Source organism: Pseudophryne corroboree, chromosome 4, assembly GCF_028390025.1.
Source record: "Pseudophryne corroboree isolate aPseCor3 chromosome 4, aPseCor3.hap2, whole genome shotgun sequence".
Lineage (NCBI taxonomy): Eukaryota > Metazoa > Chordata > Amphibia > Anura > Myobatrachidae > Pseudophryne > Pseudophryne corroboree.
Window position 1 is genome coordinate 182,642,350 of NC_086447.1, and position 144,179 is coordinate 182,786,528.

Here is a 144,179-nt window from a genome sequence, read left to right on the forward strand (position 1 = left end):
TGAGAGCTGTGCAGCCACCACAGGAGTGAGATTCTGGTTTTTGAAGACAGGACTATCTTCCAGTGCATGTGCAGGTGGGATCCGGACCACTTGTCCAACAGGTCCTACTGAAAAACTCTGGCATGGAATCTGCCAACTGAATGGCCTCGTAGGCTGCTACCATCTTCCCCAGTAATCGAGTGCATTGATGGATTGACACTTTTGCTGGTTTCAGAATTTGTTTGACCAGATTCTGAATTTCCAGAGCCTTTTCCACTGGAAGAAAAACTCTCTGTAATTCTGTGTCCAGAACCATTCCCAAAAACGACAGCCGCTTCGTCGGAGTCAACTGCGATTTTGGCAAGTTTAGGAGCCAACCATGATGTTGCAGAACTGTCAGGGAAAGTGAAATGTTCTGGACCAGTTGGTCCCTAGATCTCGCCTTTATCAGGAGATCGTCCAGGTACGGGATAATTGTGACTCCCTGCTTGCGCAGGAGAACCATAATTTCCGCCATTACCTTGGTGAAAACTCTTGGAGCCGTGGACATACCAAACGGCAACGTCTGAAATTGGTAATGACAATCCTGAATTGCAAACCTCAGGTAGGCTTGATGCGGAGGATATATGGGGACATGTAAGTAGGCGTCATTTATGTCCACCGACACCATAAAATCCCCTTCCTCCAGACTGGAGATCACTGCTCGGAGAGACTCCATCTTGAATGTGAATCTTCTTAGGTAGAAATTGAGGGATTTTAGGTTCAGAATCGGTCTGACCGATCCGTCCGGCTTCGGGACCACAAACAGGCTCAAATAAAAGCCTTCTCCCTGTTGTGACGGGGGAACCTCGATAATGACCTGATTTTTGACACTTTTGTATTGCGTCGCATACTACCTCCCTGTCCGGCAGAGAAACTGGTAAGGCCGATTTGAAAAATCGTCGAGGGGGAACGTCTTGAAACTCCAATTTGTACCCCTGGGATACTATTTCTAATACCCATGGGTCCAGGTCCGAGCGAACCCAGAACTGACTGAAGTGTTTTAGACGTGCCCCCACCGGTGCGGACTCCCGCAAAGGAGCCCCAGCGTCATGCGCTGGATTTTGTAGAAACCGGGGAGGACTTCTGCTCCTGGGAACCTGCCACTGCCGGTGATTTCTTACCTCTTCCCCTTCCTCAAGTAGCAAGGAAGGAAGAACCTCGGCCGTTTCTGTATTTATTGGGCCGAAAGGACTGCATCTGATAGTGGTGTGTTTCTTTTAAGATAAAAATTATGACTTACCCGCGGTAGCCGTAGATACCAAGTCAGCGAGACCGTCACCAAACAAGACACCACCTTTATATGGTAGAGATTCCATGTTTTTCTTGGAGTCAGCATCAGCATTCCATTGATGAATCCACAAAGCTCGCCTTGCCGAGACTGCCATGGCATTGGCCTTTGATCCCAAAAGGCCTATATCTCTTGCCGCTTCCTTTAGGTAGACCGCAGCGTCCCTGATATAACCCAGCGTTAAGAGGATGCTATCCCTATCTAGGGTATCTATATCAAATGACAAGTTATCTGCCCACTTCTCGATAGCACTACTCACGCAGATGCAATTGTTGGTCTGAGCAGTGTACCTGTGGTGACATAAATGGATTTTAACGTAGTTTCCTGTCTACGATCCGCAGGATCCTTAAGGGCTGCCGTGTCAGGAGACGGGAGAGCCACCTTTTTTGACAACCGGGATAGAGCCTTGTCCACCATGGGTGGTGACTCCCACTTTTCTCTATCCCCAGAGGGAAACGGATACGCCGCCGGAATCCTTTTGGGAATTTGAAACTTTTTGTAAGGATTTTCCCAAAGCTTTTCAAAAAGAGTGTTCAGTTCATGAGAGGGAGGAAACGTTACCTCAGGTTTCTTTCCCTTGTACATACAGACCCTTTTATCTGGGACAGCAGGGTCTTCAGAGAAATGTAATACATCTTTTATCGCCACAATCATGTACTGAATGATCTTTGCCAATTTTGGATCTAATCTAACATCACTATAATTGACACTGGAGTCGGTGTCCGTGTCGGTATCCGTGTCTGCCGACTGGGCAAACAAACGTTTTTGTGACCCCGAGGGGGTCTGAACTTGTAATAAACACATCCTACACAGATTTCCTCCATGCCTGGTTCTGAGATTCAGATATATCTAATCTCTTGGTAATAAGAGCCACATTAGCATTTAAAGCATTCAACACATTTACCCAATCAGGAGTCGGTGGTGCCGACAGGGTCACCCCCACAGCCGTTTGTGTGCCTAATACAGTCTCCTCCTGGGAAGAGCACTCAGCCTCAGACATGCCAACACACGTGCAGAAAACAACCACAAACACACTGGGCACATAGGGGACAGACCCACAATAAAGCCTGTCAGAGAGACACAGAGGAAGTTTGCCAGCTCACAACCCAGCACTTAAAACTGGTTCTGAAACAGTTACAGAATGTCCCAGACCTGCAGCGCTTTTATAATAACTTATATTGCACCAAAAATCACTGTGCCCCCCCCCCCGTTTTGCACCGTTACTTGTACAGCAGTGTGAGGAAGGACCAGCGTCTCTGCAGCTTCTGTGAAGAGAAAATGGCGCTGATATGAGCTGTGAGGACTAAGCCCCGCCCCCATAATGGCACGCTTCTGCCCCGCTATTTTTCAAAATCTTTATACTGGCGGGGGCTAGGACAGTGGCTTGGCACCTTGTCCCCTCTTGTCAGTCACTTTTTTAGAGGTGTATATGCTGCCCAGGGCAGCCCCCCCCCCCCCCCCCGCGCACTGCACCCTGTAGTGCCGCTGAGTGTGGGAGCATGGCGCGCCGCACGGCCGCTGTGCGGTACCTCTGAAGCCGTCACTGAAGACTTCTGTCTTCTTCTACTCACCTGACTTCTGGCTCTGCAAGGGGGGTGACGGCTGGCTCTGGTAATGAGCCCCTAGGCGTACCTGGTGATCAAACCCTCAGGAGCTAATGGTGTCCTGTAGCCAAGAAGCAGAGCCTTTAACTCACTGGAAGTAGGTCTAACTTCTCTCCCCTAAGTTCCACGAAGCAGGGGGATTGTTGCCAGCAGATCTCCCTGAAAATAAAAAACCTAACATAAAGTCTTTTCAGAGAAACTCAGTAGAGCTCCTCAGAGTGCATCCAGTCTGCCTGGGCACAAGTCTAAAACTGGAGTCTGGAGGAGGGGCATAGAGGGAGGAGCCAGTTCACACCCTTTTAAAGTCTTAAAGTGCCCATGTCTCCTGCGGATCCCGTCTATACCCCATGGTTCTTATGGTATCCCCAGCATCCTCTAGGACGTATAAGAAATACTGGTTTTCACCTATCAGCTCCTGTCTAAACCTAGCTTTCATCTGACTATCTGCTTCTGTCTATAGCCTGGCTTTCACCTGACTATCCGCTCCTCTCTAGAACCTGGCTTTCACCTGACTATCCATTCCTGTCTAGAACCTGGCTATCCGCTCTAGTCTAAAACCTGTTTTTCATCTGAATATCCACTCTTGTCTATTACCTGGCTTTCACCTGACTATCCGCTCCTGTCTAGAACCTGGCTTTCACCTGACTATCTGCTCTTGTCTAGAACCTGGTTTTCATCTGAATATCCACTCCTGTCTATTACCTGGCTTTCACCTGACTATCCGCACCTGTCTAGAACCTGGCTTTCACCTGACTATCCATTCCTGTCTAGAACATGGCTTTCATCTGACTATCCACTCATGTCTATTACATGGATTTCCACCTGCTCCTGGTTTTCTTTTTGCGTGTAACCTCATTGTTCTGAGACTGCTATTTATTCAGCTACAGTAAACAGATACATTTTATTATTATACCTACGATTTGAATGTTCCCTACATCATAGAACCTAGACTCAGACTTAATACTTGGATTCAATGCTTCAGTGCTTCTTTTCCAAGGCACCCACAAACACAACAATAAACGGAGAATGGAATAGGCCTATTACAAACATTGAGATATAGAGATATATCTATGGGGTGTATTCAATAGATGTCGGATCCTTTCTGACATAAAGGATCCGACATCTAGTCGGATTGACAATGACATTGTCGGAAACGGAGCTAAAACCTGTCGGATTTGGGCGCATTTCTGACAAAACACGTGGGTCTGCACTTTAAGCCATCATTGAGGCATCATTCAATAGGTCGGAACCTCTTCCGACCTAAAAAAGTCGAAAACTGGCGTCTTACCTACAAGACGGCAGTTTCCGACAAGAATTGAATACACCCCATTATCTCCATCTTGTGGGTGGTCAAATGTAATCAATCACCATTCTTCAATTTAACTCTGATTTATTTTCAGAAACATTTCTCATATATATATATATATATATATATATATATATATATACTCACAAACTTCTTTTATTTAAAAGATCTAACATAATCTTTCCACAAACCTTTTGTCAGACTTTACAACTCATAGTAGACATTAAATATCAATGTTTTAAGATATCCTACAAACATTTCTCACAATTGTCTTTGTTTGTGACAAGTGGAACAAGACATCAAAACAAATGCAGGAACATTTTAACAAATTAATAACAGACCAATCAAAAACATTTAATATTATAAATATATACGTCTATACTTTTTACTGCCACCACTAACCTCCTTTGTAGTGATCAGTAAAGCACTTTTTATCATATTATCTTCATAGTGGTTCATATTTGGGAATATACTGGTTCCTTGGTCATAAACCATTTCCAATTACCTCATCTCACTGTATGCTTAAACTAAAAACTTAAAAAAAAAAAAAAAAGTTGGCTTGTGAATACAAAAATAAAATAAAGTAAAAATCTTCAAAGTTTGGTTAAATTAACATAACTTGATGTTTCCTTATAAACTGTTATGTAAAGTAATAGGTCCCCTGAATGTTGTATGGTGCTAATTTATCATATAAATACATTTTATTAAGATGATAGCACTGGAAAGATATTTTGGCTAATATTTAATGCAGTTTTTTTTCACCGTAATGCTTAACAAATAGGCCTACATACCCACATGAACTATAAATCCCCAATGTTCAGGCAAGTGAGGGGTCTATTCATGAAGCAGTGAAAAGTGTGGTGAAGTGAGCCAGTGGAGAAGTTGCCCATGGTGACCAATCAGCATTGAAGGAACATTTATAATTTGCATACTATACAATTGTACGGAGCAGCTGGTTATTTGCCATGGGCAACTTCTCCACTGGCTCACTTCTCCACTCTTTTCACTGCTACATGAATAGGCCCCATACACATCTTTGTATTCACATATGCTATTTGCCTTCACATAGGGGGCAGTCTAAGCGCTGATCCTGGCGCACAAGCGCAGGTAAGCCACATGACTGCTGCCAGCAGCATCTACAGAGCCTATCAGTTTACACTGCCAGCTGTGTGCAGGCACAGTAAGGTGTATACATGCTGAATGTGACATGAATATACAATGTGTCACTAGCCCTAAAGTGTAACGGTCTACTAAGAGATTTGAAAGTTGCTGGGATTTAAGGAATAAAATTACAGGTGTAAATAAATTTTTGAGTTAGATATTAAAAACACACAAAAAATATCCTTTGGTTGCATAGATAAAATTATCTTCCACACTTTCTGATTCTTTTCGGTACAGTCCGGTTCATAAAGGATTCTTAAACATTAATAACAACCATTACAACACTGTAGAATGTTATCCTCTTAATGCAGAATCTCAGGTTAACGAAACAATGACAAATAGCTATCTTGTGTTATAATTCACTTTAACATGTTATGTGCGAAACATAGTTTTACTTTTGTCCTTGTTGCAATGAGTTGTTTCCTAAATAACACACTAAATACAATATAAAATATGCTGTACAGTTGATACTAAATGTGGTATAATATAGTGTATTTAAAGAAGCAGTCTAAACAGTTGTGCCCCATGTGGTATTGTGCTACAATATCACAAATAATGAGGACGGTCACTTGGAACTGTCATTTTGGAAAAGTGTAACAATATAATTTAGGGTTAAAATTATTTTTGTTAAGACTATATGGGGTGTATTAATTTGTCGTCAATGTGCGGTTGTGCACATCAGAATCAGTATGCATTGCCAGTGGTCAGGATCCTGGTGGTCAGGAGACCGACGCCAAAATCCCAACAGCCGGAATCCCGACAGGGGGTGCAGCGAGTCCCCTCACGGCCTCGCTGCGCTGGTCATGCATTTGTGAAGATCGAATTCCCCCTCCGGAGGTGGCATGGACCACCACCCAAGTGGGAATTTAGGGCTGCGTTCGGGATTCCGTTAGCTGGCATTTCCCCTGCTGTTGGGATTCCGGCGTCGGCTTCCTGAATGTCGGGATCCTGACAGCCAGCAACTTGACTGCATCCCTGCACATCACTGATAATTACAGCAGCCCAACACTGTAGATTAACCTGCGCACCTTTATGAAGTGCAAGGGAAAATGTGCAATGGTGGCTGCGAGGTGTCAGAGAAGCGGTCAGAACAATGGCACTTTGTGACCTTCACCAGTCTCCTATGCTGTGAGATCTTCCAACATAGGGGAATATGTACTGTATCAAACCTCTAAAGAGGACAAGCGGAGGTTTCCCATAGCAACCAATCAGATTCTAGCTATCATTTCCTAGTACAGGCCTGGCCAACCCATGGCTCTACAGCTCTTGTAAAACTACAAGTCCCAACATGCTCTGTCACACTGTTTTGTTAGGGAATGCTAAAATTATAGCAGAGCATACTGGGATGTGTAGTTTTACACCAACTAGAAAGCCACAGGTTGGCCAGGCCTGGCCTAGTACATTCTATAAAATGATAGCTAGAATCTGTCGACTTTAGAAGGATTGATACATGTCACCATAAAGAGAACACAGAAACCCACTTTGATTTAATGTGGGGGGAAAGAATCTCAGATGGATTCTATGGGACACCTAAATGTGTATGCAGTAAGAAATAACAATGACTGCTACTTTAACAGACCTATATTGTACTATAAACTGTACAGAAGGTGTTACTTGTCTAATTGCTCTCAAGAAAACATTATAAGCTGATTTTTTTTTTCTACACAGGACTGGTCCTAGGATGTACAGTTCAAGGAAAGTAACACTTATGAATACTTCTATTACCTTGACTATTTGTAACCATTGTTGCTGCTACGGACCTGCAACTGTCTACTAGCAGCAAAGGGGTTAACAAAAATAGTTTGTGACACTTTTTTCTTAACTGTTCCACAATAGTCTTCTATGGAACAAAGGGGGTCTCAAAATTTGTCATTGTTTTTAATTCGGTGAAAGTCTTAGTGCTCTCCTTCAAAGAAGAATGATCAGTGTTCAAGCTTTCCTCCAAGTTATACTGCCTTGTTTTCCAGTATTTCCAGCCTTTTGGGGCCTCCGTTAGGACTCTGCTGTGCAATCCAGCTGGTGGTGGTGGCAGTGGAGTCATGAAATGATTTTCATTTTCACCAATTTCATTTATATTCTCCACAAGACTTGCAGCAATAACACCCTGGGGCATTACCTCTGTAACACTGCTATTAAAAGACAACAACGGAGCCTCACAGTCATCGAAGGAAGGAGGAAGACTTTCAGGCACATTCACGGAACTTCTTTCTTCAGCTATACTGGACTCTTTGCAATCACTACTTGCCACATCACCCCAGCTTCCCATTTCCACTGAAGGCGGTGGGAAGTCTTTATTTTCCCTATGCTTTAGACCCCTGAGATAGTGTTTTTTTTGGTGCATCCCGAAGGCAGCAGCTGTCTTGCAGATTTTGGAGCAGTGGACACAAACAAACCCTTTTGCATTTCGTTCGGCTAAATGTCTTTGCTCGTGGTTATTTTTTGTACAAAGGTACAGGAATTGCTGGGAGCAGAACTGACAGTCATACATTTTCTCTCCAGTGTGTATCCTCTCGTGCTTTTTCAGCGTCTCATTTAGCATAAACGACTTGCTGCAGTACTGACACATGTAGTTCTTCGCACCCTGGTGGATGCGTTCATGTTTGTTTAAGTTCCCAGGGAAGGAGAAACACTTCCCACATGTCTTGCATGTGTAAGGCTTCTCACCGGTGTGACAACGCATGTGGACCTTCAATGTTGAAGGATTCCGAAAAGATTTTTGACACAGCTCGCAAAAACAAGGACCACTGTCTATTTGCCAATCTGTATTATCCATTTCCTCCTCAACGTCTTTTTCAGGACATTCAAGGTCTGCTGTCTCCAGAATTTCATCTCTGCCGTTTTCTTCAACAGCCTCCCCGGAAGAGCATTTTGTCTCTTCTTCGTTTACATTCACCTCAGTAGGTCTTGGTCTACTGTGTTTTTTCCTTTTCTTCAGTTTCCTAAATTTCTTAAAGTGCTTAGACTTCTTTTTGGGCTTGTAGTTGTAATAAGGTCTCCATGGTTTGTCAGACACATCTTGGTCACTGGTATCATCACACATCTCTTCCATTTTGACATTCTCTGATCTACGACGACGGTTGGAACTCCTCTCCTTCTTTTCATCAGAATCTGACCATGCTCTCTCTGATTTGGACTCAGAGTGTTTTGGCCTTCCGCTTTTCCTGAAAAACAATGATGAACCAGAGATTTGCCTTTTTACCAAAGCCTCGCTTCCAATTTTTACTGTTATCTGGCAAAGGGGAGCAATTCCACTGTTTACCAGAGTCCCAGGTAGGGCTGGTTTAGCAATGTAAGTTTCTGTTTTATTCCCTTCCCGTATAACGCTTTTGTTCTTTTTTGAAGAAGTGGCAGGAAGAAACAGTTCCCTCCCTTCCTGGCGAGAGTCTCCTACTTTGCTGCCTTCAGTCCTTTCCTCCTCTTTCGTGGTCCTCGTATCTGCTGCTTCAGAGTTATTTCTCTGACAGACATCCTCTTTTTCTGGTGTTACAATGGTCCTACTGTGATTCCAACCTATTTCATTTGCTGCTGCTGTCCCAGTCACAGCATTTCCGTGCACTATCACAGAAGATACCCTGCTGCTATGCATAATCACTGATGGAGCCGAAGTGGTAGAGTTAATGACGGTAGGAATATTCTGATTTTCACCAAATAAAGGACTGACTGTATCATCACAATCTTTTGGTGTGGAGTCTACAGTCTGCGAAGGAGAATTACAATTCCTAGCAGGCAAATCGCTGGCCTGTCTCTCTGACTGTAACACGTGAAATGGCCAAGTGTCCTGGTTTGTAGTTGTACTTGCCTCACTCTGTGATGGTGGATCCAATGGACAAGAAAAGTTCTCCTGGTTTTCTAATCCAAAAGGCTGGGAGTTGAGAGTACTCTGAACAATGGCAGCTGTGCTGAAAGAGCTGTTACCTTGGAAATGTATTCCTGGGAGCTCCGTGGACTCACTTACAGAACTCTTCAAGGGCGCCCTTTTGCACTTCATTGGCAATAGTCTGTAGAGTTTGTAGGGATAAATACTAGACTTGAGGCCTCTATTGTTTGCTTTATTGCCCACCCCCAGTCTTGGATCAATCCCATGGGAAGATTTCTGATGATTTTTGAGGATGTAATACGTCATGAATGTTTCCAGGCAGAATATACACTGATATCGCCTGTCTCCTGTGTGCCAAATTTCATGTTTGGTTCTATATTCTGCCAAGGCGAACACTTTGCTACAGTAATGGCAAGGATATGATTTTCTCCAAGAATGAACGTTTGAATGACGCCGAAGACTTGACAGAGTCACATAATTCCTCTTGCACACAATGCAGACGTAGAATATCTTGCCATCCACTATCTTCACAAAATGATCTGTTCCAGGCGAGGAGCCATGCAAAAGGGAGTTCTGGTCAGATGATGGATCTGCCGAGGTGTCCTGTGAAAGACTGTTGGGCAACCTCACATCTTTCTCTGTGTGCACCACTTTGAAACAGATCTGTTCGTGCCTCTGCAGGCGTTTAAAATGTGCAAAACCTTTACTGCAATTCTTGCAGTTAAATGTCTCTTGGAGCCTATTAGGAAGTGGATACAGGCCAGGATCGTAGTACGATGGTGGGACAGACGGGTTGCTTGGAGGAAGTTGCACTAAGAGGCTTTCATCTTCCCTTTCGCTGTAGAAATTAGGAGTGTTGGTGGCTGTCTGCTCCGCTGGGCAACTCATGCTGACTGTTGGAGTACAGCTCCCGATATTAGTCTGTGGAATAAAACTCTGAGTTTCAAGTACAGGCATGTCGTTAGCTGGTTTTGCCTCTTGGATGGAAGAAGCTGTGCAAGGCTTTGTGCTTTCCTTTTCACTTACATGGTTAAGATTACTGTCATGGTCAAACACAGAGTCTCTTTTGTACTGTGTCTCCCCAGACGACACTGCATACGAGTGCTCGGCCAGGGTATTCACCGGCTCCCCATCACTGCAGACACCATTCTCACAGTTACTCCCATGATGCACTTCTTCAGTCGGGCCTGTGCTCTTCTTAAAATTTGCTCTCAAATCCAGAGGGGAGTAACCATTTACTTCAGTTTCCAGAATAGAAAACGCATTGGTTATCCTTGGTCCACTTGCCACCGCAGGGTCATCTCCCTTTTTGTCAACAGCCTCTGATTTCAAACCATTTTGTTCTCGATAAAATGTAGTTGGCAGGTTTTCCGCGGGTTCTGCGTGGCATGGAACAGCGGCGGCAGACGTTTTCTTCAGAGTCCTGATGTTTTCTAAAAAGGTTATTCCTAATTTTTTACCAGCATCCGCCAGATCCGTAAGCGTCTCCTTTTTCTTCACAGCAATCTTAGCGCTGTATATAAAATTTAGTATCTCTGTAAATGTGTCTGCTTTGAAATCTGTGAGCTCCAAGACATGTCCTTGGATTAAGATGTTCTGGCTCCGGAACTGGTTCCTAAAATACAGGCTGGAGGCTGCCAGTACATTTCTGTGTGCCTTAAATTTGGTGTCTTCAACCACGATGGTGACATCACATAAGAACCCTTGCATACGTTGCTCATTTAAGCTACAAAGAAGGCTCTCTCCATGAAGACAGTCTGCTATGTCTTCGGAAGTGCACATTCTGATCTAGGCATGGGAATCTGCAAAAGAAGCACAAAAAAAAAAAAAAAATTAGTTGACATAAACATGACCATATACCCCCTGCATATCATGTCAATGTGGGCCTGATTCAGAGGCGATGTTCCCGCTGCTGAGCGATCATTTGCTATTGCGCACTTGTGAACCAAAATGTCCGAAGGTGTTAGCTAACATTTGAGAAGAGGTTTATGATCTATGAACGCTTCAGGAGGTTAGAGAGTGGGAGGTGACCTAAAGTGAGTGCAAAAAGGGTCTGTTTCAATGGCGTGTTATGGGAGTGTCACGGGCAGAGTCAGACTGGCCCACAGGGGAACCCATATAGGAAGTGGGAAGACAGAACAGACAATACGTCTTTTCTGGGGCACACTTTTGATTATGTTAATATGAATTAAAACTTAGCTTTTAATACATCACACTTAGAAATTAGAGGAACAGACATGGACATACTTAAGTTTTGGTATAAATACCAAGTTTGGAGAGAAATTGGCGTGTAAGCGAAAATGTGGTTTTCCTTATGCTGTATTGTATTTCTTCCCTATATAATGGGGAATGTTAGTAGCAAAAACGCCCACTGGGCTCAGAATATACTCCAGTATTGTATGTGACGCTCAACTGAATGTATAGCCTCTGATTTTGTGAGGTGGCAGAATCTCAGGCTCACAGGGGAACTCCCCTCCTCACCTCTTCCTCTAGGGATCAGGTTCCAGTTTGTGCACTTGAATTGTACATTATACATGTGTTAAATTATACTGCATAGGACTATGGTGGTTTTTTTACAGTGCATTGCCGTTACTAATCTAGTACATTATCATGCATGCACTAGCAGGATTTACTATTATATCTTTATCAAGGGGTACAGTCTATGCACTCTTTGCACAGACCATGGAGCCTGAAATTGGGTTCCTCAGCGCTCGTACACTCCATCGCAAGGTGGAGCATAAAGGGAAGGCTGAGATTAGTATTTGTATATTTCAGCAATCACTATTGGGAAAGCGGTTGTGATCACGGCTGCATCGCCAACCAGCTCTGAATCAGGGCCTGTGTTATAAAACACTACAGCAATTGTTCTGTCTGTGTCTAACCCGTGTGAAACAAGGAATGCTGTTAGGGAATACACTCATTAGCCAGGAAACAAAAACTGAAGACAGGTAAAAGGAAAATTATTTTGTTGTATCTATATAAGCAATTGCAAAAGCTAGATCATTGAAAACTACACTCCATAGATGATATTCTAAGGGTACACTATTATTCCCTGCGAAGGGTGCAAGTTGCTGTTGCAGCTCGTGTTAACGTTGCAACGGCACCCGAACTCGCACCCCCTTCTAGTGCCGGATCTGCACATTTTTGCTTGCAGTCCTATCCTATGGGGCTGCGAACAAAAATTTGCGAGTCAGTACCGTAAGTGCACTTACTCGCATACACAAATTCACCCCTATGGATACCAAGACTTGAGTTAAACTCAAATCGCCCGTATTTACACCAACATTGCGTGCACAGATAAAAGTTTATATATCTATTCCATATGCAATGTAGCACGCAGCTATGTGACTGTGTTCTCCCTACCCATACTCTGCTTTATAGACATCATCATTATAAGTACAACTCTTGCACAAACCTCTTCAAGAAACATGTATAAAAGCAGGCATATTCCGCACTTCCACAACACTGTATAGCCCATAATTCCATCGACATCCTCACTGAAGGTGTGTACACACGGTGAGATTTCAGCCATGCCTGATTCTCACTATGCGATGTGGACTGTGGTCGGTATCGCAAGCCTAGATGACTGTGCTTGTGATATTGGCTATGTGCGATTTTATGAATTATTTATTATCAGTTATTTATATAGCACACATATTCCGCAGCGCTTTACAGAGAATATTTGCCCATTCACATCAGTCCCTGCCCCAGTGGAGCTTACAATCTATATTCCCTATCACATGTACACACAGACACATTCATGCTAGTGTTTATTTTTTTGTTGGGAGCCAATTAACCTACCAGTATATTTTTGGATTGTGGGAGGAAACCGGAGTACCCGGAGGAAACCCACGCAAGTACGGCAAGAATATACAAACTCCACACAGTTAGGGCCATGGTGGCAATCGAACCCATGACCTCAGTGCTGTGAGGCAGTAATGCTAACCATTACCCCATCCGTACTGCCCTTTTGGCTAAGTGTCAATTTTGACTATACTTTTATACTAGTCAAAATTGACTTGCCTGCACAGCCTATCTAGGCTTGCGATACCGACCTTGCGGGACCGCGCATCAGTATCGCCCGGTGACTTTCACCTTGCGATGTGCATTAACTTTCCTTGTGATTTTGACTATATAGTCAAAATCGCATGCAAGAATCTCACCGTGTGAGCTTGACCTACATACGAGTAAGCCTCAACAACCAGTTACACACCTTCAGCTACAGGTGAAGATGCAGTTGCACACTGATAAGCATTACCTGCGGTTCAGCTGCAGAGCATTATTTATTTATTATTATAAGTTTCTTATATAGCGCAGCAAGTGCTGCGCTTTATAATTGTACACAATGATAAAACAAAACTGGGTAATAACAAACAGTCATAGAGGAAGGAAGGTCCTGCTCGCAAGCTTACAATCTATAGGGAAATAGGCATTGATACACAAGGATAGGTGCTATCTATTGCATAGTTGTCCACCGGAATGCAAAGGTTCTAAGTGTGCTGCCTGATATCACATCACAGCAATGATGAAGCATTAACAGATCGAAGACATGTAAAGGTGGGTACACACTATTAGATATATCTGCAGATCAATTGATCTGCAGATATATCTATGTACGGATCGGGCAGTGTGCTGTGCATACACACAGCCCGATCCGTCGGGGGACTGACGTCATGAACTGGGCGGGCGCTCGCGCCCGCCCAGTTCACCTGTCAATCACCGCCGGCCGCCGCAGCATGTGTACGGGCGGTCGGACGACCGCCCCGTACACACACAGCGACGGGCCAATATATCGTTAGATATATTGGCTGTCGGCTGTGCTGCGCGGCCGAAGCGATACGTCTGTGAACGACGCAGTTCACAGACGTATCGCCCGTACACACTGGCCGACGGTCCCGCGATGTATCGGCCGTTCAAGAGAACGGCCGATACATCGACCAGTGTGTACGGGCCTTAAGATTTGTCGACAAATCAGACTTGCATTGTAAGCTCCACTTGCGAATGTAAGCTTCAAGTGGGCAGAGACTGTTGTGATTGATCGAATATTCTCTGTGCAATGGACGTGATTCATGTTTGTGAAAAAAATAAAAAAAGCCAGTAAATGGGTAAAACTATGCTGCAATGCAGGTGGGGCAGGTGTAACGTGCACAGAGATTTAGATTTGGGTGGGTTATAATTTTCTCTGAAGGGCAAATATTGTCAGCTTTTGCATGTAGCCCACAAATGTTAAGACAGCTTTATTTTTACACTGCCATTTAGATTTCATTTTGAACACACCCCACCCAAATCTAACTCTCTCTGCACATGTTACATCTGCCCCACCTGCAGTGCAACATGCTTTTGCCCAGTTGTTTGCTTTTTTGCTTTACTTACAAACATGAATCAGGCCTGATGCTGCATAATATGACTGGTGCTATCTAAAGGAAACAAAATCCCATGTTTGCATGTCAGCACAATAGGAGGTGGACAATTGCTCCCAGTACACATTCGCAGAGAATGATCGCAGAACCTCCCGTCAGAAGGTGCCAATCATAGTATGACCTTCCCCTCACCAATATCTTCATGCTGAAAACAAAATCTCATGTTTGCATGTTAACACATTAGGAGGCGCAAGTGTATCCAGTCTATGTTTTGCGAATTATTGCCTTTCCAGGCGCCTACCGTCAGAAGGTTCCAACATTCATATCACCTTCCACTCACCAGTCACAGATGTCGACGCAAGTCGCAAACACAAGACTGTCAACAAACACATACATGGATGCTGCAGCATCTGATTCAGAATCTGGCCCTTAATGTTACAGTGTAGACATGTTTGCACTTAAAAATAGGATCTTAAATACCTACCGGTAAATCCTTTTCTCGTAGTCCATAAGGGATATTGGGGACACATTAGTACGGTGGGGTATAGACGGGGTCCAAAGGAGCCAGTGCACTTAAATTTCTTCAACTGGGTGTGCTGGCTCCTCCCCTCTATGCCCCACCATCACAGGCAGTTATAGGTAAAACAGTGCCCAAAGGAGAAAGGACATACATGAGAGAAGAAACATAACAACAATAAGTGTGGTGAGATTTACACACCAGCACACCGTAACATAAACGGGCCAGCAATAGCTGGCAACATAACAGCAACAGCAGAACAGAGAACCTGCAGAAAGTCACCGCACAGAGGCGGGCGCCCAATATCCCTTATGGACTACGAGAAAAGGATTTACCGGTAGGTATTTAAAATCCTATTTTCTCTAGCATCCATAAGGGATATTGGGGAGACTTCGTACGATGGGGATGTCCCAAAGCTTCCAGAACGGGCGGGAACGTGCAGAGACATCTGCAGCACCGCCTGCCCAAACTGGGTATCCTCTTTGGCCAGGGTATTAAAATTGTAGAACTTCACAAAGGTGTTCTTCCCCGACCAGGTAGCCGCTCGGCACAGTTGCAGGGCCGAGACACCACGGGCAGCCGCCCAGGAAGACCCCACCGATCTTGTAGAGTGGGCCTTCAGAGACTGTGGAACAGGTAAGGCCGCCGACACATAGGCCTGATGGATCGTAACCTGAAGCCAACGAGCAATGGACTGCTTCGAAATAGGGCAACCCTTTTTCTGTGCATCATACAGCACGAACAAGGAATCCGTCTTTCTGATCCGAGCCGTCCTCTTGACATAGATCTTCAAGGCTCGCACCGCATCCAATGCCTCTGGAGGGGCAGAAGTGTCAGAACTGGATGGGATCACACTAGGTTGATTCAAATGAAACGCGTAGACTACCTTCGGCAGGACCTGCTGTCTAGTTCTGAGCTCCGCTCTGTTTTCGTAAAAGACCAAGTAAGGACTTTTACACGATAAGGCCCCCAATTCCGAGACACACCTAACCGAAGCCATGACCAGTAACATCACTGTCTTCCACGTGAGGTACTTGTCATCCACCGTCATCAGAGGTTCAAAAAAGGAAGACTGCAGAAATCGTAACACCACATCCAAATCCCAAGGTGCCGTAGATGGCACAAACGGAGGTTGTATGTGAAGCACCCCTTGCAAGAAGGTCTGAACTTCAGGCAGCATAGCCAACTTCTTTTGGAAGAAGATCGAAAGAGCTGAAATCTGGACCTTAATGGATCCCAGCTGTAAGCCTTTATCCACTCCAGCCTGCAGGAAACAAAGGAATCTACCCAAGTGGAATTCGGCAGTTGGAAATGTGTGTTCCTCGCACAAGGAGACATATCTCCGCCAGATATTATGATAGTGTTTTGACATCACAGGTTTCCTAGCTTGCACCATAGTGGCAATGACCTTTTTGGAAAGTCCCTTCTGAGCTAGAATGTTCCGCTCAACCTCCATGCCGTCAATCGAAGCAGCCATAAGTCCGGGTAGACGAACAGACCTTGCTGAAGAAGATCCCTTCTTACTGACAGAGGCCAAGGGTCTTCTATGGACATGCTCAGAAGATCCGCGTACCACACTCTCTGGGGCAAGCAGAATTGCTTGTACTCCTTGATGAAGGCTCCTCTTGAGCACCTTTGGGATCAACGGAATTGGAGGAAATACATAGACCAGCTGGTAAGGCAAAGACGACGTCAGTGCATCCACTGCGCACGCCTGAGGGTCTCTGGTTCGCAAACAATAGCAGCAAAGTTTTTTGCTGAGGCGAGACGCCATTATGTCGATCTGGGGGCAATCCTACCTGTCGATGATCTGTTGAAACACCTGAGGATGTAGGACCCACTCCCCTGGGTGGAGATCATGGCGACTCAGGAAGTCTGCTTCCCAATTGTCCACTCCCAGAATGAAGATTGTGGACAGTGGTCTTGCATTTCTTTCCGCCCAGAGGAGTATTCTTGATACTTCTCGCATACAGGCTCGGCTTTTTGTCCCTCCTTGTCGATTGATGTACACCACAGCCGTGGCGTTGTCCGACTGTACCTGAATTGCCTGATCCCGGAGCAGAAGGGAGGCCTGAATTAGAGCATTGTAGATAGCCCGAAGTTCCAGGATGTTGATCGGAAGTAGGGCCTCTTGGGCAGACCGCTTGCCCTGGAACTGCACCCCTTGGGTGACAGCTCCCCATCCTCTTAGACTAGCATCCGTTATGAGGAGGATCCCATCCTGATTCCCGAAGCGTCGACTTTCCCGGAGATTGTAAGACTGCAGCCACCACAGGAGTGAAATCCTGGCCTGGGGTGACAGTTGAATCATCCGGTGCATCTAAAGATGGGAACCGGACCACTTGTTCAGGATGTCCAATTGAAAGGGTCTGGCATGGAACCTTCCATACTGAATGGCCTCGGACGAGGCTACCATCTTTCCCAACAATCTTATGCAAATATGAATGGATACTCGAGTCGGTCGGAGAACCATGCAAACCATTTCCTGGAGACTTCTCACTTTGTCCTCTGGGAGGAACACTTTCTGCGCTACAGTATCCAGTAGCATTCCCAGAAACAGGAGCCGCTGAGATGGCTCCAGGTGGGACTTCTGTAGATTGAGGATCCACCATTGGTGTGACAGAAGGTGGATAGTGCGATCTATATGGAGCAGAAAAAGCTCTCTGGAACTCGCTTTTATCAGGAGATCGTCCAGGTAAGGGACCACGTTGACCCCCTGGACTCTGAGCTGGACGATCATTTCCGCCATCACCTTTGTGAACACCCTCAGAGCTGTAGACAGGCCGAAGGGTACCAACTGGAACTGGTAGTGATCGTTCAGCAGGGCAAACCTCAGATAGGCCTGATGAGGGGGCCAAATTGGGATATGGAGGTAGGCGTCCTTGGGACACTAGGAATTCCTGTTGTTCCAGGCCTGCGATCACTGCTCTCAAAGATTCCATCTTGAATTCAAAAACCTTTAGGTAATGATTCAAGGACTTCAGATTCAAAATTGGCCTTACAGACCCATCTGGTTTTGGCACTACGAACAGACTGGAGTAGTAACCTTGTCCTTGCTGTTGCAGGGGTACTGGAACAATGACTTGGGACTGGACAAACTTTGTGATGGCCAGTAGTAGCGTATCACGCATATTTTCCAAAGCTGGTAAGCTTGATTTAAAAAATCGTTGGGGAGGAGCACCGTCGTACTCCAGCTTGTAACCCTGAGAAATAAGGTGCCTTACCCAGGTGTCCTGGCAGGAACTTTCCCAGATGTGGCTGAAGTGATGTAACCAAACTCCCACCTCGAGATCCTCCCGGGGTGGGTGGGCACCGTCATGATGAGGTTTTTGCGGAAGTTGAACTGGTGCTCTGTTCCTGAGAGCCGGCAACTGCTGGTTTCTTAGGTTTACCTATAGTGCCTCTAGCTGCATTGGATGCACCTCTGGCCCTAGAACGAAATCTGGTAGACCGAAAGGACTGAGCAGACGGTCCCGCGTAGGTACGTCTAGCAGGCGGAGCCCCCAAGGGAAGAAACGTGGATTTCCCAGCAGTAACTATGGAGATCCATGCGACCAATTCGCCTCCGAAGAGCCATTCACCTGTAAAGGGGAAAGATTCCACACTGTGTTTGGAGTCAGCATCTGCAATCCACTGATGCAACCATATGGCTCTGCGTGCTAACACAGCCATAGCAGTGGTCCTAGCATTAATATTGCCAATCTCTTTTAGGGAGTCACAGAGGACTCTTGCTGTGTCCTGAATGTGTTTTAGGAAAGTTACCGTAGTAACCAGGATCATGTCACCCGAGAGACCCTCCTGAATTTGAGTAGCCCAGGAATGAATTGTATGTGTCATCCAGCAACCTGCAATGACCAGTCTTTGAGATATACCTGCAGCAATGTAGACAGATTTCATTGTGGTCTCAATTTTTCTATCCCCCGGGTCCTTTACTGTAAAAGAACCTGGAGCCGGGAGTACAACCTTCTTAGAGAGGCGAGAGACTGAGACGTCTACAGCCGAAGATTCTTCCCAGAACTTTCTGCCCTCAGGGGCAAAGGGGAATGTATGCAAAAACTGTTTTGACACCTGATATTTCTTATCTGGATTTTTCTAGGCTAGCTTAAATAAATCATCTAATTCTTTAGAATCAGGAAATGTGACTGTCAGTTTGTCTTGAGAGAGGAAAAATGACTGCTGATTTGCAGCGTCCTCTAGGGGGAGCTTTAGCACATCCCTTATAGCTAAAATGAGGGGTTCAATACCCTGTGTAGGAGTGGAATCCCTACCTATGGGATCCACATCGTCCCCATCATCCTGTATGTCATTATCAGTATCTGATAGAAGTGCAGGTAAAGCACGTTTATTTGGACCTGCAGTAGAGAGGGGGGATGGGGATCAGCAGCCCTGGCAGCTAGATCTGCTACTGCTTGTTGCAGTTCTTGTTTTTTGTGGGCATTTGCGGTGAGCTGAGATGACATATCAGACATCATAGTTTTGAATCCACCCAGCCAGGAAGGCTCGTGACCCTCCCCCACATTCTCCTTAACGTTTTGTGAGGACTGACTACACTGCTCACATGAAATGGAATCAGATGAGAGTGGGGAGAATCTGGTGTTACACATACTGCATAACTTGTGTTTTACCATGATGAAAAGTAAAGGGCCCCATACACTACTGCAACATGTCCATCTGACATGTCGCAGGCGATCGCTGGCGATCACCCCGGCAGCCTCCCGGGCGACAGGATCGCCCATGATACATTGTATGATGTCCTTTTGCATACGATGTATCTTGGGCGATCCTGGGCGATCCCAGCCACGCCTGCGGGCTCGGACCAGATTGAATGTGCAGCACATTCAATCTGGAGGATCCGATCCTCACAGGGCTGCGCATCGGATTGGATCGGATACACAGCCAAAATGCCCGATTTCATCCACTATATCGGTCCGAATGCCCGAATTGGGCTGAAATCGGGCACAATCGTTCTAGTGTATCAGGCCCTTGACACACAACAATACACACAACAATACACAGACCGTTTTTCAATGCAAGCCTGCCCTATTGCATGTGAGAGGATACACAGGAAGAGAAGGCACCAGCACACCCAACGCTAGAGAACCCCAGTGAGGCTGTCAGCGGTTTTATATCAGTGAAAACTGTTTGTTTACAACAATTTCCCCTTTAGGAATAAGTAATGTGCACAAATAGCGGCTCTCCCCCTAAACTACACCTGGTACCAGTGTTCCAGTGTGAGTCAGAGTCCGGAGGAGCTGTATGAGGCTGCTGCTGCTTATGCAGAGGAAGGCGCCAAAATGCCGCTGAGCCTACTCAGATGTAGCTCCGCCCCCCCCCGTAATGGCGCCGAAGCTACTGAATATATTTATACTAGCCATGTCTCCAAAACTGTAACCTCACATGAATGCTTAGTTCAGCCCACCGCTAGCCAGTTTTACACAGGGGCTATAGTGGGTCCCCCCCATGAGGGACCCGTATGCCTCACCCGTGTAACAGCCGCACCATGAACCGGGGGACCCTCCTAGCCGACGTTCATCTTGAGGTATCTGAGGGTGTGCGGCGTGCTGCGGTTGCGACAGCCAAGGCGCAGTGCCCCGCTGAACAAACAACCCCTCAGGACGGAAGTCCTACAGCGGGGAAGCGGCTCTGCGCCCCTGACTGAACAGCATCCGTAACAGTAACCTATATAGAAAACTACAGTAATTTAGCAAAATAGGACCTCATTAACAAACAACATGCAGTAAAGGTGCAGTACAAACTCCATTTTTGTTACATCACAAGTCTCAATTTGCTTTTACTAAAGTGTACTAGCTAATAGAAGGAGTGTAGTATGTGATGCCGGCGGTCGGACTCCCGACCGCCGGCATACTGACAGCTGGGCAAGCGCAAATGAGCCCCTTGTGGGCTCGCTGCGGGCACAGTGGCGCGCTACGTTATCTATTTTCCCTCCAGGGGGGTTGTGGACCCCCAAGAGGGAGAAAAGATGTCGGTATGCCAGCAGTCGGGATTCCATTGCCAGTATGGTGGTCGTCGGGAGCCCGGCCGCCGGCAACCTGAAGACCACCCAATAGAAGATGTGTGAAATCCATATTTCATTTTGCAGTGAAAGAGCAATCATGTGAGATAGAGGACGGAGAAGGCACATTGGGGGTAATTCTGAGTTGATCGCAGCAGGATTTTTGTTAGCAGTTGGGCAAAACCATGTGCACTGCAGGGGGGGCAGATATAATATGTGCAGAGAGAGTTAGATTTGGGTGTGGTGTGTTCAATCTGCAATCTAAATTGCAATGTAAAAATAAAGCAGCCAGTATTTACCCTGCACAGAAACAAAATAACCCACCCAAATCTAACTCTCTCTGCAAATGTTATATCGGCCACACCTGCAGTGCACATGGTTTTGCCCAACTGCTAAAAAATTTCCTGCTGCGATCAACTTGGAATTACCCCCATTGTTGCACATTTTTCTTTTTTGTAAACACATTTTATTGGGTGGATCACAATAAGATTGCATTGGTAACGGAACACCCGAACATTTTGGGTGTTAAATAAACAAATGTAGTTACAATAAATTGTTACAACAACAGAAATAATTGATCCTTTTTTGTTTTTGTTTTCCCCTAATTTTGAGAGAGTAAGGTTAAAATGTATACGGTGGGGGACTCTCGGCAACGGGGAGGCCGTCCGTCATGAAGAGTCAGTGGAGGCAATGAGAAGAAAAGAATACTCACAAATCGAGTAAAAGGGGACAGGAAAGCAGGCGAGGCTCAACGCCTCCAGTTAGAGAAAGAAGCAAGGGGGGTAGAGGGGGTGGGGGGGTGGAGGGATGGCCCTCTGGGGCAGGAGGTGGGTTGGACTGTGGCTTACCGCGTCAGATTATAAATGGGGAGGAGGCCTGTTGTAGGTTTAGCCACGGGGACCATACTTTATCAAATTGTTTCGAGGTGTTACGTATGATTGCGGTCATATATTCCATTTTGTGGACATACCAAATCCGGGAGATTATCACCGTTATTGGTGAGGGGGTCGGGTTCTTCCAGTCTGTGGCAATTTGGCACGTCATTGCCGAAACTACATGTCGGAACAGTTTGTTTTGGTGTCTATTAAGGGTAGGAAGAGACATAGGGAGCAAGAAGTATTGGGGGTCAGGGGGGATGGAGATGTCAAATAAGCGCAAAAGCAATGTAATGAGTTCACCCCATATTTTGTGAATTTTGGGGCAGGCCCACCATATGTGTAAGAACGAACCACTGTCTGAGCAACCCCTCCAGCAACAGTCTGGAGTGTCGGGGAACATAGTGTGTAGACGGGCAGGGACATAGTACCAACGGTAGAGTAATTTATAGATGTTTTCTTTAATCCTCACACAGATAGAACTAGAAGCCGCATTGTCCCATATATCTACCCAATCCTCGTTATCTATTGTTACTCCCAATTCCCCCTCCCACGCCGCTTCGTGGGGGGCCTTGGATGTATTGGGGTGGTCGTCAAGTAAGGTGTAAATATCTGATATGAGGCCCTTAGTGTTGGTGCGCTTCCAGCTAATGTATTCGAGGGGGGATAGATGTCTGTGGAGGAGGGTAGTGGTAATGGTTGAGTGGAAGTGTCTGATTTGCAGATAGCGGAAGAAGTCTGAAGAGGGGATTACTGTTCCTTCACGGAGATCTGCGAATTGTGGGAAAGTAGCGTCGGTGGTGATATCGTTAACATATAGTATACCACTCGAGCGCCAAGATATGTGCGAGGCTTTACTCATGCCTGGAGGGAAGGCAGGGTTATGAAATAACGGAGTTAGTGGGGACGGGTATGGGGCTAAACTGAACCGTCTATTTGTCTGGTCCCATGTCGCTAGTGAGCGACTTACTACGGGATGCGAGAGGGCCGCGCGCGGGCGCTGGTTCCGGTGAAGCCATAATAGGGAAGATAATGTAGCTAGGCCCGACTCCTTTGCCTCTATCCCCACCCAGACTTTTCGTGTCCCACCCTCGTTGCACCATTGTGCGCATTGAGCAAGTTGTGCAGCATAGAAATATTTCTTGAAGTCCGGAATACCCAGGCCTCCACCTCTGGAGGGGCGTTGAAGCAGTTTAAGTCTAACGCGGGGACGCTTATGGTTCCAGATAAAAAGGGAGGATTGGCGTTGCAGAGTCTTAAACACATAGGGAGGGACATAAATCGGGAGGGTCTGAAATAAGTACAGAAGCCGGGGGAGTACGCTCATCTTGACGGAGTTAATTCTGCCTATCCATGATATAAAGTAGCTGGACCATTCCACCAAATCCTCCTTGATTGTCTGCAATAAACGGGGATAATTTGCTTGGAAAAGTTGGTGGTGGTGATGGGTCAGGTACACACCGAGGTATTTGATTTTCTTTGTGTACCAGTTACAGGGGAGGGTATTTTGAAGGTCTTGTTTGAGAGCTGCTGGGATGTAAAAGTTGAGGACCTCTGTTTTGTTAACATTAATCTTATATCCAGAGAATTGGGAATATAAGCTGATCTCGGATAAGAGGGCGGGGAGAGATTGGGCTGGGTCTGAGAGGGAGATCAAGACATCATCGGCATATAGCGCTATCTTGTGTTCAGATAGACCTGTGGATATTCCACGGATAGTATTGTTTTTACGGATTCTTGCTGCTAGGGGCTCCATGACTAGTGCGAAGATTAAAGGGGAGAGGGGGCATCCCTGCCTGGTACCATTGGCAATCCCAAAACTGGAGGAGGAGACACCGTTAACCATAACCTGGGCCGATGGGGAGCGGTAAAGTGCTTTGATCCCTTCCAAGAATTCTCCAGAGAATCCCATTTTATCAAGGACTGCAAAGGCAAAGGACCACGATATACGGTCAAAGGCCTTTTCCGCATCGAGAGCTAGAATGAGAGAGGGAGATTTCCTTTTTTGAATTGAGTATATTAGATCTATGGCCCTTCTAGTGTTGTCAGGTGCTTGGCGTCCAGGGATGAAGCCGACCTGGTCCGGGTGGACCAGACCGGGCATCAAGGGACTCAGACGGTTAGCTAGTATTTTCGCGTATATCTTCAGGTCGACATTCAGTAGTGAGATCGGTCTGTAGTTTTGGCAACTTGTCGGGTCTTTGTCGGGCTTTGGGATTACCACTATGTCGGCCCGGGTGGTCTCTGGCAGGAAGGAGGCTCCCTCAAAAATACCGTTAAATAGGGAGGTTAGATGTGGGGTCAGCTCCTTCGCAAATAGTTTATAATATTGGGCTGTGAAACCATCCGGACCTGGAGCGGCCGACGAACGCATAGATCGTATGGCGGCTATTGTCTCCTCCTCCGAGATTCGACAATTAAGGGCTTCTAACTGAGCTTCCGAAAGGGTTGGGAGGGGGGTATCAGATAAGTATGAGCGCACCCCCCCAGCCTCGTCAGGAGACTGCTGGGGTGGGACAGGTAGGTTATAAAGGGAGCTATAAAACAGACGGAAGTCTTCGGCCATCACTTCAGGGTCATATGTATAGGTTCCCCTTCGTGACGAATACAATTTATCTATGGCCCCCAACGCTTGCTTGCGGCGTAGTTTGTTGGCCAGTAGGGAATCTATTTTATCCATTTTATCATAGAAACGTTGTTGCAATTTCCGAAGGATTAGTGCCGCGCGGTTGGAAAGAAGGGTGTTAAGTTGCCCCCGAAGGGAGTCTATCTGGGTGAGCAAGGAGGGATTGGGGTATGCTTTATGTTGGGATAGTAGGGTGGCTATTTCTGATTCGAGGGAGGATATCTCCTGTGTAGCTTTTTTCCTAAGAGCTGACGATTTTGCCAGTAGGGTTCCACGGATCGTAGCTTTGTGGGCCTCCCAGAGAACATTGAGTGAGATGTCGGGAGATGTATTTTCGGTAAAGTAGTGTGTGATTGCTAGTCTAGTTTCCTCTAGTGCTGAGGGGTGTTGTAGAAGTGAGTCGTCCAGACGCCATTTAAATCTCCTACGCGGCGCGCGGTATATATCTATAAGGAGATAAACCCCAGCGTGGTCCGTCCATGATAGAGGTGTAATGCCAGTGTCCGAAATCAGTGGTATAAGGGCAGAGGAGATGTGGATCATATCGATCCTGGAGTAGTGTTGGTGTGGAGCTGAAAAATGCGTGAAATCTTTGGTATGAGGGTGTTGGGAACGCCATGTGTCACAGAGGCCGTGATGTTTCATAATGGCAGTTAGTGTGCGGGAGGCCCGAGGAAGGGTTGTTATAGAGGCGTGAGGAGGTGGGCCGGATCTATCTAGCAACGGGTCGATTATAGTGTTAAAATCGCCACCTATGATAATGCTTCCCTGTGCTTCTCGTGATAAGCGTTTAGAGAGAGAGTCGAAAAACAGAGACTGGTCTTGGTTGGGGGCATAGGTGGAGACCAGAGTGAGGGTCATAGATCGGAGGGTACCCATTACCATTAGGAACCGTCCTTCTGGATCTTGCACTGTCCTAGAGTAAATAAACGGGATGTTGCGGCGGACTAATATGGCCACACCCCGTTTTTTACAGTTTGCCGAGGCGAAGTAGGATTGGGAGAACCATTTGCCCTTAAGCTGGGTGTGGGGACCGGTAAGGTGAGTTTCCTGGAGGAATGCTATGTCGACTTTCTCACGTCTGCAGGCGCTCAGGAACATGGTACGTTTCCTAGGGGAATTTAGGCCATTTACATTGGCCGAGAATATTTTAAGGGACATGGCTATTTACATGGGGGAATATGGCATGTTGCCCAAAAAGGTCCAGTAGTGCACCATCCGCGCCAGGAGAGGGCCACCCCTCTGGGCCGAGCAAGAAAAGGAGCGAAAGGTCAAACAGGGGCCACCAGGAGAGAAAGAAAAGGAAAAACATAGAGAAGAAGAAGAAATACCCCAATCGGGGAAACATCCCTAAGATTGTGGGTCCCATTCGGGGGCTGCCAGGGAGAAAGCACTGCATCAATAACATTATAAGCAACAGTAAGGGATTATGGGGGGGTAACCATGGCACCATGTGGGAGGGCGTGGGGCGCCCGGGCCACAAGGGACGAGAATGGTCTTGGCCGTTATTTCCTCTATATCGGACATAATACCATTTAGGACATTAAGAACTGTGTCCAGACAACAAGAACCTTAAACATAAATTCAAGAAAGGAAAAAAAAAAAAAAATAATAAAAAAAAAAAAAAAATTGAGGGGAGGGGGGGGGGGGGGGGGGGGGGAGAGAGGGGGAGAAACCACAGGAATGCAAACAAGCATGACTTAATTATAACAACAATAACAGAGGATAGTTACGACATTGGTGTATGAGTGGAGGTCGGAGCCTCCACGTCACTGGCTCAGTTCGAGGCGCGGAGATGTTGCGCCAACATTACGCATATAATCCACAGCGGGGGGCTCCCCAGGTCAGGGAGGGTCTTTGTCCACATTGCGCTGTCGAGTCACCCTCGTCCAGTCGGGAAGGGGTGGCTGAGGGTGCATTGGTTTAGATGAGGAAGTCGCCGTGTCGACTACGGATGATGTTGGGAGGAGATCTAACTTTGCAACAGTTCCTGTCCTTGGTTTAAGGTCTTGACTGAGTGGACAAAGTTATTGACCGAGACGTGAAGTTGAAAGGGAAATCCCCATCTGTATCTGATCTGATGCTGACGCAGGATCCGGGTGACCGGCTGTAGGTCCCGGCGCTTCTGAATCGTGGAGGGGGCCAGGTCCTGATAAATCTGCAGTTGCATACCCTTAAACAGAATCTCCGATGTGTCTCGAACGGAGGACAGAATTTTCTCTTTCGAACGGAAATAATGGAAACGGACAATAACATCCCTGGGCGGTTGGGCGGGAGACGGTTTAGTACGGAGTGCTCTATGTGCCCTGTCGCAGAGGCATTCTTCGTCCGTGAGGTCTGGTACTATGTGTGTGAAGAATTCTCTCAGGAATGCCGGCAGCGATGGACCGAGGACCGATTCTGGAACGCCGCGTATGCGTAGATTATTTCTACGCGATCGATTTTCTTGGTCCTCTTGTCGCTCTTTGAGGGACTCCATTTCCTCGTGTAATCTAGTGAGCTCACTGTCTAGGCGGTGTTGGGAGCGGCAGAGATCATCCGTCTTAGTTTCCAATGTGTCCGTTCGATTGCCGAGGGCTGTAAGGTCCGATTTAAAATCAGCTATGGCGTTCGAGAGTTCCTGCTTGAATGCTGATTGTACCCCCTCCAGCAGGCTCGACATGACCGCCTGTATCTGAGGGTCAATTCCTGCTTCCGAGGAACACGGAGAGGGGGGGGAGCCTGCGGACATGTTGGGGTTCTGCGGGCCTTTAGATTTAGAGCCAAAGAAGTTAGTCGGGACTTGTGTTGCTTTTTTGTTTTTGGACATAGTGGTATATATGTACCAAAAAAAGGAAAAAAAAAAAAAAAAAAGGGGAAAGAAAAAAAAAAAAGGGGGTGGGGAAGGATGACGGTGGAGGTGAAAAAGATAGGGGATTGAAAAATTATTGACGAATGGACACAGGTCGGGGTCCGTATAATGAGCGGATAGTCCGGGGAAGTCAGGCTGCCTCGCAGAGGCTGATCGGTATTCAAGATTATAACGTGTTTCTGACGCTTGTTATTGTAGGTCAAATAGCTCACCGTAGCGGCTTCCAGAGGGGGATAAATTTGTCGTCTTCAGGTGTGCTAGCCGCGGGGTTGAGGATAATGCGCCAGAGTGTTATAAATAGAGTCCAGTTACTTAGTTATGGCACTTGTAGCGTTTTATTATTTTGCGTTAAATCATCCTGAGGATGGGTCGGGGGCGTATGGATCTGAGCGTCATAACGCCGAAGCCTTGACCCTCCTAGGCACCGATCCCGTAGTCGGGGTAGAGTGCGGCTCGACTTTTCATCCCGTGGCCCTGGCACACACGGTAGATATTAAAGCACTTTCATGGTATCACTGCGGGCAGTGATGCGGGCAGAGTTTATGGGCCTGTACGGGTGAGGGGTGTGTGGTATAATGCGGATTATCTTCACCCTGGTTGCGTGCCAGAAAGCAAAATGGCGGCTCTGGGCTTGTGTCACAGAATTCTATGGAGCAGGAGTACAGATCAGGGTTGGAAGCTATGGCAGCAGCAGGTACTCACCACACTCCAGGTGGATTGGACCCTGAAGACAGTTCAGCTTGCTTGGTTATTTATAGAGCCTTTCAGGGCTGCCTGTAGGTTTGCACAACCCTCTCCAGCAGAGTCCCCGAGATCCAATATGGCCGCCGCAGCACACACAGGGCTGCTGACACTCTTCTTCTATCTCCTGTGGGGCCGGTTGAGACGTGAGGGTTCTCTGCTGGCGTCAGGGGGTGTCCAGCCACACTATGGGGGTAAGATCCGAGGCCCTGGAGGGTCTGTCGCGGCCGCGCTCCGGTCCCGGAGCTCCCGGCCGGGATATCTCCAAAATCCAGGTCCCGGCTGCAGGGCGCGAGGTAGGCCGCAATGGCCGGAGGTAGCTGAAGGCAGCAGGCCCAGCTCGCCAGCCACACAGCTCCGCTGGAGGGACCCACGGGGGGGACGAGGTCGCCGCAGCCAGGAACGGGCGGTCCGGAAGGGGGGGAGAGAGAGTCCCGGCTCCCGCAGGCAGCTCCGGAGCCCAGTCCCGCAGGGCGCCAAAATCGAGGCCCCGGATTCACGAGGGGGGGAAGGCCGCAGTCCGCAAAGGCAGCCGGGCTGCCTCCCGACTCCGCAGCGCGCTTCCCCAGGTCAGGCCACCGACGGGAGAGGCAGTGAGGCAGGTGCTGGGGGCACCAGGGCACTTTTTGAAGGGTAATTTCAGGTTTAAATCACTTGGGTAGCAGGAGCTAGTATGAAATGCAGCTTCTCCCACTGCTAGCCAGGCCACGCCCCCTGTTGCACATTTTTCACTCCATAAAAACACTGAATTTTACCTAAGCTGTCATCCTATACATTCAATTACACACCAGGCCTCATCCTATACATTCAATTACACACCAGGCCTCATCCTATACATTCAATTACACACCAGGTCTCATCCTATACATTTAATTACACACCAGGTCTCATCCTATACATTCAATTACAGGTTGAGTATCCCATATCCAAATATTCCGAAATACGGACTTTTTTGCATGAGAGTGAGATAGTGAAACCTTTGTTTTTTGATGGCTCAATGTACACAAACTTTGTTTAATACACAAAGTTATTAAAAATATTGTATTAAATTACCTTTAGGCTGTGTGTATAAGGTGTATATGAAACATAAATGAATTGTGTGGATGTAGACACACTTTGTTTAATGCACAAAGTTATAAAAAATATTGTCTAAAATGACCTTCAGGCTGTGTGTATAAGGTGTATATAAAACATAAATGTATTCTGTGCTTATATTTAGGTCCCATCACCATGATATCTCATTGTGGTATGCAATTATTCCAAAATACGGAAAAATAAGAATTTACTTACCGATAATTCTATTTCTCGGAGTCCGTAGTGGATGCTGGGGTTCCTGAAAGGACCATGGGGAATAGCGGCTCCGCAGGAGACAGGGCACAAAAAAGTAAAGCTTTACTAGGTCAGGTGGTGTGCACTGGCTCCTCCCCCTATGACCCTCCTCCAGACTCCAGTTAGGTACTGTGCCCGGACGAGCATACACAATAAGGGAGGCATTTTGAATCCCGGGTAAGACTCATACCAGCCACACCAATCACACCGTACAACTTGTGATCTAAACCCAGTTAACAGTATGACAACAGAAAGGGCCTCTTAAAGATGGCTCCTTAACAATAACCCGAATTAGTTAACAATAACTATGTACAAGTATTGCAGATAATCCGCACTTGGGATGGGCGCCCAGCATCCACTACGGACTCCGAGAAATAGAATTATCGGTAAGTAAATTCTTATTTTCTCTATCGTCCTAAGTGGATGCTGGGGTTCCTGAAAGGACCATGGGGATTATACCAAAGCTCCCAAACGGGCGGGAGAGTGCGGATGACTCTGCAGCACCGAATGAGAGAACTCCAGGTCCTCCTTTGCCAGGGTATCAAATTTGTAAAATTTTACAAACGTGTTCTCCCCCGACCACGTAGCTGCTCGGCAGAGTTGTAATGCCGAGACCCCTCGGGCAGCCGCCCAAGATGAGCCCACCTTCCTTGTGGAGTGGGCTTTTACAGTTTTAGGCTGTGGCAGGCCTGCCACAGAATGTGCAAGTTGAATTGTGTTACAAATCCAACGAGCAATCGACTGCTTAGAAGCAGGTGCGCCCAACTTGTTGGGTGCATACAATATAAACAGCGAGTCAGATTTTCTGACTCCAGCCGTCCTTGCAATGTATATTTTTAAGGCTCTGACAACGTCCAACAACTTGGAGTCCTCCAAGTCGCTAGTGGCCGCAGGCACCACAATAGGTTGGTTCAGATGAAATGCTGATACCACTTTAGGGAGAAAATGCGGACGAGTCCGCAGTTCTGCCCTATCCGAATGGAAGATTAGATAAGGACTTTTATAAGATAAAGCCGCCAATTCAGATACTCTCCTGGCAGAGGCCAGGGCTAGTAACATAGTCACTTTCAATGTGAGATATTTCAAATCCACCTTTTTCAATGGTTCAAACCAATGGGATTTGAGGAAATCTAAAACTACATTTAGATCCCACGGTGCCACCGGAGGCACCACAGGAGGCTGTATATGCAGTACTCCCTTGACAAAAGTCTGGACCTCAGGGACAGAGGCCAATTCTTTTTGGAAGAATATTGACAGGGCCGAAATTTGAACCTTAATGGATCCCAATTTGAGACCCATAGATAATCCTGATTGCAGGAAATGTAGGAAACGACCCAGTTGGAATTCCTCCGTCGGAACCCTCCGATCCTCGCACCACGCTACATATTTTCGCCAAATGCGGTGATAATGTTTCACGGTGACTTCCTTCCGTGCCTTAATCAAGGTAGGAATGACTTCTTCTGGAATGCCTTTCCCTTTTAGGATCTGGCGTTCAACCGCCATGCCGTCAAACGCAGCCGCGGTAAGTCTTGAAAAAGACAGGGACCCTGCTGTAGCAGGTCCCTTCTCAGAGGTAGAGGCCACGGTTCGTCCGTGAGCATCTCTTGAAGTTCCGGATACCAAGTCCTTCTCGGCCAATCCGGAACCACTAGTATTGTTCTTACTCTTCTTTGCCGTATGATCTTCAATACCTTTGGTATGAGCGGCAGAGGAGGAAACACATACACTGACTGGTACACCCAAGGAGTTACCAGTGCGTCCACAGCTATTGCCTGTGGATCTCTTGACCTGGCGCAATATTTGTCCAGTTTCTTGTTGAGGCGAGACGCCATCATGTCTACAATTGGTCTTTCCCAACGGTCTATTAACATGTTGAAGACTTCTGGATGTAGACCCCACTCTCCCGGATGAAGATCGTGTCTGCTGAGGAAGTCTGCTTCCCAGTTGTCCACGCCCGGGATGAACACTGCTGACAGTGCTATCACGTGATTCTCCGCCCAGCGAAGAATCTTGGCAGCTTCTGCCATTGCACTCCTGCTTCTTGTGCCGCCCTGCCTGTTTACATGGGCGACCGCCGTGATGTTGTCCGACTGAATCAACACCGGCTTTCCTTGCAGGAGAAGTTCCGCCTGGCTTAGAGCATTGTAGATTGCTCTTAGTTCCAGAATGTTTATGTGAAGAGACTTTTCCAGACTCGTCCATACTCCCTGGAAGTTTCTTCCTTGTGTGACTGCTCCCCAGCCTCTCAGGCTGGCGTCCGTGGTCACCAGGATCCAATCCTGAATGCCGAATCTGCGGCCTTCTAATAGGTGAGCCTTCTGCAACCACCACAGAAGTGACACCCTTGTCTTTGGTGACAGGGTTATTCGCAGGTGCATCTGCAGATGCGACCCTGACCATTTGTCCAACAGATCCCTTTGGAATATTCTTGCATGGAATCTGCCGAATGGAATTGCTTCGTAAGAAGCCACCATTTTTCCCAGGACTCTTGTGCATTGATGTACTGACACTTTTCCTGGTTTTAGGAGGTTCCTGACCAGATCGGATAACTCCTTGGCTTTTTCCTCTGGAAGGAAAACCTTTTTCTGAACCGTGTCCAGAATCATTCCTAGGAACAGCAGACGAGTTGTCGGGATTAAATGGGATTTTGGAATATTCAGAATCCACCCGTGTTGTCTTAGCACCTCTTGAGATAGTGCTAAAGCTGTCTCCAGCTGTTCTCTGGACCTTGCCCTTATTAGGAGATCGTCCAAGTATGGGATAACTAATACGCCTTTTCTTCGAAGAAGAATCATCATCTCGGCCATTACCTTGGTAAAGACCCGAGGCGCCGTGGACAATCCGAACGGCAGCGTCTGAAACTGATAGTGACAGTTTTGAACAATGAACCTGAGGTACCCCTGGTGTGCGGGGTAAATCGGAACGTGTAGATACGCATCCTTGATGTCCAAGGATACCATAAAGTCCCCTTCTTCCAGGTTCGCTATCACTGCTCTGAGTGACTCCATCTTGAACTTGAACTTTTTTATGTAGAGGTTCAAGGACTTCAGATTTAGAATAGGCCTTACCGAGCCATCCGGCTTCGGTACCACAAATAGAGTGGAATAATACCCCTTTCCTTGTTGTAATAGGGGTACTTTGACTATCACCTGCTGAGCGTACAGCTTGTGAATGGCTTCCAACACCCTCTCCCTTTCGGAAGAGACGGTTGGTAAGGCAGACTTCAGGAAACGATGAGGAGGATCCGTCTCTAATTCCAACCTGTACCCCTGAGATATTATCTGCAGGATCCAGGGGTCTACCTGCGAGTGAGCCCACTGCGCGCTGTAATTTTTGAGACGGCCCCCCACTGTCCCCGAGTCCGCTTGAGAGGCCCCAGCGTCATGCTGAGGTTTTTGCAGGAGCCGGGGAGGGCTTCTGTTCCTGGGAAGGAGCTGCCTGTTGGTGTCTCTTCCCTCTTCCTCTGCCTCGTGGCAGGTACGACAAGCCCTTTGCTCTCTTATTTTTGTAGGAGCGAAAAGGCTGCGGTTGAAAGGTCGGTGCCTTTCTCTGTTGGGGAGTGACTTGAGGTAAAAAAGTGGATTTCCCGGCAGTAGCCGTGGCCACCAAGTCTGATAGACCAACTCCAAATAACTCCTCCCCTTTATACGGCAAAACCTCCATGTGACGTTTTGAATCCGCATCGCCTGTCCACTGTCGTGTCCATAAGGCTCTTCTGGCTGAAATGGACCTAGCACTCACCCGAGATGCCAGTGTGCAAATATCCCTCTGTGCATCACGCATATAGATAAATGCATCCTTTATTTGTTCTAACGACAGTAAAACATTGTCCCTATCTAGGGTATCAATATTTTCAATCAGGGATTCTGACCAAACTACTCCAGCACTGCACATCCAGGCAGTTGCTATAGCTGGTCGTAGTATAACACCTGCATGTGTGTATATATTCTTTTGAATAACTTCCATCTTTCTATCTGATGGATCCTTAAGTGCGGCCGTCTCAGGAGAGGGTAACGCCACTTGTTTGGATAAGCGTGTGAGCGCCTTGTCCACCTTAGGGGGTGTTTCCCAGCGCGCCCTAACCTCTGGCGGGAAAGGGTATAATGCCAATAACTTTTTTGAAATTATCAACTTTTTATCAGGAGCAACCCACGCTTCATCACACACGTCATTTAATTCTTCTGATTCAGGAAAAACTGTTTGTAGTTTTTTCACACCATACATAATACCCTGTTTTACGGTATCTGTAGTATCAGCTAAATGTAACGTCTCCTTCATTGCCAAAATCATATAACGTGTGGCCCTACTGGAAAATACGTTTGAATTTCTACCGTCGTCACTGGAATCAGTGCCCGTGTCTGGGTCTGTGTCGACCGACTGAGGCAAAGGGCGTTCCACAAATAAAGGCATCCATTCTGGTGTCGACCCCCTGGGGGGTGACATCTGCATATTTGGCAATTGCTCCGCCTCCACACCAATATCGTCCTCATACATGTCGACACCACGTACCGACACACACCGCAAACTCACAGGGAATGCTCTAATGAAGACAGGACCCACTAGCCCTTTTGGGGAGACAGAGGGAGAGTCTGCCAGCACACACCACAAAGCGCTATATATACAAGGGATATCCTTATATTAAGTGCTCCCTTATAGCTGCTTTAATATATATATATATAGCCATTAATGTGCCCCCCCTCTCTGTTTTACCCTGTTTCTGTAGTGCAGTGCAGGGGAGAGACCTGGGAGCCGTTCTGACCAGCGGAGCTGTGACAGAAAATGGCGCCGTGTGCTGAGGAGATAGGCCCCGCCCCTTTTTCGGCGGGTTCTTCTCCCGCTATTTTTCCAGTCAGGCAGGGGTTAAATATCTCCATATAGCCCCTATGGGCTATATGTGAGGTATTTTTAGCCTTGTATAAGGTTTATATTTGCCTCTCAGAGCGCCCCCCCCCAGCGCTCTGCACCCTCAGTGACTGCCCAGTGAAGTGTGCTGAGAGGAAAATGGCGCACAGCTGCAGTGCTGTGCGCTACCTTATGAAGACTGAGGAGTCTTCAGCCGCCGGTTTCCGGACCTCTTCACGCTTCAGCATCTGCAAGGGGGTCGGCGGCGCGGCTCCGGGACCGGACTCCACGGCTGGGCCTGTGTTCGATCCCTCTGGAGCTAATGGTGTCCAGTAGCCAAGCAGCAAATCCACTCTGCATGCAGGTGAGTTTACTACTTTCCCCCTAAGTCCCACGTTGCAGTGATCCTGTTGCCAGCAGGACTCACTGTAAAGAAAAAAACCTAAACTAAACTTTCTCTAAGCAGCTCTTTAGGAGAGCCACCTAGATTGCACCCTTCTCGTTCGGGCACAAAATCTAACTGGAGTCTGGAGGAGGGTCATAGGGGGAGGAGCCAGTGCACACCACCTGACCTAGTAAAGCTTTACTTTTTTGTGCCCTGTCTCCTGCGGAGCCGCTATTCCCCATGGTCCTTTCAGGAACCCCAGCATCCACTTAGGACGATAGAGAAAATCCCATATCCAAAATACCTCTGGTCCCAAGCATTTTGGATAAGGGAGACTCAACCTGTACACACATTTTGCTCCATAAAGAAGCACATCAGCTGAAAACTTTGCCCAATGTAATAAAATCTTCAAACATACGTGTCACAAGTAATTAAGGGCCTAATTCAGATCTGATCGCAGCAGCAAATTTGTTAGCTAATGGGCAAAACCATGGGGGTAATTCAGAACTGATTGCTGGGCTGTGTTTTTTGCTGCCCTGCGATCAGATAGTTGCCGCCTACAGGGGGAGGGGAAAAGGTCTGTGTAGGTGTGCGATCGCTTTTGTAGCAGAGCTGCACAAACATCAGTTTGTGTAGTCTCTGTTCAGCCCAGGACTTACTCAGCCGCTGCGATTGTTTCAAACTGATCGGGGTCGGAGCTGACGTCAGACACCCTCCCTGAAAACGGCTGATCCCGTCTGCGTTTTTCCGGACACTTCTGGAAAACGGTCATTTGCCACCCACAAACGGCCTCTTCCTGTCAATCACCTTGCGAACGCCCATGCGTTTGAAATTTTCGCCCCATCCCTTCGCTAGGCACCGATGCCCGGTGCAGTCGACCGACGCGCCGGTGCATAAGCCATGTGCACTGCAGGTGTGTGTGTGTGTGTGTGTGTGTGGGGGGGGGGGGGGGGGGGGCAGATATAACATGTGCAGAGAGAGTTAGATTTGGGTGGGGTGTGTTCAAACTGAAATCTAAATTGCAATGTAAAAATGAAGCAGCCAGTATTTATTCTGCACGGAAACAAAATAACCCACCCAAATCTAACTCTCTCAGCACATGTTACATCTGCCCCACCTGCAGTGCACACGGTTATGCCCATTAGCTAACAAATTTGCTGCTGCGATCAGGTCTGAATTAGGCCCTAAGTAATCACTCCTCCGTGACTAATTTAAGCTATAGATAAGGCAAAACTGAAAAATAAAAAAAATAAAAACTTCACAATGAGGTTCAACAGTGGTAGGAGAATGTATTGCTCAGTGCTGCTTCCAGATTTTCCAGCCCATACGCACACCTCACCACCTGCATTTGATGATAAGCTGGCGGCTGTTACAAAATACATACATCTTGCTCTAGCGCATAGGTCGAGGATATAGGGCCTTATTCAGAGATGGACGCGCATCCATCGGGTCTGCGCATCGGCCATAATTCGCATGCGCAACCCTTCACAAGGCGGTCACATCCCGGAATGATGCGGCAACAAGGTGATTGACAGTGGTGGCCTGCGGTAAGAGGGGGGGGGGGGAGAACGACGCAGCGTTTCACGGGCGTGTCTGGATAATTTTCGGAGCGGCTGTATGATGTCACACGCCGCCATTCCGACAATAAAATGGCGACGGACCACTGGTAGGTTTCGACCTAAAATCAATGTGTTCACAATTTTATTGCGCTACACACATGCTGGGCGGTCTTGCCCTGTGCTGGGCGGCCCCCAGCATGTGAGTAGATGAACGCAGCTCTTAGTGCGGAAGCAAGATCTGCATCCATCTGTGAATAACCCCCATAGTCTTTTTTTTCTAGCTGTGGACTAGGCTTAGGAGGAATTCAATTGTCCGATTCTGCAATAAAAACTGGGCTTTTATCATGACATGAAAAGCCGCTATTCAATTATCCACAAAAAATTACCAGCGACAATTCTCCATAGGTTTGGAAAATCCCTATTATATGCTAAAAATATCGGGATTTGGTTCCGAACCCCTAGGACACCCCCCTTAATTACGAATTAGGCACTTAGAAGCTTTTAATTATTTTTATTTGGGCAATAATGACATGTCATTTTCCTGGGTGAAAAAGTGTAAAATGGTGGAAATTGGGGTACAAGGTATATTGGCGTGCTTTATGACTGGGACAAGTTTTTAAGCTTGCAGGTGGGAGTAATCATTTTGTTTTTGGATTTTTTTTTAAAGTGGCTTAAAATGACCCAACTATTCAGTATACTTATACTCATTTTTATGTAACCCTAATTTAAGTAGAGCTTTTATTTTGCACACAACGCTTTCTATAGTTTTTTTCACTTTTTTAGAAAATTGCATGTAACAGCCAGTTGACACAATTTAAGTACCCCAAATACTTTTATTATGATCACTAATACACTTCTATACTGTTGTCCTATATTTGTTTGGCTTTTTTTGGGGAACAGGCAGATTTCCCCATTTTCATCGACACTTTTCACTGGTTTTGCCGTCAAGAATTATTGCACGAATCCCGTTTTTGCACATTTGCAATTGGATAGGTTGAAAAATGGGAGAGCGAAAAAATAAGATTTTACTTACCGATAAATCTATTTCTCGTAGTCCGTAGTGGATGCTGGGACTCCGTAAGGACCATGGGGAATAGCGGCTCCGCAGGAGACAGGGCACAAAATAAAAGCTTAAGGATCAGGTGGTGTGCACTGGCTCCTCCCCCTATGACCCTCCTCCAAGCCTCAGTTATAGGCCCTACACACATGCCGATATTCTGAAAGATATGAACGATCTCGTTCATAAATGAACGAGAACTCGTTCATATCTTTCAGTGTGGAGACTCCAGCGATGAACGATGCGCGGCCCCGCGCTCGTTCATCGCTGATCTCCCGTCGGCTGTGCATGCAGGCCAATATGGACGATCTCGTCCATATTTGCCTGCACTTCAATGCAGCCGGGTGACGGGGGGAGTGAAGAAACTTCACTCCCCCGTCACTGCCCCCCCGCCGCCGGGTTGCTCGTCGGCCGTATCGGCCGTCGGGCACCTCGGCGGCGCATCGCCGAGTGTGTAGGGCCCTTTAGGATACTGTGCCCGGACGAGCGTACATAATAAGGAAGGATCTTGAATCCCGGGTAAGACTCATACCAGCCACACCAATCACACTGTACAACTCGTGATCTGAACCCAGTTAACAGTATGATAAATGCAAAGGAGCCTCTGAAAAGATGGCTCAAACAATAATAACCCGAATTTTTGTAACAATAACTATATACAAGTATTGCAGACAATCCGCACTAGGGATGGGCGCCCAGCATCCACTACGGACTACGAGAAATAGATTTATCGGTAAGTAAAATCTTATTTTCTCTGACGTCCTAGTGGATGCTGGGACTCCGTAAGGACCATGGGGATTATACCAAAGCTCCCAAACGGGCGGGAGAGTGCGGATGACTCTGCAGCACCGAATAAGAGAACTCCAGGTCCTCCTCAGCCAGGGTATCAAATTTGTAGAATTTAGCAAACGTGTTTGCCCCTGACCAAGTAGCTGCTCGGCAAAGTTGTAAAGCCGAGACCCCTCGGGCAGCCGCCCAAGATGAGCCCACTTTCCTTGTGGAATGGGCTTTTACTGATTTTGGCTGTGGCAATCCTGCCACGGAATGTGCAAGCTGAATTGTACTACAAATCCAACGAGCAATCGTCTGCTTTGAAGCAGGAGCACCCAGCTTGTTGGGTGCATACAGGATAAACAGCGAGTCAGTTTTCCTGACTCCAGCCGTCCTGGAAACATATATTTTCAGGGCCCTGACAACGTCTAGCAACTTGGAGTCCTCCAAGTCCCTAGTAGCCGCAGGCACCACAATAGGTTGGTTCATGTGAAATGCAGAAACCACCTTAGGTAGAAATTGAGGACGAGTCCTCAATTCCGCCCTGTCAGAATGAAAAATTAAGTAAGGGCTTTTATATGATAAAGCCGCCAATTCTGACACACGCCTGGCTGAAGCCAAGGCTAACAGCATCGACACCTTCCACGTGAGATATTTTAAGTCCACAGTGGAAAGTGGTTCAAACCAATGTGATTTTAGAAAACTCAATACAACATTGAGATCCCAAGGTGCCACTGGAGGCACAAAAGGAGGCTGTATGTGCAGCACCCCTTTCACAAATGTCTGAACTTCAGGTACTGAAGCCAGTTCTTTCTGGAAGAAAATCGACAAGGCCGAAATTTGAACCTTAATGGACCCTAATTTTAGGCCCATAGACAGTCCTGTTTGCAGGAAATGCAGGAAACGACCCAGTTGAAATTCCTCTGTAGGGGCCTTCTTGGCCTCACACCACGCAACATATTTACGCCAAATGCGGTGATAATGTTTTGCGGTTACTTCCTTCCTGGCTTTGACCAGAGTAGGGATGACTTCTTCTGGAATGCCCTTTTCCTTTAGGATCCGGCGTTCAACCGCCATGCCGTCAAACGCAGCCGCGGTAAGTCTTGCAACAGACAAGGCCCCTGCAGTAGCAGGTCCTTTCTTAGAGGTAGAGGCCACGGTTCGTCCGTGAGCATCTCTTGAAGTTCCGGGTACCAAGTCCTTCTTGGCCAATCCGGAACCACGAGTATAGTTCTTACTCCTCTCCTTCTTATGATTCTCAGTACTTTTGGTATGAGAGGCAGAGGAGGGAACACATACACAGACTGGTACACCCACGGCGTTACCAGAGCGTCCACTGCTATTGCCTGAGGGTCCCTTGACCTGGTGCAATATCTGTCCAGTTTTTTGTTTAGACGTGACGCCATCATGTCCACCTTTGGTTTTTCCCAACGGTTTACAATCAGGTAGAAGACTTCTGGGTGAAGTCCCCACTCTCCCGGGTGAAGGTCGTGTCTGCTGAGGAAGTCTGCTTCCCAGTTGTCCACTCCCGGAATGAATACTGCTGACAGTGCTATCACATGATTTTCCGCCCAGCGAAGAATCCTTGCAGCTTCTGCCATTGCCCTCCTGCTTCTCGTGCCGCCCTGTCTGTTTACGTGGGCGACTGACGTGATGTTGTCCGATTGGATCAACACCGCCTGACCCTGAAGCAGAGGTTTTGCTTGACTTAGGGCATTGTAAATGGCCCTTAGTTCCAGAATGTTTATATGAAGAGACGTTTCCAAGCTTGACCACAGGCCCTGGAAATTCCTTCCCTGTGTGACTGCTCCCCAGCCTCTCAGGCTGGCATCCGTGGTTACCAGGATCCAATCCTGAATGACAAATCTGCGGCCCTCTAGTAGATGAGCACTCTGCAGCCACCACAGGAGAGACACCCTTGTCCTTGGCGACAGGGTTATCCGCTGATGCATCTGCAGATGCGATCCGGACCATTTGTCCAGTAGATCCCACTGAAATGTTCTTGCATGGAATCTTCCGAATGGAATCGCTTCGTAAGAAGCCACCATTTTCCCCAGGACCCTCGTACACTGATGCACTGAGACCTGTCCTGGTTTTAGGAGGTTCCTGACTAGCTCGGATAACTCCCTGGCCTTCTCCTCCGGGAGAAACACCTTCTTCTGGACTGTGTCCAGAATCATTCCTAGGAACAGTAGACGTGTCGTTGGAATCAGCTGCGATTTTGGAATATTTAGAATCCACCCGTGCTGACGTAACACTACCTGAGATAGTGCTACTCCGACTTCTAACTGTTCCCTGGATCTTGCCCTTATCAGGAGATCGTCCAAGTAAGGGATAATTAAAATGCCTTTTCTTCGTAGAAGAATCATCATTTCGGCCATTACCTTGGTAAAGACCCGAGGTGCCGTGGACAATCCAAACGGCAGCGTCTGAAACTGATAATGACAGTTTTGTACTACAAACCTGAGGTACCCTTGGTGAGAAGGGTATATTGGGACGTGGAGATAAGCATCTTTGATGTCCAGAGACACCATATAGTCCCCTTCTTCCAGGTTCGCTATCACTGCTCTGAGTGACTCCATCTTGAATTTGAACCTTTTTATGTAAGTGTTCAAAGATTTCAGATTTAAAATTGGTCTCACCGAGCCGTCCGGCTTCGGTACCACAAACAGCGTGGAATAATACCCCTTTCCTTGTTGCAGGAGGGGTACCTTGATTATCACCTGCTGGGAATACAGCTTGTGAATGGCTTCCAAAACTGCCTCCCTGTCGGAGGGAGACTTTGGTAAAGCAGACTTCAGGAAACGACGAGGGGGAAACGCCTCGAATTCCAGTTTGTACCCCTGCGATACTACCTGTAGAATCCAGGGATCCACTTTCGAGTGAGCCCACTGCGCGTTGAAATTCTTGAGACGGGCCCCCACCATATCTGAGTCTGCTTGTAAAGCTCCAGCGTCATGCTGAAGACTTGGCAGAAGCAGGGGAGGGCTTCTGCTCCTGTGAAGCGGCTGCATGGTGCAGTCTTTTTCCTCTTCCTCTGCCCCGGGGCAGAAAAGAGTGGCCTTTTGCTCGCTTGTACTTATGGGAACGAAAGGACTGAGTTTGAAAAGACGGTGTCTTTTTCTGCTGATGTGGAGTGACCTGGGGTAAAAAGGTGGATTTTCCAGCCGTTGCCGTGGCCACCAGGTCCGATAGACCAGCCCCAAATAACTCCTCTCCTTTATACGGCAATACTTCCATGTGCCGTTTGGAATCCGCATCCCCTGACCACTGTCGCGTCCAAAACGCTCTTCTGGCAGAGATGGACATAGCACTTACTCTTGATGCCAGGGTGCAAATATCCCTCTGTGCATCACGCATATATAGCAATGCATCCTTTAAATGTTCTATAGTTAACAAAATATTGTCCCTATCCAGGGTATCAATATTCTCGGTCAGGGAATCCGACCATGCGACTCCAGCACTGCACATCCAGGCTGAGTCGATTGCTGGTCGCAGTATAACACCAGTATGTGTGTATATACTTTTTAGGATATTTTCCAGCCTTCTATCAGCCGGTTCTTTGAGGGTGGCCGTATCAGGGGACGGTAACGCTACTTGTTTAGATAAACGTGTGAGCGCCTTATCTACCCTAGGGGATGTTTCCCAGCGCGTCCTAACCTCTGGCGGGAAAGGATATAGTGCTAATAATTTTTTAGAAATTAGCTGTTTTTTATCGGGGAAAACCCACGCTTTTTCACACACCTCATTTATTTCATCTGACTCAGGAAAAACTATTGGTAGTTTTTTCTCACCCCACATAATACCCTTCTTTGTGGTACTTGTAGTGTCAGAAAGGTTCAATGTGCTGTGATCATGTAACGTGTGGCCCTGCTGGACATCACGTTTGTCTCGTCACCGTCGACACTAGACTCAGTATCTGTGTCTGGGTCTGTGTCGACCCACTGAGGTAACGGGCGTTTTAGCGCCCCTGACGGTGTCTGAGACGCCTGGACAGGCACTAATTGATTTGCCGGCTGTCTCATGTCGTCAACAGTTTTTTGCAAATTGCTGACATTATCACTTAATTGTTTAAATACAATCATCCAGTCAGGTGTCGACTCCCTAGGGGGTGACATCACTAACACAGGCAACTGCTCCGCTTCCACCTCATTTTCCTCCTCATACATGTCGACACACGCGTACCGACACACAGCACACACACCGGGAATGCTCTGATAGAGGACAGGACCCCACTTAGCCCTTTGGAGAGACAGAGGGAGAGTCTGCCAGCACACACCCAGCGCTATATATATATATACAGGGATAACCTTATATAAGTGTTACTCCCTTATAGCTGCTGTTAATATATTTATTTGCTGCCAAACGTGCCCCCCCTTCTCTTTTTTACCCTGATTCTGAAGCAGGACTGCAGGGGAGAGTCAGGGAGCCGTCCTTCCAGCGGAGCTGTGAGGGAAAATGGCGCTTGTGTGCTGAGGAGATAGGCTCCGCCCCTTCACGACGTCCTTATCTCCCGCTTTTTCTGTGTAAAATGGCAGGGGTAAAATACATCCATATAGCCCAGGAGCTATATGTGATGTATTCTTTTTAGCCACCTAAGGTATATACTGTAATATTGCGTCTCAGGGCGCTCCCCCCCCAGCGCCCTGCACCCTCAGTGACCGGAGTGTGAAGTGTGCTGAGAGCAATGGCGCACAGCTGCGGTGCTGTGCGCTACCTTAGTCTGAAGACAGGATCGTCTTCTGCCGCCGATTTCACCGGACCTCTTCGTCTCTTCTGGCTCTGTAAGGGGGACGGCGGCGCGGCTCCGGTGACCCATCCAGGCTGAACCTGTGATCGTCCCTCTGGAGCTAATGTCCAGTAGCCTAAGAAACCCGATCCACTCTGCACTCAGGTGAGTCCGTTTCTTCTCCCCTTAGTCCCACGATGCAGTGAGCCTGTTGCCAGCAGGACTCACTGAAAATAAAAAATCCTAAACTAAACTTTTATTCTAAGCAGCTCAGGAGAGCCACCTAGATTGCACCCTTCTCGGCCGGGCACAAAAATCTAACTGAGGCTTGGAGGAGGGTCATAGGGGGAGGAGCCAGTGCACACCACCTGATCCTTAAGCTTTTATTTTGTGCCCTGTCTCCTGCGGAGCCGCTATTCCCCATGGTCCTTACGGAGTCCCAGCATCCACTAGGACGCCAGAGAAAAGTAAATTACTGCATTTTCGTGGACAACTGAATTCCCCCCCTTAATATGTGCTTAAGAACACAGGGGATTCTGCAGAAACAAGATCCCACGCGCCAACTAAAAGGTGTCCACGTTGGCATATAGGTGCCACAGTGCTGATTCACAGCGACTGGCAGTGTAAATACAGTGATCTTATGTAATGAGGTCCGTAGATAGTGACATACAGAAGGCCCTTTAATCTTGGCTAAAATATCATCTCACTATGCCAGCCATCAATTCTAAGACCTTATTATGGGGTACATTTACTAAGCAGTGATAAGAGCGGAGAAGTGAGCCAGTGGAGAAATTTCCCCATCAACCAATCAGCAGCTCTGTATCATTTTATAGTATGCAAATTATAGATGTTACTTCAGTGCTGATTGGTTGCCATGGGCAACTTCCCCACTGGCTCACTTCTCCACTTTTATCACTGCTTAGTACATGTCCCCCTAAGGGAGGTCTCACCAAACCCAGGCTATTCTCATCCTAACCCTCTGTTCTTCATTCACTGTCTACCCCATCTGTGTCACCCCTGTCTGTCTGCCCCTCCCCTTTAGAATATAAACTCTCACGTTCAGGGCCCTCAACCCTCATATGCTTATACCCTTATGTGCTTTTACTTAAACCATCTTCGACGGCACCAAATCCCGCGGTTTTCTGCCACCTGATACTTATGTCAGTGTCATCTGCTGATGTAGCTATGTTTATTTACCCTGTACTTGTCCTATATTGTCTTCTATTTTCCTGTTTTGATTATTTTGTTTATGTACTTTGTAATTGGGCGCTGCAAATCCCTTGTGGCGTCATGTAAATAAAGGATAATAATAATAATAATAATAATAATAATAACAATATCCAATCACTACCGATGCATTTTCAGCCACTAAAAATTGGCTGGATATCGTGATTTATGACTGCTGTTCATTACCTCGGTATCCAATTAAAGGCTGTGATTGCACGAAAAACACATGGAATCGGGGATAAGTTCCCTACCCCATATGTTTTTGCGGCTTTGGCGACTGCTTATCGAGGATTATGTAAGAACAGGTATTGGAGGATAAGGACACCGTCATCGGGGCTAATTCTATAGTCCCTGGCGCACCTATTAGCAGCAGTAAAGTACCGCTGCTAATAGGATATCCCTCTAAAGCTAAGTACACACTATACAATTATCTGGCAGATTATCTGCCAGATCTAGCTGGTTGTAATGAAAATCTGGTAATGGATGAGAGAAAATGACAATCGACCATGTGCTCCCAAACACTAGAAAACAAAGAAAACCTGTCGTTCAGACAAATTGGTTAAATGCAAATTTAACCAACTGTTTTTGTCCGTTTTGCAGTGTTTAGGAGCAAATGGTCGATTGTCATTTGCTCTCATCCTTTACCAGATTTCCATTCCAACCAGCTAGAACTGGCAGATAATCTGCCAGATAATTGTATAGTGTAAAGGGCCCTACACACTGTGCGATCTGCCGCCGAGCTGCCCGACGGCGGATACAGCCGACCCGGTGGCGGGGGGCAGTGACGGGGGGAGTGAAGTTTCTTCACTCCCCCCGTTGCCCAGCTCTATAAGCAGTGCAGGCAAATATGGACGAGATCGTCCATATTGGCCTGCATGCACAAGCGACGGGGCACCAGCGATGAACGAGTGCTAGGCCGCGCATCATTCCTCGCTGGTCCTCCACACTGGAAGATATGAACGGTATCTCGTTCATTAATGAACGAGATCGTTCATATCTTTCACTAATATCGCCCAGTGTGTAGGGCCTATAAGTGTTTTGAGTCCTACTGGAAGAAAGGGGCAATAATAAGATTTTACTTACCGGTAAATCTATTTCTCGTAGTCCGTAGAGGATGCTGGGACTCCGTAAGGACCATGGGGGAATAGACGGGCTCCGCAGGAAATAGGGCACTCTAAGAAAGCTTTGCATTCTGGGTGTGCACTGGCTCCTCCCTCTATGCCCCTCCTCCAGACCTCAGTTAGGGAAACTGTGCCCAGAGGAGATGGACAGTACGAGGAAGGATTTTTGTAAATCTAAGGGCGAGATTCATACCAGCCACACCAATCACACCGTATAACTTAAGATAAACTTACCCAGTTAACAGTATGAACAACAACATAACCATGGTATCACCGAAAACTATAACATAACCCTTATGTAAGCAATAACTATATACAAGTCATGCAGAAGAAGTCCGCACTTGGGACGGGCGCCCAGCATCCTCTACGGACTACGAGAAATAGATTTACCGGTAAGTAAAATCTTATTTTCTCTAACGTCCTTGAGGATGCTGGGACTCCGTAAGGACCATGGGGATTATACCAAAGCTCCCAAACGGGCGGGAGTGCGGATGACTCTGCAGCATCGATTGAGCAAACAGGAGGTCCTCCTCAGCCAGGGTATCAAACTTATAGAACTTTGCAAAGGTGTTTGTCCCTGACCAAGTAGCTGCTCGGCACAACTGTAATGCCGAGACCCCTCGGGCAGCCGCCCAAGAAGAGCCCACTTTCCTAGTGGAGTGGGCCTTAACCGATTTCGGTAACGGCAATCCTGCCGTAGAATGCGCCTGCTGAATCGTGTTACAGATCCAGCGAGCAATAGTCTGCTTTGAAGCAGGGGCGCCAACCTAGTTGGCCGCATACAGAACAAACAAAGCTTCAGTTTTCCTGATCCGAGCCGTTCTGGTCACATAAATCTTCAAAGCCCTGGCTACATCCAGGGACTCGGAATCCTTCAAGTCCCTTGTAGCCACAGGCACGACAATAGGTTGGTTCACATGAAAAGATGAGACCACTTTAGGCAGAAAGTGAGGACGAGTCCTCAACTCTGCCCTATCCACGTGAAAAACCAAGTATGGGCTTTTATGCGATAAAGCCGCCAATTCTGAAACATGTCTCGCCAAAGCTAACGCCAACAACATGACCACTTTCCACGTGAGGTATTTCAACTCCACGGTTTTAAGTGGTTCAAGATCCCAAGGCGCCACCGAAGGTACAAAGGGAGGCTGAATATGCAGCACCCCCTTCACAAAAGTCTGTACCTCAGGAAGAGAGGTTAATTCTCTTTGAAAGAAAATGGATAAGGCCGAAATCTGGACCTTTATGGACCCTAATTTTAGGCCCAAGGTCACTCCTGTTTGAAGGAAGTGAAGTAGACGGCCCAAATGGAACTCCTCCGTAGGAGCAGCTCTGGCCTCACACCAAGAAACATATTTCCGCCATATACGGTGATAATGTTTCAACGTCACGTCTTTCCAAGCCTTGATCAGGGTAGGAATGACTTCCACCGGAATTCCTTTTTCCGCTAGGATCCGGCGTTCAACCGCCATGCCATCAAACGCAGCCGTGGTAAGTCTTGGAACAGACAGGGCCCCTGCTGCAGCAGGTCCTGCCTTAGAGGAAGAGGCCACGGATCTTCTGTGAGCAACTCTTGCATTTCCGGATACCAAGTCCTCCGTGGCCAATCTGGAACAATGAGGATTGTTCTGACCCTGCTTATTCTTACAATTCTCAACACCTTGGGTATGAGAGGAAGAGGAGGAAACACACCCAAGGTGTCACCAGAGTGTCTACCGCTACCGCCTGAGGGTCCCTTTACCTGGCGCAATACCGCTTTAGCTTTTTGTTGAGATGGGACGCCATCATGTCTATTTGAGGTAGGCCCCACCGATCCGCGATCTGTGCAAAGACTTCTTGATGAAGTCCCCACTCCCCCGGATGCAGGTCGTGCCTGCTGAGGAAGTCCGCCTCCCAGTTGTCCACCCCCGGGATGAACACCGCTGACAGTGCGCTTACATGGCCTTCCGCCCAGCGTAGAATCCTGGTCGCTTCTGCCATGGCCACTGTGCTCCTTGTTCCGCCTTGGCGGTTTATATGAGCCACTGCCGTGACATTGTCTGACTGAATCAGAACCGGTCTTCTCCGAAGTAAGTTCTCCGCTTGACGCAGGGCGTTGTATATGGCCCTCAACTCCAGGACGTTGATGTGGAGACAAGTCTCCAGGCTCGACCAGAGACCTTGGAAATTTCTTCCCAGTGCCACTGCTCCCCAGCCTCAGAGGCTTGCGTCCGTGGTCACCAGGACCCAGTCCTGAATACCGAACCTGCGACCCTCTAGAAGGTGAGCACTGTTCAGCCACCACAGGAGAGATACCCTGGTCCTGGGAGACAGGGTGATCCTTTGATGCATTTGTAAATGGGACCCGGACCACTTGTCCAAGAGGTCCCATTGAAAAGTCCTCGCATGGAATCTGCCGAAAGGGATGGCCTCGTATGAAGCCACCATCTTCCCCAGGACCCGCGTGCACTGATGCACTGAAACCTTCTTTGGTTTCAATAGGTTCCTGACCATGGTCATGAGTTCCTGAACATTTTCGATCGGAAGAAAAACCTTTTTCTGGTCTGTGTCTAGGATCAGGCCCAGAAAGGTCAGACGCGTTGTAGGAACTAGCTGGGACTTCGGTATATTGAGAATCCAGCCGTGTAGCTGCAACGTCTTCATGGACAGAGACACGCTGTCCAGCAACTTCTCCCGAGATCTCGCCTTTATTAGGAGATCGTCCAAGTATGGGATAATTGTGACCCCCTGCCTGCGCAGGAGCACCATCATTTCCGCCATTACCTTGGTGAAAACCCTCGGGGCTGTGGAAAGCCCAAACGGCAACGTCTGAAATTGGTAGTGACAGTCCTGCACTGCAAATCTCAGGAACGCCTGATGGGGGGGGGGGGGAATATTGGAACATGAAGGTATGCATCCAATCCCCCCCCTCCAGGCTGGCGATGACCGCCCGGAGTGATTCCATTTTGAACTTGAACCTTTTCAAGTACAAGTTCAGAGATTTCAGGTTCAAAATGGGCCTGACCGAACCGTCCGGTTTCGGGACCACAAACAGGGTTGAATAATATGCCTCTCCCTGCTGGAGATGAGGAACTGTGACAATCACCTGTTGAACATACAATTTTTGGATTGCTGTCAACACTGATTCCCTCTCTGACGGGGAAGTCGGCAGAGCCGATTTGAAAAACCGGCGAGGAGGCAAGTCTTCGAATTCTAGCCTGTATCCCTGAGCAACAATCTCTACTGCCAAGGGATCCACCTGCGATTGAACCCAGACGTGGCTGAAAAACCGAAGACGAGCCCCCACCAGATCTGCCTCCCCCCGGTGGACTTTGCGGTGGACTTTGCAGATGCAGGGGAGGACTTCTGCTCTTGGGAACTAGCTGTGTGCAGCTTCTTTCCCCTGCCTTTTCCTCTGGTAACAAAGGACGATCCCCGCACCTTCTTATTTTTATTGAAACGAAAGGACTGCATTTGATAATGAGGTGCCTTCTTAGTATGCTGCGGGGGGATATAAGGTAAGAAATTCGACTTACCAGCCGTAGCCGTAGAGACAAGGTCCGAGAGGCTGTCTCCAAACAACTCCTCCCCCTTGTACGGCAAGGACTCCATGTGCCGCTTAGAATCGGCATCTCCCATCCACTGCTGGGTCCACAGGAGTCGCCTAGCAGAAATAGACATAGCATTTATTCTGGGGCTTAATAAACAAATGTCTCTCTGAGCATCTCTCATATACAAGGCAGCATCTCTGATATGCTCTATGGTCATTTGAATGGCATCCCTATCTAAGGTGTCAATCTCCGTAGATAAGGAATCTGCCCATGCCACAACCGCACTACAAACCCAGGCCGACGCCATAGCCGGTCTAGCAATAGTACCGGAGTTAGTGTAAATGTGCTTCAAGGTAATTTCCTGCCTGCGCTCAGCCGGTTCCTTGAGGGAAGCCGTATCCTGAGAAGGCAGTGCCACCTTTTTGGACAAGCGTGTCAGCGCCTTGTCCACTTTTGGTGAAGATTCCCAGCGTATCCTATCAGTTTGTGGAAAAGGATACGCCATAAGAATCCTTTTGGGAACTTGTGGTCTCCTATCTGGAGAGTCCCAAGCCTTTTCGCACAATTCACTTAATTCAAATGATGATGGAAAAGTGACTTCAGGCTTTTTCTCTTTATACATGTGTACCCTCGTGTCAGGGACAGGGGGTTCCTCAGTAATATGCAAAACCTCTTTAATGGCCATAATCATGTACCGAATACCTTTTGCCACCTTCGGCTGTAATTTTGCATCTTCATAGTCGACACTAGAGTCAGAATCTGTGTCGGTATCTGTGTCATCGATCTGGGATATGGTGCGCTTCTGAGACCCCGACGGGCCTGGCGCCACAGGGACAGGTATGGACTGGCTACCTGACTGATCCCTAGCTTCTGCCTTGTCTAACCTTTTATGCAATAGATTGACATTTGCATTCAAGACATTCAGCATATCCACCCATTCCGGTGTCGGCGTTGCCGATGGCGACCTGACATTCAAACACTCCCCCTCCACAGTAAGCGAGCCTTCCTCGTCAAACATGTCGACACACGCGTACCGCCACACTTCACACACACAGGGAACCCCTTTTCTGAAGACAGTATCCCTGTCAAGGCCCTTTGGAGAGACAGAGAGAGAGTATGCCAGCACACACCCCAGCGCAATAACCCTGGAGACCAACACAAAATGTTTTTCCCCAGCTGTGTAATATGTAAACCGCCAATTATGTGCCCCCCCCCTCTCTTTTAAGCACCCTTTCACCATGTGTAAGCAGGGGAGAGTCCGGGGAGCTTCCTCTCAGCAGTGCTGTGGAGAGAAAATGGCGCTGGTGAGTGCTGAGGGAGAAGCCCCACCCCCTCGGCGGCGGGCTTCTGTCCCGCTCAAACTTAGTAAAATATGGCGGGGGCTCTTTTATATACATGTACAGAGCCCACCTGTACATGTATATAGTCTTTTTGCCATGCAGAGATTTATATTGCTGCCCAGGGCACCCCCCCCCCTGCACCCTGCACCCTTACAGTGACCGGAGTGTGTGAGGTGTATGGGAGCAATGACGCACAGCTGCAGTGCTGTGCGTTACCTCAGTGAAGCTGATGGCTTCTGCCGCCTGAGACATCTTCTGACTTCTGTACTTCTGGCTCTGTGAGGAGAACGGCGGCGCGGCTCCGGGGGTGGACGCCCAGTAAGAACCTGCGTTCATCCCCTCTGGAGCTAATGGTGTCCAGTAGCCGAGGAAGCAGAGCCTATCTTTGACAAGAAGGTCTGCTCCTCTCTCCTTAGTCCCTCGATGCAGGGAGCCTGTAGCCAGCAGTGCTCCCTGTGAAAAAGTATAAAGAAAGAAAAATCCAAACAAAAATGCTTTCAGGCAGAGAACTCTGGAGAGCTCTCTGCAGTGCACCCATCTTGCTCTGGGCACAGTGTAAAATTGAGGTCTGGAGGAGGGGCATAGAGGGAGGAGCCAGTGCACACCCAGAATCCAAAGCTTTCTTAGAGTGCCCTATCTCCTGCGCAGCCCATCTATTCCACCATGGTCCTTACGGAGTCCCAGCATCCTCAAGGACGTTAGAGAAATAAATGCAATTATTATTAGTACAGTACTATTCATATTATTTTCTCACTGGCAAACTGATCTCTGTCTGCAACAGTAAACTCAATGTGGCCGTCCTGCCTGTTTATAGTTCTTATTTTCAATTATTATTCTACAAATGTAATTGTTAAGTGGCCCAAGGTGTCCTTGTCTGAAGTTTTTGTTTTTCAGATTCTTGTTAACCTGATCCACTGACCCTGCTGACACTAGCCCTCATTTCTGGAGTAGACCCAGATATTGAAGATGTGTCACTGCATTTTTTGGCCTGAACAATGTGAGTCAAATACAAAGTCAACACACAAAGCACTATTCCCATACATGGCCTTGTGACTTCACATGAGGTCAGCATCTGCAGAGACATGTGACTAGATGAATGGGATTGCATTGAGTGATGAGTTATGTTATGAAATGAGTAAACCTCGCACTGGCTCATAGGCCGAGAACATAAGACTTTCTTGGATGAATGAGGCCTGCAGAAGTAGGATTTCACTTGTGTAAAAAATGTAAATAACGAAGGTGGGAGACTGCATAGAAATGGAGGCAATCCTGATTTTGAAACATGCTACATGCCAATATTAAATGAACTACAGAACAGGAAAGAAGTGCTTGTACACCACATTTGTCTATCAGGAAGATAAATCTAGATCCATCAAATCTACCAATGCAATAAGCCCTAAAAACATACACAATTGCTATATGAGAAAAACACACGCAATGTGAAATATCAAGCGATGTCAAAGCACGTTATGTGCGCTATACCGCTTCTCCCCCATGTATGATGGCTGCGGAATGTGCAAACTGACAGGAGCCCTGTCCATATCGGCGCTGCTATCTAAAAGATAGCAGGCCGATATGCGTGGGCAATGTATGAACAGTCAGCTACACTTTCCGTTCCGACACCTGCAGCTGTCGATTTCAAGGGGGGAGCGAGCTTTAGCGGGCCAGATGTTCTTACATCTTGTCGATGTCCCTTCCTGCTTCGTCTTGGTAGTGAGGCGAAGCAGGAAGTGTTATAGCGACACGATGCGTGACGCTATAATACATTTACCCACATGTACTAACCTTTGGAGAGAGATAAAGTGGATGGAGATAAAGTCCCATCCAATCAGCTCCTGTTATGTTACAGGCTGTCTTTGAAAAATTGCAGTTAGGAGCTGGTTAGTTGGTACTATGGGGGACATGTACTAAGCAGTGATAAAAATAGAGAAGTGAGCAAGTGGGCAACTTCTCCACTGGCTCACTTCACAACTTTTATCAGTGCTTAGTACATGTCCCTATATCTCTCTCCACATAACTTGCCCCACCCAGGTAGAAAACATACAGTAACATTAAAATAAAAAAAAACTTTCTATAATGCCTGCCTCCATAACAAGCACTCCCTAGGCATGTGCCTACTTTGTCTAGTGATCTACGAGCTCTGGGTCATTATTTACTTCAGAATACACATAATACCTATGCAGTAAATGACAAACATATTCCAGTCACCACGAGGGGTGTGGTTCATCAAATCGACAGTGTCTAGGTCGACAATGTTTAGGTCGACCACTATAGGTCGACAGTCACTAGGTCGACATGGATGGAAGGTCGACAGGGTTTCTAGGTCGACATGTGCTAGGTCGACAGGTCTAAAGGTCGACTTGAGGATTTTTTTTTTTTTTTTTGGTGTCGTTTTCTTCGTAGAGTGACCGGGATCCCAAATTAGTGCACCGCGTCCCCTCGCATGGCTCGCTTCGCTCGACAAGCTTCGGGCATGGTGCCTTCGCTTCGCTCGGCACACTTTACCGTTTCAATCGTAGTCCACGTGGATCGTTAAGTATGAAAAAAAGAAAAAAAAAGAAAAAAAATGTGAAAAACTCATGTCGACCTTTAGACCTGTCGACCTAGAAACCCTGTCGACCTTCCATCCATGTCGACCTAGTGACTGTCGACCTATAGTGGTCGACCTAAACATTGTCGACCTAGACACTGTCGATCTTCAGACCGGATCCCACCACGAGACCCCTTGCAATATTTACAATGACAACAGGGTCACTGACAGAATAGCGCTTCCTGCTGTGTTCGCATTGTGAGATGCTCTCTCTCTCTTCAGACTTTCACAGCACCGTGATGCACAGCTCACTACAAACTCCACAATATGCTAAACCAACAAATCACACCGTCCGATAACCATGATGTTGCACTTAGGAGACCAATAGGATCTGGAATTAATCTATATAGATGTGTAGGACAAAAAAAAGAGGTATAATAAAATAAAGAGTTTAAGGGACTGTGCCTCAGACAGAGGTCCTATTAGGAGTCATGCTAGGGATCTGGCCTGCTAACCATAACCCTACTTATATGGGTTACCATATTTACTACCATTACAATGTCATGCAAAAAACTGCCGCCTATAAAATCATTCCACTAGCTCTAGATGCAGTGTAATGTAGATCTATGCAACATGCGCTTCTGATGACAGTTCTCATTTGTATGTAAAGTTGTAGCAGTCACCAGGCAGTAATAGCAAACACTATTAAGCAGAAACACTTCCTATTTAAGATGGCATTTACTTCTGATAGGCCCCTACATATGTCTTACTGATTCAGCCCTCTTTTTTTTTCTTTTCTTAAACTTCTCATTGTAGTGTAATATATGCCATGCCCTGACTGTGATGCTGCGATGCCCCCATCATAAATCTAGTCTACCGCACTGGTACTAACTGCACGGGCAGTCATTGCTACAGCCATAACAAACACGATTCTGCAATCAACTAGTGCAATAAACATACTTTACATAGTAACCCTGTGCACTGTGTTAACTTGTGAGCCCCAATAATCCAGATTAGGCCATGTTCCTGGGAGAGAACACTTACCTCCGTGTAGTCGGTGATGTTTACAAGCTGCAAGGAGCATATGAGCACGGTGTACTGTTAGCGTCCACCAGGTGGCGCCCGTGTACATGCTGTAAAAGCAGTACTGCACCCGGCCTGGGTGGCCCCTCCTTAGTGTACGGTGACCTAATGGTACTGACATGTCTGACGGAATACCCAATCATGTGACTAAATATTACACCAGTTAGTACCAGATGTAGCAACTACTTGTCACAGCATGAAAGCTGGTGGTTGTGACTTGTAGTTCCTCAGCAGCTGGATAGCCTCAGCTTGTTCAAACACATGCAATATATATGGTTAACGCATTCCTTTCCCTCTATCTAATAGGCTGCAAACAGCTTTTCTCTATCGTCCTAGTGGATGCTGGGGTTCCTGAAAGGACCATGGGGAATAGCGGCTCCGCAGGAGACAGGGCACAAAAAGTAAAGCTTTTCCAGATCAGGTGGTGTGCGCTGGCTCCTCCCCCTATGACCCTCCTCCAGACTCCAGTTAGATTTTTGTGCCCGGCCGAGAAGGGTGCAATTCTAGGTGGCTCTCATAAAGAGCTGCTTAGAGAAAGTTTAGCTTAGGTTTTTTATTTTACAGTGATTCCTGCTGGCAACAGGATCACTGCAACGAGGGACAGAGGGGAGAAGAAGTGAACTCACCTGCGTGCAGGATGGATTGGCTTCTTGGCTACTGGACATCAGCTCCAGAGGGACGATCACAGGTACAGCCTGGATGGTCACCGGAGCCGCGCCGCCGGCCCCCTTGCAGATGCTGAAGTAAGAAGAGGTCCAGAATCGGCGGCTGAAGACTCCTGCAGTCTTCTAAAGGTAGCGCACAGCACTGCAGCTGTGCGCCATTTTCCTCTCAGCACACTTCACACGCAGTCACTGAGGGTGCAGGGCGCTGGGGGGGGGCGCCCTGGGAGGCAAATGAAAACCTATTAAAAGGCTAAAAATACCTCACATATAGCCCCCAGAGGCTATATGGAGATATTTAACCCCTGCCTGGATTCACAAAATAGCGGGAGACGAGCCCGCCGGAAAAGGGGCGGGGCCTATCTCCTCAGCACACGGCGCCATTTCCTCTCACAGCTCCGCTGGTCAGGACGGCTCCCAGGTCTCTCCCCTGCACTGCACTACAGAAACAGGGTAAAACAGAGAGGGGGGGCAAATTTAATGGCAATATTTTGATATATATAAAGCAGCTATAAGGGAGCACTTATTATAAGGCTATCCCTGTCATATATAGCGCTTTTTTGGTGTGTGCTGGCAGACTCTCCCTCTGTCTCCCCAAAGGGCTAGTGGGTCCTGTCTTCGTGTAGAGCATTCCCTGTGTGTCTGCTGTGTGTCGGTACGTGTGTGTCGACATGTATGAGGACGATATTGTTGTGGAGGCGGAGCAATTGCCAAATATGGGGATGTCACCTCCTAGGGGGTCGACACCAGAATGGATGCCTTTATTTGTGGAATTACGGGATAGCGTCAACTCACTTAAGCAGTCGTTTGACGACATGAGGCGGCCGGACAATCAATTAGTGCCTGTCCAGGCGCCTCAAACACCGTCAGGGGCTGTGAAACGCCCTTTGCCTCAGTCGGTCGACACAGACCCAGACACAGGCACTGATTCCAGTGGTGACGGTGACGAATCAACCGTATTTTCCAGTAGGGCCACACGTTATATGATTTTGGCAATGAAGGAGGCGTTACATTTAGCTGATACTACAGGTACCACTAAACAGGGTATTATGTGGGGTGTGAAAAAACTACCTATAGTTTTTCCTGAATCAGAAGAATTAAATGACGTGTGTGATGAAGCGTGGGTTGCCCCTGATAAAAAGCTGATAATTTCAAAGAAATTATTGGCATTATACCCTTTCCCGCCAGAGGTTAGGGAGCGCTGGGAAACACCTCCTAGGGTGGACAAGGCGCTAACACGCTTATCTAAACAAGTGGCGTTACCCTCTCCTGAGACGGCCGCACTTAAAGATCCATCAGATAGGAGGATGGAAAATATCCAAAAAAGTATATACACACATGCAGGTGTTATACTACGACCAGCTATAGCGACTGCCTGGATGTGCAGTGCTGGGGTAGTTTGGTCAGAGTCCCTGATTGAAAATATTGATACCCTGGACAGGGACAATATTTTACTGTCGTTAGAACAAATAAAGGATGCATTTCTTTATATGCGTGATGCACAGAGGGATATCTGCACACTGGCATCACGGGTAAGTGCTATGTCCATTTCGGCCAGAAGAGCTTTATGGACGCGACAGTGGACAGGCGATGCGGATTCAAAACGGCATATGGAAGTTTTGCCGTATAAAGGGGAGGAGTTATTTGGAGTCTGTCTATCAGATTTGGTGGCCACGGCTACAGCCGGGAAATCCACCTTTCTACCTCAAGTCACTCCCCAACAGAAAAAGGCACCGACTTTTCAACCGCAGCCCTTTCGTTCCTTTAAAAATAAGAGAGCAAAGGGCTATTCATATCTGCCACGAGGCAGAGGTCGAGGGAAGAGACAGCAACAGGCAGCTCCTTCCCAGGAACAGAAGCCCTCCCCGGCTTCTACAAAAGCCTCAGCATGACGCTGGGGCTTCTCAAGCGGACTCGGGGACGGTGGGCGGTCGTCTCAAAAATCACAGCGCGCAGTGGGCTCACTCGCAGGTAGATCCCTGGATCCTGCAGATAATATCTCAGGGGTACAGGTTGGAATTAGAGACAGATCCACTTCGCCGTTTCCTGAAGTCTGCTTTACCAACGTCCCCCTCCGAAAGGGAGACGGTTTTGGAAGCCATTCACAAGCTGTACTCTCAGCAGGTGATAGTCAAGGTACCTCTTCTACAACAAGGGAAGGGGTATTATTCCACTCTATTTGTGGTACCGAAGCCGGATGGCTCGGTAAGGCCTATTCTAAATCTGAAGTCCTTGAACCTGTACATAAAGAAGTTCAAGTTCAAGATGGAGTCACTCAGAGCAGTGATAGCGAACCTGGAAGAAGGGGACTTTATGGTATCCTTGGACATCAAGGATGCGTATCTCCACGTTCCAATTTACCCCTCACACCAGGGGTACCTCAGGTTCGTTGTACAAAACTGTCACTATCAGTTTCAGACGCTGCCGTTTGGTTTGTCCACGGCACCTCGGGTCTTTACAAAGGTAATGGCCGAGATGATGATTCTTCTTCGAAGAAAAGGCGTATTAATTATCCCATACTTGGACGATCTCCTAATAAGGGCAAGGTCCAGAGAACAGCTAGAGATGGGATTAGCACTATCTCAAGAGGTGCTAAAGCAGCACGGATGGATTCTGAATATTCCAAAATCCCAATTAATGCCGACAACTCGTCTGCTGTTCCTAGGGATGATTCTGGACACGGTTCAGAAAAAGGTTTTTCTTCCCGAGGAAAAAGCCAAGGAGTTATCCGACCTGGTCAGGAACCTCCTAAAACCAGGAAAGGTGTCTGTACATCAATGCACAAGAGTCCTGGGAAAAATGGTGGCTTCTTACGAAGCAATTCCATTCGGCAGATTCCATGCAAGAATTTTCCAAAGGGATCTGTTGGACAAATGGTCAGGGTCGCATCTTCAGATGCACCTGCGGATAACCCTGTCTCCAAGGACAAGGGTATCTCTTCTGTGGTGGTTGCAGAGGGCTCATCTATTGGAGGGCCGCAGATTCGGCATACAGGATTGGATCCTGGTGACCACGGACGCCAGCCTGAGAGGCTGGGGAGCAGTCACACAAGGAAGAAACTTCCAGGGAGTGTGGTCGAGCCTGGAAAAGTCTCTTCACATAAACATTCTGGAACTAAGAGCAATCTACAATGCTCTAAGCCAGGCGGAACCTCTGCTTCAAGGAAGACCGGTGTTGATCCAGTCGGACAACATCACGGCAGTCGCCCATGTAAACAGACAGGGCGGCACAAGAAGCAGGAGTGCAATGGCAGAAGCTGCCAGGATCCTTCGCTGGGCGGAGAATCACGTGATAGCACTGTCAGCAGTGTTCATCCCGGGCGTGGACAACTGGGAAGCAGACTTCCTCAGCAGACACGATCTTCACCCGGGAGAGTGGGGACTTCATCCAGAAGTTTTCCACATGATAATAAACCGTTGGGAAAGACCAATGGTGGACATGATGGCGTCTCGCCTCAACAAAAAACTGGACAGGTATTGCGCCAGGTCAAGAGATCCGCAGGCAATAGCTGTGGACGCGCTGGTAACACCTTGGGTGTACCAGTCGGTGTATGTGTTTCCTCCTCTGCCTCTCATACCAAAGGTATTGAGAATCATACGGCAAAGCGGAGTAAGAAGGAAAAGGCATTCCAGAAGAAGTCATTCCTACCTTGATTAATGCAAGAAAGGAAGTCACCGCGAAGCATTATCACCGCATTTGGCGGAAATATGTTGCGTGGTGCGAGGATCGGAGTGCTCCGACGGAGGAATTTCAACTGGGTCGTTTCCTACATTTCCTGCAATCAGGATTGTCTATGGGTCTCAAATTGGGATCTATTAAGGTTCAAATTTCGGCCCTGTCAATATTCTTCCAAAAAGAATTGGCCTCAGTCCCTGAGGTCCAGACTTTTGTCAAAGGAGTACTGCATATACAGCCTCCTGTGGTGCCTCCGGTGGCACCGTGGGATCTAAATGTAGTTTTAGATTTCCTCAAATCCCATTGGTTTGAACCACTAAAAAATGTGGATTTGAAATATCTCACATGGAAAGTGACTATGTTACTGGCCCTGGCTTCCGCCAGGAGAGTATCTGAACTGGCGGCTTTATCTTATAAAAGCCCTTATTTAATTTTCCATTCGGATAGGGCAGAGCTGCGGACGCGTCCGCATTTTCTCCCTAAGGTGGTATCAGCGTTTCACCTGAACCAGCCTATTGTAGTGCCTGCGGCTACAAGCGACTTGGAGGACTCCAAGTTGTTGGACGTTGTCAGAGCTTTAAAAATATACATTTCAAGGACGGCTGGAGTCAGAAAATCTGACTCGCTGTTTATACGGTATGCACCCAACAAGTTGGGTGCGCCTGCTTCTAAGCAGTCGATTGCTCGTTGGATTTGTAACACAATTCAACTTGCACATTCTGTGGCAGGCCTGCCACAGCCTAAATCTGTTAAGGCCCATTCCACAAGGAAGGTGGGCTCATCTTGGGCGGCTGCCCGAGGGGTCTCGGCATTACAACTCTGCCGAGCAGCTACGTGGTCAGGGGAGAACACGTTTGTAAAATTCTACAAATTTGATACCCTGGCAAAAGAGGACCTGGAGTTCTCTCATTCGGTGCTGCAGAGTCATCCGCACTCTCCCGCCCGTTTGGGAGCTTTGGTATAATCCCCATGGTCCTTTCAGGAACCCCAGCATCCACTAGGACGATAGAGAAAATAAGAATTTACTTACCGATAATTCTATTTCTCGGAGTCCGTAGTGGATGCTGGGCGCCCATCCCAAGTGCGGATTATCTGCAATACTTGTACATAGTTATTGTTAACTAATTCGGGTTATTGTTTAGGGAGCCATCTTTCAGAGGCTCCTCTGTTATCATACTGTTAACTGGGTTTAGATCACAAGTTGTACGGTGTGATTGGTGTGGCTGGTATGAGTCTTACCCGGGATTCAAAATCCTCCCTTATTGTGTACGCTCGTCCGGGCACAGTACCTAACTGGAGTCTGGAGGAGGGTCATAGGGGGAGGAGCCAGTGCACACCACCTGATCTGGAAAAGCTTTACTTTTTGTGCCCTGTCTCCTGCGGAGCCGCTATTCCCCATGGTCCTTTCAGGAACCCCAGCATCCACTACGGACTCCGAGAAATAGAATTATCGGTAAGTAAATTCTTATTGGCCCTCATTCCGAGTTGTTCGCTCGGTATTTTTCATCGCATCGCAATGAAAATCCGCTTAGTACGCATGCGCAATGTTCGCACTGCGACTGCGCCAAGTAACTTTGCTATGTAGAAAGTAATTTTACTCACGGCTTTTTCATCGCTCCGGCGATCGTAATGTGATTGACAGGAAATGGGTGTTACTGGGCGGAAACACAGCGTTTCAGGGGCGTGTGGCTGAAAACGCTACCGTTTCCAGAAAAAACGCAGGAGTGGCCGGAGAAACGGTGGGAGTGCCTGGGCGAACGCTGGGTGTGTTTGTGACGTCAACCAGGAACGACAAGCACTGAACTGATCGCACAGGCAGAGTAAGTCTGAAGCTACTCTGAAACTGCTAAGTAGTTAGTAATCGCAATATTGCGAATACATCGGTCGCAATTTTAAGAAGCTAAGATTCACTCCCAGTAGGCGGCGGCTTAGCGTGTGTAACTCTGCTAAATTCGCCTTGCGACCGATCAACTCGGAATGAGGGCCATTATCTGCTCCGGGTGTGGATTGTTTGGTCAACAGTAACTAGGTCGACAGTCATTAGGTCAACCACTATTGGTCGACAGTGACCACGTCGACACTGTCATTAGGTCAACATGAAAAAAAGGTCAACATGAGAAAAGGACGACATGAGTTTTTGCATTTTTTGTGGTGTCGTTTTCTTCGTAAAGTGACTGGGGACCCCAATTAATGCACCGTATCCCCTAGCATGGCTCAGGCAAGGTGCATCGCTCCGCTACTGCTGCTCTCGGCACAGGTTACTATTCCCAATCATAGTCCACGTGGATCGTAAAGAATGAAAATGTAAAAAAAATTAAAAGAAAAATGTGAAAAATCGTGTCTACCTTTTATGTGTCGACCTTTGCCATGTCGAACTAGTGACCATGTCGAGCTAAAGACCATGTCGACCTAATGCATGTCGACCAATAGTGGTCGACCTAATGAGTGTCGACCTATGTGCTGTCGAACTAAAGACCGGATACCATCTGCACCTGCCTAATGTGTCTCTTTGATAGTTATACAGATATACAGTACTCCAGTACAGTTATATGGTCTAAAGGGGTGATTCAATTGGGCATCCATTGTTTTATTGCATTCGTCGCACCCTGCAGTGCCGGGTTTAGCAGGGTAAAACCCGACTAAATTGGTGGACGCGACACAAAAAGTGCCATTTCTGCTCCCCTTGGAGGGGGTGGGTGTGGTGGTAAGGGGAGCTGAGAGAAGAAAAGCCGCCAGCTGTTCGCGCCCAAACAGAGCAACAATTAAGTTGCTCCGTCAGTCGCCTGGCACTGACAGCTACCGGCGCAAGCAATTAATCCTCCCCTGTGTGCTATTAATACATTATTACAGCATCATGGTGGCACAATGATTATATTGCAGCCTCACAGCACTGTGGTTTTGGGTCCCACCAAGTCCCTATTGATGTAGAGTTTGTATGTTGTTACTGTATTTGCATGGGTTTACGGTGGTCAATCTGGTTTCCTACCACAATTCAAAAACTTAATTGGCTTCTGAAAAACATCTTACCACCTCAAACTTAATATTTCAAAAACAGAGTTTATTATATTTCCGCTGGCCAATAGTAGGTACCAACCTGATATCTCTATCACTATTGAAAAATCGACAATCAACCCTACCCAACAAGCTCGCTGCCTAGGTGTCATCCTTGACTTTGATCTGTCCTTTGTTCCCTACATTCAATCTGTCTCAAAATCATGTTACATGCATCTAAAAAACATATCCAAAATACGACCATACCTTACACAAGACACTGCTAAAACTAATCCATGCTCTCCTTATCTCCCGCATTGATTATTGCAATAGTCTCCTAACTGGTCTTCCCAAAACGAGACTCTCACCACTACAATCCATTCTGAATGCAGAGGCGAGGCTTATCTTCCTCACTAGACGTTCATCGTCTGCAGATCCATTCTGTCAGTCCCTCCATTGGTTATCTGTATTCTACCGTATTCAATATAAAATACTTTTACTCACACATAAGGCCATTAACTCTTCGCTTATCTCAAAATATCTCCCAACCCGACCTCTCCGCTCTTCACAAGACCTGCGTCTCTCATCCATACTCATTACTCGCTCCCACTCACGATTGCAGGACTTTCATCGGGCTGCACCCACTCTGTGGAATGGCCTACCATGTATAATAAGACTCTCCTCTGAAAACTCACCTTTCCCTGAAAACTCACCTCTTTAGGCAAGCGTATCAAAATCCAGAACCGCTCACATAACTTTCATAAACTTTCCTATCAAATTGCATCCACTCTGCACAGTCCACACATATCCTCACATGTCTTCTCATTCTTCACTTTCCCTTCCTCCCAACCCCGGTTCATCATTGCTGTGTGACCATATCATACAGCCCACCAAGAACCTCTGCAATCTGGTGGACAACTATGCAATAGATAGCACCTATCCTTGTGTATCCATGTTTCCCTATAGATTGTAAGCTTGCAAGCAGGACCTTCCTACCTCTATGACTGTTTGTTATTACCAAGTTTGTTATATCATTGTTATTTCCAATTGTAAAGCGCAACGGAATTTACTGCACTATATAAAAACTGTTAATAAATAATAATAATAACAAAAAAATGTGTATATTTGTGTGTACATGAGCTAGGGAAAATTGATTGTAAACTACACTGGGCAGGGACTGAAGTGAGTGACTAAATAGTCTCAGTAAAGCGCTGCAGAATATGTGTGCGACATATAAACAACTGTAAATAAATAACAAAGCACCCTTGGTTAGTGTTTACCATGAACCAGGCCTGAATAAGAGAAACTAGGAAATTGGGGCCTGATTCAGACCTGATCACTGTTGTGCGAATCCGCACAGCGGGCAATTATCGAATGACTGCGTTTGCACCGCAATGCGCAGGCACGTCGCCAAACAGACGTTCGCAGGGTGATTAAGAGGAAGAGGATATTTGTGGATGGTAACTGGACGTTTTCAAGGAGTGTTAGGAAAAACGCAGGTGTTCCCAAGCGTTTAGGGCGGGTGTGTGACGTCAGCTCCGTCCTAGATCAACCTGTTCTCATCACACTGTAGAAGTATAGAAATGCATTCGCACACTTCCACGGGGCGAGTTTTCACTCTTCCTGGCGGTGACTCTCTGATCACAGACCTCTGCAAATTTGCAGCACAGCGGTCAGCTCTGAATTAGGCCCTTGGCCTGTGCCCAAACGGCTGAGCTCAGCTCTGCAGAATAGGACTGACCCACTTCCTGTGTTCTCAGAACAAACTGACTAGTGAGTTTCAAATTGGTTTATTCTTAGGCTGGTCGTTATGTTCTATGACAGTTCCTTTAAACTTTAAAGATATTTTCATTTACATGTCGAAAAATAGTGGGGAGGTTTTGTGAATGAACGGATATAAGCAGTCATCCCGGTGCTTGTTATGATGTATAGAATCTCATATATTTTTGTATCAGGTATATGAACAGTGTATAATAATTCCAGGGGTGAAATTTAATAGCCTGAAAGTTGCATACTGTGCAGGACTTTGTGGGAGTCTGCCTGTGTTTTTAAAGCATCCATCATATACACAGCAAAACTAACCATTTTTTTTGTGAAATACAGTATGGGAATTTGTTGGGGTTTTTTTTGTAACAATTGCATTCACATTAATAGCATTTCCCTGTACTTTGTGATATTACCCTGTACTTTAGGGTGCTGTCACACTAGCCATTTTTCAGCTGTGGTTTTTAGCCACAGTGGAAAATTGCTGCGCTTATTTTCATGACTGATTTCTGGGTGATTTTCCACTGCTGAATATTTGTTATACTTAATATTTAGAATTTTTCTGGTGATTTTAAGGGATGACATGCAGATAAAAAAGCAGCTCAAAGTTGTTGCCTAACAGCAGTGGATAATTTCCTGTGTGCTAGGCAAGTCTCAGGTCTCAGTGACAGCGCTGCATTTTTCTATCAGGTTTCCTCTACTAGGCTAAAAGAAAATCACCATCTGTATATGTACATGGGTGTTATACCCGATCCCGGCGGCCGGAATGCCGACAGTCATGTGGCCGACACTGGTATCCTGACTTTGAAAATGCCGGCAAGGGATGGGGTAATTAATTTGGAAGGGGGGGGGGGGGGGAAAGGAGGGGGGTGACTACCCCTCTAGTGCCTCCCCTCTAGTGCCTAACACCCTCACCCCTCGGCCCTAACCTTCGCCCTGATACTTACCTTTGGGATATCGGCGGATGGTGTTCCAGCGCCGGGATTCCGAGTGTTGTTGGGATACAGGTGTCGGTCACATAATTGCTGGCATCACGACCACTAGGATGCTAACCCACAACCCAACCCGAACTGAACTGCGCATGCGTCTGAGTCGCACTGCTATTTGCAAGGAGATTGACAGGAAGAGGCTGTTTGTAGGTGGCAACGGACCGTTTTCCGTGAGGGTGTCTGACGTCAGCTCTGGCCCCTGATCAGGAGTATTCAATCGCAGGGGCTGAGTAAGTCCTGGGCTGCGCAGAGACTGCACAAACTGCTTTTTGTGCAGTCTCTGCTAACGAAGCGATCGCACACTTGCACAGCGTTTTCCCCTTCCCCTGTAGGCGGCGACTATCTGATCGCAGGACTGTAAAAATCGCTGCCTAGCAATCAGATCTGAATTAGGCCCACACTTCTGCAGCTCTCCAGAGCAGGCTTGACAAATTTCCGATTGCAACATGTGGGAGGGGCATTCGGGTCAGCATTACAGGGGACGTGGCCTCGTCACGGGTGGGTAGTTCAGGTCGTGGATGCATGATTGCGTCATCGTGGCCCCGCTCCCGCTATTCAATGCCCTGATTACAGGCATTGAATAGTGGGGGTGGGATTACGATGACGCTATTCTGTGCAAATTGCGTCATCGGCCTCCTTGGACCGCCCACTGTAAAGGGGGAGGGGGCTGCGGGAGTGAGGCTGCATCCAGGGGACTTGGCTACCTTTTTGGGGGGCTGGGAGCGACACCCGATTTTCAGGAGCCTCCCGGACGATCCGATCCGGGAGGGTAGGAGAGTATGCTCCAGAGTCCTGAGGTGATTTGCACACAGAACACTACAGTAGGGACTACAAATATAGTCGCCATACCATGCTCCATCCTCAAGTCATATTATTTACATAGCACATAATCATATAATTTTCTAAGGTACCATGCTGCTATTAATGGCACATTGTGTCTCAAATCTATAAGGCAAAGGTCAATCGCATATATTTAAAGATCCCTTGACTTCACTTATAGTAGAGATGGGCAGCTATGAAAATATATAAGTAATGTACTGTGTACCTATGTTCTTTTTGAAATATGGCTTGCCTGAAATTACATATTTGCCATCACTGTACTATTAGATGTCTACCAGCAAAGTGATTATCTTGTTTGTACGGGGAAAAAAGCGTTGGTTCCCAAACTATTTTGAATCATGGTGCACTACAGTATCAGCAATTTTTCACAGCACCTCTACACAAAGACAAAGAGAAATTCTGCAAAAATAATTCCATTAAGTAAATCATACTAATTTAGGTTCAGAAAGAATTCAATGACACACGCGCTTGTAAAGTATTAAAAAACACAAATTCAATTTATTAAAATAATAATATCATATACCTCACAGTCGACTGGACAGAAAACATATTAAAAACCCACAACATATAAAGTGCTATATAGTATGAGCTTTTGTATAAAACACCGCTCCCCATGAGGCTAATTCAAGGATTTGTCCATATAGCAGCAAATATTAATCACTTTAATGTTGATTATGATGGTTCACTTGCGACTACAGCGCTGCAGTTTTATAACTCTGTGCACAGAGAGAATGTTCTAGCTGGAAATCTCACAGCATAGTGATAATAAAGGCTCTTTATCTTGCAGTGTCCATAGGTGCTACACATATACCTCTCCTTACGGCCCCTACAGTGTATAGACTACTGACAGAGAGCCTTCCTACCTTCCTCCAGATCCGTGCCCTGTACCCCACCTTTCAATACTTCCTTTGGCCAGATTCAGATTTCTGGTGCCAGGTGACGCGGCGGGTGTGCCGGACAATGTTTGGGCTCCAGAGAATGGCTTTACCCTAACTTTACTGGAGGAAGGTAGGACCTAATTTGTTCACTATTTGTGGAATATTTGGTTTTATATGGGCTGGTTTACCAGACACCTGCTTAAACAAAATTTTGGTCCAACTTCCCCTACTGGCAGCCACCTCCCCCGGACAATACTTTTTATATGCTTTTAATATTCTGTTTTTATGTGTTTGTCTCATTGTGTATATTAATACGATATCAACCATACAAACACTTCTCTTTGGACCTTTTTGGGACTTAAATATATCTTTGGATGAGGATCAACACCATTTTAATTGTGAGTTAATGGTACGCACAAGTTTTCTACGGAAAGATACCTTTATATGATTCACCATCCCCTCTGTTGTGTAAGTGAGGTGTGTTGAATGTGAGCGTGAATATATTCTGAATTATTACACTGACTCATGTTTAAGAAGATAAAAGACACCTTTATGGGTACAGATATATCACTTACATTGTAAGTGAGGTACGCTAGCCCTACTGCTCAGCAACAGAATTAAATCACTATTACCAACTACATTCCATGGTTGTTGTCAAGAAACCACTACACATTGGTCTCCTTATTGTATTTTTCATATTCCCGACGAGAGATTACCTCTGTGAAAGGACCAGGCGCTAATTTGTCTAGATAAGTATATGTCTGGATATACCCTCCCAATCCCCCAACCCTGTTGAGAGATGACAGATATTACTACTCAGTGTATGCAGAATGTGTGACTGTCACATGCTTACTGCTTTGTCACTGTCTTCCTACAGTGCAATGATCGTGACAGATTTTCTGCCACTAGGCCTCCGCCTAGCAGCATGGTGGGGTTCCAATATGCCATAGAGTCGACTATGCAGTGATCTAAGTATAAGACTTCTCGTCAGTGCCAGAATTAGAAATGTCTCTGCACTTAACACTTCTTCCTGGATTTCCTTACTATCCCCTTTTCCCCCTGAAATTCCCAGTCCAGCAAATAAATAACTAGCTAACTAACTAACTAACTAACTAACTAACTAACTAATACCCCTTTCACACCGCACAAATAACCCGGTATCGACCCAGCATACTGCCGGGTCGACACGGGTCAGCGTGCAGTGTGAAAACGCCATGTCGGAAATCCCTGTTCGCCTGATCCGGCAATTCAATCCGGGAATAAAGCAGTGTTATACCCGGGTTGAATACCGGGTCAATGGCAGCGTAAACGGGCTCCCGGGTCGATGCGACCCGGGACCCGTTTACTATAACAGGAAGAGGCGGCGCGGATATGATCTCATCTCCCAGCACCAACTCCGCCTCCACCCCCGCAGCCGGCTCCGCCCCCCGCTGCTGTGGCAACCCGCCCGGCATATTTCCGGGTCGGGGAAGCCCGCATCGACATCCAATGCCGGATCCCACCCGGGAAGGACCTGTTTCCAATTCCCGGGTGGGATCTGGACTGGCGGTGTGAAAGGGGTATAAATAAATAAATAAATAAATAAACCCTATAAAATGTGGGAGTTCCCAAGACAGCATATCACTGCCAGGTAACCACAAGAAAAATGCAAGGAACAAAGTACAAGGAGGAGGCAGAGATGACTGGTTAAGTGGCAGCTGATATTATGGAGTAAAGCTGGGTACACACTAGACGATATGTCATCCGATCCGGCGGATCGGTCCAACATATCAGGTGCATTGGCTAATATGTACCTGCTATGTCACTGACAACGCGTGCTCCCACACGTCGTCAGCGTCATTCTCCCTCAGCTAGGGCTGATGCAAGACATCGCTAGCAATGGCCGTACTACATTCCCCAAGCTGTCACTCCACTGCTGCCGGCATCAGCAATATCAGCAAGTGTGTGTGCACTTGCAGATGCTGCCTCCCCCCTTCCGGGTCCGGTCGATGTTGCTGGGTACACACATTGGGCCTAATTAAGCATCTCTAGTTGTAACTTGTAATTGTGCGAAAATTTGCACAACTACAACCCCTTTACACTGACATGGGGGGCCGGGGGGCGCTCAGCACAGGGCAAATCTGCCCCACATGCCAGGCCCCCCCCCGCTATCATGCGAACGCTTTGTTCAGCGGCGAAGCACTCGCATGATAAGGGTAGTTCCCTGCCTGCGCAGTGTAGCTGCGAAGGCAGACCTTTACCCACCATCTTTTGTGTCACAGTGGCTGCGTGTGACGTCACGCTGCGGCCTGCCCCGCAAATGGTCTGGACATGCCCCCCAATGTCGCCCCCGAAACTCTGACGCGACACCCCCTCCCACCCTGCGAACGCCCCTGCCTGTCAATCAGGCAAAGGCGTTTGCATATATGAGATGCCGTTGCATTTCACTGTGTGCCCATGCGCAGAGCGGCTTCTGCACGTGCGCACACTGTAAAAGGGCTTTAACATGTCAATGCATCATAGATGCGTTCCATGCTGAATCTGAATCAGCCCCTTGTGTAGTGTGTACCCAGCTTAAGCCACAGAGATAGCTGTCTCATTCAAAGGATGGGCATTAGTAATTTAGGGGTACATTTACTAAGCAGTGATAAGAGTGGAGAAGTGAGCCACTGGAGAAATTTCCCCATCAACCAATCAGCACTGAAGTAACATCTATAATTTGCATACTATAAAATGATACAGAGCTGCTGATTGGTTGATGGGGAAATTTCTCCACTGGCTCACTTCTCCGCTCTTATCACTGCTTAGTAAATGTACCCCTTAGTCTGGCAGTATTGGATGTTAGTTATTGAGAGGATGTCGGTAAGACATTGAGGGGTACATTTACTAAGCAGTGATAAGAGCGGAGAAGTGAGCCAGTGGAGAAATTTACCCATCAACCAATCAGCAGCTCTATCATTTTATAGTATGCAAATTATAGATGTTACTTCAGTGCTGATTGGTTGTCATGGGCAACTTCTCCACTGGCTCACTTCTCCGCTCTTATCACTGCTTAGTAAATGTACCCCTAACTGAGAGACTGTAATAGGGTCCAGTGTAGATGCTGGTGAATATTGTTGTAGTTTGTTGTCTCAAGCATTGTATCAGTAAGTGTATGTTGGCGCATGTCGACTTTTCACCTTAAGGCCTGAGTAAGCCACATATGTAATTGCTGCCAATGTAGATGGCACAGCATAGGGATTAATGAATGTGTGCTGTGCTATTTCCCCAGCAGTAATCTTCTTGTTTAATTAGGTTCCTGACATTTCTTAGACTGCATGCAGAGCAAGGTGAGTCCTGCACAAATGTATATTGGATTATCAGATGGGGGGTGTATTTCCAGGGTGTGGGTCCCCCTGCACTGCTGTGGCTGTTTTGCCTCAGGAGCAACATAGATTAACACTTATTTTCATATTTACTTTCATCCCTATCGTGTGTTTTGTTTCAATGTTACTCATTTTCCACCTTCACTTTTCACTACTTTACCTCTCAAAACTTTATTTCTCACTTTTTCCTCACTAATTTACCCCTACTGTTTTCAGCAGCCTCTCTCACTAACCTATTTTCACTTTTTCACTATATATTTTTTTCACTTTAGTGTTGCCCATACTTGCCTACCTGACCCTCTCCATGAGGGAGAAAATGCTCTGTTCCTGGACTTTCCTGGTAATGTATGATTGCCATCACCTGTGGTGAGCTAGGTAATTGATAAGAAAGGTGTTTCACCACAGGTGATGGCAATCATACATTACCAGGAAAGTCAAGGAACAGGGCATTTTCTCCATCATGGAGAGGGTCAGGTAGGCAAGTATGGTGTTGCCCTGGGGTCACTTAGCTGCTTCGTTTTGGGGTGTCCTGCGCCCTGGATTTGTACCCCCCAAAATGTTAGGGACTTGCCCGACTAATGAGGTCACCTGGACGTGGTGGCCAAGCCGTTACTTAAGGCCATAACTATGCGAAGAACCTTGCTCAAAATGCAAAATTTTATTGCAATGATTATTATTGATAAATTGGTAGTGTTTGAATTGTGCACCTGCAACCTTTCATTTGTATGCATTTCTACTGAAAGGTCTCCGCAGGGTCGCACCTCTCATTACCGGTGTGCACCCCAGGACCCCTCCCCTGAAGAGTAAACCTAGAAAACTCTCATGTGACCATATCTTAACACCTACAGAGACTTGCGTTGCCATACACTAGTGTTGTCATCTCACTTTCACCTTGAAGTCATCTCAGAGATAACATCAATACAGTTAGCATAATATCTCATGTTATTAGGATAATAATTACATCAAATCAATTTTTAGTTTCTTTACTTTTCTTTCAGTAGGTCAGCGTACTCCCATAATACCAGCCACACACCTGCAATCGCTGAACAACCAAATCTAATGCCTTCTGCTCACACGCAGTGATGGCAAATTCACACGGGTCTGAAACCCCCCCCCCCAACCAGTTTTCTTCCTCTAACTTTTAAGTAAAATATCATTAAATTGCTTATACGACAAAAACAATCCATATCAAGCGGCCAGAAAAGTGCTTCACTATCGAAATTGCAAGAAAGTGAACTAAAAGCAAAGCGTTTTTTTTTCTTCTAATCACCACCACAAAATACTTTACAATTCTTGCTTCATCATACTAAGTCCACATTTCCAATGCAACAAAATGCCAAAGTCTAAATGTAGGATGGAATAAAGGCATACCATTTAAAAAAAAAAAAAAGATAAACAACCTATGGCATGAAATGTGGGGACCCCTGTACTCACTGATGCCAGGATGGGGGTGATCTGGGCTTTAGAACCCTCCCCACTGTAGACTTTGTAATGCTTTCTGTAGTATAGGGTGTTCCTGTCTTGTGATTCCCAGACTGTAAGGCCACATGTACACTAAGCCTTGAAAAGTGATAAATTGCTCATTGATAAAGTGCTACCCAATCAGCTCCTAACTGTCATTTTTTAAACACAGCCTGTAACATGGCAGTTAGGAGCTGATAGGCTGGTACTTTATCACCGTGTAATTTATCACTTTTCAAGGCTTAATACATCTCCCCCATAACTCCCCTATTGTTAATGAGGGTGCCTCAGAGTGTGTGAGTGCCACGATGGGGCAAAGTGCCCTTACCCATCTGTCAGCTCTCCTCGTATTTCTGCAGTGCAGGATAAAACCACATAATAACCACTAATGGGCCCTACTCACTGGCCGAGGTGCCCGACGGCCGATACGGCCGACGAGCGACCCGGCGGCGGGGGGGGCAGTGACGGGGGGAGTGAAGCTTCTTCACTCCCCCCGTCACCCGGCTCCATAGACGTGCAGGCAAATATGGACGAGATCGTCCATATTGGCCTGCATGCACAGCCGACAGGAGACCAGCGATGAACGAGCGCGGCGACGCGCATCGTTCATCGCTTAAGTCTCCACACTGAAAGATATGAACGAGATCTCGTTCATTTATGAACGAGATCGTTCATATCTTTCAAAATATCGGCCAGTGTGTAGGGCCCATAAGGCATACCCTCCAACAATTTACACATAAAAATCGGTAAAATTTGAAAAGGGTCGTGACCATTGGTAACGTGGCGTGACCCAGACCCTTTTCCTATACTTTAAATGGAAGTTTGGAGAGCCAAAAAACAGTACAGACCATAAAATAAGATTTTACTCACCGGTAAATCTATTTCTCGTAGTCCGTAGTGGATGCTGGGAACTCCGAAAGGACCATGGGGAATAGCGGCTCCGCAGGAGACTGGGCACAACTAAAGAAAGCTTTTAGGTCACCTGGTGTGCACTGGCTCCTCCCACTATGACCCTCCTCCAAGCCTCAGTTAGGACACTGTGCCCGGACGAGCGGACATAATAAGGAAGGATTTTGAATCCCGGGTAAGACTCTTACCAGCCACACCAATCACACCGTATAACTCGTGATACTATACCCAGTTTAACAGTATGAAAACAACTGAGCCTCTCAACAGATGGCTCAACAATAACCCTTTAGTTAACAATAACTATGTACAAGTATTGCAGACAATCCGCACTTGGGATGGGCGCCCAGCATCCACTACGGACTACGAGAAATAGATTTACCGGTGAGTAAAATCTTATTTTCTCTGACGTCCTAGTGGATGCTGGGAACTCCGAAAGGACCATGGGGATTATACCAAAGCTCCCAAACGGGCGGGAGAGTGCGGATGACTCTGCAGCACCGAATGAGAGAACTCAAGGTCCTCCTCAGCCAGGGTATCAAATTTGTAGAATTTTGCAAACGTGTTTGCCCCGGACCAAGTAGCAGCTCGGCAAAGTTGTAAAGCCGAGACCCCTCGGGCAGCCGCCCAAGATGAGCCCACCTTCCTTGTGGAATGGGCTTTTACTGATTTAGGATGCGGCAGTCCAGCCGCAGAATGCGCCAGCTGAATTGTGCTACAAATCCAGCGAGCAATAGTCTGCTTAGAAGCAGGAGCACCCAGTTTGTTGGGTGCATACAGGATAAATAGCGAGTCAGTTTTCCTGACTCTAGCCGTCCTGGAAACATAAATTTTCAAGGCCCTGACTACGTCCAGTAACTTGGAATCCTCCAAGTCCCTAGTAGCCGCAGGCACCCCAATAGGTTGGTTCAAGTGAAAAGCTGATACCACCTTAGGGAGAAACTGGGGACGAGTCCTCAATTCCGCCCTATCCATATGGAAAATCAGATAAGGGCTTTTACATGACAAAGCTGCCAATTCTGACACACGCCTGGCTGAAGCCAAGGCCAATAACATGACCACTTTCCACGTGAGATATTTTAGATCCACGGTTTTAAGTGGCTCAAACCAATGTGATTTTAAGAAACTCAACACCACGTTGAGATCCCAAGGTGCCACTGGAGGCACAAACGGGGGCTGAATATGCAGCACTCCTTTCACAAACGTCTGAACTTCAGGTAGTGAAGCTAGTTCTTTCTGGAAGAAAATCGACAGAGCCGAGATCTGCACCTTAATGGAGCCTAATTTCGCCCATAGTCACTCCTGCTTGTAGGAAATGCAGAAATCGACCTAGTTGAAATTCCTCTGTTGGGGCCTTTTTGGCCTCACACCAAGCAACATATTTCCGCCATATGCGGTGATAATGCTTTGCAGTTACATCTTTCCTGGCTTTAATCAGCGTAGGAATGACTTCCTCCGGAATGCCCTTTTCCTTCAGGATCCGGCGTTCAACCGCCATGCCGTCAAACGCAGCCGCGGTAAGTCTTGGAACAGACAGGGCCCCTGCTGCAGCAGGTCCTGTCTGAGCGGCAGAGGCCATGGGTCCTCTGAGATCATCTCTTGAAGTTCCGGGTACCACGCTCGTCTTGGCCAATCCGGAACCACGAGTATTGTTCTTACTCCTCGTTTTCTTATTATTCTCAGTACCCTTGGTATGAGAGGCAGAGGAGGGAACACATAAACTGACTGGTACACCCACGGTGTCACTAGAGCGTCCACAGCTATCGCCTGAGGGTCCCTTGACCTGGCGCAATATCTCTCTAGTTTTTTGTTTAGGCGGGACGCCATCATGTCCACCTGTGGCCGTTCCCATCGATTTACAATCAGTGTGAAGACTTCTGGCTGAAGTCCCCACTCTCCCGGGTGGAGGTCGTGCCTGCTGAGAAAGTCTGCTTCCCAGTTGTCCACTCCCGGAATGAACACTGCTGACAGTGCTAGTACGTGATTTTCCGCCCATCGGAGAATCCTTGTGGCTTCTGCCATTGCCATCCTGCTTCTTGTGCCGCCCTGTCGATTTACATGGGCGACTGCCGTGATGTTGTCTGACTGGATCAGTACCGGCTGGTGTAGAAGCAGGGATTTTGCCTGACTTAGGGCATTGTAAATGGCCCTTAGTTCCAAAATATTTATTAGGCGATGCATCTGAAGATGCGATCCGGACCATTGGTCCAACAGGTCCCACTGAAAGATTCTGGCATGGAACCTGTCGAAAGGAATTGCTTCGTAAGAAGCCACCATCTTTCCCAGGACCCGCGTGCAGTGATGCACCGATACCTGTTTTGGTTTCAGGAGGTCTCTGACTAGAGATGACAGCTCCTTGGCTTTCTCCTCCGGGAGAAACACTTTTTTCTGGACTGTATCCAGAATCATACCCAGGAACAGTAGACGTGGCGTCGGAACCAGCTGTGATTTTGGAATATTCAGAATCCAACCGTGCTGGTGTAGCACCTCCTGAGATAGTGCTACTCCCACCAACAACTGCTCCTTGGACCTCGCCTTTATTAGGAGATCGTCCAAGTACGGGATAATTAAAACTCCCTTTCTTCGAAGGAGTATCATCATTTCCGCCATTACCTTGGTAAACACCCTCGGTGCCGTGGAGAGTCCAAACGGCAGCGTCTGGAATTGGTAATGGCAATTCTGTACCACAAATCTGAGGTACTCCTGGTGAGGATAGTAAATGGGGACATGCAGGTAAGCATCCTTGATGTCCAGGGATACCATGTAATCCCCCTCGTCCAGGCTTGCAATAACCGCCCTGAGCGATTCCATCTTGAACTTGAATTTTTTTATGTATGTTTTCAAGGATTTCAAATTTAAAATGGGTCTCACCGAACCGTCCGGTTTCGGTACCACAAACAGTGTGGAATAGTAACCCCGTCCTTGTTGAAGTAGGGGCACCTTGATTATCACCTGCTGGGGATACAGCTTGTGAATTGCCGCTAGCACAGCCTCCCTGTCTGAAGGAGTAATCGGCAAGGCAGATTTTAGGAACCGGTGGGGTGGAGACGCCTCGAATTCCAGTTTGTACCCTTGAGATACTATTTGCAGGATCCAGGGATCCACCTGTGAGCGAGCCCACTGATCGCTGAAATTTTTGAGGCGGCCCCCCACCGTACCTGGCTCCGCCTGTGGAGCCCCACCGTCATGCGGCGGACTCGGAAGAAGCGGGGGAGGACTTTTGCTCCTGGGAACCTGCTGTTTGTTGCAGCCTTTTTCCCCTACCTCTGCCTCTGGACAGAAAGGACCCGCCTTTTCCACGCCTGTTTTTCTGAGTCCGAAAGGACTGTACCTGATAAAACAGCGCCTTTTTAGGCTGTGAGGGAACATGGGGTAAAAATGCTGACTTCCCAGCAGTTGCTGTGGAAACTAGGTCCGAGAGACCATCCCCAAATAACTCCTTACCCTTATAAGGCAAAACTTCCATGTGCCTTTTTGAATCTGCATCCCCTGTCCACTGGCGAGTCCATAAGCCTCTCCTAGCAGAAATGGACAATGCACTTATTTTAGATGCCAGCCGGCAGATCTCCCTCTGTGCATCTCTCATGTATAAGACTGAGTCTTTTATATGCTCTATGGTTAGCAGAATAGTGTCCCTGTCTAGGGTGTCAATATTTTCTGACAGGGAATCTGACCACGCAGCGGCAGCACTGCACATCCATGCTGACGCAATAGCTGGTCTAAGTATAATGCCTGAGTGTGTATATACAGACTTCAGGATCGCCTCCTGCTTTCTATCAGCAGGTTCCTTGAGGGCGGCCGTATCCGGAGACGGTAGTGCCACCATTTTTAGACAAACGTGTGAGCGCTTTATCCACCCTAGGGGGTGTCTCCCAACGTGACCTATCCTCTGGCGGGAAAGGGAACGCCATTAGTAACTTCTTAGAGATTACCAATCTTTTATCAGGGAAAGCCCACGCTTCTTCACACACTTCATTTAATTCTTCTGATGGGGGAAAAACTACGGGCAGTTTTTTCTCCCCAAACATAATACCCTTTTTAGTGGTACCTGGGTTTATATCAGAAATTTGTAACACCTCTTTCATTGCTTCAATCATGCAACGAATGGCCTTAGTGGACATTAGACTAGACTCATCGTCGTCGACACTGGTGTCAGTATCCGTGTCGACATCCGCGTCTGCCATCTGAGGTAGCGGGCGTTTTAGAGACCCCGATGGCCTTTGAGACGCCTGGACAGGCACGAGCTGAGAAGCCGGCTGTCCCGCATTTGGCATGTCGTCAAATTTTTTGTGTAAGGAGTCGACACGTGCACGCAATTCCTTCCATAAGTCCATCCACTCAGGTGTCTGCCCCGCAGGGGGTGACATCCCTTCTATAGGCATCTGCTCCGCCTCCACATCATTATCCTCATCAAACATGTCGACACAGCCGTACCGACACACCGCACACACACAGGGAATGCTCTAACAGAGGACAGGACCCACAAAAGCCCTTTGGGGAGACAGAGTGAGAGTATGCCAGCACACACCAGAGCGCTATATAATGCAGGGACTAACTGAGTTATGTCCCCTATAGCTGCTGTTATATATACTGCGCCTAAATTTAGTGCCCCCCCTCTCTTTTTTTACCCTTTTCTGTAGTGTAGACTGCAGGGGAGAGCCAGGGAGCTTCCTTCCAGCGGATCTGTGAAGGAGAAATGGCGCCAGTGTGCTGAAGGAGATAGCTACGCCCCTTTTTCGCTGACTTTTCTCCCGCTTTTTTATGGATTCTGGCAGGGGTAATTATCACATATATAGCCTCTGGGGCTATATATTGTGGTATTTTTGCCAGCCAAGGTGTTTTTATTGCTGCTCAGGGCGCCCCCCCCCAGCGCCCTGCACCCTCAGTGACCGGAGAGTGAAGTGTGTATGAGGAGCAATGGCGCACAGCTGCAGTGCTGTGCGCTACCTTGGTGAAGACTGATGTCTTCTGCCGCCGATTTTCCGGACCTCTTCTTGCTTCTGGCTCTGTAAGGGGGACGGCGGCGCGGCTCCGGGACCGAACACCAAGGCCAGTTCCATGCGGTCGATCCCTCTGGAGCTAATGGTGTCCAGTAGCCTAAGAAGCCCAAGCTAGCTGCAAGCAGGTAGGTTCGCTTCTTCTCCCCTTAGTCCCTCGCTGCAGTGAGCCTGTTGCCAGCAGGTCTCACTGCAAAATAAAAAACCTAATTATATACTTTCTTTTTAGAAGCTCAGGAGAGCCCCTAGTGTGCATCCAACCTCGTCCGGGCACAAAATCTAACTGAGGCTTGGAGGAGGGTCATAGTGGGAGGAGCCAGTGCACACCAGGTGACCTAAAAGCTTTCTTTAGTTGTGCCCAGTCTCCTGCGGAGCCGCTATTCCCCATGGTCCTTTCGAAGTTCCCAGCATCCACTAGGACGTCAGAGAAAAAAAAGGTACTGTACCTGCCACAATGTACAGTTGGAGGGTATGCTAAGGGTCAACATGATTTGAAAGTGGGCTCTCTCCTCTTTCAAGTAAGGGTATCCCTGAGTTTATTCAAGCAAGTATATGGGAGATATTCCCACATCCCTGTACTCCATAATGATTTCTGCAGTGTATGGACATACATGATCAAGAGAGAATACTGTATGTCTTCTTAGCAGTCACAACACTTTAAAGCTGAGACTACCCTCTTTCAAATGGGGGTACTCCTGAGTCTGTGGGTGCCAGTCAGGCCCGGTGGCAGGGGGATACAAAGGGTACACCCGTCCCGGGCCCCGAAGTTAAGGAGGGACCCAAGGTTCTGGAGGGGATGCACAAAAGAGTGCCGCAGTGTGATAAACTTACCGCGCTGGCAGCCAGTCCAGCACGGCACAAATAGGCTAAAACAAATATATATCAAGCCGGCCAGGGTAACACCTCCCCTGGTAACCCCCTTCACCTGCTCTGTGCTCTATAGACTCAACACGGAGCCGCTTCCCAGGGGTGTCTCTAACCAGGTTTCACAGTGCCTGACGGGCGAGGATGGTCCGTCTCCGCCCCCAACGTCACATCCAAGGCTGCCTTCCTGGAAGTCAGCGTCCCAAGACCCACACTGCACTGACAGCAGAGATCACCGGGGGTTTTATGAAGGATCCGGTACTTAAATTTACTTCATTTAGGGACTGTTAAGGGGTATGATAGCCGGACTGTGTCTCACCGCTGCGCAGCACCTCCACGCTTCATTGTCCCCTCAGACAGTCTCCCTAATGGTCGCTCTTTTTCTTTTCTCTGGAACATGGGAGAGTGTGTGTCCCTTATGCTGCGCGCTCACACCAGTCTGAACCATCTCCCCTCTATGAGGCGGCCATTAATTAACCCTAACTTCCCTCTGTGAGGGATATTATTAATTAACTATTAACTTCCCCAACATACATCTGTAATGTATCCCGCTAGGACGGGCACCCATGAACTAACAATAGTGACTGGCTGACAGAACTGAGTGACTGGACGAATCAATGTAAAAGGTGAGAGTGCTGTGCAGTGTCAGTGACAATGCACACAGGCCCGGCGCTATCCGCTCAGCAATGGGATGCAGTGCAGGGAGGCACCAGGAAGGAGAGGCGTTCTCCCTGCTCCTCATCCCTGTGCTGAGCTGCTGCTGCTGCTGGCTGCTGTCACACATGCAGCGGCGCCAGCAGCACACAGCCTCCTCTCCCCCTCAGCGCTGGCAGGACAAAGCCTCCTCTCTCCGCCCGCTCCCCTGTGTGACATTCAGTGGCCTGGCGGGAGCCAAAGGGGACGGGGCTAGATGGGAATAAGGGGCGGCGCTAGACGGGACCATGCTGCAGCAGGAGGATGAGCTGCTACAGCTTAGGCCAGCCAGACGTCATTAGGCAAGTGTCTGGAAAGAGAGTGAGTGTGTGTGTGTATATACAGTGTCTGTGTATACTGTATATATGTGTGACTGTGTATGTGTGTAATGTATGTACAGTATGTGTGTGTGTGTGTGTGTGTTTGTGTATATATATATATATATATATATATATATATATATGTGTCTGTTGTGGTTGTATGTGTGACTGCGGCATAATGAGTGTAAGCGTCACTGGTACTGTAGGCGTTACGTGTGTAAGCGGCACTTGTATAGGGGGCATTACGTGTGTAAGCGACACTGGTACAGGGGGCGTTACGTGTGTAAGCGTCACTGCTACGGGGGGCGTTACGTGTGTAAGCATCACTGCTACAGGGGGGTGTTATGTGTGTAAGCGTCACTGGTACAGGGGGGCATTACGTGTGAAAGCGGCACTGGTACAGGGGGCGTTACGTGTGTAAGCGTCACTGGTAAGGGGGCGTTACGCGTGTAAGTGTCACTGGTAAGGGGGCGTTACGTGTGTAAGCGTCACTGGTACAGGTGGGTGTTATGTGTGTAAGCGTCACTGGTATAGGGGGGCATTACGTGTGAAAGCGGCACTGGTACAGGGGGCGTTACGTGTGTAAGCGGCACTGGTACAGGGTGGCGTTACATGTGTAGGCGTCACTGGTACAGGGGACGTTACGTGTGTAAGCATCACTGGTACAGGGGGCGTTACGTGTGTAAGCGTCACTGGTAAGGGGGCGTTACGTGTGTAAGCATCACTGGTACAGGGGGCGTTACGTGTGTAAGCGTCACTGGTACAGGGGGCGTTACGTGTGTAAGCGTCACTGGTACAGTGGGCGTTACGTGTGTAAGCGTCACTGCTACAGGGGGTGTTACTTGTGTATGGTCACTGGTACAGGGGGGCGTTTCATGTGTAAGCGTCTCTGGTACAGGGGGCATTACATGTGTAAGTGTCTCTACTACAGGGGGTATTATGTGCGCTGTGCCTTTGTAAAGTATGCAAGGGTGCTAATTTATAGTTTGCAGGGGGGCGCCGAACACCCTAGCACCGGCCCAGACTGCACACCCACTGCACTGCACAGCACTGTCACCTTTTACATTGGTTCAGCGTCCAGACATTACCCTCCACGATATCACCCACTCTATCCGTTACATTAGCCATCTCAGGGCTTCCAGGCTGGCAGCCCAGGTGCTGTGTTGCGGAGTCAGGGCCTCTGGGGATCTGGGCGCAGCTGTGGCTGGGAGGCACTTCAGTGACATCACACGCAGAGGAGGCTCCGGGGCTCAGAGAGTATGCGGCGCAGGGAGGGCTATGAAAGCCTTCTGCTTTGCCGCTTTCATACACATCTATGCCGGTGTCCGCAGCAGCTTTTGTTACACCTGCGCCGCGGCTGGGGAGTGGGGATTGTTGATGCTGGAGGGGTCAGGCGGACTGGCAGCAGGACATAGGATGCTGCAGTAAAAGTTTTTATTTCCCCCCTATCTGCAGCGCAAAGACTTGCTGCAGATGCAGTGGCATACCCTCCAGCTGGACCTTTTTGGCAGGTACAGTCCCTTTTTTTTATAGTCTGTACCGATTTTTGACTCTCCAAGCTTCCATTGAAAGTATAGGAAAAGGAGCGTGAACACGCGGCTGTACCCGAGGCCACGCCCCCTTTTCGAATTTGTATACATTTTTATGTGTAAATTGTTGGAGGGTATATTGCTGCAGAAGCGATGCGCCTATTTTGGGGGTGTGGGGCTGGAGCTGCAGCTCCATCAGTCCCATTGCTATTCCTGCTCTGTGAAAACACAGCAGGCAAAGGGCAGAGCCTTCCATTGGATGTAACCTGTGTGGAAGGGCGTTTCTCGTTCAATCAGCTGTGGACTGGGTGTGATAGACCTGCCACTAACCCAATGAGAGATGCGTTATACACACAGGCATAAAGTCACAGATCTGGGCTATTATATATAGGAGACATGATGAGTCTCCGATATCCAAAATGCTTGTGACCATAAGTATTTGGATATCAGATTTTTCTGTATTTTTGAATTTTTTAATACCATAATGAAATATATTGAGGATGGGACCTAAGTCTTAACACAGAATGCCTTTATGTTTTATATACTGTACACCTTATACACATAGCCTGAAGGTCATTTTATACAATATTTGTAATAATTTTGTGCATTATACAACGTTTGCATACACTGAACCATCGTAAAGCAAAGTTGTCACTATCTCAATCACTCTAAAAAAAACAACAACAAATTTTGGATATGGGGGACTCAACCTGTAATATATTCAATTATTTAATGTACTATACTGATTCTTAACACTAAGAAGTCATTATCTGAAATGACTCATAATGTTACGCACCATCTGTTCCATTTGTTACCTCTCTCTTATCACTCATATTTAATGGGCATAAGTTCTCTTTGTATATGCATGCTGCACTTGAAGCCATGCTAAGAGAAAACATAGAAATAGAATTGTCATTTTCAGCTGCTATTAAAAAGAAAACAACATTTTGGCATCTGCTAATCACTACCAGAACACAAAATGTACCAAGGGGGTCATTCTGACCTGATCGCACGCTGCCGTTCATCACAGCTATCAGGTCAGAAGTGCGCATGCGCCGGTGCCGCAGTGCATCGGCGCATGGCTGACGGTTGTTGTTGCCTAGCGATCGCCTCTGCCTGATTGACAGACAGAGGCGGTCGCTGGATAGGAGGGGGTGGCACGGCGGCGTTTGGCTGCCGTTTTGTGGGCGCGGTCCGGCCAACAAAGGCATAGCCTGAACATGCCGGGGGGAAGCGGGCCACAGCAGCTGTGTGATGTCACACGCAGCCGCTGTGACCCAGGCACGCAAAAGCTGTGCTGGCCGGGAGCTACTCCTGAAGTGCAATAGCTTTTACACTTCCGCGCGGGGGATGGGGGGGGGGGGGGGGGGGGTGGCGGGCCTGACATGTGGGGCGGACTAGCCCTGTGCTGGGCGTCTCCCCGCATGTCAGTGTGCCTGATCGTAGCCCTGCAAAATTTTGCAGGGCTACGATCAGATCTTGAATTAGGCCCCAAGTCTCTCATTTTAGGTTAAAGCCACCTCCTTAGTCACTGATCCTGTTTTATATATGGATTCGGGTGTTTTTTTTTCCAAAAACCCCTCAAAAACAGCTTAAATCATAGAATTTGGGGGTCATTTTGATCCCATAGTATTATTAACCTCAATAACCATAATTTTCACTCATTTACAGTCTATTCTGAACACCTCACACCTCACAATATTATTGTTAGTCCTAAAATTTGCACCGAGGTCGCTGGATGACTAAGCTAAGCAACCCAAGTGGCCGACACAAACACCTGGCCCATCTAGGAGTGGCACTGCAGTGGCAGACAGGATGGCACTTAAAAAAATAGTCCCCAAACAGCACATGATGCAAAGAAAAAAAGAGGTGCACCAAGGTCGCTGGATGGCTAAGCTAAGCGACCCAAGTGGCCGACACAAACACCTGGCCCATCTAGGAGTGGCACTGCAGCACATGATGCATAGATAATATATATATATATATATATATATATATATATATATATACTGGTGGTCAGCAAAATTCTGCACTGTCCTCCTACTATATACTGCGCAGAACTAAAATGCAGCACAGATATGGATGGATAGTATACTTGACGACACAGAGGTAGAGCAATGGACTACTGTACCGTACTGCTATATATATACTGGTGGTCAGCAAAATTCTGCACTGTCCTCCTTCTATATACTGCGCACAACTACAATGCAGCACAGATATGGATGGATAGTATACTTGACGACACAGAGGTAGAGCAATGGACTACTGTACCGTACTGCTATATATATATATACTGGTGGTCAGCAAAATTCTGCACTGTCCTCCTACTATATACTACAATGCACCACAGATATGGAGCGTTTTCAGGCAGAGAACGTAGATATTTGCAGCACAATAAGCACAGATATTTGCAGCACACTGAGCACAGATATTTGCAGCACACTGAGCACAGATATTTGCAGCACACTGAACACAGAAACTGAGAGAATGCAGCCACGTCCTCTCGCTATCATCTCCAATGCACGAGTGAAAATGGCGGTAACGCGCGGCTCTTTATATGCAATACGAATCTCGCGAGAATACGACAGCGGGATGATGACGTTCGGGCGCGCTCGGGTTAACCGAGCAAGGCGGGAAGATCCGAGGCTGCCTCAGAACCGTGTAAAATAGGTGAAGTTCGGGGGGGTTCGGATCTCAACGAACCGAACCCGCTCATCTCTAATTTATATATATATATATATATATATATATATATTGGACAAGGAGCTGTGGCACTCGTACGGACTTCTTAGATGTTCAAATAAACGGGCGCAGCACGCCTCCTCTTTGTTAACGTTTCAGTTTTATTTTTCAAAACTTTCGTCAGAACAATGTGCATAAATAAAAACCTTACCTTTATACCTTTACACCCGTGAAGACACCCACATGGATACGAACAGACTGTTGGACGCAGGGTTGGTGACGTCACGCTCCCGCGACGTGCGCTCTTGTGCGCATGTGCCAATCCCTCCGCTACCTAGCAACAAGTATAGATACAATGTGAAAATAACCATCACCATGACAACATGCTAACAAGCCGCAATAGCTGCATACAAATAAGCTATATTAATATTATTAAGCGATCAATTATTAAATCACTACTATTAGTCAAATTCAAGAAAGAAAAGCTTGCTACGGTCCAGCGTGACTATATGGAAAGCAGGGTATACGCCTGGGTACAAAACCCTGGAGCACTGAATCGACAGAGGTACAGAGATAAGAAAAAGAACTACAGAAACACTGATAGAGACACCTCTAGTGGTGAGTACACCTCTTTCAGTGGATCAGAAGAAGCTGGTACATCAGGTTCTGGTAAACCCCCTTTAGGGGTTCGAACCCGCGCTCAGCGCGGTGTACCCCCAAAAACCGCACGAGGAGGGGGGGGCAGTGGAAAAGAGACCTCAAAAAAAGTGGCAAAAACGAGGAAGTAACCACTGTATTCAACCTCTCAGACAGAACTTTGACTCAACATGAAATATCTTTGCTTAACAAAGGCTTAACGTTTATACCTTCCGGGAAATTTGATGCCCTGCAATGGCAAGTTGATTCCCATCGCTTTGCCAGGCAATTAAGAATTAAGGAATATTTCGATAAACAACCCCTGCAACCTCTGGTGACGAAACCTGATGTTCCACCGCAGCTGAAGGTAAGGTCAAAATTTGACCCTTTTTCTAACAACCTTTCCCTTAAATGCTATACACGGACTTTAGACCAGAAGGTAATCAGTTACAGTAACAGTTACAGTAAAAGTGAGAGACCTAAGATCAAGAACATAAGTAAGGAGGAGAGGACAGCATTGACAAATCTGCGCACATATACAGACATAGTGATCCGTACCGCGGATAAGGGTGGCGGTATAGTGGTACTAAACCTCGCAGATTACAAAAAAGAAATTTATACTCAATTAAACAATTCTGAAGTCTATAAGAAACTAGACCAAGATCCTACGGTTCAATATAAAACTGAACTGGATAACATCTTAACAACAGCATCGGAGGAAGGCATCATTTCTGAGGCCATGCTTAAGAATTTAAAACAGGAGTTTCCAATAGCCCCTGTATTTTACACCATACCCAAAATTCACAAAAACATGACAAATCCACCTGGCAGGCCAATCATTGCTGCAAGAGATTCGCTGTATTATAAAATCTCACAGTTCATCGACATATATTTACAGCCAGTGGTACAAAGTCAACAAATGTACCTGAAAGATACTACAACATTTCTTAAGAAACTCCAGCAATTTACACCTCTTCCGCCAGGTTGTGTACTATGTACGATGGATGTGGTGTCGTTATACACAAATATTCCACATGCAGAAGGCCTTGCAGCGACAAGAAACCTCCTTCTTTTTGATAAAGATTATAATGGTCCTAATATAGACTTCATGATAAATCTCCTAGGTCTCACACTGAAACGTAACTACTTTTACTTTGATGGACACTGGTATAACCAACAGAAAGGGTGTGCGATGGGATATTGTGTAGCCCCGGCATTCGCCAATTCCTTCATGTTCGCCAAAGAAAAAGAACTGTTATTGGATTCACCAGACTTTGCGCAAGGGATAATATGGATCACAAGATACATAGATGATGTGTTCCTGATATGGCAAGGAAAAGCAGAAGATCTGGAACAGGCCATTATAAAAATCAACTCCAGAGACATAAACATCAAATTCACTTATGTCATCAGCGACACAACGGTCAATTTTCTGGACGTGAAAGTTACGCTTGAAGAAAACCTTCTTTCTACTGACCTTTACAAGAAACCGACGGACCGCAATACATACCTGCATGCCTCTAGCCAGCACCCCCCAGCGTGCATAGGGGGGATACCATACTCTCAGTTCTTGAGGGCTCGGAGAATAACGGACACTGATGAGAAAGCAGAAGCTGCCATTGATGAGATGTTACAGATGTTTCTACAAAAAGGCTACAGGTATGATAATCTGGTTCACGCCAAAAACAAAGCCCTAGCAAAGTCAAGAAGTAAACTTATGGAACCAAAATCCAAAAATATATCTGACAAAAAATCATTAACATTTGTACAACAATATCAACAGGATAGTGGATACAATGTCAGTACGGCCAAAGACTTGTGGCCTATAGTCACTCTTGATCCGGAGCTGAAGGGCTTCAAAGGCTACAAAATTATGCCCAGTTTTTCCAGAAGAAAGAACCTTAAAGATCTCCTAGTTGTTAATGATATCACACGTCTACAACCATTACCAAAAATGAATTTTTTATCAAGAAAACCTGGCTGTTATAAATGCACAGGTTGCACAACCTGCAGTTACCTGGAACCTGGAAACTCCTTTAATCATCCACACACCGGTAAAAAAATAAACATTAAACATATCTTGTCTTGCACCAGTAAATTCGTTATATACTATATACGCTGCCCATGTGGGCTGATGTATATTGGAAAGACTACCTGTACACTGCGAGAAAGAATGGCGACACATAGAATGTCAATCAGACATGCTTTGGAAGGTTCTGATTCAGAACAACCTGTGGCCAGACATTTTAAATTATATCGACACAGTTTGGCTACCTTGCGGTACAAGTTAATAGATCATGTCCCTGCAAATGTAAGAGGAGGGGACAGAGGCAAGAAACTCTTACAATTGGAAGCAAGATGGATCCATTTCTTGGAAACGGTGGCACCGAAGGGATTAAATGAACAATTGAACTTCAGTTGCTTTATGTGATTGCTTGTCCTGTTTAAAACAATAAGTTTGCTTTTCCTCTGCTTGAATTATGCCTATACTGCACACTAAACCTTACTTATAGTAGTGATTTAATAATTGATCGCTTAATAATATTAATATAGCTTATTTGTATGCAGCTATTGCGGCTTGTTAGCATGTTGTCATGGTGATGGTTTATTTTCACATTGTATCTATACTTGTTGCTAGGTAGCGGAGGGATTGGCACATGCGCACAAGAGCGCACGTCGCGGGAGCGTGACGTCACCAACCCTGCGTCCAACAGTCTGTTCGTATCCATGTGGGTGTCTTCACGGGTGTAAAGGTATAAAGGTAAGGTTTTTATTTATGCACATTGTTCTGACGAAAGTTTTGAAAAATAAAACTGAAACGTTAACAAAGAGGAGGCGTGCTGCGCCCGTTTATTTGAACATCTAAGAAGTCCGTACGAGTGCCACAGCTCCTTGTCCAACATATCACCTTGCTGCAGAAGCATTGTATTGGAGGCACCGCGGCACTTTAAGGATCCAGAGACTGAGTGCCGGTAACACAGATTTGTATATATATATATATATATATATATACATATATATATATATATATATATAGTAGATGTAGTGCCCAGCACTCCTGGTCCTAGAGTGCATAGAAGCCTGGGTGCCCTCCACAGCAGTAAGTATAAACAGTCAAGGAAAGAATGGCGTCACTCCAGGTCTTAAGGTGGTAAATCTTCAATCAGTATAATATAGAAACATCACAAAAACCAACGTTTCGGGGCCCGTAGCCCCTTTGTCAAGGTGTGTATAGTGTAAAAAGTGCAATCTGTCTTACCTTTTAAAGCCCTGTGCTGTGAGTGAAGAGAGGTGAGGAGGAGCATCGCCCGCGTCGCCGTCGCCGCCGGGCACCGGGGTACTCCCGGCGTCCTGTGGACTATCACGTCGCACCCTCCGTCCGTCAGCTTCCGGTGTCCCGTGGCTTTTGCGTCACGATCGGGTCCCGGCTTGGTTGCCATAGCAACCTGTGCCGCTCGCCAATGCGCTTGCGCGCCGGGCTCTGCAAAGTAAAGTGACATAGTGCAGTGATACTCGGTGCAGACAATCTAATACAACATATTGAATTTCCTAGATATAGACATGGTGAAAACTGGACATCAGTAGATGTATCAAGTGCCCTTTTTAAAATTCATGGTATTTCCACTTATAATTATAATTATTAGCTCTTAGGGTTCACCTCATGCAATAAAGTCTAGATAGTACATGTCCTATGTGGGTCTTAGTGTCAGTGCAGCAAGGTAAGGAAAGATGCAGATAAGGGGAAAGGGCTGGAAGGAAAGGAGAGGGAGGGGGAGGGGGGGGAGAGGAAGGGGGGTGGGAAGGAGTATAGTAAGGGCAACTAAAAGGGAAAAGAATATAGAAGGACAAAAGGAAGGGAAAAGCTGGCAAAAAAAGGGAAGAAAGAAGAAGAAGGTAAAACACAGAGGCAACGGAACAAAGGGTAGGTTTGACAGAGTAGGGTGCAGGGGCTAGGTGTGGGTATGACGTTAGATAGAAGAGGGATGTGAAAGACGGGGGGGGGGGGGGGGAGGGGAAGGAGGGGGAGGGGGGGAGAAGGGGAGAGAAAGAGAGTAGGTCCTCAATAGAATAAGGGCCATAGGGGTCCAATGAAGAAGGTTGGCCCTGTCCCGTCAGGGGTGGGCTAGTATAGACCCATAGCCATCACCCACGGTGTCTATATATAAGGCTGTATAGGTATATAGCTAGATAACTATCTTGTCAAGGTATTCCATAGGATCTGCTCGTTCAGTCCATTCGGCTGTATTGTTTCAAATTTAAATATCCATCGTGCTTCACAGTTCAGCAGCTTCCCATTCCTGTCTCCTCCTCTCACACTGTGGGGTACATGATCTATAATCATGTACTTTAGTGCATTTAGGGGATGTAGTTTATCCACAAAGTGCTGCGCCACTGGTTGTTCAGATTTTCCCGTCCTAATGGCTGCTGTAATTGCGGACCTATGTAGTGCCATCCGTTGTCTCAAATCTCTAGTGGTCTTCCCCACATATCCTAGCCCACAGGGGCATGTAATCAAGTAAACTATGTGTGAGGTAGTACATGTAACTACATGTCGTATGCTATACGTTTGTTCCCTCCTAGGGTGCTTGAACTTAGTACCTGTTATCAATGACTTACACGTGGTACACCCCAGGCATTTATAACACCCTGGTGCTTTGGTGAGGAAGTTTGAGGGGTGGCTACTGTCAAACCCTGTGACATCCGAGTGCACTATATAGTCTTTTATGTTTTTCCCTCTCGTGAAGCAGCTCATAGGTCTTTTTGATTTGAAGCACTTCAGCTTGTTGTCAGTTGATATTATCGGCCACAGCGCTTTAGATGCTCTTTGAACAATTGGGCTGGATGTGCTGAACTTACTTGTCCATGGAATGATCTCCTTAGAGGCTCTTGTCGCCTTCTTTAACAATGTGTTTCTTTCAAGGCTCAAAACTTCCAATTTCTGTTCATGCAGTTTCATGGGGTCATATCCCCGCTCGATGAATCTATTCACTACTTTATCTAGTTCAGTATCTAGTGTAGCATGGTCACTATGGATTCTCGCAGTCCTTATCAGCTGCGACCTTGGTAGCCCCCTAATAAGGGGTTTCGGATGATGGCTGTCAGCCCGCAATAGCGTATTTTTATCCGTTGGCTTGGTGAATAGGGTGGTATTGATCTTGTTGTTACAGATCTTGATCGTTACATCGAGGTAGTTCATCACGGCTGTATCGTGCTGTTACGTGAACTTTATGTATTCAGCTTTTGCATTGATGTCCTTCATCATCTTTTCAAACAAGTCGGCCCCTCCTGTCCACAACATGAACACGTCGTCTATGAATCGACAGTACAGCAGTATATGTTGCGCTATGGTTTGATCTTCAAAGAATAGTTTCTTCTCCTCCTTAAACATATATACATAGGCTGGCACTACACTACTATTCTTTTCCCTTTTAGTTGCCCTTACTATCCTCCCCCCCCCCCCTTTCCCCTCCCTCCCCCTCCCTCTCCTTTCCTTCCAGCCCTTTCCCCTTATCTGCATCTTTCCTTACCTTGCTGCACTGACACTAAGATCCACATAGGACATGTACTATCTAGACTTTAATGAGGTGAACCCTAAGAGCTAATAATTATAATTATAAGTGGAAATACCATGAATTTTAAAAAGGGCACTTGATACATCTACTGATGTCCAGTTTTCACCATGTCTATATCTAGGAAATTAAATATGTTGTATTAGATTGTCTGCACCGAGTATCACTGCACTATGTCACTTTACTTTGCAGAGCCCGGCGCGCAAGCGCATTGGCGAGCGGCACGGGTTGCTATGGCAACCAAGCCGGGACCCGATCGTGACGCAACAGCCACGGGACACCGGAAGCTGACGGACGGAGGGTGCGACGTGATAGTCCACAGGACGCCGGAAGTACCCCGGTGCCCGGCGGCGACGCGGGCGATGCTCCTCCTCACCTATCTTCACTCACAGCACAGGGCTTTAAAAGGTAAGACAGATTGCACTTTTTACACTATACACACCTTGACAAAGGGGCTACGGGCCCCGAAACGTTGGTTTTTGTGATGTTTCTATATTATACTGATTGAAAATTTACCACCTTAAGACCTGGATTGACGCCATTCTTTCCTTGACTGTTTATATATATATATATATATATATATGTACACAGTATATATATATATATATATATATATATATAAAGTGCTGTTCTGAGGGAGCTAGTCTTATTGATCTAAATAATACTGTATTAACATTTATGACATTGTGACCATTATAAAGATAATAATAATGCAATGTGAATCGATTAAAATGTATTTACAGTTCCATTTGAAATAGATAGAAAGTGCAAACCCGAGGGTTCAATGTTCTTCTGATTTCAGTGCTACCATTTGAGCAATGGCCCTCATTCCGAGTTGTTCGCTCGCTAGCTGCTTTTAGCAGCATTGCACACGCTAAGCTGCCGCCCTCTGGGAGTGTATCTTAGCTTAGCAGAATAGCGAACGAAAGATTAGCAGAACTGCTACTAAATAATTCTTAGCAGTTTCTGAGTAGCTCCAGACCTACTCACAGATTGCGATCAGCTCAGTCCGTTTAGTTCCTGGTTTGACGTCACTAACACGCCCTGCGTTCGGCCAGCCACTCCCCCGTTTCTCCAGACACTCCCGCGTTTTTCCCTGACACGCCTGCGTTTTTTAGCACACTCCCGGAAAATGCTCAGTTACCTCCCAGAAATGCCCCTTTCCTGTCAATCATTCACCGATCAGCAGTGCGACTGAAAAGCGTTGTACGAACACCAGCAAAACTGCTAAGTTTTTAGTTAAATAACTTAGCGCATGCGCGCTGCGTTAGCAGCAAATCACAGCATAGCGAAAATCGGCAACGAGCGAACAACTCGGAATGACACCCAATATTCCGGCCAAGAAAACTGCTATATTTAACTGGAAAGATTTGCCTTGTATTTTTACGAAAATCTGTATATGTTTGCACTTTCTATCTATTTACTTAGCAAACTTAGCAAAGGATTGTCACACGTGCCTACAAATTATCCAAGTACTTTTAGATGGAAGGTGGACATCTTCAAGTTGGACAGAACATTAAAAATTAAAGAACATTTTGACATTCATCCCCTAAGCCGGCTAAGCCTCTTCTGACTCGGATACTAAAACTTGGCCCGAAGTCGAAGTTTATGCCAGTATCATAAAATGCCTCACTGAAAACCTTTCACAGACTATTGGAGGCGGAGGGTGACAAATGCGATATGGTCAAGGTTTATCCTAATTTGAATCAGGAGGAGAGACAAGCACTTAAAAACCTGGGAAAGAGACAGGACATTATCATCTGCAACGCGAATAAAGCCGGATCAATTGTGGTCCAGGATATACAGGACTATAGAAGTGAATGTCTAAGACAGTTGAATTTTAGGGACATCTATAGTCGTCTGAAGGGGGACCCCACTCAGAGGTATCAAAAGGAGTTGTTTGAGATACTTAATTAGGCTAAGGAAGAGGGGATAATCACGGATGATATCTTTTGTAAATTAGCTACTGAACATCCTATCACCCCTATCTTTTACACAATCCCCAAAATCCACAAGGACGCACAGAGACCCCCTGGCAGACCTATTGTGTCGGCCCGGGGATCTCTGTGCGAACCTATAGCCATTTATTTGGATACCTATCTCCAACCCTGTATTCAGAACACATTCACACATCTCAAAGATTCAAACATGTTGTCAAGAGATCTACACACCAGGAAGGTGGTTCCTGAGCACATGCTGTTAGCCACATTAGATGTGGCCAGCCTTTATACATATATCCCTCATGAAGAGGGGATACAGGCTGTTAAACAGCTGTTGGTAGGGAACAAACATTATGAGGGGCCAAACATTGAGTTCTTTTTGAAGCTATTGATCTTCACACTTGAGCAGAATTATTTTATGTTCGATGGTGGCTATTTCAGACAGATGACAGGGTGTGCGATGGGGCCGGCAGTGGCCCCCGTCGTTTGCCAACACATATATGTGGGATGTGGAACATGCTTTGTTTTTTGAACATAGAGGGATAGCACAATTGTTGTATTAATATTATAGATACATTGATGATCTGATACTTATGTGGTTGGACACTGAAAATCAGCTAGTAACACTAGTAGAGGAACATAATAATAAATTAAGTCCCATTAAATTGTCTTTATCACTCAGTAGACAAGAGATGTTTTTTTAGACATTCTCATTAAACTTAAAAATGGCCACATAAATACCAGTCTTTACAGTAAGCAGACAGACCGCAACACTCTGTTGCGTCATGACAGTTTCCACCATGCCCCCATAGTTCAAGGTCATACTCTCAGTTTTTAAGAGTGTGTAGAGTGAATAGCGAGGAAGAGATGCAAATTAAACAGTTGGATGAAATGGAGAGTAAATTCATTGAAAGAGACTATTCAAGTAGATTGCTTCAGCAAGCCATAGAGAAAGCAGTCAGACAAGAAAGACAATGCCTTTTAACTCCCAGACAAAAGAAGCAATCACTAAATGCTATAGTGTGGGTAAATGATTATAACACCAATAGCATAGCCATGCGGAGTAAGGCTAAAAAACTGTGGCCCATTGTATCTACAGGCTCTGAGTTGCCATCTTTATATCGTAAGAAATTGATGCCCAGTTACACACGGGCAGAAACATACTTGATAGTGGTTAAAATCGACATCACAAATTTTTAGAACAAGCCCACACATTTTCTAACCCGGAAAAACGGGAGTCATAAATGTTCAGGTTGCACCACATGCTCCTACTTGTCTCCAGGAGACAGCATTACCCATCCTTTTTAGGCAAAAAGTTTTCCATCAAGTGGCCGATTACGTGTAGTACCAAATATGTAGTTTATGTAATAATGGGCCCGTGTGGTACATATTACATAGGAAAAACAGAATGCCAGTTCAAGATCCGTATGGCTCAACACAGGCAGGCAATTAGAAATGCTTTAAACTCTGGTACAGCTGACCAACCGGTTGCCCGACATTTTCTGGAATTAAAACATGGCATGGCTACATTAAGATATAGAATTATTGACCATGTGCCAGAAAATGTCAGAGGAGGCAATTGTCAAAAATTGTTACAATTGGAATCACAATGGATCCATAGGTTACAAACCTTGCGGCCAAAAGGTTTGAATGATACACTGGGTTTAGTTCATTTTTTGTAGTCTTTCATTTATAGATATCCTGGTTAACCAATGTTAGTATGTGAGAGAGCCTCCCATGGAGGAGTGGGTGCTTCTAGTATTTAGTATTTTTAATGTTTTGACATATGTTCTCCGCTTTGGTTTTAGCTCATCTTACCGAAAAGTTTTTATTTATACACATGAATGCACCGCCATTTTTCATATAGACTGCGTTATATTTGTCAGTCTTCTTCTTCACGTTATTGTGTAACTGATATTATTGTTTTTAGCACTAAGCATATTGTTTTATTCTCATGATGCACGGATATTATCTGCTTCTCACATTATCTTTTGTATGTTTTGTTTACAGCGTTGCCACGGTCACGCAGCCAGGGACTGAGACGTCACTCCCGCCGGCAGCGAGAAGCCGGAAGTGCAGGGACAGAGCTGCAGGCAGCATGACTGAGGACAACACCCGGGGAGGTCTGAGGGGCGAGTTTTCTGGTATTTATTGTACTTGTTGTTCACTTGATGTTTGGTCTGAAGAAGGGGAGCATGTCCCCGAAACGTTACCTTGCAATACACTGATTGTTTGATACACTGATAGCCTCCGAGTGCCGCCTCTTCATTTGCGCAATTTGTATTAAGGGCTTGCCCGTAGTGGATGGCACCGGAGCAAGAAAGCCTGGTGAGGCAACATGTGTGCCGGGATTTTTTTGTCTATATGTATATATATAAATATATATATATATATCAGAGCCGTAACTAAGTGTGGGCGAGCGGTGCCTGGCACACAGCGCATATTCACTATGGGCGCAGGACCGCTGGTAGAACCCTCAGGATCGCGCCGCAGTATTTTCTCCTCCCACTGCCGCTATAGCTCTGCCTGCGGGGAGGTGCGTCCGGCATAATACAGTTAGCATGTGCAGGCTCCAGCCTCTCCCGACTCCCCCTTCTTCATCGGTCCACCTCCTCCGGAAGGCAGCAGTGAGGCAACACGGTGCCGCTCCATGCCACCCCCTTCTTCAGCAGCAGCACCTCCTCCTGAAGGCAGCAGTGAGGCAACCTGGACCACCTTTATGCCACCCCCTTCTTCGGTCGCAGCGCCTCCTCCTGTAGACAGGCAGCAAGGTAAACCCCCCTCCCGCTTAGATGCAGCGGCCAGGCATCGGGTACGTTGTAGCCCGCGAGGGTTTCCCGGCGCTCCCGCAGGCTGGGGGTGGAGGCGGGGAGGTGACAGGCTGCTGTCAGCGGCAGGCGGGTTCGGCTGGTACCCGTGGAAACCGTGGATGTGAGGAAGCATAGATGGCGCTAGCAGTCCGGTGATGCTGCCCGCTATTGCAGGAAACAAAACCGGAATAAGACCCAGCCATTCACCCTACTGACCACCAATGCTGGTGTCTGAGTAAGCATATTGGGGAGCGGTGAACTAAGCAGGAGCCATTATTGGAGCCGAAACTCAGAGAGAGGAAGCATTGTCATCAAAGTGGTGAGATGATGATCTACACAGCGCACTGCACCACACTCACCCAATACTGTATACTCCTTGATCAGTATATTAGAGGAGGGAGTATATGTTAGACGGTTGCCATGTGAAAGTTCTGGGATAGGCACTACCATATTTCCCACAGCTTTACTAATGTTATCTGTGTGTTACCCATAGTGACTACTGGTGTGACACCCCATTTAGTGGGCAAACCGTATATTGTCCTTATATTTAACTGCCACTGAGCAGCCCCTGACAGAGCATGCTGGAAAAGGGCTATTTATTTAGCTGGATACAGGATGTGGTAGAAATTTAAGTCCGGGTGTGTGTTGTGTGTGGGGGGCGCCAATGCTATTTCTGGCACATAGCACTGAAATGTCTAGTTACGGCACTGATATATATATATATATATATATATTATATATATATATGTATATATATACAGGTTGAGTATCCCATATCCAAATATTCCGAAATACGGAATATTCCGAAATACGGACTTTTTTAAGTGAGACTGAGATAGTGAAACCTTTGTTTTTTGATGGCTCAATGTACACAAACTTTGTTTAATACTCAAAGTTATTAAAAAATATTGTATTAAATGACCTTCAGGCTCTGTGTATAAGGTGTATATGAAACATAAATGAATTGTGTGAATGTAGACACTTTGTTTAATGCACAAAGTTATAAAAAATATTGGCTAAAATGACCTTCAGGCTGTGTGTATAAGGTGTATATGAAACATAAATGTATTCTGTGCTTAGAGTTAGGTCCCATCACCAAAATATCTCATTATGGTATCTAATTATTCCAAAATACGGAAAAATCCCATATCCAAAATACCTCTGGTCCCAAGCATTTTGGTTAAGGGATACTCAACCTATATATATATTTATATATATATATACCCACGAGAGTCCTGCACACTCACATCAATATAGTTCATCAATGGGCTGCTCCCAGTGGATGTCCACAATATTAGTGGGTCCACATATATATTTTCAGGAATTCCAGAGGTGTGGAGGGGCACTCTCCAATAACCAATATAATTGTATATATTGTTTATTGGGGAGTGCTCCTCCACACCTCTGGGTTTCCGGAAAATATATATATATGTTATGACTTTATGCAGGAATGGACTTATGGCTCTAGCAGACCAGGCATTGTACTGTGCTTGGCAAAGGGGCATGGTGATGACTTAAGGGTGGCGTGCCACGTGTCTCGCGGGCCTGGCCACTAGGTGGAAAACAGTATTTGTATAAAAAATAAGATGCACATCTGAAAATTCTGCAAATAATAAATTGACCTTAACATCATTGGCCTGATTCATAGGCGCATGTAATTCCGAATGCAGTGGGATCTTGCACTATTTAGCAAACTGTGCGTGCGCATATGCATCTTGGTCACTTCTCATTTACAGCTGAAAACAGTAGATGCGACCAACTCAGAATGCAGGCAGATGTTTGCATGGAATTCTCATCTCTGGAAAGGGACAGAATTGCGAGTGCTTTACGTGCAGCTCAAAATTAGGCGCAGTATGTTATCCCTGATACTTACTGAGGAAGTAATCCATTTTCATAACATCTGACAGCATCCCTATAGAATAATAGTGCTTCCCTCTTAATGACATCCTTGCCTCTTTTCATTTCAATATATCTGTTACCATGTTATAAATATGTGCTTGTATTTCATATGTAACAGTCGCATATTATTTTGTTCTTAACACCTGTTAAAAGCATGCATGTTATGTGTGAAATGTTATTTGCCTGTGTAGACCACCATTGGTTGAATAAGTGTTGCAAACAAAAAACAATGGAAAAAATTCCAAATCGGTCTACAGCCCTTTGGATTTTTTATGGTTTCCTCTGGGATTTAAAGGGTTAACTTTCTGACTGCAGATACGTAATATGTTATCAAAAGATATTTTGAGAGCAATCACGAAGAGAAGGAAAGCATTGCTGTGTCACCGTGATCAGCAGGTTACAGGGTGTCTCAAAATGGCCACCAACGATGGTCTCTTAATCTCCCCATGCAACACAATTTGAACTGGAAGTGGATAGAGCCAGTGAGGCGCTGCCTTGATGGGCCATTTCCAAATCTAATATCTAATATACTACATTTTCCGCTGCTTTTCCTTCTCACTGTCTTCTTCCGACTCGAGCAAATGGGAGTGATTGAGTTTGTGTTTTTTAACTCTCCCAACCCCCCTTGTTTTTAATATGAATATGTTAAAATGAAATTCATATTTACAGCGTATAAATTGGCATTTAAAGTTAGCATTATATACCAGAAATAATAAAAAGATCAAAGTCAAATGATAATTTCTTAAACAACACTGTTGTTCTCAGGTGACGTAAGAGTTAATTTAACCAAGATTATTCCTGGTGCATGCATTTGCCAGATCATTTTCAGTGTAAATGTTATTACCTGGAATGTGGCGAGGGATAAGAGAAAGACCATCCTAGTTAAGAAAAACAGAAACCAAACTATGTCAATTATTAAAAGTGCCGCAATGTTCCAATTTCATTGCCTGGCAACCATTTTGCAGCAGGTATGGTGACTCAAAATGGCCACAGCTGCAGCTCCCTTCTTCGCCCATGAAACACGACATGAACAGGAAGGGAATAAAAGCAAGCAAGCACACAAGACAGCAGACTAAAAATTACTCACACATGTCCTGCTGTTTAAGGCAACAGATTCCGAATATATGTTTACGTTAAAAGCTTAAAGTTTATCGTCTATCAATTTCTAGCCGCTGTTTTTAACACTTCGACGTAATTGTTTACATGCATCTGTGGTAAAAAATGAAAGGATATTAACACAGAAGAAAATGGATTGTCGTAATGCTGGTGTTATCTACAATGTAGTGTGTTGAGGAATCCTCTCGTATAAATACTGCTTAATGCAGTTTAGTAGCCCATGCCTGCATACAAAATGCTTCTATTGGTATTTTGTATGCATATTGCTCATATATATTCGTTGGCCGTAGGAATACTGTAAAACAATCTGCGACACATTTAAGAATGCACAGCACGCAGATTTGACTGCACACACAGATGAAATCAATAAATCATTTCCCAAAAGAGAAAACAAAAAAATAAAAAAAAGGAATGAATGCTTTCTGTGGAAAGCATTTGCTACTTGCCTGGTGGAAAATTTTCTAGAAATAACATTTTCTTCCCCCAGTGTTAGAATCATTTAGCGAAAAATTTCCCGTTGCCACAGAAACAAGGCGAAGGCCCAGTCTAGAAAGATCATCACCAACGCAGAATCCCATTCTTAAAGGAGCTTTGCTGCAAACATGCACAGAGCAAGACGGGGAATGCATAAAAAAAGCACCCAGTTCTGAACGGATTTGGATTCATGACATGAAATCATCCTGCGTCAGGATAGATATTAACCCCTCAGCCACCAAAGCGGCCCATGCAGGCCTCAGATGTTATTTAACAGATAGTGGCAATGACATTTATGCAGTAACACTGCCAGCAAAGTCCAAACACTTTCTTTTTGGCGTTTCAGAACATCTTTTTATGGGTTTTTTCCGCAGTGCAATAGAAAAACACAATTTTTATGTAAAGGTGGGAATTACAGCGGTGGTAGTTAAAAACCTCACTACGTTTAGTTTTCTTATCAAAATCAGCTATAGCGGAGCAGAAATCGAGGGGTTACTGTCAAATAAAGGCCTCGCTTTATCTTCAATGTTTTAACATTGGAAGAGAATAGTGAAAACCTGAATGTGTTTCCAGAACAAAAATCATTAAAATCTCATATATTGATCTTATAACAAAAAAAGTGTTTTTTCTCTCTCTTTATTTACCAGAAAGGTTATTAATATTCGCTTTCTTTAGTCTAGCCAGCATGCAATGCCCTATCCAGCCTGACAGCAGTGAACAGTTAACGTCTGTAATAAACCATCCGCCATAGTTTCCAACACACCTTTCACACAGAAATTCAATTTATACAATCAGGCAGGAGACACGGTATGTAGAGGTCATTTAAAAAAAAAAAGTGGTGCATTCGTTTTATATGTTAAGAGAAGGCAGATCGCCTCTCGTTTTATCAGCTCCCAATACTGGTGAATCATACAGTTACATCGCCTATTTCCTCATTTTCCACTGCTTCATTTGTGTTTTGTAATATACAGTAAACTCACTGTGTGTTATGTTAGCTGTGTATTTATAGTGTAGATTGTATGCTTGCAGCTGGCGCAGTATATGAATGATAATGACAACGCATGCACTTTCAACCTACCTCTATGAACCATTTAAGGGATTGCTAACTCAGCCAATGCTTTCAATCTCGCAGCATGTTACGCAGTTAAGGAAATATAAAAAGAAACCTTTTTATTCGGTCCTTGCTTCATGGGTCTTAGGAGATGTCGTTGGTAAAATCAGCTGGAAAACAGCTCAGATGGCTGACATTCATAACAAGTGGATTTTCTATCGGGGAAGGGATGGTGGTAGCTATGATAACCCACCTCCAGGTTTTCCTCATGCTGTGTCCCATAGATCTGCAGTTGTATATAAGTAAAAGCAGAACCAGCCACTGCAAAGGGCCACTTCTACGATCCCCTGGAGAACCAACCTTTACCCCACAACTTCCGCATAGAAGAGCCAGGCTCCAGTGCTACGCAGGAGTTAAAAATAGATTTTTTTCCATTCCTCCTACCAGCATTGCAAGCATATTAGTTTTCAAGAGCTTTAATTTGATATTCACATTAATTAACAATACAGCATACATTATTTAGCTGGGTAAATACAGGACAGGATTAAAAAGCAAGATTAATACAGTCACGCTGCCTTTAACAGTCTATGGGTTTCTGTTTTTTTTTTTTTTTTTTAAAGCTTGCATTTTGCATAAGATGATAATGAAAATGTCAGCTGTAAAACGGTGATGCAATGTTTAGACATGGAAGTGAGAGACAGGAGGTGCAGTATGTTATGTCAGGCACAGTATTTACATACTGACAGCAGCGTCTAATGGATTCGGAGCACAGCATGCAGAAGAGAAGGCATTAATCTGTGCTGCTGCCATTTCAGCCTTGCAAGAGATGCGTTCTGCAGCATCGCTTATAGAAGAGGAAGAACACATCCAGCTCACCTTAAACGCAGTATGCAACTAACGATGCGGCTGATGGACAAGGTATCAAAGGCTTCAGATTAAGGAGCAAATAAAGCACGAAATGCAAAATGAAAAGGCCTTCTCATAAAAAAAGAAAAATAGAACAACCTTTTCTTAGCTGGCCGTTTCCCAGATATTATATGACAGGATTCTCAGAGAGAGCAGCGTCGCCTTGTACAGCCGTGCATATAAACGTTCCGGGGCTGATGTAGGATGCACACTTACTATGTATGACATCCTTCTTCTGTCTGCAAAATAAAGCCTATTGCTTAAACATGGTCTTCTGTGAGGGCTGATGATCAGTCTTCAGTCCGGATTCAGAACACCGCCCTGCATTCGGAAACATTTGCTCCCCTTTTTGGTTTTGCAATCTGCTGTTTAAGTTTTATTAAAAGCAATATCCTTTCCATAGTTTGCAAGCCACAAGAGCAGAGATCCAGTCATCTGACCGGCTAATTGTATTTAGGCAACACCCTGCTTACCACAAGCTCGACAAGTGCTAAATATATCAGCATTACAGCTGCTCAGTCGCACAGGAAAATACGTACTGAAGAATTGTTATTTCCTCTTGAGATAAAATATAAATCCTGCAGAAATGGATTCTGCTCAGATAAAAAGTAATCCATAGCAGTTTCAGTTGCATAATCTGAGCACACTGACCCACATAGTGTAAACAAGCGGAGCACTTATTAAACTGTAGGCACCTACCGACTGCTAGCTTTTTTTTTTTTTTTTAACTATCTGGCTGCCTTCTCTGCATATTTCACAGCACTGTAGTCGTGAGTTGGTGGCAGTGTAAACAGGTTAGGAGAATGCATTCATTCAGTGCAGTATGCGGAAGTGCTGTTGTCTGATCTGGGCAACACACATCTATGCTTTCATTCTATCGGGAGAGGCAGTTGGCATCTGGCTGGCATTTTATAGCTGCAACTCAGGGCCAGTAATGCTAATAAGTAAGACTAAGAACATGGAAAGAAGGGGCGTTGTTTTGTTTTTTTCCCCCCAGAAAAGGTGGCAATCATAGTTTTTATATAGGAACATGGGAAGATACAGGGGTAAAGCACGTAATCGGCGGGCCTCTTAGCAAACTTAGGGGGGGAGGGGGTAGAGGGTGAGCAATGACATGTAAAAGCCCAAAATAGGTCTGCTGGTGCTCATGAGTGTCAGGCCTGCATAGAGGTTGACCCTCACCCCGAACCCACTCATCACCTTTGACCTGTATCTGTTGCACCCACTAAAATAGCTGTACTTTCACCAATGTGATAACAGTGTTTATTCTAAGGTACAGATGTGTCCTCGTACATCTAGCCTCCATAGGCCACACAGTGCAAGATGCCTGGTACGAGTAACCCGCCAGGTTCCCTGCAACTCTACTAGCAATTTTTTATGAAAATGCAGGAGACTGTGCTGATTCATTTGATACGTGACACTTGTATATCTGTCCGTATACGACGTACAAGAGAAATGGAATAAAAAAAGCTGTGGCTGCTGTGACATAGCACTTCATATACAGATTCAGAGTCATACACAGATATACAAGTGTTGCATATAAAAATTTTCAGCACAGTCTCCTGGTGCATAGTCATCATTGCTTTGCGACTAAGACGCTTTTTCCTAAAAAAACAAAACATAACCAAACATCCAATTCTAGCAGAGTCTCATGGAACCTGGCGCACCAAGAGGGGCTGTTTGGCGTGACTGCAGCCATGATGCATTAGGACACATCTCTATAATACTGTGCAACAGTATTTTAAATGGGTTACGTTGTAACACCATAGCGTTCCTGACATGAAAAAGATTAAAGTAAAAATTTTTTGTTACAGTACAAAACAATTTGCATTCATATAAACATAGAAACATAGAATTTGACGGCAGATAAGAACCACTTGGCCCATCTAGTCTGCCCCTTTTTTTTTATCCTTTAGGTAATCTCAACCCTTTTTGAACCTTAATTCTTTGTAAGGATATTCATATGCCTATCCCAAGCATGTTTAAATTGCTCTATAGTCTTAGCCTCTACCACCTCTGATGGGAGACTATTCCACTTATCCACTACCCTTTCTGTGAAGTAATTTTTCCTTAAATTTCCCCTGAACCTCCCCCCCTCCAGTTTCAGTGTATGTCCTCGAGGTCTAATATTTCTCTTCCTTTGAAGAATGTTTCCCTCCTGAACTTTGTTAAGACCCTTGATATATTTGAAAGTTTCTATCATGTCCCCCCTTTCCCTTCTCTCCTCCAAACTATACATGTTAAGATCTTTTAGCCTTTCCGGGTACGTTTTGTGATGTAGGCCATGCACCATTTTAGTTGCCCTTCTTTGTACACTCTCTAATGTATTTATATCCTTCTGGAGATATGGTCTCCAGAACTGGACACAGTATTCCAGATGGGGCCGCACCAATGACCTATACAGTGGCATTATCACATCTTTTTTCCTACTACTGATTCCTCTCCCTATGCAACCAAGCATCTAACTTGCCTTTCTCATTACTTTGTTGCATTGCTTTCCTGCCTTCAAGTCACTTGAAATAGTGACTCCTAAATCCCTTTCCTCCTCAGTAGTTTCCATTATAGTACCCTTGATACTATATTTAGCCTGTGGGTTTTTGAGACCCAAGTGCATGATTTTGCATTTTTTAGCATTAAACTGTAGTTGCCACGTTCTTGACCATTTCTCAAGCCTACCTAGGTCATCACTCATTTGTTTTACCCCTCCCGGTGTGTCTACCCTGTTGAATATCATTGTATCATCTGCAAAAAGGCATACCTTCCCTTCAATACCATCTGCAATGTCACCAACAAAGATATTAAAGAGAACTGGACCAAGTACAGATCCCTGGGGTACTCCACTGGTAACATTTCCCTCCATAGATTGCACTCCATTAACTACAACTGTCTGTTTCCTATCCTGCAACCAGGTTCTTATCCATTTAACTGTTTTATAATCCACCCCTACGCTTTCAAGTTTATTTAGCAGTCTGCGATGTGGGACAGTGTCAAATGCCTTACTAAAGTCTAGATATGCTACATCTACAGCTCCCCCTTGATCTATTATGTTTGTCACAGAGTCAAAAAAGTCAATAAGATTTTTTTGTTATGATCTACCACCAGTAAATCCATGCTGTTTTGGATCCTGTAAGTGGTTTGATTTAAGATATTCCACAACTCTTTCTTTTAATAGTTTTTCCATTACTTTCCCCACTACTGATGTAAGGCTTACTGGTCTGTAGTTACTTGCTTCTTCCTTGCTTCCACTTTTGTGCAGTGGAACTACATTTGCTCTTTTCCAGTCCTCTGGAATAGCACCTGTATTTAGTGACTGGTTAAATAATTCTGTTAACGGTGTAACCAGCACATTTTTTAGCTCTTTGAGTATCCTTGGGTGTATCCCATCTGGTCCCATTGATTTATCCACTTTTAGTTGTGAAAGTTCTGTTAGGACCTTCTCCTCTGTAAATGTACTTTCAACTACAGGTTGAGTATCCCTTATCCAAAATGCTTGGGACCAGAGGTATTTTGGATATCGGATTTTTCCGTATTTTGGAATAATTGCATACCATAATGAGATATCATGGTGATAGGACCTAAATCTAAGCACAGAATGTATTTATGTTACATATACACCTTATACACACAGCCGGAAGGTAATTTTAGCCAATATTTTTTGTAACTTTGTGCATTGAACAAAGTGTGTGTACATTTCTACAATTAATTTATGTTTCATATACACCTTATACACACAGCCTGAAGGTCATTTAATACAATAGTTTTAATAACTTTGTGTATTAAACAAAGTTTGTGTACATTGAGCCATCAAAAAACAAAGGTTTCACTATCTCACTCTTACTCAAAAAAGTCCGTATTTCGGAATATTCCGTATATTGGAATATTTGGATATGGGATACTCAACCTGTACCTTATTTTTATGAATGTCCTTGCAACTTAACTGTGGCCCCATCCCTTCTTCTGTAGTAAATACTGAGCAAAAATAATTATGTAGGTGATCTGCTATTGCCTTGTCACCCTCCACCGAATGCTCACTCTCTGTCTAAAGTCTTATTATTCCTCCATTTGATTTTCTCTTTTCACTTATATACTTAAAAAAAGTTTTGCCCCCTTTACCTATTGACTGGGCCATTTTTTCCTCAGCTTCTGCCTTTGCACGTCTGATCACTTTCTTAGCATCCTTCCGTCTGTCTAGATACACCTCTTTGTCATTATTATTTTGAGTCTGTTTGTATTTCATAAAAGCCATCTTTTTTGCTTTCACACTAGTTGATACTTCTTTTGTGAACCACACTGGCTTCCTTTTCCTGGTGCTTTTCCTAACCCTTTTGATACAAAGATCAGTTGCACTTAGTATTGCACTTTTCAGTTTTTCCCACCTCTCCTGCACTCCTTCCAAGTTCCACCAGTCCGCCAATGAATCACTTAAACATCTCCCCATTTTTGCAAAATCAGCATTTCTAAAATCCAACACCTTTGTTTTTGTGTGACAGGAGTTGGATCCTGTCTTTATACTAAACCATACTGCTTGATGATCACTGGATCCCAGGTGCTCACCCACATATATGTCGGATATCCTATCACCATTTGTAAGAATTAAATCTAATATTGAATCTTTGCGAGTGGGCTCCATCACCAATTGCTTGAGAGATGCTCCCTGTAACCTCAGCTGGCTTTAACGTATACCTGTCTTACAGTCTAGGCAGCTATTTGTGTACTGAAGCAACATTCAGCCAGTCAGTTCATTTAGAAATATTGGTATTTTTGAGGCACAGTGGCAGGGGCGTTACTAAAACTTTGTGGGTCCCACAGCAAAATCCTGAAAGGAAACCCCCACCCCCCACCTCGCCATTGTCACTACAATGCCACTTAGGAGAGAATGAGAGAGCGAGATAGCAAGCGATGTGAGAGAGAGAGAGAGACAAAGAGGGTGTCAGGGGCAGAGAGGGAGAAAGAGAGGAGCAAGACAGAGAGGGAGAGAGAGCAGTGGCACACGCAGTGGGGTTTATGAAAGAACAATTTTGTTTTTCATGCCCCCCAGCGGCCGCGATTGAACCCCTCAGGCATTGACTCCGCCCCCTTTTCAAACATTTGTGCATAAAGTAGTGCACTCCTTGCTGTGTGTCCATACAGCTGCCGCTGTGATCTCCATGTCGCTCCATCCCTCCTCCACTCTCCAAGCACTCAACACTGCTGCTGCTGCTCATGTTTCCACTTAAGTCCTACTTGTGAGCTACTTACTTCATTCTTTCTTCAGTATAATTTAAATCTTAACCATATATACACTGCTCAAAAAAATAAAGAAAACACTAAAATAACACATCCTAGATCTGAATGAATGAAATATTCTTATGAAATACTTTGTTCTTTACATAGTTGAATGTGCTGACAACAAAATCACACAAAATTTATCAATGGAAATCAAATTTATTAACCCATGGAGGTCTGGATTTGGAGTCACACTCAAAATTAAAGTGGAAAATCACACTACCGGCTGATCCAACTTTGATGTAATGTCCTTAAAACAAGTCAAAATGAGGCTCAGTAGTGTGTGTGGCCTCCACGTGCCTGTATGACCTCCCTACAATGCCTGGGCATGCTCCTGATGAGGTGGCGGATGGTCTCCTGAGGGATCTCCTACCAGACCTGGACTAAAGCATCCGCCAACTCCTGGACAGTCTGTGGTGCAACGTGGCGTTGGTGGATGGAGCGAGACATGATGTCCCAGATGTGCTCAATTGGATTCAGGTCTGGGGAACGGGCGGGCCAGTCCATAGCATCAATGCCTTCGTCTTGCAGGAACTGCTGACACACTCCAGCCACATGAGGTCTAGCATTGTCTTGCATTAGGAGGAACCCATGGCCAACCGCACCAGCATATGGTCTCACAATGGGTCTGAGGATCTCATCTCGGTACCTAATGGCAGTCAGGCTACCTTTGGCGAGCACATGGAGGGCTGTGCGGCCCCCCAAAGAAATGCCACCCAACATCATTACTGACCCACTGCCAAACCCAGAGGCGGAACTACCGCCAGTGCAACCAGTGCATTGCACTGGGGCCCGCCTCTGTCCAGGGGCCCAAAGCATGTAATGAGTCAAAACTAACTCATTACATGCCGCTGTGTGCTGCGGGCAACCGCTGCCCGCAGCACACAGCCGCCCGGAGAGGAGCGCACTGCAGCGGCCACGGGGGAGAAGGAGGCGGAGGGAGGTGGAGGAGGGAGCCGCAGCAGCGCTTTACTACTGGTTGAGGCGCTGCTGCTGCTGTCCCTCTGCTTCACTATAGGCAGATCCGGAAGATGTATGGGTGGAACGCATAGCCGGACCCGGAAGTGACGCGGCGCGTTCCATTTCCGCTCTAGATGGAACGCGCAGCGGGAGGAGATTATCTCCGATCAGGACTCATAGAGATCTTGTTTCGGAGTCCACCTCCTTGGGCTTAATCATATGGCATTATTAATACATCTCCCTGGGCTTAATATATAGTGTCTAGTGTAGCTCGCCCATCGCTCTAACAGGAAGCGGGGCAGAAGGCGGAATTCCATGTGTTCCACCACGCTGTAGGTGGAACGCATGGCGGAAGTTATACGTTTTGTTCCAGTAAACGAACAATTTAAGTGCTAGTTATAAGTCTTTTTGAACTATGAGTATACGTTAACTATTACTATCATTAATTTTACCACTATATCCAACTATTACTAGCCTAGTATCCAGTTATTCTATGATTTTAGATTAACCTATCAATAAGATAAAGGAAGTGAGGTAATATCCATATGGGTATAAATAAGCTAGATCCACACTCTCCAATTCACTTGACATTCAGGAGAGGAGGCAGCTACACACATCCAGAATTCTTTATTGTAAGTAGTAACTTCTGGCTCTTAATCTAATAGGCCTTTGAAGTGAAGTAACAACTATTCTAACTTTAACTGTAATTCTAATTGTAGTTGGGCATTATCTATTTCTCTTGATATCCTGTTCTGATGTCATTGATTTTGCCTTGTTTAAAGTAAGTTTATTAGTTAATATAATCCCTACTAGAGTGATTTAAATCTATGATTTGTCCTCCATTAAGTGCCTTTTAATTTATATAGATACCCTTTGGTACTTTACTAGCTCTGGAGGACCCTTCCTAATTGGTCATATCCATTGCTAGAATTGAATGTGAGTATGATACACATGAATATAGGCAAATTTAAAATGTAAAAATAATTAGGAACCAACTAGTATTATTTAATTTATATAGATATCATACGGTACTCTATTAACCCTGGAGGATACTTCCTAACCGGTTATATCCATTGCTAGAATTGAATGTGGGTATGATAGATATGAATATAGGTAAAAACAAAAAGAATTGGATTGGGAACTAAATCAATTTCTTTATACATACATCTAGAAACTTCAATTATAACGAATAATGAATATCTGATCTTCAATAAGAAGTTTTAATTTCATTTATGTAAGTGACTAAGTAATTATCCTAACATTAATACTAAGATTTAAATTAGCCTATAAAATTAAATAAGTACTTATTATCTTTTCCATTAGAAATGTCCACCACACTATATCCGTACTTACAGTGAGATCATTCACGTGGGGGATTTTCTTAAAGTATCCTCACAGTAAGTAGTCATACTAATTGAAATTGGGTGACATTAAACCTACAGCTAGATACTAGAGAATATCATTCTTCTCTCAATATCTCCTTCCTTTAGTGTTCCTTGAAATATTAGAGAATGTATTCTCTCCCTTTAATATTACCAAATTGGAAAATGTATTAGTTTCTGTTTTTGGAGTAAAACAAACTGTATCTGTTATAAAAGAAATGCTAATGAGAAATGTGATATCAACTGATGTCCCTTTTGCTCTTTTGTTCTTTCCTTTTTTCCTCCATCCACATCACCACTTACGACCTGTACCCCTGACGAAGTCCATAGCGGACGAAACGCGTTGGATTTTGTGTAAAAATATCTTTAAAAAGTACCATGTTTTTGTACAAATGATTATTGTACTTATGAAACATTATACCAGTGTATTGGAATTTTAATGTATTAGAATTTTCATTCATTATTTTATTAAAACTACTGTCCTTCGGGTCACGCTGGTTTGATTTTTCTTTTGAAATAGCAATACTGTTGTGCGCCCTCTGAATATTGTACCTATAACCTATGTTTATCTCCCACTAGCAGGGAGTTTTTTCAAGAGGTGCTGCCTGATTTTAATACAGTGCGAGATAAGGGTATTGTTATTTTTATATATATATATATATATATATATATATATATACTTACTTACCTCCCAAGTGTCCCAAGCTTCACAGAACGGTCCCATTTTTTGGGGGGACTCTCCCACTGTCCCACCCTGGGGAAAGGTGGGGGGAGACGTACGAGGTTGGGAGGCTCCTGTCACTCACCGCTCTCCTGTAGAGCAGCGGTGAATAGACGATGTGTGCATGCGCACAGCATCTATTCACAGGAAACAGAGGGACTAGGGGCATGCCAGCAGCTCGCAGAGCGCTGGGCATGCCCGCACAATGACAAAAAGGTGAGGCGTGACAGGCGGTTTTGGCATTCCCATGAAGCCACACACCCTTTTTATCAAAGCCACGTTCCTTTTTGAATCTGTAATAATGGAGTCACGCATCTGTAATAATGATAGTTGAGAGGTATGTATATGTATATTAGAGATGTGCACCAGAAATTTTCGGGTTTTGTGTTTTGATTTTGGATTCGGTTCAGCGGCCGTGTTTTGGATTCGGACGCATTTTGGCAAACCCTCCCTTAAAAACCCCTCAAAAACAGCTTAAATAATAGAATTTGGGGGTAATTTTGATCCTATAGTATTATTAACCTCAATAACCATAATTTCCACTCATTTCCAGTCTATTCTGAACACCTCACAATATTATTTTTAGTCCTAAAATTTGCACCAAGGTCGCTGGATGACTAAGCTAAGCGACCGAAGTGGGCAGCACAAACACCTGGCCCATCTAGGAGTGGCACTGCAGTGTCAGGCAGGATGGCCCTTCAAAAAAATAGTCCCCAAACAGCACATGATGCAAAGATAAATAAAAAAATAAAAAAGAGGTGCAAGATGGAATTGTCCTTATGTTGTATAAACAGGACATGCACACTTTAACAAACCCATCATTTCAGCGACAGGATCTGCCACACGACTGTGGCTGAAATGACTGGTTGGTTTGGGCCCCCACCAAAAAAGAAGCAATCAATCTCTCCTTGCACAAACTGGCACTACAGAGGCAATATGTCCACCTCCTCCTCATCCTCCGATTCCTCACCCCTTTCACTGTGTACATCCCCCTCCTCACAGAGGGGGAGATGTACTAAGCCTTGAAAAGTGATACATTTCACGGTGATAGTATCAGCCAATGAGCTCCTAACTTTCATGTTACAGGCTGGGTTTGAAAAATGACAGTTAGGAGCTGGTTGGCTGGTACTATATCATAGTGCAATTTAGCACTTTTCAAGGCTTAGTACATCTGGCCCAGAGTATTAATTTGTCCCCACTGGAATCCACCATCACAGGTTCCTGTGTACTTTCTGGAGGCAATTGCTGGTAAATGTCTCCACGGAGGAATTGATTATAATTCATTTTGATGAACATCATCTTCTCCACATTTTGTGGAAGTAACCTCATACGCCAATCGCTAACCAGGTGACCGGCTGCACTAAACACTCTTTTGGAGTACACACTGGAGGGGGGGGGGGGGGGAGGGGGGGCAACTTAGGTAAAATAAAGCCAGTTTGTGCAAGGGCCTCCAAATTGCCTCTTTTTCCTGCCAGTATACGTGCCTACTTGGATGCTGTCACTCATATAATCCTCCACCATTCTTTCAATGGTGACAGAATCATATGCAGTGACAGTAGACGACATGTCAGTAATCGTTGGCAGGTCCTTCAGTCCGGACCAGATGTCAGCACTTGCTCCTGACTGCCCTGCATCACCGCCAGCGGGTGGTTTTGGAAATGTTATCCTTTTCCTGGCAGCTCCGGTGGCGGTAGAAAATGAAGGAGGAGCTGTTGGCGGGTCACGTTCCGCTTGACTTGACAAGTGTCACACCAGCAGGTCTTTGAACATCTGCAGACTTGTGTCTGCCGGAAAGAGAGATACGACGTAGACTTTAAACCTAGGATGGAGCACGGTGGCCAAAATGTAGTGCTCTGATTTCAACAGATTGACCACCCGTGAATCCTGGTTAAGCGAATGAAGGGCTCCATCCACAAGTCCCACATGTCTAGCGGAATCGCTCAGTTTTAGCTCCTACTTCAATCTCTCCAGCTGCTTCTGCAAAAGCCTGATGAGGGGAATGACCCGACTCAGGCTGGCAGTGTCTGAACTGACTTCACGTGTGGCAAGTTCAAAGGGTTGCAGAACCTTGCACAACGTTGGAATCATTCTCCACTGCGCTTGAGTCAGGTGCATTCCCCGTCCTTTGCCTATATCGTAGGCAGATGTATAGGCTTGAATGGCCTTTTGCTGCTCCTCCATCCTCTGAAGCATATAGAGGGTTGAATTCCACCTCGTTACCACCTCTTGCTTCAGCTGATGGCGGGGCAGGTTCAGGAGTGTTTGCTGGTGCTCCAGTCTTCAGCACGCGGTGGCTGAATGCCAAAAGTGGCCCGCAATTCTTCGGGCCACAGACAGCATCTCTTGCACGCCCGTCGTTTAAAAAAAAATTCTGCACCACCAAATTCATTGTATGTGCAAAACATGGGACGTGCTGGAATTTGCCCAGATGTAATGCACGCACAATATTGGTGGCGTTGTCCAATGTCACAAATCCCCAGGAGAGTCCAATTGGGGTAAGCCAATCTGCAGTAATGTTCCTCAGTTTCCATAAGAGGTTGTCAGCTGTGTGCCTCTTATGGAAAGCGGTGATACAAAGCGTAGCCTGCCTAGGAACGAGTTGGCGTTTGCGAGATGCTGCTACTGGTGCCGCCGCTGCTGTTGTGGGAGGCAATACATCTACCCAGTGGGCTGTCACAGTCATATAGTCCTTAGTCTGCCCTTCTCCACTTGTCCACATGTCCGTGGTTAAGTGGACATTGGGTACAACTGCATTTTTTAGGACACTGGTGACTCTTTTTCTGACGTCTGTACATTCTCGGTATCGCCTGCCTAGAGAAGTGGAACCTAGATGGCATTTGGTACCAGGGACACACTACCACAAGAAATTCTCTAAGTCCCTGTGAACTAACGGCGGATACCGGACGCACGCCTTACACCAACACAGCTGCCAAGGCCTGAGTTATCCGCTTTGCAACAGGATGATTGCTGTGATATTTCATCTTCCTCGCAAAGGACTGTTGGACAGTCAATTGCTTACTGGAAGTAGTACAAGTGGTCTTCCGACTTCCCCTCTGGGATGATGATTGACTCCCAGCAGCAACAACAGCAGAGCCAGGAGCAGTAGGCGTTACACTCAAGGATCCATCGGAGGAATCCCAGTCAGGAGAGGACTCGTCAGACTTGCCAGTGACATGGCCTGCAGGACTATTGGCTTTCCTGTCTAAGGCGGAACTTGACACTGAGGGAGTTGGTGGTGTGGTTTGCAGGTGCTTGGGTACAAGAGGAAGAAGGGATTTAGTTGTCAGTGGACTGCTTCTGCTGCCACCCAAAGTTTTTGAACTTGTCAATGACGTCTGATGAATGCGCTCCAGGTGACGTATAAGATGTCAGCGTCTGGAATCTTACCGGTACGCTGGGGCCGCGGGGCTGGCTTCCTTGGCGTTGTGCGGGCAGTGGCGGAGGTGGGCTGTTGCGCCGGATCCGTGGGCAGCAGTAGCGGAGGTGACGGGGTCTGCTCGTGGCGGCGGGACGCCGCTACAGCGGGTCGCTCTTGCTGAACCGTTGCTTGGAGACCAGGGGCAGTGAGCAATGTGGCTTTTCAAAAAGGTCTGCATTACTGGGCGCCGCCATGTTGAAGACCAAGTTGTAAGCATAGTTCCTGTTTCCTGTTTCTTCCAGCCAATCCAGGGGAAGCTCTCCCTATAAAAGGGGGCTGGTTTAGGACAGGGACGCCAGTGCTTCAAGTTACAACCCTGTTGTAGGTGCTTTAGCCTGTGCTCCCAGGATTCCTGCTGTATCTTGGTTCCTCCTGATCCTGCTTGGTCGGTTCTCTGTTGCTGCTGCAGCCCTGCCGTTTCTTGCCTGCTACTGCCTGTGGAAGCGCTCCTGGAAAACCCGGTCCAGTAAGACTCTTTGGGCACAGTCGGCCCCGGGTCTTCTGCCTCGTCTTTCAAGCCACACTCCACAGATCTCCTTCACCAGCCACGCCTTTGTACCACTGACCACAGCCTGCAGATTATTATCTTCAAGCCTCGTTTTCCAAACCACAGTCCACAGTCCTAGTCTCCAGCCACGTTTTCAACTACCATCCACAGTTCCACAGTTCATCATCTACAGTCTCGTCTTTCAAATCACAGTCCGCAGTTCTTCACCTCCAGCCATGTCTTTAACCATTGTGCTTCAGCCTCAGTTCCCTACCTCAGCCCTGTACATAATAAATACTTTCCATTAACTCTCAAACCCCGCCTATGTTCTTCATTGCTCCGTGTCCCATGCGAAGGAACTATATCCAGCCCCCTCATCTGGTTCATTCACAGCCTGCTACCTCCTCGGGCAAATCTCAGCTGCCGGATCCTCAAACCCTGCCAGACGTGACAGTAAGCACTGGCCAAATGGATTCGACGGGTGATCAGGCCTCAGGAGGGGATTCAACTGCAGATATCTGGTCTCGCTTAAGTAAGCAGGAGGCCACACAATCTCAAATCGTACAGTTCATGCAGAGTATGTCCGAACGTCTCGATTCTCTCTGTGTTGCCATGACGGCACCTCAAGTATCTACAGCTGCTCCCACATTGGCACCTCCGGTCCTGCTTCCTCCTGTACCAGTACCACTTCCACGTTTGCATTTGCCACCTCCCAGTAAATTTGATGGTAATCCAAAACAATGCCGCGGGTTTCTTAACCAGTGCGAAAATAAGAATTTACTCACCGGTAATTCTATTTCTCGTAGTCCGTAGTGGATGCTGGGAACTCCGTAAGGACCATGGGGAATAGACGGGCTCCGCAGGAGACTGGGCACTCTAAGAAAGAATTAGGACTACTGGTGTGCACTGGCTCCTCCCTCTATGCCCCTCCTTCAGACCTCAGTTAGGGAAACTGTGCCGGAAGAGCTGACACAATAAGGAAAGGATTTGGAATCCCGGGTAAGACTCATACCAGCCACACCAATCACACCGTACAACTCGTGATACTATACCCAGTTAACAGTATGAATAATAACTGAGTCTCACGAACAGATGGCTCATAACAATAACCCTTTAGTTAGGCAATAACTATATACAAGTATTGCAGACAATCCGCACTTGGGATGGGCGCCCAGCATCCACTACGGACTAAGAGAAATAGAATTACCGGTGAGTAAATTCTTATTTTCTCTGACGTCCTAGTGGATGCTGGGTACTCCGTAAGGACCATGGGGATTATACCAAAGCTCCCAAATGGGCGGGAGAGTGCGGATGACTCTGCAGCACCGAATGAGCAAACTCAAGGTCCTCCTCAGCCAGGGTATCAAACTTGTAGAATTTTGCAAACGTGTTTGATCCCGACCAGGTAGCAGCTCGGCAAAGTTGTAAAGCCGAGACCCCTCGGGCAGCCGCCCAAGAAGAGCCCACCTTCCTCGTGGAATGGGCTTTGACTGATTTAGGATGCGGCAGTCCAGCCGCAGAATGTGCAAGTTGAATCGTGGAGCAGATCAGTGGCGTGCGGTGAGGTCAGTGGCTGGTGAGGCACTGACTGGTGTGTGTACAAAATGTGTAGTGGTCGCCGTGGGTGTGGCGCTAACTGAATAGAAGAGCTGGACAACAAAATAACCATGGTGTTGTGTGTGTAACCATGGACGGATTGGGATGGAAGACCAGCCCGGTAAATGGATGCAAGCAGCAAGGTTGCACAGTGTAAGCCCCTGCTGCCAGGTGTGTGTGTGTGGGGTGGGGGGGGGTGGGGGGGGGGTGCAGGGGTCACAGTGCAAGCCACAGCCTGTTCATGCCGGGACTAAAGGAGATGTATTTGACTGCTGCTAGGTCCTAGTGCCTGCCGACTGCTGCGGCGATGGCTTCTCTTCTATATGGAGGCAGTGCAAAGAGGGAGGACTGTGGCACCAAGTACCCGCTGGCCTTCCGATGGGTCCTAGTGCCCAGTTGCAGCGCTGTAGGGAGGACTGGGGCACCTCTAAGCTGGCCTAGTTACGATATAGGTGTGTGTGTGTGGGGGGGACAGGATGATGATTTGAGTAGTGGGTAGAAGGTGGCTTTAAAACATGATAGGGGTAGTGGTGGTGGAGAGCAGGGGCAGGATGGAAGTATTGGGGCAGAAGGCAGGATGAGTTAAGTATTAAGTAGCAAGGTGCAGGATGGGTGTGGTAGTGGACAGCAGGAGGCAGGATGGGCATAACGGTGGACAGCAGGGGTTAGGATGGGAGTAGTGGTGGACTGCCGGAGTCTGGATGGGAGTAGTGGTGGACAGTAGGGGTCAGGATGGGAGTAGTGGTGGACAGTAGGGGTCAGGATGGGAGTAGTGGTGGACAGTAGGCGTCAGGATGGGAGTAGTGGTGGACAGTAGGGGTCAGGATGGGAGTAGTGGTGGACAGTAGGGGTCAGGATGGGAGTAGTGGTGGACAGTAGGGGTCAGGATGGGAGTAGTGGTGGACAGTAGGGGTCAGGATGGGAGTAGTGGTGGACAGTAGGGGTCAGGATGGGAGTAGTGGTGGACAGTAGGGGTCAGGATGGGAGTAGTGGTGGACAGTAGGGGTCAGGATAGGAGTAGTGGTGGACAGTAGGCGTCAGGATGGGAGTAGTGGTGGACAGTAGGCGTCAGGATGGGAGTAGTGGTGGACAGTAGGCGTCAGGATGGGAGTAGTGGTGGACAGTAGGGGTCAGGATGGGAGTAGTGGTGGACAGTAGGCGTCAGGATGGGAGTAGTGGTGGACAGTAGGGGTCAGGATGGGAGTAGTGGTGGACAGTAGGGGTCAGGATGGGAGTAGTGGTGGACAGTAGGGGTCAGGATGGGAGTAGTGGTGGACAGTAGGGGTCAGGATGGGAGTAGTGGTGGACAGTAGGGGTCAGGATGGGAGTAGTGGTGGACAGTAGGTGTCAGGATAGGAGTAGTGGTGGACAGTAGGCGTCAGGATGGGAGTAGTGGTGGACAGTAGGCGTCAGGATGGGAGTAGTGGTGGACAGTAGGCGTCAGGATAGGAGTAGTGGTGGACAGTAGGCGTCAGGATGGGAGTAGTGGTGGACAGTAGGCGTCAGGATGGGAGTAGTGGTGGACAGTAGGCGTCAGGATGGGAGTAGTGGTGGACAGTAGGGGTCAGGATGGGAGTAGTGGTGGACAGTAGGGGTTAGGATGGGAGTAGTGGTGGATTGCCGGAGTCAGGATGGGAGTAGTGGTGGACAGTAGGGGTCAGGATGGGAGTAGTGGTGGACAGTAGGCGTCAGGATGGGAGTAGTGGTGGACAGTAGGGGTCAGGATGGGAGTAGTGGTGGACAGTAGGCGTCAGGATGGGAGTAGTGGTGGACAGTAGGCGTCAGGATGGGAGTAATGGTGGACAGTAGGCGTCAGGATGGGAGTAGTGGTGGACAGTAGGGGTCAGGATGGGAGTAGTGGTGGACAGTAGGGGTCAGGATGGGAGTAGTGGTGGACAGTAGGGGTCAGGATGGGAGTAGTGGTGGACAGTAGGGGTCAGGATGGGAGTAGTGGTGGACAGTAGGGGTCAGGATGGGAGTAGTGGTGGACAGTAGGGGTCAGGATGGGAGTAGTGGTGGACAGTAGGGGTCAGGATGGGAGTAGTGGTGGACAGTAGGGGTCAGGATGGGAGTAGTGGTGGACAGTAGGGGTCAGGATAGGAGTAGTGGTGGACAGTAGGCGTCAGGATGGGAGTAGTGGTGGACAGTAGGCGTCAGGATGGGAGTAGTGGTGGACAGTAGGCGTCAGGATGGGAGTAGTGGTGGACAGTAGGGGTCAGGATGGGAGTAGTGGTGGACAGTAGGCGTCAGGATGGGAGTAGTGGTGGACAGTAGGGGTCAGGATGGGAGTAGTGGTGGACAGTAGGGGTCAGGATGGGAGTAGTGGTGGACAGTAGGGGTCAGGATGGGAGTAGTGGTGGACAGTAGGGGTCAGGATGGGAGTAGTGGTGGACAGTAGGGGTCAGGATGGGAGTAGTGGTGGACAGTAGGTGTCAGGATAGGAGTAGTGGTGGACAGTAGGCGTCAGGATGGGAGTAGTGGTGGACAGTAGGCGTCAGGATGGGAGTAGTGGTGGACAGTAGGCGTCAGGATAGGAGTAGTGGTGGACAGTAGGCGTCAGGATGGGAGTAGTGGTGGACAGTAGGCGTCAGGATGGGAGTAGTGGTGGACAGTAGGCGTCAGGATGGGAGTAGTGGTGGACAGTAGGGGTCAGGATGGGAGTAGTGGTGGACAGTAGGGGTTAGGATGGGAGTAGTGGTGGATTGCCGGAGTCAGGATGGGAGTAGTGGTGGACAGTAGGGGTCAGGATGGGAGTAGTGGTGGACAGTAGGCGTCAGGATGGGAGTAGTGGTGGACAGTAGGGGTCAGGATGGGAGTAGTGGTGGACAGTAGGCGTCAGGATGGGAGTAGTGGTGGACAGTAGGCGTCAGGATGGGAGTAATGGTGGACAGTAGGCGTCAGGATGGGAGTAGTGGTGGACAGTAGGGGTCAGGATGGGAGTAGTGGTGGACAGTAGGGGTCAGGATGGGAGTAGTGGTGGACAGTAGGGGTCAGGATGGGAGTAGTGGTGGACAGTAGGGGTCAGGATGGGAGTAGTGGTGGACAGTAGGGGTCAGGATGGGAGTAGTGGTGGACAGTAGGGGTCAGGATGGGAGTAGTGGTGGACAGTAGGGGTCAGGATGGGAGTAGTGGTGGACAGTAGGGGTCAGGATGGGAGTAGTGGTGGACAGTAGGGGTCAGGATGGGAGTAGTGGTGGACAGTAGGGGTCAGGATGGGAGTAGTGGTGGACAGTAGGGGTCAGGATGGGAGTAGTGGTGGACAGTAGGGGTCAGGATGGGAGCAGTGGTGGGCTGCAGGGGAAAGGATGGAGTGGAAGAGACTTACCCTGAACGCTGCAGTCTGTCATCCCACTTGTGCCTATGCTGCTGGGGGTCACCTCCTGTCTGCTGCTGCCGGGTCCCAGACGCTCTGCCTTCCTCCTTGGACAGCACGGACGCTGACTGCAGCCATACACTACAGAGGAAGACGCCGGCCGGGTAAGTAAGCTCCAGCGTCCCCCTCCTCTTGCTCCCTTTCACTCTGCAGCAGCCACAGGGGACGGCTCATTCTGAAGATAGGCAGCAGAAGCTGAGGGCCGGCGCGGCGCGATGTGGCGCGCGCGCGGGGGGGGGGGGGAGGTGTACGTGGACCGGACTATTGTGGTTTTTTTTAAATAAAGAGACATAAATTCCCGGGGAAGGGGGGGGGGGGGGGCAGGGGGTGCGCGCACCTGACCCGCGTCCTTCCTCCGATCCACATGTGATAAAGCTGCCACTGTAGCTCCCTTCCTGTACAGCACTGACAGTGACTGGTTACAGTCACTGTCAGTGCTTAATCTGTTGCCCAATCACATCTGCCTTCAGTGGCAGGGGCGTGCTTTCATATATGCTGAAAGCACGTCCCTGCACTGAGGCACTCACACTGGTGCCGCTTACACTGATTTTTTAAATGGGCTTTTACAGCCCTCTGCTTGGTCCCGCCCCCTACCCGCCCCCTGCTTCCGGACATTTACTATTGACAGCGGGAGGCACCGCTCTTGGTGCCTCCGAAATCAATTTAAATACCTATTTACACCGAAAATTATTACCATAATATAAGGAAGATAGTTATGACACAGAATATGTGTCATAAGTATCTTCTTTGTATTATTTTAATCATTAGTGACAGGAGAATGACAGGGGAGGCACTGCCTCCCCTGCCTCCCCTGACTGCACGTCCCTGGAGCAGATCCAGCGAGCAATAGTCTGCTTAGAATCAGGAGCACCCAGCTTGTTGGGTGCATGCAGGATAAACAGCGAGTCAGTCTTTCTGACTCTAACCATCCTGGAAACATATATTTTCAGGGCCCGGACTACGTCCAGCAACTTGGAGGCCTCCAAGTCCCGAGTAGCCGCAGGCACCACAATAGGTTGGTTCAAATTAAACGCTGATACCACCTTAGGGAGGAATTGGGGACGTGTCCTCAATTCTGCTCTGTCCATATGGAAAATCAGATAGGGGCTTTTACAGGACAAAGTCGCCAGTTCTGACACCCGCCTAGCCGAAGCCAAGGCCAAAAGCATGACCACTTTCCACGTGAGATATTTTAATTCCACGGTCTGAAGTGGCTCAAACCAATGTGATTTTAGGAAATCCAACACAACGTTGAAATCCCAAGGTGCCACTGGGGGCACAAAAGGGGGCTGAATATGCAGCACTCCCTTAACAAACGTCTGAACTTCAGGCAGTGAAGCCAGTTCTTTTTGAAAGAAAATAGACAGGGCCGAAATCTGGATCCCAATTTTAGGCCCATAGTCACTCCTGACTGTAGGAAGTGCAGAAATCGACCCAGCTGAAATTCTTCTGTGGGGGCCTTCATAGCCTCACACCAAGCAACATATTTTCGCCATATGCGGTGATAATGCTTTGCTGTCACATCTTTCCTAGCTTTTATCAGCGTAGGAATGACTTCATCCGGAATGCCCTTTTCCATCAGGATCCGGCGTTCAACTGCCATGCCGTCAAACGCAGCCGCGGTAAGTCTTGGAACAGACAGGGCCCCTGCTGTAGCAGGTCCAGTCTGAGAGGCAGAGGCCAAGGGTCCTCTGAGATCATTTCTTGTAGTTCCGGGTACCAAGTCCTTCTTGGCCAATCCGGAACGATGAGTATAGTTCTTACTCCTCTCTTTCTTATTATCCTTAGCACCTTTGGTATGAGAGGAAGAAGAGGGAACACATAAACCGACTGGTACACCCACGGTGTCACTAGAGCGTCCACAGCTATCGCCTGAGGGTCCCTTGACCTGGCGCAATATCTTTTTAGCTTTTTGTTTAGGCGGGACGCCATCATGTCCACCTGTGGCCTTTCCCAACGGTTTACAATCAGTTGGAAGACTTCTGGATGAAGTCCCCACTCTCCCGGGTGGAGGTCGTGCCTGCTGAGGAAGTCTGCTTCCCAGTTGTCCACTCCCGGAATGAACACTGCTGACAGTGCTATCACGTGATTTTCAGCCCATCGGAGAATCCTTGTGGCTTCTGCCATCGCCATCCTGCTATTTGTGCCGCCCTGTCGGTTTACATGGGCGACCGCCGTGATGTTGTCTGACTGAATCAGCACCGGCTGGTTTTGAAGCAGGGGTCTTGCCTGACTTAGGGCATTGTAAATGGCCCTTAGTTCCAGAATATTTATGTGTAGGGAAGCCTCCTGACTCGACCATTGTCCTTGGAAGTTTCTTCCCTGCGTGACTGCCCCCCAACCTCAGAGGCTTGCATCCGTGGTCACCAGGACCCAGTCCTGTATGCCGAATCTGCGGCCCTCTAGAAGATGAGCACTCTGCAGCCACCACAGAAGAGACACCCTGGCCCTCGGGGACAGGGTGATCAGCCGATGCATCTGAAGATGCGATCCGGACCACTTGTCTAACAGATCCCACTGAAAGATCCTTGCATGGAACCTGCCGAATGGAATTGCCTCGTAAGAAGCTACCATCTTTCCCAGGACTCGCGTGCAGTGATGCACCGACACCTGTTTTGGTTTCAGGAGGTCTCTGACCAGAGATGACAACTCCTTGGCCTTCTCCTCCGGGAGAAACACCTTCTTCTGTTCTGTGTCCAGAATCATACCCAGGAACAGCAGACGCGTCGTAGGAACCAGCTGCGACTTTGGAATATTCAGAATCCAGCCGTGCTGTTGTAGCACTTCCTGAGATAGTGCTACTCCGACCAACAACTGCTCCCTGGACCTCGCCTTTATAAGGAGATCGTCCAAGTATGGGATAATTAGAACTCCCTTCTTTCGAAGGAGTATCATCATTTCGGCCATTACCTTGGTAAATACCCCCGGTGCCGTGGACAGACCAAACGGCAACGTCTGGAATTGGTAATGGCAGTCTTGTACCACAAATCGGAGGTACACCTGCTGAGGTGGGTAAATGGGGACATGCAGGTACGCATTCTTGATGTCCAGTGATAACATGTAATCCCCTTCTTCCAGGCTTGCAATAACCGCCCTGAGCGATTCCATTTTGAACTTGAACCTTCTTATATAAGTGTTCAAGGATTTTAAATTTAGAATGGGTCTTACCGAACCGTCTTGTTTCGGTACCACAAACATTGTGGAATAGTAACCCCGTCCCTGTTGAAGGAGGGGAACTTTTATTATCACCTGCTGGAGGAACAGCTTGTTAATTGCCGCCAGCACCACCTCCCTGTCCGGGGGAGTAGCTGGCAAGGCTGATTTGAGGTAACGGCAAGGGGGAGACGTCTCGAATTCCAGCTTGTATCCCTGAGATACCACTTGGAGAACCCAGGGATCCACCTGTGAGCGAACCCACCGGTCGCTGAAGTTCCGGAGACGGGCCCCCACCGCACCTGGCTCCACCAGTGGAGCCCCAGCGTCATGCGGTGGATTTAGTGGAAGCAGGGGAGGATTTCTGTTCTTGGGAACTGGCTGTATGGTGCAGCTTTTTCCCTCTACCCCTGCCTCTGGGCAGAAAGGACGCGCCTTTAACCCGCTTGCCTTTCTGGGGCCGAAAGGACTGTACCTGATAATACGGTGCTTTCTTTGGCTGTGAGGGAACCTGGGGTAAAAATGTCGACTTCCCAGCTGTCGCTGTGGAAACGAGGTCCGAGAGACCATCCCCAAACAATTCCTCACCCTTGTAAGGCAAAACCTCCATGTGCCTTTTAGAATCCGCATCACCTGTCCACTGCCGAGTCCATAATACTCTCCTGGCAGAAATGGACATTGCATTTATTCTAGATGCCAGCCGGCAAATATCCCTCTGTGCATCTCTCATGTATAAGACTACGTCTTTAATATGCTCTATGGTTAGCAATATAGTGTCCCTGTCAAGGGAATCAATATTATCAGACAAGGAATCAGACCACGCTGCTGCAGCACTGCACATCCATGCTGAAGCAATAGCAGGTCTCAGTATAGTACCTGAGTGTGTATATACAGACTTCAGGATAGCCTCCTGCTTTCTATCCGCAGGCTCCTTTAAGGCGGCCGTATCCTGAGACGGTAGTGCCACCTTTTTTGACAAGCGCGTGAGCGCTTTATCCACCCTCGGGGATGTCTCCCATCGTACCCTGTCCTCTGGCGGGAAAGGGTACACCATTAGTAACTTTTTAGAAATCACAAATTTTTTATCAAGGGATGCCCACGCTTCTTCACACACTTCATTTAACTCATCTGGAGGGAGAAAAACCACTGGTTGCTTTTTCTCCCCAAACATAATACCCTTTTTAGTTGTACCTGGGTTAATGTCAGAAATGTGCAACACATTTTTCATTGCCGTAATCATGCAACGGATAGCCTTAGTGGAATGTACATTAGTCTCGTCGTCGTCGACACTGGAGTCAGACTCTGTGTCGACATCTGTGTCTGCCATCTGAGGTAGCGGGCGTTTTTGAGCCCCTGATGGCCTTTGAGACGCCTCGGCAGGCACTGGCTGAGAAGCCGGCTGTCCCACAGCTGTTATGTCATCAAACCTTTTATGTAAGGAGTTGACACTGTCGGTTAATACCTTCCACATATCCATCCACTCTGGTGTCGACCCTGCAGGGGGTGACATCACATTTATCGGCACCTGCTCCGCCTCCACATAAGCCTCCTCATCAAACATGTCGACACAGCCGTACCAACACACCGCACACACACAGGGAATGCTCTGACTGAGGACAGGACCCCACAAAGTCCTTTGGGGAGACAGAGAGAGAGTATGCCAGCACACACCACAGCGCTATATAACACAGGGATTTACACTACACAAAGTGATTTTCCCTATAGCAGCTATAATACACAGTATTGCGCCTAAATTTAGTGCCCCCCCTCTCTTTTTTACCCTATTGAGTCTGGAAACTGCAGGGGAGAGCCTGGGGAGCTGTCTTCCAGCGCCCTGCACCCATCAGTGACCGGAGTATGTTGTGTGCATGGGGAGCAATGGCGCACAGCTGCAGTGCTGTGCGCTACCTTAATGAAGACCGGAGTCTTCAGCCGCCGATTTTCTCCTCGGAATCTTCCGTCTTCTGGCTCTGCAAGGGGGACGGCGGCGCGGCTCCGGGACCGGACGACCGAGGCTGGGCCTGTGTTCGATCCCTCTGGAGCTAATGGTGTCCAGTAGCCTAGAAGCCCAAGCTAGCTGCAAGCAGGTAGGTTCGCTTCTCTCCCCTAAGTCCCTCATAGCAGTTAGTCTGTTGCCAGCAGATCTCACTGAAAATAAAAAACCTAATAAATACTTTCTTTACTAGGAGCTCAGGAGAGCCCCTAGTGTGCAACCAGCTCGAGCCGGGCACAGATTCTAACTTAGGTCTGGAGGAGGGGCATAGAGGGAGGAGCCAGTGCACACCAGTAGTCCTAATTCTTTCTTAGAGTGCCCAGTCTCCTGCGGAGCCCGTCTATTCCCCATGGTCCTTACGGAGTTCCCAGCATCCACTAGGACGTCAGAGAAATCCAGTTCGAACTACAGTCGGCCAACTTCCCATCAGCACGAACCAAAGTAGCCTATATAATTTCATTACTTACCGGGCAAGCGTTGGAATGGGCTTCACCTTTGTGGGAGAGGATGGATCCCATCTTATCTAACTATCCAGAATTCATGGCCACCTTTCGAAGAATCTTCGACGAACCGGGCAGGACTTCTGCCGCCTCATTGGAGATCCTGCGCCTGCGTCAGGGCACGCGTACGGTCAGTCAGTACGTGATCCAGTTTCGCACCCTTTCCTCAGAACTGAACTGGAACGAGGAGGCTCTCATTGCAGCTTTCTGGAGCGGTCTCTCCGAAAAGATCAAAGATGACCTCGCAACTCAGGACGTACCTGATAAGTTGGATAAACTAATTTCTTTATGCAATAAGTTAGATCTGAGGTACAGAGAACGCTGTATGGAGAGGTTGCGGTCAGATCGCCCTAAGCCTAGAGTTGTTCTTCCACCAACACCATCATCACCAACTGTGGAAGAACCCATGCAGATTAATCGCTCCCACCTCTCCAATGAAGAACATCAGAGACGGCGACATGGGAACCTCTGCCTGTATTGTGGTGCATCTGATCACTTTGTTAAAACTTGCAGTCTACGTCCGGGAAACGCCCGCTCCTAGTTTGTGCTGGAGAGGTCAAGCTAGGAGAATTCTCAGAATTACATACCAAGAAAGAGTCTGTCCTGTTAACCTAATTGGAGCTCCCTTCTTCTTCTCTTCTCATCCCTGCACTACTCGACTCCAGAGCCGCCGAAAGCTTCATTACGTCAGCTCTGGTCAAACGATCTGGAATACAAACGGTTCCTTTGGATCGTACCATTTCTGTTACCGCAGTGGATGGAAGTTATATCCCAGAGGGTATTATATCCTTTCGTACTATTCCTCTCAAGATGAAGGTCGGAGCTCTCCATTCAGAAAAAATCTCTTTCCTTGTAATTCCTAAACCCTCTCATGAACTAATCCTAGGGTTTCCATGGTTAGTCAGACACAATCCCCACATAGATTGGCAAACTATGGATGTTCTCTCTTGGGGACAAGACTGCTTTCAGAACTGTTTACCTTCAGTTAGACCTCTCTGTTCTTCCAACCCTTCCAGCCTTCCTGTGGAGTACCAATCTTTTCAAGATGTTTTCAGTAAGCATGGGGCGGACACCTTGCCTCCGCATCGTACTTGGGATTGTCCCATTGAGCTAGTACCCGGTAAGACTCCTCCCCGAGGTCGAATTTACCCTCTCTCACTTCCCGAGACACAGGCCATGTCGGAGTATAAACGGGAGAACTTGGAGAAAGGGTTCATCAGGTCTTCTACATCTCCGGCCGGAGCAGGGTTTTTCTTCGTCAAAAAGAAGGATGGGGGGGTTGCGGCCCTGTATTGACTATAGAGGTCTCAATGACATAACAATTAAGAACAGATATCCGTTACCTCTGATTCCAGAACTGTTCGACCGTGTTAAAGGAGCTACTGTATTTACTAAGTTGGACTTACGGGGGGCCTACAATCTTATACGTATTCGCCCAGGGGACGAATGGAAGATGGCATTTAATACCCGCGACGGCCATTACGAATACCTGGTAATGCCTTTTGGCCTATGCAACGCCCCAGCCGTCTTTCAAGAGTTCGTTAACGAAATCTTCAGAGATCTCCTCTATGACTGCTTGGTAGTGTATCTGGATGACATCCTCATTTTTTCTAGCGATCTGAAGACCCACCGGGAACAAGTCAAAGAAGTGTTAACTCGTTTATGAAGGAATCAGTTATTCTGTAAATTAGAGAAGTGCACCTTTGAAGTACCCACGATTCCATTCCTCGGTTACATTCTTTCAGGGCAGAGGTTACAGATGGACCCCGCTAAAGTCCAGGCACTTCCAGCTACCCTTAAAGGAATTCAACGTTTCCTGGGGTTTGCTAACTTCTACCGAAGATTCATTCAAAATTATTCTTCTGTCATAGCTCCTATAACCGCATTAACTAGGAAGGGAGCTGATCCTGCCAAGTGGTCTCCGGAGGCTTTGGAAGCTTTTTCATCTTTAAAGGAGGCCTTCACGACTGCTCCAGTTCTTCGACAACCCGATCTCAGCCGTCCGTTGTTGGTGGAGGTTGATGCCTCTACTGTAGGAGTAGGAGCAGTATTATCCCAACTTTTCGAGGACAAGAAGGTCCATCCTTGTGCGTTCTTCTTGCGAAGATTCTCCCCCACTGAACAGAATTACGCTATTGGGGAACAGGAATTACTGGCAATTAAGTTGGCCTTTGAGGAGTGGAGTTATTTGTTGGAGGGAGCTCAGCATCCAATTTCAGTGACCTACATTCAGCCCGATGTCTGAACCCACGCCAAGCAAGATGGGCACTCTTCTATACCCGTTTTAATTTTAAACTCAGTTACAGACCAGGTTCCCTCAACAAAAAGGCAGATGCATTATCTCGCTTCCTAAGTTCAGAAGAACCCTCTGACCGTTCAAAAGAGCAATTTATCCTGGAATCCACCTCTTTTTCTGCAACTAATACCTCTCCACTTCCTCCTCCTCCAGGGAAGATCTTCGTTGCACCAAATCTTCGCAAAAAACTTCTTACATGGGCTCACTCCTCCTCCTTCATGGGCCATGCGGGCGGTCATAAGACACTTAAATTCATTCAGCGCTCCTACTGGTGGCCTCATCTCAGGACTGACGTTCAGGAATTCGTAGCTGCCTGTCCAAAATGTGCCCAGCATAAAAGTCCCAAAGGTACACCAGCCGGGTTACTCCATCCTTTGCCGGTACCACTAAGACCATGGACGCATATTTCTATGGACTTTATTACAGATTTACCAATGTCTGGTGGGCGGAACACCGTATGGGTCATAGTTGACCGATTCTCTAAAATGGCACACTTTGTTCCACTGGCTAATCTTCCATCTGCATCCCAGTTGGCAAAATTGTTTATAGCAGAGATCTTTCGACTCCGTGGTCTACCCCAGGAAATCGTGTCTGATAGAGGTCCTCAATTTGTGGCCAGGTTTTGGAGATCCCTATGTTCTGCTCTTGGCGTGAAATTAAACTTCTCCTCAGGATATCATCCTCAAACGGATGGTCAAACAGAGAGTGAACCAGGATCTGGGGACTTTTCTGCGTTTATTCATGTCCTCCTCACAGGACGACTGGCTGGACTTCCTCCCGTTCGCAGAATTTGCCCATAACAATCTTTATCACTCTGCCACAAAATCTTCTCCATTCTTCATTAATTATGGTTACCATCCAAGACTTCCTGACTTCCAACTTCTGCCTACGCTCGAGGTTCCGGCCGCAGAGTCAACACTTCGTCAATTTACTGAAGCCTGGAAACAAGTTCACAAGACTTTGCTCAAGACATCCAAGAGATATAAGACCTATGCAGATATGAAACGAAAAGCTGTACCAAGCCTTAAGGTAGGAGATCGGGTTTGGGTTTCCACACGTAACCTAAGATTAAAGGTTCCTACAAAAAAGTTTGCTCCCAGATTTATTGGGCCTTACCCAATCGAAAGAGTGTTGAATCCTGTGGCTTACAAAGTAAGCCGCAGTTAAGAATTCCTAATGCATTTCATATTTCTCTCTTAAAACCACTGGTACTTAATCGGTTCAGAGCCGCTCTGCCTAAATCACCCAAGATCCAATCAGCACATGGAGATGAATTTGAGATTCACAAGATCCTCGATTCTCGCAGACGTTATGGTCGCATCCAGTACCTTGTTGATTGGAAGGGGTATGGGCCAGAGGAGAGATCTTGGGTAGATGCAGAGGATGTCCATGCTCCAAGACTTCTTCGGACATTTCATGCCAAGTTTCCAACTAAACAACATAGGTGTCCGGAGTCCACCCGCAAAGGGGGGGGGGGGGGTACTGTCAGCGTCCGGAGTCTTACCGGTACGCTGGGGCCGCGGGGCTGGCTTCCTTAGCGTTGTGCAGGCAGCGGCGGAGGTGGGCTGTTGCGCCGGATCCGTGGGCAGCAGTAGCGGAGGTGAGGGGATCCGCTCGTGGCGGCGGGACGCCGCTACAGCGGGTCGCTCTTGCTGAACCGTTGCTTAGAGACCAGGGGCAGTGAACAATGTGGCTTTGCAAAAATGTCTGCATTACTGGGCGCCGCCATGTTGGAGACCAAGTTGTAAGCATAGTTCCTGTTTCCTGTTTCTTCCAGCCAATCCAGGGGAAGCTCTCCCTATAAAAGGGGGCTGGTTTAGGACAGGGATGCCAGTGCTTCAAGTTACAACCCTGTTGTAGGTGCTTTAGCCTGTGCTCCCAGGATTCCTGCTGTATCTTGGTTCCTCCTGATCCTGCTTGGTCGGTTCTCTGTTGCTGCTGCAGCCCTGCCGTTTCTTGCCTGCTACTGCCTGTGGAAGCGCTCCTGGAAAACCCGGTCCAGTAAGACTCTTTGGGCACAGTCGGCCCCGGGTCTTCTGCCTCGTCTTTCAAGCCACACTCCACAGATCTCCTTCACCAGCCACGCCTTTGTACCACTGACCACAGCCTGCAGATTATTATCTTCAAGCCTCGTTTTCCAAACCACAGTCCACAGTCCTAGTCTCCAGCCACGTTTTCAACTACCATCCACAGTTCCACAGTTCATCATCTACAGTCTCGTCTTTCAAATCACAGTCCGCAGTTCTTCACCTCCAGCCACGTCTTTAACCATTGTGCTTCAGCCTCAGTTCCCTACCTCAGCCCTGTACATAATAAATACTTTCCATTGACTCTCAAACCCCACCTACGTTCTTCATTGCTCCGTGTCCCATACGAAGGAACTATATCCAGCCCCCTCATCTGGTTCATTCACAGCCTGCTACCTCCTCGGGCAAATCTCAGCTGCCGGATCCTCAAACCCTGCCAGACGTGACATAAGGGAGGATGTTCCTAGGTGGTTAACGTCCTTACCCCTACTTATTACAGCTTGACAAAGGCAACACACGGCTTGACACCAGTTGTCCGCATTTCTGTTGAAATAATTCAACACAGAAGAGGTGATTTTTTGGGTATTTTGACCAGGCATGTCAATGGCCTTATTCATCCCACGGACAACAGGTGTCTCCCCGGGTGCCTTACTTAAACAAACCACCTCTCCATCAGATTCCTCGTCAATTTCCTCCTCAGAGCCAGCAACACCCATATCCTCAGCCTGGTGTACTTCAACAGTGACATCTTCAATTTGAATATCAGGAACTGGACTGTGGGTGCTCCTTCCAGCACTTGCAGGGGGCGTGCAAATGGTGGAAGGAGCCACCGCTTCCCGTCCAGTGTTGGGAAGGTCAGGCATCGCAACTGACTCTCCTTGGGGATTTGTGATTTAGAAGAACGCACAGTTCTTTGCTGTGCTTTTGCCAGCTTAACTCTTTTCATTTTTCTAGCGGGAGGATGAGTGCTTCCATCCTCATGTGAATCTGAACCACTAGCCATGAACATAGGCCAGGGCCTCAGCCGTTCCTTGCCACTCCGTGTTGTAAATGGCATATTGGCAAGTTTACACTTCTCCTCAGACGCTTTTAATTTAGATTTTTGGGTCATTTTACTGAACTTTTGTTTTTTTGTTTTTTACATGCTCTCTACTATGACATTGGGCATCGGCCTTGGCAGACGATGTTGATGGCATTGAATCGTCTCTGCCATGACTAGTGGCAGCAGCTTCAGCACGAGGTGGAAGTGGATCTTGATCTTTCCCTATTTTACCCTCCACATTTTTGTTCTCCATTTTTTAATGTGTGGAATTATATGCCAGTAATATTATATCAATAGCAATGGCCTACTGTACTGTACTACAATATACTGGTGGTCACCACAATGCTGCACTGTACTACTATATACTGGTAACAACAATGCAGCACAGATATGGATACTAGAAGTGACACAGAGCTGCAAGATACAGCAATGGCCTACTGTACTGTATTACTATATACTGATGGTCTCCAAAATGCTGCACTGTACTACTATATACTGGTCACAACAATGCAGCACAGATATGGATACTAGAAGTGACACAGAGCTGCAAGATACAGCAATGGCCTACTGTACTGTACTACTATATACTGGTGGTCAACAAAATGCTCCACTGTACTACTATATACTGGTCACAACAATGCAGCACAGATATGGATACTGGAAGTGACACAGAGTTGCAAGATACAGCAATGACCTACTGTACTGTACTACTATATACTGGTGGTCACCACAATGCTGCACTGTACTACTATATACTGGTCACACAACAATGCAGCAGATATTGAGCACTGATCAGGATTCTAGAACGGAGTCTGACACGGAGCTGCAAGATACAGCAATGGCCTACTGTACTGTACTACTATATACTGGTGGTCACCAAAATGCTGCACTGTACTACTATATACTGGTCACAACAATGCAGCACAGATATGGATACTAGAAGTGACACAGAACTGCAAGATACAGCAATGGCCTACTGTACTGTACTACTATATACTGGTGGTCACCAAAATGCTGCACTGTACTACTATATACTGGTCACAACAATGCAGCACAGATATGGATACTAGAAGTGACACAGAGCTGCAAGATACAGCAATGGCCTACTGTACTATACTACTATATACTGGTAGTCACCAAAATGCTGAATGTACTACTATATACTGGTCACAACAATGCAGCACAGATATGGATACTAGAAGTGACACAGAGCTGCAAGATACAGCAATGGCCTACTGTACTGTACTACTATATACTGGTGGTCACCAAAATGCTGCACTGTACTACTATATACTGGTCACACAACAATGCAGCAGACATTGAGCACTGATCAGGATTCTAGAACTGAGTCTGACACGGAGCTGCAAGATACAGCAATGGCCTACTGTACTGTACTACTATATACTGGGGGTCACCAAAATGCTGCACTGTACTACTATATACTGGTAACAACAATGCAGCACAGATATGGATACTAGAAGTGACACAGAGCTGCAAGATACAGCAATGGCCTACTGTACTGTACTACTATATACTTATAGTCACCAAAATGCTGCACTGTACTACTATATACTGGTCACAACAATGCAGCACAAATATGGATACTAGAAGTGACACAGAGCTGCAAGATACAGCAACAGCCTACTGTACTGTACTACTATATACTGGTGGTCACCAAAATGCTGCACTGTACTACTATATACTGGTCACAACAATGCAGCACAGATATGGATACTAGAAGTGACAGAGCTGCAAAATACAGCAATGGCCTACTGTACTGTACTACTATATACTGGTGGTCACCACAATGCAGCACTGTACTACTATATACTGGTCACACAACAATGCAGCAGCTATTGAGCACTGATCAGGATACTAGACCTGAGTCTGACACGGTGCTGCAAGATACAGCATTGGCCTACTGTACTGTACTACTATAATATACTGGTGGTAACCACAATGCAGCACACTGAGCACAGATATTGAGCTTTTCAGGCAGAGAACGTAGCCACGTCCTCTCCGCTCAATCTACAATGCACGAGTGAAAATGGCGGCGACGCGCGGTTCTTTATATGGAATACGAATCTTGTGAGAATCCGACAGCGGGATGATGACGTTCGGCCTCGTTTGGGTTAACCGAGCAAGGCAGGAAGATCCGAGGCTGCCTCGGGCCCGTGTAAAACACCTGAAGTTCGGGGGGGGGGTTCGGATCTTGACGAACCGAACCCGCTCATCTCTAATGTGTGTATATATATGTATGTGTATATATAAAGAAAGAGAGGGAATGGGATGAGAGGGGAGAGAGAGAGGGCATCAGGGAGAGTGAAAGAGGGAGGGGCAAGAGCGAGAGGAAGGGGGGGCAGCAGGAGTGAGAGACAGAGTGTCAGGGAGGGAGGGAGAGAGAAAGAGGGAGCAAGAGAGAGAGTGTCAGGGAGAGAAAGAGAGGGAGAGGGATGGTGTCAGGGAGAGAGAGAGACAGTGCCAGAGAGAGGGAGAGAGACTGCTCCAAGAGAGGGAGAGTCAGTTTCAGAGTCAGGGAGAGAGAGTCTGAGTGTCAGGAAGATAGAGATGGAGAGAGAGAAAGACAGTGTCAGGGAGAGAGAGAGAGAGACAGTGGGAGGGTGACAGTGTCAGGGAGGGAGAGAGACAGTGTCCGAGAGAGAGGGAGAGACAGTGTCAGGGAGAGAGCATCAGAGAGAGAGAGAGAGAGAGAGAGAGAGAGACAGTGTCAGGGAGACAGGGAGAGACAGTGTTAGAGAGAGAGAGTCTGAGTGTCAGGGAGAGAGAGACAGTGTCAGGTAGAGAGAGAGAGAGAGAGACAGCATCAGAGAGAGTGAGAGAGAGAGGAGCAAGCGAGAGTGCCAGTGAGGGGGATGGAGAGAGGGTAAGGGAGCAGGAGATACATTACTTGGCTACAGCAGAGGTCTCTGATGTGGGTGGGTACTTCACAATGGCCCTCATTCCGAGTCGTTCGCTCGGTAATTTTCATCGCATCGCAGTGAAATTTCGCTTAGTACGCATGCGCAATATTCGCACTGCGACTGCGCCAAGTAATTTTACAATGAAGATAGTATTTTTACTCACGGCTTTTTCTTCGCTCCGGCGAACGTAGTGTGATTGACAGGAAATGGGTGTTACTGGGCGGAAACACTGCGTTTTATGGGCGTGTGGATACAAACGCTACCGTTTCCGGAAAAAACGCAGGAGTGGCTGGAGAAACGGGGGAGTGTCTGGGCGAACGCTGGGTGTGTTTGTGACGTCAAACCAGGAACGACAAGCACTGAACTGATCGCAGATGCTGAGTAAGTCTGAAGCTACTCTGAAACTGCTAAGAAGTGTGTAATCGCATTATTGCGAATACATCGTTCGCAATTTTAAGAAGCTAAGATACACTCCCAGTAGGCGGCGGCTTAGCGTGAGCAACTCTGCTAAATTCGCCTTGCGAGCGATCAACTCGGAATGAGGGCCAATATTAAGCCCCATTCCCTAAATGCCCACGAATCGCGGCACTGCTCCACTGTCAGGACTAGTCTCGGAGTTGGCCAGGTAGTGGTACTCGCTAGGCCCCCCCCCCATTACTACACCCTCCATGCGGCCAGGGCCGGTGCAAGGTTTCTCGTCACCCTAGGCAAAACTTCAGCCTGCTCGTAACCCCCGGCGACCAAAAGCACACACCAGTTCCCATTCTCCAGCCCATCATACACATTGAAACCAGGTAGAGCACGCCATTATACACATTGAACCAGGTGGAGCACGCCGTTATACACATTGCACCAGGTAGAGCACGCCGTTATACACATTGCACCAGGTAGAGCACGCCGTTATACACATTGCACCAGGTAGAGCACACCGTTATACACATTGCACCAGGAGGAGCACGCCGTTATACACATTGCACCAGGTAGAGCACGCCGTTATACACATTGCACCAGGTAGAGCACACCGCTATACACATTGCACCAGGAGGAGCACGCCGTTATACACATTGAACCAGGTGGAGCACGCCGTTATACACATTGCACCAGGTAGAGCACGCCGTTATACACATTGCACCAGGTAGAGCACGCCGTTATACACATTGCACCAGGTAGAGCATGCCGTTATACGCATTGCACCAGGTAGAGCACGCCGTTATACGCATTGCACCAGGTGGAGCATGCCGTTATACACATTGCACCAGGTAGAGCACGCCGTTATACACATTGCACTAGGTAGAGCACACCGTTATACACATTGCACCAGGTAGAGCACACCGTTATACACATTGCACCAGGAGGAGCACGTCGTTAAACACATTGCACCAGGTGGAGCACGACGTTATACACATTGCACCAGGTGGAGCACGCCGTTATACACATTGCACCAGGTAGAGCACGCCGTTATACACATTGCACCAGGTAGAGCACTTGTATAAGTGCTTTTGACTGAAGTAGATGTTTTAGACAGCTTGACATGATCTCAGAAGTAGCGGGTGCACCACAGGTAGCAGCAGTGCCTGCACAATAGCTTCATGTTGTATTCTCATAGATCCTTAGCTTGGTCTAGTTGTGAGTGTGGCGCTGCCCTGATATTCCCAATGCCACTCACAACTAGACCAAGCTAAGGATCTATGAGAATACAACATGAAACTATTGTGCAAGCACTGCTGCTACCTGTGGTGCACCCGCTACTTCTGCTTGTGGCCCGACCTCAGTGGTTGTTTGAGCCATCCACTACTAGACATATGCCCCACATTAATATAATGCCCTTATACATGTGACATAATGGCCCTGTTACACAGCCAGTCTCTGTAACACTAACAATTACAACCCCCATCCCCTCCACACCACTCACCCGGCTGGGGGTATTCAACTGTCACGGCCCATGTAGGCTGAGAAGAAGTGTGGGACCTGGGGGCGCCGGGGAGGCAGCAGCAGTGGAGGCAGACATGTGCGGATCGTGGCCTCACACGCCGTCGGCTCTGCAACACCTCCGGTTCCTTGATGTGCTCCACTGTGAACATTTTCCGCCCTCCGCTGCCTGCTAACTCCTGCCGCTATCAACATGGGGAGGTAGGTGGGTAACATGTGGGAGAGGGGGGCGGGATGTAATCGCGGGAGGGGTGGCGGGTGGCATGTAATCGCGGGCGGGTAATCGCAGGCGGAGCATGTAATCGTGGGAAGGGAGCGGGTGGGATGCAATCGCAGGAGAGGGGGGTAACATGCGCCGGGTGCTGTCATGGTGTTGTCCGGGAAAACAAGGTATCATCGCGGAGGGGGGGAGCATTGTGAAAGAGGAGCTGATTACATCTCTGCTCAGCTGTGAAGCTCAGCTGAGCTTGGGGAATAAACTGAGCACCCTTTCATAGGCAGCGTGCAGTGCCGCCCTCCAGTGGCCAGCGCTCATAGCCAGCTGCCTAAAGCTGCCTAGTGGTGGCGCCGGCCCTGCATGCGGCTGCAGCCTGGGTGGAGGAGGGTGCTATTAGCAGCAAACGTTCTTCCTGAGGACGGGTGTGAAGGGGGCAGCTGCAGTGTGTGGGACTTGAAGCAGCCTGTGACTGGGTCCCGGGGGAGCTGCGAGCCCTAGAAGCAGTCTGGGCTCCATAGCAGCTGCACCCCCTGCACCCTTAGTAGTTATGCCACTGCACAGTGGACATGATACCAGTTTCCGTAACATATCTTGCATGAGATCACTCATACCAGATCAAGATAAGTACAGTACAGCCATACTACGCAAATGTCGACCTGCAGAAAACGCATTTATAAGCTTTTTAGAGATGTATCTTTTGTACCTGCTAGAGTGGGGGAATATACAATCTGATGATTATGATGATGATGATGATTCATTGTAAACCAAGCAAAAGGGAAAAAATAATAATTCTTAATTCATTTATCAGCAGATTTTGGAACAACTTTTTTTTTATTATTACAGAGTCGTTCTCTCCATGCCTTGAAACGTGTATTTACTTAATTTGTGGGTATTCCGAGACACTTTTTTATGTTTATATGTTTATTTATTTCCAGGGTAATAAAGCAGATATGCATAGACAAGGAAACAATATAAAACATGAAAAGTGTTACAAAGTCGAAATAGCAACCAAAACTGTTAGTGTCGGACTGGGGCATGAAAAGCTCGTCGGGGAAATGCAGTTGTAGGGACCCACATTTAGGGGTGTGGCTAGACTCCAGAGGGAATGTGGCTAGCTGCCACAGAGACTTGGCTAACCATTAGAGAATGCATAGTCTGGGCCCCTTGATAAATTTATCAAGTACAGTATAATTCTAAGTATAGTATAAGTGTTATACATATTTATAATGTAGAATTTTAAGTGAACAGTCTGGAACTTGGGGGGTAATTCAGACCTGATCGCTAGGCAGCGATTTCTGCAGCCCTGCGAACAGATAGTCGCCGCCTACAGGGGGAGGGGTTTTTCGCTGTGCAGGTGTGCGTTCGTATGTGTAGCAGAGCTGCACAAACTGATTTTGTGCAGTCTCTGCGCAGCCCAGGACTTACTCAGCCGCTGATTGGCTGATCAGGGCCGGATTTGATGTCAGACACTCCCCTGAAAATGCTTGATCCCGCCTGTGTTTTCCCTGACACTCCCAGAAAACGGTCAGTTGCCACCCACAAACGGCCTCTTCCTGTCAATCTCCTTGCGACCATCCGTGTGAATGGATTTTTCGCACTATCCAGTCACAGGGCGCCAATGCACATTGCAGCCATGTGAGGCGCCGGCGCAGTGCGGTGTGTATGCATGCACAGCTCGGATCTGATCGCCGGCTGTGCGGAAAAGCTCTGATCTGAACTACCCCTTTGATCCCTAGAGGAGGCGGTGGACCCCTGTTATTGGGGCCCACCAGTGGTTTCCCCTGTACCCCTGTCCCCAGGGGGGTTGCCCAGGAAAGAGGAGGAGGGGGGGGGGGGGGGGTGAGTAAAGAGGTGAACCAGGACAACAATATGTTTAGGAGAAAATGCATAGATATGATGTGCTATACAGCCCAAGGCATATACACATCTTGCAGAATGATTTTGATTAGTTATTTAAAATAGAGAGACACTTTTTATAGCCACTGAAGGAGTCTGGTAGTAAATGTTTATTAGAGATGTGCAGCGGGCGCTTTTCGTGTTTTGTGTTTTGGTTCTGGTTACATGCTTATGTTCTGGATCTGGATTGGTTTTGCCAAAACTACCCTTTCGTGTTTTGGTTTTGGATCTGGATGATTTTTGAAAAAAACATAAAAACAGCTAAAATCACATAATATGGGGGTAATTTTGATCCTACGGTATTATTAACCTCAATAACATTAATTTCCACTAATTTCCAGTCTATTCTGAACACCTCACACCTCACAATATTGTTTTTAGGCCAAAAGGTTGCACTGTGGTCGCTGGATGACTAAACTAAGCAACACAAGTGTGCGGCACAAACACCTGGCCCATCTATAGGAGTGGCACTGCAGTGGCAGACAGGATGACACCTAAAAAAACTAGGCCCCAAACAGCACATGATGCAAAGAAGAAAAAGAGGTGCAATGAGGTAGCTGTATGACTAAGCTTTGTGACACAAGTGTGCGGCACAAACAACATGGGACATGTTGGAATTTTCCCAGATGTAATACACGCACAATATTGGTGGCACAGGAGAGCGTACACCTAAACCAAACACACACACACACACGGCAAAGCCTGTAAAATTAATTTGGATAATAATAACCCTTTTATTTGGAGCTATTAAAATAATATGCAGAACAGGTGAGCGTACCCCTACACCACACAGGGCGAACCCTGTAAAAATTATTTGGATACCAATATACGTAATGTATATAACCCTTTTATTTGGAGTAAATAATATAAAGCACAGGAAACCACCACTGGACTTATGGCAGCACAAGACACCACCACTGGACTGATGCAGCACAAGACACCACCACTGGACTGATGCAGCACAAGACAGCACCACTGGACTGGACTTATATGGCAGTACCCTTGGACTTATACGGCAGTACCCCTGGAGTTGTACGAAAATGTCAGACAGGATGGCACTTTAAAAAAACTAGTCCCCAAACAGCACATGATGCAAAGAAGAAAAAGAGGCGCAAGATGGAATTGCCCTTGGGCCCTCCCACCCACCCTTATGTTGTATAAACAGGACATGCACACTTTAACAAACCAATCATTTCAGCGACAGGGTCTGCCATACAACTGTGGATAAAATGACTGGTTTGTTTGGGCCCCCACCAAAAAAGAAGCAATCAATCTCTGCTTGCACAAACTGGCTCTACAGAGGCAAGATGTCCACCTCATCATCATCCTCCGATTCCTCACCCCTTTCACTGTGCACATCCTCCTCATCACGGAGTATTAATTCGTCCCCACTGGAATCCACCATCACAGGTCCCTGTGTACTTTGTGGAGGCAATTGCTGCTGGTGAATGTCTCCACGGAGGAATTTATAATTCTTTTTGATGAACATCATCTTCTCCACATTTTGTGGAAATAATCTCCTATGCCGATCGCTGACAAGGTTACCGGCTGCACTAAACGTTTGGAGTACACACTGGAGGGGAGGCAACTTACAGTAGGTAAAATAAAGTCAGTTTGTGCAAGGGCCTCCAAATTGCCTCTTTTTCCTGCCAGTATACATATGGACTGTCTGACATGCCTACTTGGATGCGGTCACTCATATAATCCTCCACCATTCTTTCAATGGTGAGAGAATCATATGCAGTGACAGTAGAGATGTCCTGCTTGCCACCAGGTCTGAATTAGGCCCTATGTCTGATTGATGGATCTGACACAGATCCTTTTTTATACAGCAGTATGGAGAGGGCAGAGACCCCATTATAGGACATATGAAAATTCAGCAAATTATGGAGCTATACAAGCAGATGGATGAGAAGACAGATGAATATAACCCACGCTCCATTCTAAATATACTTAATCCTTCTGAACTTGTACGCACAGGACACCATAGAAGTAAGTCCCACGCAGTATACCAGTGGATTAAATGTTTAAGTCTGTTTACTAGAATATTACTGTACTTTTCCAATACAATTCTTTAATAAGAACAACGAAACTACTGACAATGTCATTTTGGATACTTTAGAATCCCTGACTAATGATTCTGTTAATTTGGGTCACAATCTGCCAATTTAATTCTAGGAACAAATCACAACAGAAAATGCCTTTGGAATTGTCACCTTTCATGGTTAGGAAAAATATTACAGGTCGTTAAAGAACTGGGAGGGTGGATGTATGGGTTTGTGTGGTGTGCATAATATATACAGTAATTATCGGTGCTCCTATCTTTAAGATAGCGTAACAATGTGCAGGTAAACATACGAACTGCCAGAGCCACTGACCGTTCCGACAGCTGCAGGTGTCACTAATGCATGCATAGAACTGTTTCTTTGCTGTCCGTTTCGACAGCCAGGTATTGTGCATTCAAAAAACAATAACTTTTTTGGTCCAATAGCTGCTGGTGCCAATGGGAAGTATATGCATGCAAGTGCCGGTCAGTGGCCCTCATTCCGAGTTGATCGCTCGCTAGCTGCTTTTAGCAGCAGTGCAAACGCTAAGCCGCCGCCCTCTGGGAGTGTATCTTAACTTAGCAGAAGTGCGAACGAAAGGTTAGCAGAATAGTGCTGAAATTATTTCAAGCAGTTTCAGAGTAGCTGCAAACCTACTCCTTCCTTGTGATCACTTCAGTCAGTTTAGTTCCTGCTTTGACGTCACAAACACGCCCTGCGTTCGTCCAGCCACTCCCCCGTTTCCCCAGGTACGCCTGCATTTTTACCTGTCACGCCTGCGTTTTTTAGCACACTCCCGGAAAACGGCCAGTTACCACCCAGAAACACCCACTTTCTGTCAATCATTCACCGATCAGCAGTGCGACTGAAAAGCGTCGCTCGACCTTGTGTGAAACTGCATAGTTTTTTGTGAAAGTACGTCGCGCGTGCGCACTGCGGCCCGTACGCATGCGCAGAAATGCTGATTTTTTGCCTGATCGCTGCGCTGCGAACAACGGCAGCTAGTGATCAACTCAGAATGACCCCCAGTGACAGATGTGCTTTGAAAGAGGGACAGCGCAATTGCCAAACAGGGGAATTATCACTCTCCCTCTTCGGCAACATAGATAATAATACATGCTGCCAATGCAGGGTCCTGAAAAATAATGGAAGAAAGGGCAGTGATCATACATCTCCCCCTGGGTAGCCTAATCAGATAAGGGGATTTATTTTGTCGTCTATAATCCCTCAGCCAAATGGACAACTTTGTCATAGCCAGTAGATTTCTATAGAAGTTAGCTTCTTCATACTGTATAAATTGCTACAGGCCCCCCTGGAGTGATCACCATCTTTCAAAGAATGTAAGGGATATATTTATCACACCAGAACTGGCGAAGATAGCAGGCTTTACCAGAGGAAGGATCAGTTTAAGGACATGGCTGTTTTTTACACCCTGAACACCAGAGAAATCACTGAATTCTCCACTATTAACATAATTACCATATCCCATAGGCGTTTCTATAATGGGTTCAGTGTGTGCTGGGCACATGGGCCCCTTGGTCTAGGGGGCCCACACACTGCACCCACAGAGTATACTTACCCCTCCGGAGTCCCGCGGTGGCGGCTCTGCATTGCTGGCACAAATTACTGCGGTCGGGATTCTGGTGCCGGTATGCTGGCCGCCGGCGTACCCTACTACACCCCGCCCGAGGCATAGGAAATACAGATTCCATGGCTTCCAGTTGGCAGCAGCAGAACCTGGGCAGAGTGGCAGGCAGAGAAAACTAGATATAGTAAAGGTGCTTTTATGGAGCCAATTGTTGCTTCACCGTTGGCACCTCAGTCACTATATTTAGCCGGAAACGCATGTACCAAATTGCTTATATCATGTATCAGAAAAAAAACCTTGACAGTGTACTTTATCTTATCCCTTTGCCTTGTTGTAGCGTATTTTGAGCATTACCTCCATTGTGCTTATTTTACATCTTGCTTACTATTCCATGTACCAGACCCTTAGCTTTGATTCTGAATCTGACCATTTACAACTAATACTGACCACCCAGACAGTACACTATTGTAAGTAACCAGAAAATAGATCCTAATGAATCATTTTCCAATGATATGATACATAATTTATATATAGCATTGATATGAACAATCGGTATATGGGGTTGGGTATCCTGGCATCGAGATGGCAAGGGAGGGGGGGGTGAGCACAACAAGCCCGCTACAGGTTCTATTCCCAGTAGGGGGAGGTATTGTGACAGGCGGTCTCCTGACTGCCGGTCACATAACTACATCCCGGTATATGATGTATTTCTTTTGGTTAATTGAAAAAAAATTGTAAGTCACTATTATCATAGTTCAGTGGTTCTCAAACTGTGTGCCGTGGCACCCTGGGGTGCCGCAGGACACTTGCAGGGGTGCCCTGGGTTGGAGGTCCAGGAGCAATTAAAATTATTTATGGTCAATGGAATAGGCAAAACCAATGCTGGTGGCCGGCAATCATAAAATATGTGGCCAAACAGGATCTTTTCCCTGACCACACAGTTAAACCTAGGAATGGCATATAAACACAATTTACTTATTTTAATATTTATTTCTAAATTTCTCAATAATAAACTTTTGGCCTAGGTTTGCCATGAAAAAAATTCTGATACTCTAGGGTGCCGTAATTCAAAAAAGTTTGAGAACCACTGTCACAGTCAATATTATAGTGGTGATCAGCTACACATATATTTCATGCTATAGTTTTTAAGTACAGTCAATATACATGATATTTTAGTGTCTGTATATGCTTCTTCATGCAATACAAAGGATTACACTGCCTGACTATACCATAAATCAGTTCCCACTGGCATTCACTTGTTTAAATTCAGTCTCAGCCGAACACTGTACAGACAACGTGGATGTTCTTCTGCTGGCAGGCAGTCAGGAATGACAAAGGACAGAACTGTTCCTTAGAATTCGACCAAAGGGAATCCGGTTCCTGGTTACTGACATTCCTTTAGCTGCTGGCAAGTACAGACATGAGTTCCTCTAGTGCAGTCAAGCAATATGAGCAAAGAACCTACAATTATATTCATTATTTCTTTGCTTTTTCCTCACCATGGATCCAAAATATATTATACTGTTTATTAAGCACATGATGGGGCATATTCACCGTCGTCCACAATTAGGCAACATCAAAGCGTCCTTGGAAGTAAAGGTGACTCTCTGCCTGACGTCAAAGTTAGTTGCATCTACAGCCTAAGGATGCGAATGGTCCGTCCCACCCAGTGCCGTTTCTTGCGGCGGGCGAGCCGTGCAACCGCACGGGGTGCCCGCCACGGCACTTCCTGAGCACTTTCAAACCCCCCTCCCCTCTCCTCCCGAGTGCCCAGCTTGGGGGGCGGGGTTTCACGGAATGACGCGTTTGCGTCGTGACGTCACGACGCAATCGCGTCATTCCACGAAACCCCGCCCCCCGAGCTGGGCACTCGGGAGGAGGGAGAAGGTGGAGCCAAGCCGGCCAGCGCTGCGCAGACGAGGGAGAGGCAGATGAAGAGCGGGAAGAACCGCTTCAAATGTAAGTCAGCCCCTCTCCCTCTCTCTCTCTCCCTCCCCCCCACGACCACCTGCCGTAATGTGTAAAATGGGGACTGTTGCCTACCGTAATGTGTAAAATGGGGACACTTGCCTGCCGCAATGTGTAAAATGGGGACACTTGCCTGCCGGAATGTATAAAATGGGGACACTTGCCTGCCGGAATGTGTAAAATGGGGACTCTTGCCAGCCGTAATGTGTAAAATGGGGACACTTGCCTGCCGTAATGTGTAAAATGGGGACACTTGCCTGCCGTAATGTGTAAAATGGGGGCACGTGCCTGCCGCAATGTGTAAAATGGGGACACTTGCCTGCCGGAATGTGTAAAATGGGGGCACGTGCCTGCCGCAATGTGTAAAATGGGGACACTTGCCTACCGTACTGTGTAAAATGGGGGCACGTGCCTGCCGCAATGTGTAAAATGGGGACTCTTGCATGCCGTTATGTGTAAAATGGGGACACTTGCCTGCCGGAATGTGTAAAATGGGGACACTTGCCTGCCGTAATGTGTAAAATGGGGGCACGTGCCTGCCGCAATGTGTAAAATGGGGACACTTGCCTGCCGTACTGTGTAAAATGGGGGCACGTGCCTGCCGCAATGTGTAAAATGGGGACTCTTGCCTGCCGTAATATGTAAAATGGGGACACTTGCCTGCCGGAATGTGTAAAATGGGGACACTTGCCTGCGGGAATGTGTAAAATGGGGGCACGTGCCTGCCGCAATATGTAAAATGGGGACACTTGCCTGCCGTACTGTGTAAAATGGGGGCACGTGCCTGCCGCAATGTGTAAAATGGGGACTCTTGCCTGCCGTAATATGTAAAATGGGGACACTTGCCTGCCGGAATGTGTAAAATGGGGACACTTGCCTGCGGGAATGTGTAAAATGGGGGCACGTGCCTGCGGCAATGTGTAAAATGGGGACTCTTGCCTGTTGTACTGTGTAAAATGGGGACACTTGCCTGTTGTACTGTGTAAAATGGGGACACTTTCCTGCCGCAATGTGTAAAATGGGGACACTTTCCTGCCGGAATGTGTAAAATGGGGACACTTGCCTGCCGCAATGTGTAAAATGGGGACACTTGCCTGCCGGAATGTGTAAAATGGGGACACTTGCCTGCCGGAATGTGTAAAATGGGGACACTTGCCTGTTGTACTGTGTAAAATGGGGACTCGTGCCTGTTGTACTGTGTAAAATGGGGACACTTGCCTGTTGTACTGTGTAAAATGGGGACACTTTCCTGCCGCAATGTGTAAAATGGGGACACTTGCCTGTTGTACTGTGTAAAATGGGGACTATTGCCTGTTGTACTGTGTAAAATGGGGACTCTTGCCTGTTGTACTGTGTAAAATGGGGACACTTGCCTGTTGTACTGTGTAAAATGGGGACACTTGCCTGCCGCAATGGGTAAAATGGGGACACTTTCCTGCCGCAATATGTAAAATGGGGGCACGTGCCTGCCGCAATGTGTAAAATGGGGACACTTTCCTGCCGCAATGTGTAAAATGGGGACACTTGCCTGTTGTACTGTGTAAAATGGGGACACTTACCTGCCGCAATGTGTAAAATGGGGACACTTGCCTGTTGTACTGTGTAAAATGGGGAAACTTGCCTGTTGTACTGTGTAAAATGGGGACACTTGCCTGTTGTACTGTGTAAAATGGGGACACGTGCCTGCCGCAATGTGTAAAATGGGGACACTTTCCTGCTGCAATGTGTAAAATGGGGACACTTGCCTGTTGTACTGTGTAAAATGGGGACTCTTGCCTGTTGTACTGTGTAAAATGGGGACACGTGCCTGCCGCAATGTGTAAAATGGGGGCACGTGCCTGCCGCAATGTGTAAAATGGGGACACTTTCCTGCCGCAATGTGTAAAATGGGGACACTTGCCTACCGTGCTGTGTAAAATGGGGACACATTCCGGCACGTGCTGTGTAAAATGGGGACACTTGCCTGCCGGAATGTGTAAAATGGGGACACTTGCCTGCCATAATGTGTGAAATGGGGACACTTGCCTGCCGGAATGTGTAAAAGGGGGCACGTGCCTGCCGCAATGTGTAAAATGGGGACACTTGCCTGCCATGATGTGTAAAATGGGGGCACGTGCCTGCCGTAATGTGTAAAATAGGAACTGTTGCCTGCCGCAATGTGTAAAATGGGGGCACGTGCCTGCCGCAATGTGTAAAATGGGGACACTTTCCTGCCGCAATGTGTAAAATGGGGACACTTTCCTGCCGCAATGTGTAAAATGGGGGCACGTGCCTGCCGCAGTGTGTAAAATGGGGACACTTTCCTGCCGCAATGTGTAAAATGGGGACACTTGCCTACCATGCTGTGTAAAATGGGGACACTTGCCTGCCGGAATGTGTAAAATGGGGACACTTGCCTGCCATAATGTGTAAAATGGGGACACTTGCCTGCCAGAATGTGTAAAAGGGGGCACGTGCCTGCCGCAATGTGTAAAATGGGGACACTTGCCTGCCATGATGTGTAAAATGGGGGCACGTGCCTGCCGCAATGTGTAAAATGGGGGCACTTGCCTGCCGTACTGTGTAAAATGGGGGCACTTGCCTGCCGGAATGTGTAAAATGGGGACACTTGCCTGCCGTACTGTGTAAAATGGGGACACTTGCCTGCTGTAATGTGTAAAATGAGGACTTTTTTTTTTTTAATCCTGTGGTGGCCGTGATGATGAGATCAGATGAGGCCACGTCCATCTTAACAAAGCCACACCCATTTTAATGAGGTCACGCCCCCTTGCCGGGATACTTTTCTTCTTTATATCTATGGGGGGGCGCATTTTTTCTTATGTGAATGGGGGGGGGGGGCATTTTTAAATCTCGCACTGGGAGCCAAATTGCTAGAAACGGCCCTGGTCCCACCTCATCAGCTCCCACCTGCATCTCCTCTCGGGTTTCTCCTGGATAGGAGTTTCAAAAGTAGGTAAGTAGAGTATGTGCCTATACAGCCCCTATACACCCGCTTATGAAAGTAGCCTTTATCACTATCAGTACGTATTTGTTCCAGCCCTATCCTTATCCTTGGTGCCAGAGATCCATCTGAAATCATCTGCAGCTCTGCAGGTGCTCCTCTGGGAATCGGCCACAAATTGACTACAGGCCCACGAATGTCAGCTCTGAGATTAGGGATGAGCGGGTTCGGTTCCTCGGAATCCGAACCCGCCCGAACTTCATGTTTTTTTACACGGGGCCGAGCGACTCGGATCTTCCCGCCTTGCTCGGTTAACCCGAGCGCGCCCGAACGTCATCATCCCGCTGTCGGATTCTCGCGAGGCTCGGATTCTATCGCGAGACTCAGATTCTATATAAGGAGCCGCGCGTCGCCGCCATTTTCACACGTGCATTGAGATTCATAGGGAGAGGACGTGGCTGGCGTCCTCTCCGTTTATAGAGAAGAGAGTGAGACAGTAGAGAGAGACACAGTAGTAATTTTGGGGAGCATTAGGAGGAGTACTAGTTACTTGCTGAAGTGATAGATAGTGTGACTGTATATTATCTGACTTGTGGGGGAGACACTGACAGTGGGGAGCAGTTAGAGTCTGAGAGCAGGACTCAGGAGTACATATAACGTACAGTGCACACTTTTGCTGCCAGAGTGCCACACTGCCATTGTGACCACACTGACCACCAGTATAATATATATTGTGATTGTCTGCTTAGGAGTACTACTTGCAAGTTGCTGATAGTGTGACCAGTGACCTGACCACCAGTCACCACCAGTTTAATATATATATATATATATATATATAATTGTATATAATATATATATAATATTGTATACCACCTACCCGTGTTTTTTTTTCTTTCTTTCTTCTTTATACATACTACTATAGTAGCTTACTGTAGCAGTCTGCGGTGCTGCTGAGCTGACTGTGTCCAGCAGGTCCGTCATCAGTCATTACATAATAAATATATATACCTGTCCGGCTGCAGTACTAGTGATATTATATATATATATATATATATATATATATATTGATTTCATCTCATTATCATCCAGTCTATATTAGCAGCAGACACAGTACGGTAGTCCACGGCTGTAGCTACCTCTGTGTCGGCAGTCGCTCGTCCATCCATAATTGTATACCACCTACCCGTGGTTTTTTTTTTTCTTTCTTCTTTATACATACTACTATAGTAGCTTACTGTAGCAGTCTGCGGTGCTGCTGAGCTGACAGTGTCCAGCAGGTCCGTCATCAGTCATTACATAATAAATATATATACCTGTCCGGCTGCAGTACTAGTGATATTATATATATATATATATATTGATTTCATCTCCTTATCATCCAGTCTATATTAGCAGCAGACACAGTACGGTAGTCCACGGCTGTAGCTACCTCTGTGTCGGCAGTCGCTCGTCCATCCATAATTGTATACCACCTACCCGTGGTTTTTTTTTTTTCTTTCTTCTTTATACATACTACTATAGTAGCTTACTGTAGCAGTCTGCGGTGCTGCTGAGCTGACAGTGTCCAGCAGGTCCGTCATCAGTCATTACATAATAAATATATATACCTGTCCGGCTGCAGTACTAGTGATATTATATATATATATATATATATATATATATATATATATATATATTGATTTCATCTCCTTATCATCCAGTCTATATTAGCAGCAGACACAGTACGGTAGTCCACGGCTGTAGCTACCTCTGTTTTGGCAGTCGCTCGTCCATCCATAATTGTA

General features: G+C 47.0%; 1 protein-coding gene across 7 annotated transcripts; it reads right to left on the reverse strand.

Moving 5' to 3' along the window:
• Window positions 1-5,667: 5,667 nt before the first annotated feature.
• On the reverse strand, window positions 5,668-99,471 carry ZBTB38 (zinc finger and BTB domain containing 38). 7 transcript variants are annotated; one of them, XM_063915628.1, is made up of 2 exons: window positions 98,894-99,471; window positions 5,668-10,999 (listed from the first exon to the last, which is right to left on the reverse strand). In XM_063915628.1, the coding sequence occupies exon 2, from the start codon at window positions 10,977-10,979 to the stop codon at window positions 7,221-7,223; it is 3,759 nt and encodes a 1,252-aa protein (XP_063771698.1). In that variant the 5' UTR covers window positions 10,980-10,999; window positions 98,894-99,471; the 3' UTR covers window positions 5,668-7,220. The 7 variants fall into 7 exon arrangements, with proteins under 7 accessions (XP_063771698.1, XP_063771695.1, XP_063771699.1 ...); XM_063915625.1 differs by having other exon boundaries at window positions 98,777-99,471; XM_063915629.1 differs by lacking the exon at window positions 98,894-99,471 and adding an exon at window positions 98,648-98,755.
• Between the last annotated feature and the right edge of the window lie 44,708 nt (window positions 99,472-144,179).

What these genes read in the sequence shown, in the direction of transcription:
- ZBTB38 (XM_063915628.1), bottom strand. Translation starts at nt 10,979, where the DNA reads ATGTGCACTTCCGAAGACATAGCAGACTGTCTTCATGGAGAGAGCCTT.